Genomic DNA, 131,637 nt, shown 5'->3' with positions numbered 1-131,637 from the left:
CAGTGGGTATGACAAACAGGTATATCACTCAAAGACTGCATTCAACCTGCTCTCAATAAGTCTCCCTTAGTTAGCTATAGGAATCTACTGTACTCTGTTTATAAACAAGTGCACGTTTCACTCAGAAAGCCAAAGAAAAAAGCATAAAAGGACAATTTTATTCTGCATTACCTGCAGTATTACACTTCCCAGGAAAGTACAGGGAATTTGGAAGATGCCTTAGTGTTTGTGGAGGAGGAACTCATGTGGTTAGTAAGAGTTAGACTTTGTAAGGGCATGTCCTTAGTTTCCCTGAATTAAAGGTAATTGATGTAATTTCAGCAGGCAGGGCAAGAATTTGGCCAGAGTTGCGCAGTTCAAAAGCAAAGTTTCAGGTGAAGGCAGACAACTGTCTGCCACAATCTGTCAGACCTGCATGGTCAACCAAAGTAGTCATTAATGCATTAGCACTCATTTTGAAAGCTTAACAGGTAAAAAAGGAGTTTTGTCCTGGAGAGTGCAGTGTTTGAAGATTCACGTACACTCACTCAAAAAAACACGGGAGACTTTTACAATAGACGCTCAACCGCCTTTTTGTTTTTTTGGGGAGTTACAGGCCGTGTGAAGCCAAACACAAGCCAAATCAGCTGTTAAAAAGAAACCCGACTGTTTTCAAACCGAGCTGCCCCGCTCTCCATCTTCTCCCTGTTGGCCGGCCAGTAATCCGCAGACCCCCGAAGAGCAGGGGGTCCCTGTCTGCTCAGGCTGCTCTCCGCCAGCCTCACAGGGGGTTAATTCTGCAGGGCCCCATGCTGGGCTCCCCAGCGCTGCACTTTCTGCAGGAGAGAGAAGCAATTCCGTTCACACTCCTCCTTCCCTGTTAAGTTTGCAAAGTCCAATTTTCAGCTAATATTAAGGTCGTGACAGAAGGTGCAGAGGGCCTGGTAGGACATAATGGCTAAGGAATTGTAAATATTGGTTTTAGAGAGTACCCAATGAAGGGCAGGGTGTGGGAAATTTCCATTGAGCACACAGTGGCACGATTGGAGGCACTGAGCGGCGGAATAGATTTTCCATTCTAGTGTGTCACATTAGATTTTCGGAGGTGCTCGGTGGCAGGTACATGTCATTAGTAACACTTTACGTGGTAATGAACCTTTTTATTTATCTGCGGTGCAGCTCATGAATGCATAAGAAGCTGCTCTCCAGCTGTGCTCAGCAGCAAGGAGGGCAGAGCTACACTGGGCCGGGGGAGACCAGAGAGAAAGAGAGAGAGAGGGAGCAGGGGCAAGCAGGGAGAGATCCCTGCGCTGCCCCCGGGATGGGGAGGGGGGGCGCACAGTGCTGAAATAATGGGGTGACGGGGGTACCAGTCTCCAGCGTGGATACCCCTCACTCCTGCCGCATAAAAGTGAAGACCATCAGTTGTCTGCGCTCTGATGCTCTGTTAACAGCTGGTTCGATAAAAAACATAAGTGAAAAAAAAAACAACTGGTTCAATTCTTCCTTCAGAAGGGGTTCACCCGGGAAAGCAGAATTGGAGCACTGCAAAAAACTCAGAAAGCTGTGCCTTCACAATTTCAACTCTTTTCATTATTAGCGCAATGAAGACCTGAGCAGCAGCCTTGTGTAGCATGGGCCAGCTCTTGTAAGACCCACATTAAAATCGTTTTTTGTGTGCTTGTTTGCAAACCGAGTCCTGTTAATATTAACATTGTTTTTTTTATGTTTTAAGTGTGATTTAGAACTTTCCCCTAGAAGAATAAGTTTCTTCTGTTTGTGGTTTCACTGATCAGCCTGTTGGTTTTATTTGTATACATACATAACATTGGTGCTGATGAGAAAAAAACATGTTTTTTGATTAAGTTAAACACAAAGAAAAGATTTCAAATGGGGGGGTCCATCGATCCTGCCCGGCAGTTAGTAGCTAATTGCCTAATTGATCCATACTCCCGCAACCCTTTACATAAATAAGAGCCTCCTGTTCACTTTGTTAAACGTACATGCACATAATTTCCATTTGTGTCCTCTGGTTCGATTTAATACTGAATGAAAGGACAAGAAGACAATTAACTGTTAGTTTCCAGCTCATCAAAATGAGAATTATTAAAAGAGGTTCTTTTATAAGATGTCACATTTTTTCCAAAATACAAAATCCGAAATACAATCTTATCTAATGCACTAGAAATAGATAAGGACAAATACAAACATTTAGGATTCTCAGATTATCACCGACTTTGTTTTTGGTATCTTGAACACACTTGAATGTCATATATATGTGTGTTATTATTAAAAGAAAATGAATAAAATTCTATATCTGTTGCAAAATGTTCCATCACCATTGTAGATAGTGCTGTGGCAATGCAAAATGCTTGACCATTGTTGTACAGATTGACAATTTATTTACATTGTACATTCTGGCCTAAAAAACACAGGTAAATGTATCAGTCCTGATTTCTAGAGAATCTGGGGCACCCCAAGCAGAAATTGTGGAAGCCAGACTTATGAAATGTCAATGAAACTCGAACTTGAAAGAGAAACAAGGTCTTTTAAACAGACCTTTTCCCAGACGTTTTGATTCCAGAGGGCTGGGTCACTCCTTGTGTTTTCCTCTCCCAAGTGAAAAACGTGCAGCTTTCCCTACTTGTGAGGAGGCGAAGCTGAGATTCCTCCCGTTGGCCGTGCTGGGCGCCTTCCCTCTGTGCTGCTCCTGTCAGGAGGGGAAAAGCAGAGGAAGGGAATGAGCGAGTCCACACCCCAGCTGGCGCGACAAGTCGCAGCGAAGGCCTCAGTGTTAATTTCCCTTTCATCTTGTGTGTGAAATTGATGGCGGGGCAGCACTGACCCTCAGCATTAAGAGGTCAAGTGTTCAAATCTGATGTGTGACTGTCAGGCCGGGGCATCAGAGAGTGTGTGTGTGGAGGGGGCAGTTTTAAGACCCTCTAAATGCATCTTGTTTGCTCCAATAAACATGTGAGAAGCCTCCCAAAGGAAAGTATATTTTTTCTGGGCAACAGGTAGACCTCTTTCCTGTTCCTCAGCAGACCTAGTATTCTACAGTACATGTTTTATATGCTGTGGGGCTGGATAGGAGTGATTAGCATACACCGGTAGATGACAAACACTTTGAAATATTGTGTTAATGATTGGTAATCAGTTAGGGGTAATTCTGCCATATAGCTTGGGAGCTTAAGCACCCTTCTTCATTTTCATAAGCTTGAACTTTTTACAGAACACAGCTATGTACCTCCCACATCCTTTTCCCAGGAATCCTACATTGGCTTTACGTCCGTCCATCAGTACGAGTCTGGAGCCTCCTCTGGTTGGCACTGGGGATGCACATAAGACGCAGAGTTCTCCGTGCTTAATGATGAATGTTTCTGGAGATCTGCACATCCTTGGCAGAGCTGCACAGACTCTAGATACAATTACAGTATGCAGTTCATCTGGATGTATTCCATTACCATTACATAACATGTTAATGAGAATTAATCATGATTAACAGTCTTTCACCAAAACCTCAGCTGTATAAATTAAATTCACTCGGAGTTACAAAGTGGGTAATGGCTGGAAAAGAATCAGGACTTAAAAACAAGCCCCTTCAACATGCTGACATGCCAGGACCATCCATCTTAAGACATGCTGGTTTCAAACATTCAGAGTGTTTTACAGGAGGGTTAATGCTGTTCAGAGCACCCTTGCAAGTCACAGGAGGTGCTATTTCTCCAAGGCTTGGAGAACTCTGGCACCCATTATTCATTGCCTCTGGCTGGGGAGATAACCTGAGCGCAAATTAATGACCACTGGACCTTTGGGAACATCGTACTAGCTAAGCGAGTTCCACTGGTGGTTGGATACCCTGGTCGTGCCAGCTTTGTAGAGAGAAGACTTACATTTTCATTTTGTTTTGCTACACAGCATAGCATGGAATCCAGAAAAGTGGGCTATCACTTTCTGCTGTCAGTCCCGAGTCTTTTGAGTGTTGGCTCTTCAAAACCAAAAAGGGATAAAGGTTCCCCTTTAGAAAATAAAAAAATATACAAACACTATTGAATGGAGACTTAGGATATTTATACTGTAACATTGATGTGTTTTTCAGATTTATGTATCACGAGCATATTCCTAAGATTTATGTCTACATAAAACTTTACTTTGCCACTGATAGCTGGAAGGATCCAAAGATAGCAGGTGATATAAAGTTGTGTCACTGACTCAGATGGTCTTTTCAGCTGTTGCTCCCAGACTGAGCTACACTGAAGCAAGGTCTGTCTGGCTGTACAGACTTCGCTTTAGTATCACTTTAGATGACTAATATCACTATTAACGCTTTAGGCCTGATGTAGACCATGGTCCTGAATTGCTACAGTCAAGATGTATTTACAGTGATCTTTAAATATTAATTCAGGTGGGTAGCTGCGTCAGCATGCATAGGCTGCAAAGGAACAAACCTATTACTTGTTCCTTTAAATATTGATGTCTGAAGATATGGAAATGGAGATAGCTTGGCTAGTTTTGCAAATTACTGATTCAAAAAAGTCACTAAAAGCTTAGATGATGAGGAACATTGTGGGTGGGTACCCCTATTTTAAGCCTGTGTTTACTCAGACCCCCAGATGCCCCATGAGCTAGGCAAAAGATAAAATAATAGCACACAGAGTATTTAACTAGACTGACGCTGTAACATGCATTACCCCCAAGTTCTTCAAATCAGAAGTTGCAGAAGTTTCAGTGTTGTGTGCTGCCCTCAAAACTGTTTCAACCTGAGCCCCCCATTAGTAAAACACAAACACCCCCCCCACCCCCCATTTTAATCTTCAGAAGGATTAGTTCAGACCTGAAGCTCTCACATACGTGTTACCTCCAAGGTGCCTTCAGCTCATCTGCCTACACCGAAATAAAACATCTTGATTGATTTTTTTTTCCTGCTATGTGGTAAAGTTTAGAATTTGCCAGAAACTTCTGATCTGAAATGCAAAAGTTACCCATCTTTTCTTCAAAGGGTATCCGTAATCATAAATAAATAGCATTTCTGGCAATGAGAGACGAGAGAGGGGGAGGAGGAGAGAGAAAAGAGAATAACATATGAGCAGATAACTATTAGATATGATTCCCCGATAAGGAGCCATAATTTGGCTTTTAGAGATAACTCCAGGGGCCGCGGAGCTGAACAGCGGCAATTTACTGTTTGTGTTTTTTCTTTTTTTAAAAAAAAAAATTTTATCTCGCCTGTTGAAGGGTTTTTCATCTCTGATGATTTTCTCTCCTTTTTTATGTATTTTCCCCAGAAGGTGAGATCACATACCCACAGAAGGCAGAGTTGCATGTTTTAAAGCAATGGACAAAATACAAATATTTGAAAATGTATTTCATGGTAATTATGTCAAGTTTCATGGCCCGAGCATAGTACTGAGGCACTGCCTGGATGCCTTAATTTGTATAGAAATTGTAATCATTTGTTCATTTCAAGGTGAAAATTGCATTTTTTAATTTAAATTGTATCCTGCGTGATAGGCTATTATCTAGAAAAATTGTCTCTGTGTATGAGAGTCTATGCCCAGGCGTCACGCTTGTTAGAAGCCCACTTATATTCAAAAAGGGTTTATGTACATCTCCTGACAAAAAGCACTGGGGTCTGTTCTTTATTTAGGTTTTCCTCTGTCTGTGCTCATTTCCATTTTTGTTATTAATATTAATTAGTCTGGAAGCTGAGCTTAGATTTTTTTCATGTAAATCAAAAAGGCTTCATAGTGATTTTTATCTTCACCCTGATGTCTTGGATTTACAACTTAAGTTCTCCTTGCTTTTTTTCCCTTTCGCTGCTTTTTTTCCCTCCTCTGGGTAGTTTAAGGTGGGGGCGGTAGAGGAGAGAACAGGAGGAAGGTGGGGTGGAGGGGGGGGGTAGACAAAACGGATACATTATAAAAAAAGGAGAAAAAAGTAGTGAAAGTTTTTTTGAGTGGGTGATTTTTCCCAGGCTAAGCAAACATTTTCCTCTGCCAGGCCAGCTGTGGGGTGGTATTGAGCAGAGGCAGCGTGGCCCGAGGTTTGTCAGAAACAACAAATGTTGAAGTACCCAAATCAAGAGCTGAGGGACACCAAAACAGTAGAGGATATTCTGAGGCAATGTGGCTCATTTGTAGAAGTTGAGAGACACGGTTTAGCAGGGCTTAGAGGTACGAGGAGACAGAGTGCAGAAATTGTAGAGCGAATAAAGAAATAAGAGAGGATTTGTTTTAAGACGACCTCTAGGAAATACTGAGAAAGTGGAAATAAAAAAGAGGAATCAAGGAACAAGTGAATTGGTTAAACAAGGCAACATTCTTTTCTTTCGCAATCTCTTAAAGCTCAGCGCGCTCCTTTACCATTCAAAGTTATTAGACAATCATGCAATCTGTCTGTGTAAGCTGATTGTGAGAATCTGAAATCCCTTCAGTGGAGATCAGACAGCCAGGGCTCAGGTACATTCTGTATCCTGGAATAATTATGGGATTTAAAAAGATGTTAGGCTTTGTAAGAGCTTTCATTGTGACATCCTCCAGTGTCTGACACAGCAGACTCCTGAAAGTCACAATAGCTCAGAGGGCTGGAGAAAACACTAACTTCTCAAGTACATTTTAATACCCACAGCCTTCGTGGCTACTAACCCCCCACCACCACCACCTTTTATTTAAATAATTGTATTAAACAGCGGCAGTCTGATTGGTGTTTCTGGATCTTCCTGAACTGCTACTAGTGATTGTTGACATCTTTTCTCTTATTGCTCATGTTTTTCTTACCTGTGATCTCATCCTGTCTTTTGACTTTTAAAGATGGGGGGAAACTGAAAAACAAAATCATATGAACCTGAAGAGAGCATGCAATCTCCACACAGACAGACACAACCCCACAAACCTCCACAAACTCAGATGGAGCTGTGAGTCATATGCAGCTCTCACAACTTCATCACTGTGCCGCACCTAAGAGCGATCTTATTAAATTCAAATATTTATGTCTTAGTTACTGTATTTGTTCAATAATCCCAGGACATTTTTGCTCCATTTTGACTTCAGGAGTACAATAGTTAAAAGAGTTAAAAGCTCCCCCTGAGAAACACGGGCTGCCTCCAATCTATCTCTGAGAATTCCTGCCAGTGTTTAATCTATAGTGTAAGTACAGGATCACTTGTATTTACACACTGAAAAGACATTGGAAATGGGTCACCAAAACACAGTTTCAGAAAGGCAGCTGGGGATGTAAAAAGTGCAAGAGAAACCAAGTTTTGAGAGATGATCTTTAACAGTTTGTGTTTTCTGTTAAAGGGAAGCGCTGAGCTGGCCTGTAGTGCGACTGTGTAGTGTATCACTCTATTCACAGGCAAGCAATTAGGAAGGAGCCCAGTCCCACAGGTCATCAGAATACACCAGATGGGGGCAATTTAATGCACCAGTCAGGCATAACCTGTACATCATTTAGAGAACGCAGGGGAGCATGCAAACTCCACACAGTCAGGTTCCAAAGGCCAGGATCACACACACCCCCCTGGTGCTATGAAGATCAGAGCTAGCCACCACTCCACCGTTCTGCTCAGGCCTGGCACTCGTTTTCCATTAACAAAAAATCCCACAGAAACCCATTACCGCTCTGGACCTGATCAGGATACAGACCCAGGCTTGCAGAGGTACAAGGTTATCAAAGCCAGTGGATTAAGCCACCATCACTGAGCTGCAGTCAATGGCCCTATATTTCTATACGGGCTGTGAATGTATTGGAATATTTTATCTAAAGTCTTCCAGAGAGGTGTATGGAATCGGCTGTGTTGGGTTTGTTTACTCTGGCTCCTCTGACGAATTGTCCGTCTATTCCTGTAGTTAATCAATTAGGAGATCAAAGCAAGAGAGGGTCTTTTTTCCACTTGCTCCCTCACACTGCAGCAGGAATGGCTGCCTGTATCAGACAAGCAGCAGACCGAAATAGAGAAGAAGAATGGAGAGAAGAGAGTGAAGCCGACAGCAAGAAAAAGAGGAAAATAAAGAGGCTGAGAATCCTGAATGAAACCAACATATCTGTAGGAAATTGCTTCTGCACACACCCCAGACACTGCCATATACTTATTTTTCTGTTCATTACCCCCGGAGAAAACTACATGTTAATGTAATGTATGCCTGCAATGTATTTTATAAGTTTGTGGAAAAGTTTTCACAGTTTAGGTGAACCTTCCTCCTTTTCCTGTATGAAAATAGTACAAAGTGAACATTTTTAATCAGATTGTTTTTTGCAGTTATTGTTATTTTCATGTTTAAAAGAGGGATGTTTATAAACAGCATTGAACACCACATTCTGAAAATGAGGTATTACTAGTAAAGGGACCAATTCATCGCATGGCCTAATTTCTACACTTTTAACTACATTACCCCATATTCTGTCTTTTTTACTTTCCCACATTGCATAGAAAATGAAGATGATGTGTCAACATAAACGCCTACATCTTTTTGATAAGTAGTGCTATTTTACATTTGTAAAATGGGAAACTCAGACTTTATAGATGCAGACTTTATTTTAAAGCAGCAGCTGAAACTGTATTTGTGTTTACTTAGGATATGTTGCTGCGGTAAAGTACCTATAAGTGGTAAATCAGAAAAAAAGCAGGTAAAAGCAAGGAGTCACCTTTTGGCTGTTAGTGGAAAAGAACTATCCGTAGAGATAAATCACTCAGCAAGACATGAACTCAGGTACAATTATATCATTTTAGTGGCGAAGCTCTGGTTAGTGTCTCCACTAACAATCTATGAATGCAGTAACAACAAAAGCCCTAGGTATCTGCCTGCCCCTCATCAGCTCGGCCATCAAGATACCATCACACATACTGAGGTTGCTCTTAGCTACCTTTTGTGAGAGAGCTGAGAGAGTGGAGGTGCTCACAGACTGGTCTTTCATAACCACTGCCTGAGTCCAGGAGCTCCTCTGCAAATGCTGTCCACATTACATTCCAGGACAACACACTAGATGATATAAGAAATTTCAGAAAACATCATAATCACTTTTACAGCTGAAAACAAGGCAAAGAACTAGCTGGTGGAATTATCTGTATGCTTGATATTTAAAGTGTATTAATCCATCAGAAATCTGCCTATACCATCTCTCTTAGAAGAGCAGTGTTTTACACCATTTGTTTGTTTTTTTCTTTTGGATACCAATGTTACAGCCCAGCTTTACTTGATTGTAAAGTACACCTATGTCATCCAATAAGAAAAAACAAGCCAGAGAAACGGGATTTAATTGAGTGTTTAAAAATGATGTGTAGCTGTTTCCAACATCAACCTTAGCATCAACGAACCAAATGGTATAGATTCAACATGTTGGATTGCAAAACTAAAGCACTCTGTTGTGTCGGGGTTTAAAATGTTATATTGTAAAGGTCATTAATATCCTTCTATGGAAAATGCAGTTCTAACTAGAATCCAACAGCACCGGTTACTTATAGGACAGATCTTGTGTGACAGCGAGGGATTTGCAATAGATAGAATTCCAGAGCTCATGGCTTGGAGCCAGACCAGATAGAATTTGTTTGTTTAGTCTTTAAGTTATGTTGTAGACAGCAGACAAGGAAACAGACTTTTAACAGACTATGAGTTCAGATTTGTTTTAGTTCTTGGTAATGAATCTGCCCTGACTTTGCAGAAATGAAAAACGAAAATGTGGCTTTCAATGGATATGGGCCTTCAGAACCCAGCAAGGACAGCCCTTCCTCTCACCTTCAGGAATGCAGTTCTTATGCTCGATCATTTGTATTTAAAAGTTGAATTTCCTTTGAAAGAAAAGTGCTGTCCATTTCCTCTTTAAACCCTAAAGCGACAGACGGACAGCAATGAATCAGCTGTCATAAAATCAGTAAACCCCAGCGGCCACAAGCAGGGCTCGAATGTCCCTTTGTGAAGCCCAGAATGTCTTCAAGAGACCCTGCTTTGTTGCAGGGGGAGAGTTGACTTGCGTATTGGACAGAATTTATGTTGGGTCGTTAAGCAGTCGCTGTCACAGTCACAGGAAGTGCTGATATTTTTAGGTTTTTGATTTGACTGCTGTTGTCACGATGATATGAATACAGGACTATAAATCCTTTGATGATATATTTTCAGATTGAAAGGGGCATTCACTTCCGAATAGGACTTACAGTGATGCCAAAAGCAAAAGGAGACAAAAAAAATGTTTTTGATGTGGAGTTTCTGCTGACTGAAGACTGATTTTTAAATGCAAGCATTCAGTACAGTGCAGCACTAGTATGTGATGAATAAAATGATAGAATTGGTCACAAACAAAATGCAGAGTTTATTATGTTTAATATTGTAAGACATTAAGTAGGAATAATTGATTTTTTTGACCGATGTCAAAACGGGCTAAAGACTAGAGTTTAGTGTTCGGGCTTCCCTCTGTTGCCCAGTACAACAGGCCTAACCTCTGCCACTGCCATGGAGACATCATGAAAAAGACCTCAAGGAGAGTCAGCAGCCAGAGCGAAGCAGTGTGTGCATCTGTGAACACTCTCTTCCACATGAGCCAAGAGAGGAGTGAATTTGAAGAAGGAAGCAAAAAACAAAGAAGGAAAGAAGAAAGAGGAAGGTGTGTGATCATTTTAGAGCTTTAATTGATAACATTACGCCAGTGTTACAGGAAAGACATCAACAGGCTGAAGGTAGTAAATGCCAATACAAGTTCCCACTACTCTACTACTTCATACAGCAGAATAAATTATGCCATGATAATATACACACATGCTGAACAGAAATGTAATAAAGCAAAACACAGATGCAACAAAAACAGCAAGTAAACAGGTTAGGAATCAAGGACTGGAGTCAGATGAGGAGGTTGGGTGGGGAGCAGAGGGCAGGAAAGGGGTGTTGAGGTGAAGGGGTACAGAGGGCAGGAAAGGGGTGTTGAGGTGAAGGGGTACAGAGGGCAGGAAAGGGTTGTTGAGGTGAAGGGGTACAGAAGGCTGGAAGGGGGTGTTGGGGTGAAGGGGTACAGAAAGCTGGAAGGGGGTGTTGGGGTGAAGGGGTACAGAGGGCAGGGGCAGGGGCTGTTGGGGTGAAGGGAAAAAGGGGTTGGGGTATATTTGGGCAGGTCACATAGTGCTTTAAATATCCCAACGTTGATAAATGCAAGTGTTAGAAATGAGTGTTATATACTAGAAGCGTTTTTTTTATTTCTCCATTTTTTTCTTTTTTTTTTCCATTTTTGTTGATTTTTTTTAAAAAATACACAAAGTCTCAGCATTTAAAATGAAGGTTTGGATCCGCCTCGAGAGCCGAAGAAGGAGAAGAAAATCAAGAATTTTTTTTGTTGTTGTCGTTGTTTCTGTTTTATTGAGGTCAAGTGTCTGGCAGTATATGTACAGCCCTGCTCACGCATCCTGATTCATCCAGGAGGAGATGTCCATGTCTCCAATGGCAGCAGAGGTCCGCGGTTTGCCACTTGCAGTGCTTTGGCAGGGAAGGAGCAGAAAAAGCACCTTTTTGTGGAAACCATGAGTCCATGCACACGCTACAGTTTTATTTTGTTTTTTGCTGTTGTTCCTCAAAACACTGCTTTCGGAATCAAGTTCGGAATGTCAGACCAAACCAAAGAAGAATACGCTTCCAGTAGTAACAGCTTGTGTAAACGTAGAACACGTTCCTATTGTCCAGTGATCTGTCCAGATGGAATATTCCCCGTCATTCTCTGATACTGGCCCTTGCTCTGGCCATCCAGATGACATGTTCTCAGTCTTTCTGGTAGAATATTCTACATTTATTTAAATATTTGATTAATACTTGAGGTGGGTGAGTTGATCTACTTTATGTCCTTTTTCATCAAGAGTCTGTTGCTTCCCGTAAGCAAAAGCGATACAATCTGTCCGTTTTTTTTTCCCAAAAACATCAATACGACAAATTAAAAACAAAAAAAGAGGCAAATAAAAATATAAAAACAATATTAAGGAATGTAAATCAAAGATGCATTATAAAAGACTTCCACAGGTCTCTCGTTCAATCTACCACTGCACGTTTTTTTGTTTTAGTATAAAACATACTCTTTATAAACATACAATACACAATCTGCTTATGTCTACTGTACAATGAACTTTATATGTGACTAAATAGATTGTGCCCAAGATAAACTATAAGCGCTACACAAATGTTTGATATTCACTATTAACTTTTTCCGTTGTTTTTTTTTCTATAGGTCTATGAATGCATATTAACTGGAGTTCAAGATACAAGAGCTTTCTGTCAACCTGATACTAAAATGCTGGAAAACCCTACAGCAATGTACTTGCACAGAGTAGGTGAGACAGTGTACTTCAGATCAGATTGTTTCTGAGTCCCAATAGTATTCTTGGAGTTGGTTTACTGATTTAAAAAAAAAAACTTCTGAATATCAGAGCAAAATTACTTTTTAATGGAACTGTTATGATCAGAAAAGGGATCTAAAAAGGATTTAAATTACTTATGTAATGTCCACAATACAAAGGCCATTTTAGGAATAAAACAGAATTTGAAAGCACAATTGCTTCGGCACTTGTGTAGATGTTACCTTTTCTCTGTCTACTTTTAAACACCAGGTGAGGTTCAAAGGAAAAGATTCCTAATCAGCTTGTTGTTCAGCACTTTAGAACTAACATACTGCAATGCAGCCTTATCTTTGGAGAAATCCTAGCCAATGAAAATATGATCATAACACACAGAGTATTCTGAGGATTTTAGTTGGCTAGGACCCCTCTCTCTGGACAGTGTCATTAAATTGGTCAAAACTTGAATCGGTTATGCTAGCAGTGTCATGGAATGTTTACTTTACAGAAAGGTCTTTCAGTTGGTAAAGGTTAATATCACATGAAGTATCATATTCTGGAATGTAAGACATGTTAGGAAGGAACTGGATGCAAACCCGTTTTAGGAACTATCTGATGAAAACCTTTGGTGGGTTTGTCATGATCCTGATGTCCCACTGAGTGCATACAGATGTGCATACACAGGGGAACAAGCAGTGAGGGGTACACCATAACACCCCAGCAGCAGGCTAAAGGACTTTCACTTTGTCCTTCTTGAATTCAAATTTCTTCTGTTTTATAACTTCCGTTTCCTCCAACAGCCTTTTCTTGAAAAATGCCCTTGTCCCAGTTCCCCATGCCTAAGGGAGAGAGTTATTTTTCTGCGGAGGGCAACCAGCCACCACACTGTTTTAAAATTCCCCAATGAGCTGGAGAGCTAGACATCCCACAGAGTGGCCAAGCCCTTTCGGAATGTCAAATTACAGATTACGATGGGAAGGTCAGATCATTGCTTTGTATCAAAGAGCTCAGAGAGCAGGCAGAGAGACACCATCCTAAAATGTCCTCGGCTTCTGCTATTAGCCACACACGTCTTCTCTCCCTCAGTCATCTGTTAGCATTTACAACAAGGTCGTATAAAGAAAAAAAAAATCTACAAATTAAAAAAAACATAATTACAATAATTATAATAATAACAACAATAATAATAACAATAATAATAACAATTAGAATTATAATGGCAATTACTAACAAACTACTATAAACAGCAAGGTCAAAATCTGGGGTGAGAAACAGCTTCAGACGTTGTCTTGTGTGCTAACTTTCCCCGCCAATGGGCAGTGCTTTTGATTTTTTCCGAGACAACAGACGGTCCTTTTCCTTGGATCGTCTGAAGTCGTGAATGGGTCTCTTTGTTGGTGATTAGAAGGGGTTAGGGGGTGTGAGGGGAGGGGGCGGGGTGGTGGGTGTGGGGGTGTTTGATTTTGGAACTGCTGTTTTTTTAAGAATCTTCTCACCCTAACCAGCTACAGAATAGCTTCAGTTCTGTCCCACAAGTGACTTCAAGCGCGTTTACTCGCGCGTGGAAAACACCCCGAGCACACGCGCAGGCCGGACTCCACCGGCCGCCGCCGGACTGGAGCGCAGACATCGGGGGATGAGGAAGTGAGGGTGGAGGTGGAAAGGGTGAGGGGGTGGGGGGGAGGAGGGGGGAGTGAGAGTGGAAGGGAGAAAGGGGACCGGGGGAGACCGGGTTCAGTAGGCCTGTCCCGTCTCCACCTGAAGAAGTCCCAGGACCGCCGAATGCTCCCCCAGCTTCATCCTCCTCTGCGTGGACAAGCTCACGTTCTTGGCCAGGTAGTCGACTGCAGCTGCGGGTCAAAACACATGCGGGACATGTCAGCAACTCGGGCCCTGAGCCGGGTTCGTGCGGATCAGTACAATGAGTCCGCGGGAGGACGAGGTGCTGAGACACATGGACACAACCCAGTACTGCGTGGAGGAGTCAGGTCAATAGGCTGTAAAGCACCTCTAGGCGTTGCTGGTAAAACGACAAGGTTTATTTTTTTTATGGGCCACTTTATTTTATGGCCAATAAAAAGGATTCAGGTGACTGGATCTTCAATTCATGGGCATAAACGTGCTTATTGCTACGTCACGTCTGCAGTCAATCTCGGTCTCCTGCAGGCTGCTGCCGCTGCGGCTAACAGTGACCCCAACGGTGACCACAGCAGTGGAAAAAAAATAATATTGTTCAAGCAGAGACGCGCGCTGAATCTTGTGAATGAACGTGCTACTCCTCCGAACAGGCTCTTCCTGTCTGCGGGTCTCCCTGAGGGACTGTGCTGTGCCACGGGCCCCAGCTCCAGCCCCACTCTTCCTGTCAATGCGGTGTCACTCCACCGGTTCCCCCCGGGCCTTCCTTCTCCTCAGTGCTGCTCATTAGACTTGTCAGTTCTATTTGCATTGCTTTTCACGCTTCCTTTCTGCTATCATCTCCATCATTAGGCGGCAGGGAGCTCTGAGAGTTGCAGGGCCTCCTCGTTTAGCCTCCGCGGTTTCGGAGGGCCCTCGCGGAGCGGGGACTCGCTTTCACAGGTGCACACAGACACCTGTACCCAGGCGTGTGCGCCCGGACAGATGGTCCAAACACGGGTGCACGCGTGCATGCATAGACACAGGAAGTGGTGCATGCAAGGGAAACAACAATAGCAATTACACAACTGTCATAAGTGCTTTCATTTATGCAAACCTCATCTGTATATATGACTGATAATGTGTGTTTCAGTGTTACTTGTGTGGCTGGGGCTCTAGTACAGTATCTACATTGTGCTGGTTACTGCATACCCAATGTGTTCAAGATGTTACATTTTTTGGTAAAAAATCAGAACATCTTTGTTTGATGTACTGTATGTGAACTAACGACCATTCCCCATTGAACAAATGTACTTTTTATTTTGCTTAACGGCCAACGGCCGAGATGCTGATTTTGTTTTTCTTGGGAATTTATAGTATACATTTTTTATTTAAAAATTCATCTTAAAACAAAATTTCAAGTGGGTTGAAATTAACACCATTAACACTTGTACCATCATTTGAACAGACAAACAGTTTTTATTGTGAGAATAAACAGTCAAAAACTATACTTAAAAGCTTTTTCCCTGACCAAACCCATAAAACTGTAGAATTACTCAACTCTCCACACAGCGTGCAGGACTCTCCTTGGTGGACACTGCCCAGCAGTCAGATATACAGTACACCCTGCTCTTTACAGCATGGCCGGGCTCTGCTCTTGCTGGACCAGGGACCTGGCAGCCACGGAGCCTTGAGGCTGGCCCTGAGCAGAGGCAGGGGCTGGGAGAGGGTGGCTGGCTGGCCTTTGAAGCCCCTGCTCCACACACCGCAGTGTGACTAACTCAGCACCTGAGGGCTGCGCCCGTGATTGGAAATATCTGGTATCGGCATGCTGCAGGAGATCTTTATCAAGAGCACGTGTCCGCTCCCAGCCCCCCCCCCCCCCACCCCGGGCAAGGGCAGGGGTCAGGGGGCGCCCAGTCTTTCCCTGGGAGCTGAGGAGGCAGGTATCGATCAGCCAGGCGCCTCACAAGGTTTCAATTTAATGGCGCAAGTTAAAGACATTAGAGGGGCTGACTGTGGAAGAGCCGCAGCGAATGGGTTAGGGGGTCATGGGGACAAACCAAGGGCAAGCTGGAATGGGAAAGGTATTGGGAAACACCCTATAACCCCCTGTGCCCCTGCCCTCTCCCCTCCTGGCCTATACTGTATAGCTCTCTGACTCATAGCCATAACGTTATTCGATATTATTAAGATAGGATTTGACTTCACTTGGCTTTTAACCTTCCAGTATAATTCCGAGCACAAATAAAACGATCTTGGAAAGCTGCGTTGGAGACGAGGAGCTGGAACAGAATGGAATGGCTAATCCTCAGGCTCCTGGAGCAGTCTCACTGCGTAACGCTATCCCTTTTCAACCACAAGCAGGCAGCGGGGAACCAAACAGTGAGGAGGAGGAGGAGGAGGAGTGGCGGGAGAAACCGTACTGTACGTATAGCCCAGCCCTGAGTGACAAGAGGTGCGCTGAAGTCGGAGAACGGGAGTCTGAACTGATTAGGGAGGAACTAACTCTGCAGGAGGACATAAATCATAACTTAAAAAAGAAAAAGAAAAACTATTGTACTGCATGTATAGGACTGCCGTGCTGCGGTTCTCAGCATAAGCTTGTTAAACTATAACCTTTGTCAATGTGTTCAGTCTTTCCACCTTTAATATCCCTCCCTGGGGACAGTTATTCGAACCGCTGATGATTCTCTCTTCCTTTGTTGGAAATGGAGACAGTTGTGTTTCAGCAGCTGGGATCCCTTCAGAAGAATTACCTGAAGACCCTGCCAACGCGCTGTCAAGATGACATTAAATAGCAGCGTGTCAAAGCTGGGCTGGGCTCTTGTAAAGAAAAGAGACTTGTCAGGAGGCTCACAGAACGGTAGGAGCTGCATACCTGTGGGTGGGTGGGCAAGCTTTCTGCAGAGAAGCCCTTGAAAGTGACAGCTGGCGCGGTGTTATAATCGCAGTTTTAGCATGATCACAAGCCAGCGCTCTGAGAGACGATTTGCTTTTCACAGACGTTTACAGCTTAAATCCCAGGCAAGCCCAGTTCCATCACGAGACACTTTTAAAGAGTCTCCTACATTGTTTCACGGCAGAAGAATATCTGATCGCTCTGTTGTAAAATACTTGTTTTTCGTCTAATGATGTATTGCTATTATTAATAAGTGTATTATTATTGCTAGTAATTCTCTTGCTAATAAAACTCATTTTTTGAAAATCCTGTATTTAATTAATCACATTAAAGTACAGTATCATATAACACCATGAAGAAGCATTCATTCTGCAGCCATGTGCAGAGCTGTGAGTTTGTCCTCTCTTTGCACACTGTCTGCCTGTTACATTGAGCGGCAGTGTGTAAGTGCAGTGTGGGCGTCAGGCTTTATATAACAGCATGTCCACTCCTCCTGTTAAATGTATATGGTTTGAAGCAGAGGAGGCAATCGTGTCTATGTTTAAGAAATGGGGCAAGAGGCAGGTTGCCTGGGACTCACTCTGGCCATACTGGCTATACTGGTAGCCAGCAGTAACGGGGTCCACGCTGTAGCTGGTGGTGCTGTACGTCGGTGGGCAGTAGGACTGAGAGGAGGGCAGGCTGTCCACACTCTTAATGGGGTCAGAGCGCTGGCTGCAGCTGGCTGAGATGGGGTTCGAGGACTCCAGGCTGCTGTGCAGGGGGGAGATGGAGAAGTCGTGCTGGGGCTGGGGTGGAACTGCGCTGGGATTACTCAGAATGCTCATCACCTGGGAGAGAGAAAGAGGGAGAAGCACAGAGAGTCAAGAGTGCAGCTAACACAAAAATGTGTAATACAGAGTATTCTGTGCTTGCTGTGTAACACTCCTTCTTGGCACATGAAAATAATAGGAGATGCAGTGGAGCTCTTTCCCAAACCTAAAGAGACATACTGCATTAAACACTGCAGGCCACCTCGTGAAAGATCCAGGAGACAACACTCCCCAAAAGTTATAAAGGGGTCGCATTTCATCTCCTGGGCACAAACTTTGAGAAAGAGCTTTCTTTCTCTCTGCGTTCACACACCTGAGTGCTCAGGACTGGCAGGGCAGGTGTAAACAGGCCTGGCTCCATGCAGCAGGGTGGAGCTGGAGCTCAGAGCATGATAATTAGGCAAGGGTGAGTGAGACAGGCCTGCTCCAGTTACAAATCAGCCAGCAGTGCCTGACAGCTCGTGTCCTGAGGCCTACATGAGAACACGCGCTCGGGGAATACATAATCTACTGCTCTCAGCCCTCAGAGCAGCTTGACAGTCATGAATAGTAATAATGTTTAAGATAATAAATGCTCACATCAGATCCCCTCTGAGATTAGGCCGCACACGTGTCATGTCTTCTTCAAAATGGGGTTTCACATTCATACAGAGTGTTCCGACAGAACTATTCTTTTTTCCCATATTATCATTACTCCAATTTACAGCAGCTCTAAACAGCCCTGGGTAAACTGCAAACAGCATTTCTTATTCCTTACGTTTTCTACAAAATTCAGTCCAAGATCAAAATTAAAGACCTCGTCATAGATCTAATCATCGATAGCGGATCTGTATGTGATGTGTGGCCAGGCCCGTGCCACAGACATGAAGAATTAATGGAAAACATGGGACCGGGTCTTTCCCATAACTACCAGAGACAGTGAATTATTCTTTAGATCTCCAGAAATCACAAAAAAACTCCAGGGTCTTTGTAGTCTCAGGCATCTGTTTATGAGGAGTTTGGATGTTGGCTAAGTGTGGTTGGCTATTCCAAGTTGTGCTTTCCACATGGCACTGTGAAGGACTAGTGTTCAGGTGGAGAGCGTGTGCCCTCAGTCCTGAATTAAACCCAATGTTTCCAGAATAGGCTCCTTTGTGCTCTTACCTTCACCAAAATCACTTTTATACTTCTGGTGGATGGTTAAGTAATTGAAAACACTAGATGCACTGAAGAGCACTAATACACACTCTTAGGGAAAATACCAAACAAAATCAAGAAATCTACCTTTACAGACAACATTAATGATTAAAATCTCTTTTTGCATAGCACATGGCTGCAATTTTTCAACAAAGAGCCAGTATATATTAATGACTAGTGTCTAATTTGCTTTGCTTGAGTAAAGAGTGGGGTACATGCCTTCTTGCAGCAGAAACCATGGGGTTATACCATAGAGTGAACTGCGAGACAATGCCCAATCTTTTAAGGCAAGGTTAAGCCATAGAAACCTTAGAGACATGTTTGTCCTTGCAGTCATTGTTAAACACCACACACACACACAGGGACTGCTTGATAACACAGTTCTTTGTCCTGCTTTGCTGTGGCAGGAGCAGGGAAGCCGGGGTGGAGGCAGGTCTGAGGCTTGCTGTGGAGAGCCGCGTGCAGGCTTCATGGGGCAGCGTGCCGAGGGAGAGCTGGCCCACACATGCTCCTCATTGACGGTCAACACAAAAGCATCCTCCCCAACATCAGGTTCACGTTCTGACTCGCCACGCTCAACCGACCTTTGGCCTTCTTCATACTCAGCCTGCTAAACCAATTAGCCCATCATGGCGCTGGTCAAAGAGTCAGGGTCCCATACAGACGGACCATTTTCCATGAAGATGGTGCCTTACTATGAGACTTCCTGCAGGAGAGATCACTGTGGAGGCAATGCCACAAACACAGCAAGAGCCGAGTCCTGATTCTTGTGTTCTGATGTTCTGCACATTTCATAATGTGCAGACATAATCAAACAAAAACCTTCTCGTTTGTTTCGGAATATGACCCAGAACATATGCAGTACTTGGAATAGGACAAGTGCTTTGCTGTGTTTGATCTAGGTATATACCATGGTCATAAATCATCTGGAATTATCATATAATTTCACATATGAACTCAGATCCTCACCTCCTCTCACTGATACATACAAGTATTAATGGAGCACATAACAGGATCCATGATTTCTCTGTTTGAAAGTTGGCTCAACTATGAAATGAGGTTAATGCTTTGGATGTTTGGTACAAGCAAAACCACAAAGACGAAACCAGCACACAGGAGCAGGTTCTACAGGAGATAAAGCTCTACTTCATCTTGCAGACAAAGTCATGAGACTGTAGGCCACACACTGGCTTATTTCACAGGGTGGACAGGGGTTCTTGAGGGCAAACAGATCTGGATTCCATTTAACTGTGGCTTTTTTTAATTAAACACCCATTGCAGGCACTCTTCTCAGACTGAGACTTCTTAATGCAATTTTAATTGCAAGCCTGCGCACTCCTTCACAGACTGGGACGAGCCAGTGTCCGGTCAGCACTGTTCATCAGCCCCCTGTCTTCCAGGCCCGTGCTAAACCAACACTAAAAACCCTCTGATTCTGCGACACAAGGCAGCACAGCGGTTTATTTTCTGGAGCATCACGGCCTGCTGTGTCCAGAAACGCATCCTAAGTTTGAAAGTTTTTGCGGTGAGCAGGCTTCAAGATTCTTTACATTCTTTGCAGCCATGCAGCTTGAAAAATGAAAAGAAAAATGCTTCCCCGCCTCAAGCACATTTCTATATGTATTTGATTTAATTGTATTGATTTAATAACCATATCGGTAATAAAACAGCTGTATGCAGTACACAGCCCACACTTAAAGGGAACTGCGGCTCCACAGGGGTTTCGTTTTTAATCAGATGAGCGCAGGGCGAGCACACGGAAATGTCAAAGTGGAATATTGGGAGAGAGAGAGGAGGGGCAGGAGATCTATTCAGGCGGGTGGTTACCCGGCCCCTCGCCCCAGCGACCCATTATTGCTCTGAAAGTGGAATTATTCAAATCTCCAAATTTAGCATAACCTTATTGACATCAATTAAAGTGGCGAATTGAAAGTATTCCGGTGCGGCAAGAGGTAAATACGGCCTTTCGAGCAGCGTGTTGGGCCACTGGCCGCCCCCTTCTTCGCCACACGTGGGGGGGGGACGCCACAGCCCGCAGCTCCTCTGCCCCGCCATCCCAAGTTCAGTTTCCAACACACAACAATCAGGAAACTCAACGGCCCACAGCAGGGGAAAAAAGGAGGAAAAAAAACCCCAGCTTCTCTCTGCGTTTTTCTCAGCCCCCTGTTAGCTAGGCAAACACACACACATAAAAAAAAAAATGGAACAAAAGACCAATGAGCAATTGTTAGAGAGCGGCGAGGCATGATTCAGAGTCAATGCTGTCATTTCTGGCTTGACAAGAACCATTTTTGACAAAAAAAAAGTCAAGTGATGTCGCTGCATGGGGTGGGGTGGTGGTAGCTATGACATGGGACTTTGATGAAAAAGTCTTACGAGTAATGCAGCACCAAGACTGGATATGAATGTGAATATGGTAAAATTAGTCAAATGTAGCGGGACATTATATACTGGAGGGACAGTATGCATTTCTACTCCAATAGGATAAAAGTAAAACTACAAAAAATAAGAAGCATATCATGTGTGTATTGAACCAAAACCTCTCTCAAAATCCACTGTGGACATTTTTGGTTATTCATTAAGATTCAAATCTTTGGTACTTGTTGTATAGGTCAACTTTAAAACAATATCATACAAACTTTTTGAAACGCGTTGCGGTTTGTCTTACCTCACATGCTCAGGGAATGACTGAATTTACAAAGCTGTAAAACTGAGAATATATATATATAACATATCATAACACTGTGCTGTAACGTGTATATTTTAAAAAGCCTTTCAAATTGACTGTGAGAGGGTCTCCTATTTCAGGTCACTCGCCCCCTTTCCAAGAAGGACAGCCCGTGTGTTTTCTCTAGCTGTCCTTAAAGTTACTTTTAACTAGTCATTTAACCTTCAGACGCCCTGCTTTGAACCACAAGAGACGGGGCAGAACTAGTGCAGAAGACTTAAAGAGAAATAGGCAGTTGGAATTTGAAGCCGGGCTCGGCTAGTATTTGTAATCTATTATTTCCTGCCGTATTACCATCACTAAATAAAAATCAATATTCCTTCCACATCTGTAACCTTTTTATCCGATACGGGTGGCGAGAGGAAGCGCCGAAGTCTGCCAATCACCCAGACTGACAAACAACATCCCCGGGCTGTCTGATATCACATCCGAGTGACACAGAAAAGGCAGTTTCTGCAGCGTAACGCTTTAGAGCCGCGGCCAGTCGATAGCACACACTTAACTTTTTTTTTCTGTCTTTTTAAACACACTGTGCCACCTCCCCCTCTCTCTCCCCAACATGCGCACAGTAGCTCAATTTTCGTTTGTTGCGGGTTTGAGTGCGCGCTGGCAGTGTAGATAATGCAAGCCAGGACCGAGTTTAAAGGACATTGCTCGGGGCACTCTCCGCTTCTCTCTCTACAGATAGATTACTTTATAAATAATAATAAAAAAAGTAATTAATTCTCTCAACTTCTGAGCAGTCCGGCCCCGGGCAGCGTAAATGTAAAACTGTAAATTGATACAATGTGCATCCTTTCAGATAAATAAATAGCGCGTTCGAGACACAAAAAGAGCGGCTTTCATGCGATCCTAATTTCCTTAACTGTCAAATTATATTTTTTTGTCTGCTTAAATGTTTGACGTGACTCCCTTCTTTGTTGAGTTTCTTTGCCGAAAAACAACTCGACTCCCTCTCAGCTGGAACGAAGTTAAAATGTTAAACTGGCTCAGATGACAATGATTTAATAGTCTCTTTCTTTTCAAAAAAAGGACAAATGAAGAGCTAATTTAACAGAGCTGGAACTAAAGACCCTTCACAAGAGGGGATTTAATGATGCGATGCAGTTTTTTTTTCTCCAAATCTAATTTTTTTTATTCTTTGCTTTTACTCCGGATTAATAGTTAAAATTCTAGGTGTAATAATAGTAATAATAACATCAGTCTTAATACAGGACACTTATTCACAACACATAAATAGCTGAAAAATAACTTGTGTTTTTCATACAAAAGATTTCTTTAGGGACAGAAGGCTGAGGGTTCAAGTCCTGGGTGAAGTAGTGTTTTTGAACCACTGAGCACAGCACTTTACTCGAACTGTCCCAGTAGATGCCCTGCTGTCTAAATGAGCACTCTGCAGGCTGTCACTGTAATTCAGAACTTGTTTGCAATTGGTATATTAGGTTAAGTAAAGGATTGAATTAAAGATTTGGACATTTTCACTTTTAATACATTATTACCTGTAACCTCAATATATAACAAACGATAAATGTACAGCGCCTCCTTTTACCAATGAACTACCTGTTGTGAATCCCTATTTTAAAAATCATCAATTAGAAACACTAGTACAGGTCTAAAAGATATTGAATTACGTACTGTCCTTCATTCCAGACTTGTCCATTTCCCAGACAAGACTGCCCTGTTAATGACTCCGCAAGGTGTGAAAATGCAGTGCAATAAATAGAGTGCCTCTGTGTGTAGAACTATGTAATGTAACACTTCATCGCCTCATTAAAAGTGGTTTATTAACACAAAAACAATGATTAAGCCCAGCCTGATATAGGTTTCCCCCCTCCACGCTAGAAGATAGAAGCTGGAAAGCACGTCCACAGACAGGCACACTAATGCACCAGTCGCAGTCCAGCCTGCTGCACTGACCCCACACCTCGTTAACAACACCCCACTAACAACAGCCTGAACGGGTCACTCCAGTGCTCACGGTACAGAGCAGCTACAATCTGCCTCCTCCACTTGCTCACTCGTCCTCATCCATTTCCCTGGCTTTAGTAAAGGCTAAGCACAGGCTGGAGCGTGCGGGCGACCGAGGGGAAGAGAGAGACTTAGAGAGAGAGGCTTTGAGAAGTACAAAGGCTCATATAGGAGTGTTGAGGCCTGAGGGCCAGTCTGCCAGTGGTGCAGATAGGAGTCCTGTCTGTTTGCTTCCCAGCTCCAACACTTCACAGAACTGTTGTGCACACAGTCTCCTCCTAATCTGGTAAAGACTGGATTAGCTCCTGTGTCTCAGATAGCCCTTTATTTCACCCAAATTAAATGCCCTTAAGAGGTACCTTTAAGTTTGACAAAAGGTCATGCGGGCAAAAAGAAATATATCTGGAAGCTATCTGTGAAGCGCAGAAAAATAAATATCTCACACCAACCAGATCTGGAAAGGAGATATTGCTCTATAAGTACTAATTGTTCGATTTTTTCCTCAGTAAAAAAAAAATGAGCATGTGTGCTGGTTTCTCCCCCCAAGAAGGGTGGTTTTTCTTTTGGATTTTTAAAAATAGGATAACAAAAAATAAATGACTAATCTGAATGAATACAGATAGTACAAAATGAAATATTAATAAAAGTGTTTTTACCCATTGAGTCAGTATAGACAAAGAGTGTCACAAATCTCTTATATTGGCAAGTGGGAAAATAGAAACAAAGAAAGTTTCTATAAGAAATGTCCATTTCAGTACAGAGATGATGCTATAAAAACCTGTATGTTGTCATACTGTCATATAAGTGTATCTTTTAAAAAAAAATACATTTTATTTAATAGATTTTGTCTCTGTCTTTTTCAAAATCAATAAAAACTGCATTCTAGCATAAATTTAAAAACTATCTGCCGGTCATCAGTGAAGATGGTATAGATCTTATTTTCCTGACGTCACAACGAAATGAGAAATAACGCCGAAATAATATTCATATCACGACCAGTTGTGACAAAATAAAAACAAACAAACAGGAAAAGTGATGCTTTGCTCCCAGCGCACTTCCGAAAGCCCGAGTTAACTTTCTGCTACTGCCTTCGGACCCGCGGTAATGTACGCTAGCTTGAGCCCTCAGCTCCGGCCTTGTGCGGGGAGTGCAGCTGAGACGTCCTAGCACCGTGCCCTCCACCCTCCCCCAGCCAACAAAGTGGAAAGCCTGACAGACAAACCGGCCACTCATCTGAAGAAAATAAAAAAAAAAAACCAAAATGACTATTTAAAAATAACGATCATTGCATAAATTTAATTAGCGCATTCTGTCACGGCGGAGGCAGCAACTTGTAATTAAGGGATCCATCCAGCAGGCAGTGTGTTTCTCCCTGCAGTTATTGCCCGGAATGGCAGGGAGCAGATGACAGAAATGATTTCCTATCCTGGCCGCATGTCACACCGCTAATTGGCCGCGACACGTTAATCGAAAGTGAAAAGTGGCATCCGCCAACGGAATGGGATAAGGAGACTAAGGAGGGGGGAGGGCGGAGAATTGGGGGAAGGAGAGAACAGTTTGGGAGAGGAGGAGGAAGAGGGGGGGGGGGGGTAGTTAATTGTTTCCAATTAGGTGTCTGATTGGCACTGACAGAAACTGGGCATTGACAAGCTGGGTACAGATGAGAGCGATTAGCCGGCAAAAAAACAAGCTGTCACTTCTCAGAGCATGTTAGCTATGTGAAATATTTTGCATATGGCTCTTTTAACCCTCGGCAGCTTGGTACACAACCCCCTCCCAGGACTCCCTCTGACTCTGGTGCGACACGAGTGTTAGTTTCCCTCTTCACACAGAACTGTGCTGCAGGAGAGGCAGATCGCTGACATGCGTCCACTGGGCCTGCTCTTGATGGCATGCCTGACGAGTCCTTCCGCACACATTTGGTCAAAAAAGACCAAACTGACACTTTCGCAGGACTTTTTAAGTGGAGTCAGCGGTGCTACGTCAAGCAGAGCCAGAACACGCGATTACTGCTCCCTCATGGCAGAGGCTGAGAATCTAGAAACCGGACTGGAAATCTAGAAACCGGACTCCATTCTTAGTCGCAGTTGTAGAAGGAGAGAAGATGGACAATAATGGCAAACTGGCCAGAGCAGGACACGAAGAAAGACAATTAGTAAACTTGAATGAGATTGATCTTTGCATAGGCATAAGCCAACAGTCTGACTGCTACTCAGGTCAGAGACAAGAACTAATGTATTGTTTGAAGGCTAATAACATGTACACGAAGGCTAGGTTACCATGACACTATTGGTCAGATCAGAGGATTTTTAAGATGGATTTAATTTGTCTTTATGAGACAAATAAACTCTGCACAATTAGTGAGGTAGCATCGACTCAAAATATGCTTTATAAAGGGGAATTAAATCAATTAAAATATCTTCAAAAAGCACAATTAAATGCTCTCAAAGATGCCCCTGTTATCAAGCAATTCTGCAGGTCTTTAAGCAGCTGCACCCGCACTTGACCAAAGCAAGAGGAAGAAAGTCCAACAACAAGGGGACTACACGGGCGCTACAGCACCACACACCGATTCAGCGCAAGGTTTACAGATGTTATTTTAAAGAGCTAGTATTTATATCGCTCCCTTGCCACGCTGTCATTAATCACTTTTTTTTTAACTGCCGCATAACCCTGCGATGCCCTCCAGCCACCCATCCGACTCCGTGCTCCGGCTGCACAGCACACGCCGTGAAAACCAGTGCGCTCGGTCTTAAACGTCCCAGGCTGTTTGCCGGGGTCCTCTCGCTAACCAAAGGTTAATGCTCTCTATTGGGCTGCAATTGAAGAAAGTGCGCGGTGCAATCCGTTTATTTCGCACGGGTAATGTGCCTGAGTTAACCGCGGGATGAATTCCGCCAGCAGAAACAAGCCCCCCCCCCCTCCTGCAAGCCGTCCTAGTCTCTCCCCTTTCCCTCACTTCGTCCTGCTGCCGCCTCCAAATGAAAGGCCAGGTTTTTAATGATTTCAGAAGAGCGGTTTGTGTGCGGTAAGGCCCGCAGTTTTGGAGGCTAGCACCGAAAGTAATGCAAGGTGGATCACGGCATACGCAAAAGGAGGAGGGGGGTTGAGTGTTGTTTGCTAAAAACAGCAGGGAACAGGCCGAGTGAAAAATGTCAGGTCAAATTGTTCTTGACAGTGTTAATATCTGCACCTCATAGCGATAATTACATGTAAATAAATAGTGAAATAGCTCTCAGCTGGAGTCTGAGAGAGGAGAAGGCTGCTGTTTGTGCCAGCCAGCTGGGGACTCAAGCAGATTTTTTATCATTATTTTATTGGCCGAGAGGGAGGGGGGAGCCAGGGAGTGTGAGAAAGAGAGGGAGAGAGAGATCCGTATTTGTAGCATGTAGATAGATAAAATTGACAACACTTTTGACTTGGCTCACTGACGGTTCTGTCAAGGGCAAGGTGTTAGAAGTTATTTCACAGACAAACCCCAGATCAGTATTTCATAGTCGGCCTTCTCTGTCAACCTAAAAGAGCGAATATCTAATTGTGGCCAAGCTACATGAGTTCAATTTTTGTAAGCGATTTTAAAAACATACAGTATGCAGTGTCAGTCTAGCATTCTCTTATTGTTTTCTTAAGGTCACAGAAGCTACCGCAGAGCTAAAGGGATAGGAGAAACAGTTAGCCCTAACAGGACTTCACCGATCAGTTCTCTTCAAACAGGATTTGAAGAAAATTTATGAGTGATCAAAAACCTTTCAACATATCTCATCATCTAAGATAGGGACTGAAAGATGCAGGACACACGGTTTTCACTTGTCAGATACTGGTCAGCCCTGGCTGCTGGTGGCTGTGTATTGTTATTGTTAGGGTACAGGTGGGTGATAGAGAAGTTCAGGGTGTTCGTTTCTGAAAGGGGTTCTGTGTTTCAGCTTTACAAGAGGATGTCCCATCCAGGGGTGGCAGTAATGCTCTCTGCTTTCTGACCGGGTTGTGTGTGTGTGTGGGTGTGTGGGTGGGTGAATTGGATGTTGGGAGGCCTTCTGCACTTTCGCAGGGCCAAAGAATTAATCACCGCCTTGCACCTGTCAGAGTGGTATCTGGAACTAACAGGAAACACATGCAAACGGGCGACCTCCCAGCCCCAGCTACCAGGGAGGGTTCACAACATTACACATCCCCCCCACTACCACCACCACCATCGCCACCCAGGATCTCCCCGTGTGGACACAGGCCTGCCCACTGTGGACTGTGCAGCTGGGCTGGCTCACAAGGCGTCTAAAATCGTTTCACAGCAGGGAGCAACAGGTTGTCTCAAGGTCACTTCAAGCACCCTGAGGTTTCAATAATAGTAATAAAGAAAAGCAAGGCTTCAGTGTATTCTGAATGGTCAGACACTGTGTTTAAAGCTTGTGGGAATCACACTCGAGCTCTGTCTGCCTGCTGTGTCTTTTCATGTGATGCCTTTCTGAGACATACTGTACAGCGCCTGGCCCAGACCCTGTGGCTGTGGCTGTGCTGGTATCCAGCTTCATCTACACACCATCTTCTCTGGACTGAGGGCAGCGATGCAGATACAGCCTGGATATACAGGACTGTGCTGCCAAAGATACCCTGCAAACTCTTTTTGTTAAAAAAAGGACTGTTGTGAAATTTATTGTTCTAACAAGCTTTTGCTGTTACTGTATCTTTACTATTTTTGGACAGCAACAGTGGTTGCGACTTGTGCTTTGGTCAAGTGTCACTCCACTTGAGCTAAGAGTGACCCGTTACTCAGTAAGTGACAGGTGGGCAACCTGAAGGCAGGGAAAGAAATATTAAGTTGACCACTAAACAAATCTGTGCTTGATGTCCATATAGGCCAAAAAGCTTCAGTCAAAACTAGAGTGGCTTTATTCTTCCCACATTACTCCTGCGCTACCACTGAGAGAGAGAGGCTCTTGTTGTGGCCCAATAAACAACCTGAAAACAACACAAACCAGAAGCAAGTTGGGAGAGAGAAGAGGTAATTGCAGAAGCCTGTGTTATAATCTAAGGTAATTCGATTTTGCTGCCATTTAATGGATTGAGTAACAGCTATTTGTCGGGTTCAATAATGTTAAACAATACTGAGTCAAATGATGCTGAACAAATACGTAAATGGTAAGAGCAAGGTTTTCTGTGCTTCCAAATGAAATTTGTAACACTTTGCTGCAAAAGGAAAGGATGACATAAGCATTGTGTTGAAGCACATAACAAATAATGATTTACGGCAGCAACCTCTTCAGCATTTAATTATTGCAAACAATCACTTCTCAGTTTTTCTTCTATCACTTTAAGAAAAAAGACTTGAGATGTCTTGGGCACAACATTTCTACCAATAACAGACCAAAGAGTTTCATTCCCACAACACAATTGTTTGAGTATTTCACCTGCTGGAAGTATCTATTAAATCCACTGTAATGCTTTGCAAGGCATTAGGTCAGTGTGTCACAATGTTACAATGTAAAACCAGTGGAAAATGACATCACTTGCACTTTACAGAAACAGGTTTTAATTGATCACCCTGCTCTTCATGGTAATGTCCCCTTTCCTAGTCTACCAACGCTGATGACTGGATGTCTGTGCATGGATTCTTTAAAGCTGAGCATTGTTTTTTGCAGAGATCTAGAGGTGGAACCTGCTAACACTGTAGAAATTATAGAAAAGACCAGGACAGGTTGACAGAAGTAGTTGAGGGCTACATCATATCACATCAGAAAAAAAACTAAATTTGACTTATTTTATATTTTAAAGAAAAGTTTCGCATGGATGTGTATGTATGTACGTACAGTACATTTATATACATATGAGTTTATAAAAGTGATAGCAATCGAGATGCTGTCAATGCTAGTGCCTATACTCTTTAATAAGGAAATACAATTCTCAATCTAATAGGCATTTCTATTGCGTGGGACCCACAGTGTAAGAATTGGTCTCAGCCAGTCCCTACTTAAATCCTCATCTTCTAGGATTTACTGAAATTTATATTGGCTGCCTCTGCAAGATAAATGTAAATCGCATTCCCTTATATTTACTATTTATCAGGATGCAACAGCTCACTTTCTGCAGGAAATATCTCTCACCCGCACACAAACACCCTTGCATTTAAATAGCATTTTTATTGTCCGCTGTAGCCTTTCATCTGTGCGAAGGGGAATAATGTTTCCTCTCTCTGGGGAGAGAGAGAGAAAGAAAGAGAGAGCGAGAGACATACACTATAGGCCAAAGCTGCGAAAAGAAAAAAAAAGTTGGTAGAAAAAAAGAAAGAATAAAATAATAAAAACACCAACTCAAACTTATTTCTTTGAGAAATGGAGGTAAGTCCGTATTTCATCTTACTTTGCTGCGCTAGGGTGCTAGAGATTGAGGTTAAAGAAAAGAGGCAAGCAAGGATCCACCCCAAGTCCAATTGGCTGGCCTGGTTTGTTAAGCTCTTGTGCAGGAAAGGGTCTGTGTGACTATCAGTGGATTGCTGTCTGGCAAAAATATACATTTTTTTCTACTGTACCAGCTGATCTCATTCTTAAAAGGATCAATTTATTTAGCTACGACATGTACAGATCTATCACTTATTTTAGATAATCTCTATATTTTATGAGTCCTAATTTTCTGCTTTGCCCCCACGTCCCTGACCTGCCAGTGAGAGAGAGAGAGCTTTTAAAAGTGTGTTTGACAGCACAGTAATTACAGAGAAGGAAATAAGCAAAACTTCTGAATTCGCTAAAGATATGATTCCACAGGAATGCCTCTTGAAACCCAACAGCTACTTCTGAACCTAATGAAATAAACCAGGATGTAGAGATTCAGTAGCACTAGGCAATAAAGGGCTCTCTTCTAGATAACAAGAAGGAATAATACTACTCAATGCAACAAGCAATAAACACTTCTGTCTCCCAGTCATCAGACACCTGGCAGAGATATGCAGTGGAGTGAGTAGGAGTGAAAAATAATTTTCAAATACTTAATCTAATGGGATTATTTTGATGGTTTATCAGTGAGCGGTATTTGTAGGTTCCATAACTGCCCACCAGGTGGTGCAACACTTCATGTCAAGTAATGGGCTTTTTAGATTGAAGCCACAATAGGACTTGCTTTGAAACGTTGCAAAAAGAACAAAGGTTTCAATCTGTGAGCTCTACATACTGTACTCATTTTGTCATTATGTTTTATTTTTGTAAATCATCAGAAATTAGACGATAGGCAGGCTTGGAGCCTCTCTCCACTCTGGAGACACCCAGATCACAGCACCCATCCCTGCTGTCAATACTGGAGTCAGAGTAGGCTGCAAAAGAGAGCAGGACATTAGCTGAGCCTATGGTTTGCGTCATTCTTCATCTGACACATGTAGAAACAGCCAGTCTAGCCTGAAGCCATACAAGCTGTCACTACTAAACATGATCCCGATCACTTAACCTGAGTCAAACAGCATTCCCACTGTGGCGGCATGGAGGAACGCCGCTCCCACACAATATTCCATTCCCGCTGTGTCCCAGTAGGGCACCAGGCTTCCCTCTGGAGCCACCCAATCCTTACACTACGGCATAGGTTAGGATTTTACACACAATGTCGGTCTGAGGTATACTCGCGGTAAGGGGGGAATCCGCTGGAATGGAAATAAAACCCCATGAGCAAAACCTTCACCCCAGTGTTGTCAAAGCATAGCACAGGTCCAGCAAGGTCACAGGGCACTAGATAGAGGATTCATCTTAAAGATGGCAACCCCTACCGGTGACTGGCTCGGGGTTCTCACTGTGCAGTTCCTTGAGTTTAAACAGTATCTGTGTCCAAGCCCAGGGGTCATAACTGGGACACTGACCCAGCCCATGTTAGCTCAGCCTGGCCCAAGTCCCCAACCACCACCTGCCTTTTATATGGAAGCAATCAAATGAAACATTCTTCAGTGAGACTCTCCTGTTTCCGCACAGTAGGCAAAGAACAAACCTCCAGAAATTTATGCTAAAAACATTCTGCCAGTGGATATGATTTAATTTCCCTGATTTTTTTGGCAGCTTCCAAGCAGGTTTCTTTCCCTTTTTTCTTGCTAAAGCCTCTTACTTATTTCTTTAATTCTTGCCAAATTGAAACAGTATCTGTGTTTAAGATGACTTCTAATTAACAAGTATCTTTTTTTTACCGCTTACACTGCGCGTATTGATGTGATGTAAATATATGCGTTGGTTCTTTTGATTTGATGGCGGTAGAGCTTGCCAGCTGATACAGTGCCCAGCGAAGGGCTTAATACACAAGTTTTAATAACATGTGAGACTATATTCGACTGGCGCTCATTGATATTCAGGTGCACAATGTCTTGTCAAACGCAAGAAAAGGAGAAGGACTGAGCCAAAACTACAGTTTTTTTATATATTTTCTTTTTTGGCAACCCCTGTGTGGGCTTCTTAAATATAAATCATCCAGTTTAAAGTGGCTGCTGTGCTAATGGAACTCCAGAGTGCGGTTTGAGTCCCCCTCCCTTATCTCTGCCAGACAGTTGTCAGGAATCACTTCGGAGGACTCAGTCAGCGTGCGCTGCACAGTCAAGCAGGCCTGGGGATATGGATCAAAGCGAGTATTGGTGAGTGCTGCTCTGCCTCTGATCCCCCAGTGCTGAAACCCAGCCTATTCGCCGCTCCATCCCCAACATCAAATGCTAGCCAGAGTCCCTTCATTCCAAAACACAAATCTTCACCGCGGCAGCAAACGTACTTGCGCACATCTTCCTCGGCTGTGCCTGCTTCTTTTGTGAGCGACGGTCGGTCTTGTGTCTTAGAAACACAACAATGCACCTCTTCTGCATGTACGCCCACGGCGTGTACACGTTCGCTAGGTGCAGCTCTTCCACCTTCTCTCTCTCTCTCTCGGTTATTCTCTAGATATCTGCGTGTACGCAGAGAGAGAGAGGCGCTGTGGAGACGCAGACATGGGAGCTGTGCGGCAATGTGCATTGTTAGTTTAATTCAATCAGAATGAAATCATGCTTGCAATGACATTTCGATCTGGTCATTGCACGATCTCATTAAGTTTCCAAGATGAAAGTTAGTGTAGGTCCAATATTGTCGAACCTGGTTTATATATATATACACACAGACTGCCAAAGAAATACAGAAATATGCTCTTCAACATGTAGTATCTGATTCGCAAGCATAACAAGATATCCAAGCTGTGAACTGACTTATTTGTCAAATACATTTTATGTATTTGACATGTTGTATTGAATTTCTGCCTTTGCATTTTAATTCAATCCCAATAAAATATGCAGCTACTGGGAGTGAGGTTCCAACAGCTAGTTTTGAAGCTAAGTGAGCAATTTTGGGAGGATACATTGCATTTGGACTGATGAAAAAGAAAATAAATACTTTTTTGTTAATGAAATGCCAGGGCTGAATCAATGCTTGCCACACAATTTAGAGCACAGGTTTATTCCACAGATGTAAATGAAGGAAATGCTCTGTCCTTTTTTCAACATCTGTGTCTATTAAACTTGTTAAAGATATCAAATATGGCATACATTTTTACAGATGGACCACTATGGTATCTGTCATAAAGAGTCATTTTTCTTTAGCAATTGATAAACAGAGCATCTCTAAAGTTGTTCAGCTTAAAAAAGAAATACACTAGCTTCAGGATGAATAAAGACTAGATTTTTTTTGGTTTATAAGCTGCTATTTTCTCAGGCCTCCCAGTAGGGGTCCCCATCTTGCAATAAAGGACTTGTGATAAAAGTGAGCCACTGAGCATGATTCAAGATGAAAAAGGTTGCTTTTATTCATTGCACTAAGCAAAGAATTACTGATGAGAAGACTTTTGTATTCCCTGGCTGTGTATTAACTTGGTACCTGCATCCTGAAATTCTGTCCTTCACCATCACACTTTTTTCTGCAATAACATATTTTTAAATCTGAAACATCAATAGCTGATAGACACGAAGTGACCCTCATCTAAGTCCCTCAATGGTACAGAAATGTATTGCATTGCCTGTGAATTAGTTTCACTTATGAGCCTGAGTTCATTCATTTTACATGGGGATGTCTGGAGAGCTTTCAGTTCGGCTCAGATTCCACATGAGCTGCAGAAAAGAAAAAAAAAGCCAAGAGCATAAGACAGCTCTCGGACACTGGCCAAGCAGGGATAATGACACATACCCCCTACATAGCATCATCTTCAGGGGCTGCTCACCAAGACACAACAATAACAATAATAATAATTAAAAAAACACAAAGAAAAAACTAAAAACCCACATGCACCAGAGGGGATATGGAGTGAGGGAGAAACTATGAGCACCTGTTGTAGGAATAAACACAGTGAGAACCTATTACACCCTGGCAGGCAGCCACTGAACCTTATTTACAGAAAATTGCACGTTTTTTCCAATCTTAACAAGTAACAAGAAGCCTATCAAAACTAGAAGTGGAAGGAATAATGTACTCTCTCTCTCACACACACACACATGCACACACACACAAATATATATATATTTCTTCGAACAGATGTTGCTTAAATCCCCAACAATATTGGATACTCATTCCCATGGTCAAAGGGACAAAGAAGGGCTTGAGTGGAACTGCAGTTTGGACGCGTTTTTCTGCTGCACAGAGTGTGAGAGAGGGAGAATAAGCGCTCGAGTCCTGACTTCTTTGACCCGAATGCTGGCTTTCTTACCAGGTTCAACATCCGAGTCAAAATTCAGATTTTGTGAAGCCCAGAATAAACGCCCGCTCTGCACACTTGGCAAGCCTGGTGCCTGGTGATTACAGGCAGGCAGGGTGAAGAGCGTTGTGTGGTCAGGCAGCCATGCCATCATGCAGCTGGTTGCTGGTGTGGAGGAGTGTATCCATGCGCTTGGAGATGCAATTCTACCTCTGAAGCGCCGAGTACCAACAGCACAATGACCACGCGGGACATCACTTTACATTATAGATCAAGAAGGAATCTTGCAAACTGCCCATGGAGATCAAGCATTTACAGCAAGTGACTCCATAAATAATCATCCATAAAAATGGTCATTCACTGATGTAGAAATAAGATGTAAATGTAAAAATACTGTGTACAACACTGGCATGTGCGATCTTAATGGATAGTTTACACCCTGAACCTGACACAGGACTAAAGAGATGTTAAGAGACGTTGAAGTGAGAACCCACAGATACAGGGACATTTCTAATCCAGAAACCAGCCCTTTTGGGTGGTCACATTATTGGAAGCTGTGTATGTACCCAGGTTAACTGAAATCCCCACTGGTAGGACTCCTGCGTCACCACCAAAGGCTAGAAGTTGTCTGTTCTGTGTTCATCCTGCTTTTTCAGCTTGCTCCATTACCATCTTCAGAAATCAATCCTTAATATCGCTGATTTTAACTATAGCTGCATATTTTGTCACACAAGCTACACTGAAGAAGAAACAAATACCAGCAGCTTAAAACATCTAAGTCTACCTCAAAGTTATTCCATTTTTTTTCAAGCAAAAGAGACCCGTACAACTGATAGACACATGAGATATGACCATCCCTTTAGTATTAACCACAGACAGTGAAAGAAATATACAGTAACTTACTACAATAGTGTGAGGCATCCTTTCATGGATTGTACTGCTAAACCAATTAAAGTCAATCAAGCACAAAGGCACTAAACAGCTTGTCCTTGTAAAGAGGAAAGGAAAACAAAACTATTTTAGAGAAAAACATACTCCTTTGGGGTATGAAGTTGTTGAAAGACTGATTTGTAAGAGAGAAAGAAATATTTTCTGGCAAATTGAAATCCTTCCATTCATTCCCTCAGTCCACACTCATTCATCAAAAAAAAAACTGGGACTTATATTAAAGTGTGACAGATTAGTGTTCCCCAGTACATTGGTAAAACACATAAATACATACACACACATAGAAAAAAAGTTATTTGAGTGTCTTGTAAGGAATGATTACAGTGCTTTCAAAGAGTTTTGATTTGCACGTCTCTGGAGAATAATTGTCCTGGCTTTGCACTGAGCACAGTGATATGGAATCCCTGTCTGTTCGCTGTGGATGTTTTTAAAGAAGACGGAAAATCCCAGCTGCACTTGGTGCAAGCAAATCAACAGAGAACAAGAAGAAAAACTCCCGAAGGATAATTGACTGGAGCAGATGCCCTGTGTTTTCCCTGAAATGCCAGGGAATGTGGACTTTTTTCAGGGCCGGAGAGGGAATGTCGTGCGCAGCCATAGGCTCTGGGAGCGGTCTGTGAAAGCAGTGCCGAGTTGTGAGAGCCTGGGAAGAAGGGCGCTCGTGTCCCCACAGTAAGGCCCTGACAGTGGCGGATGTGTTTGCCATCAGAATATGGAATGGGCCCTTATCAGTGTGAGCCTGTGCGATTGGACTGGGCCGGGTGGTACCTGCTGGGCCTCCCATGCTACTGAATGGCTCAGCAGGAGCGGTGGCACTGTGGCTCAAGATCTGCGCCTGTGGCTGCAAGGTTGCCGGTTCAAATCCCGCAGCCGGCAGAGGAATCCTACTCTGTTGGGCCCCTGAGCAAGGCCCTTAACCCCAACTGCTCCAGGGGCGCTGTATAAATGGCTGGTGTAGGGTGGTACCTGCTGGATAAGATAAGATCACTTTATTAGCCATATACAATTTCTTGTATTTGGTATTCGTCTTTTCGCATACCCCAAGCTTCTCTCCCTGTCTGTGTGTCCCATGGAGAGCAAGTTGGGGTATGCGAAAAGACGAATACCAAATACAAGAAATTGTATATGGCTAATAAAGTGATCTTATCTTATCCAGCAGGTACCACCCTACACCCATTCCACAGTCTGATCACTGGGTGATCGGGCGCAGATGGGACTGGCACATGCTGGGGTTGAGCCATGAGCTGCCAGAGCCTTTGCTGCTCTGTTCTTCTACCCCACTGCCGATGACTGCCACTGCCAGTCTGGGGAAAGTGTACCTCCGGCACTGCATCTCTACCTTAACACATCACTCTCAAGTAAAGTAAGGGAATTGCTTTCACTTCTCTCCAATTACTATTGAATCCACACCTCTTCCTAATGTGTGTAATGGTGATGCAGGAGGCCGATATATCATTGTGTACTATTTGTATTCTATATTAAGGAAGGCAGTCCTTCATAAATTCATACAAGAAATATTTCTTTAAAAGCCGTGTTTTTTCCCCTTACGTGATTTTCCTCCATTGCAAACTGCAGCATTGTTGCTTTTAAAAATTTGAATTTAATTTACATTTTGCCACATGTCCATTTATATTGGTTTGTTAAATTGCAGAAATAAACCACTTATTTCGATCAGACTTTTTACTTCTGACACACAAATACGACAATTCACCAACAACAGAAATGAGGCATTCATCTAAGAATCTATGAGGTCTCTTTAAAAAAATTATCCTTTTGTTGTCTACATGGTGGCCTGATAAACCATCATATAAAACCGGAAAGGTTTTTTTTAGCACGCATAGGATGTACAGAGAGAGCTATTTTTACAGCAGGCATTAAATACTCACATTAATAAAAAAAGCCATCCATGTTCCTGATATTTATGCAGGTTTGCACGGAGAGCATTAGTACTTAAAGCCCTTCCACTATGATTAACAATCAAACATGCTGTGAAATGCCTGTGTTATCCCCCCAACTCTCAAGTACAAGAGAAAATCTCTTTTTTGTAATCAAATCCTTAATTCTTTCTTCTCTCGAGAAAAAGAGAGAGTAATACCAGAATGTTTCCAATCTGCTTTGAGAAATATTTGGAAAAAAAAGGCTCCCAATAAAATACGTGTGAACGAGGGGGTAATTGCGGACAAATGCAGCATTGAAATTCATTTTCAACTCTTTACACACCATTTCAATCTTATTTTCTGCTTGTTAGCTAGATCTTGTTGCTTAGGGTGGGCAGGACTGCCCAGTATCGGTGGGTAATTGCATATAATTTACTCTTCACCAGTGATTTGCATCAATACCAGTCATTTTTTATTCAGTGGTATTTAAGAATCAACCCCTACCAGAAAGTCTAATTTTGAATGCTTATTATTCAAGGTGCCCAGAAAGCATAACATGTGGAATCCCCTCTTTGCTCAAACACACAGACACGAAGACACAGACTCAGCAATTGCATTTTTTTACAACAGAAAAGAACTGCTCGGCGATATACGAATCTAATGCCTCCCGTTGATTTATACTCCAAATAGGACACCAAGACATCAAATTATATTCATTTTTCTCTGCTATTTCTTTTCAGGAAAGAGGGACAGGGAGCTCGGAGGGATGCACTTCATGTCTAAATCGGCTGTACCTGCACTGGAAAGTCACCTTGCTGAAGGTGGCCATGAAGTTATAGGATTTAGAGCCCTCAGTTATTGTACTGAAAATTCATCAGGGTCCAGAATCCAACTTCATTACAGTCTCTGTGGACAGAACAGTTGTGAAGACTGATGTTTAATGGTGCTGAACGGCTACCTTCAGTAACTAAAACATTACCAGAAAGAAGTGCTTGTTTGCTGCCTATGTTATTTTAGAAGACATATAGTAGTTGACACTGTACAGCAGGGTTTGCACACTGACTCTGGAATTCTCCTCTATTTAACAGAAGGATCTAACCATAATCTGAGGGAATTTAGATCTACAGGTTTTTCAAAAGCCTCCAATGCAACACAATGACTCCCAGACACCCAATGTCAAGTGGAACTGTATCTACAGACATTTTTGCAATATTGCTCATGACAAAATATTGTATCCTGCTTCGGTTTCCTACAGGGTTTTTACATGCCTTATTTAGCATTTTGACATTCAAATATTTACATTTTTGTCTTAGTTTGACCCATTTTACGTTTAGCATTGGCAAGAACTATGTATGATTTTGTAAAAGTAACATAAGGATTCCTTTTCGTTTGCTTCATCCTACTTCTGATAGTTAAGGTTGATTTGTGCAAAATCAAATTATTTTATCAGCCATCCAATGAAACAAGAAATGTAGAAATATATACAATGAAGGCTGAAGTGCCTTCTTCGTAATAGTTTTAATGGAACAGATTCTAAAGGGAGACTTCAGTTACAGAACTTGGTCACTGAGTGTCACTGTGCCACAAGAATCCTTAGGACTAAGGACTGGGGCCACCAGGAGCCTGTCTTCAAAGTGTAGGGCTCACTCTGGACCAGATGCTAGCTCATTGCAGGGTACACACAGAGGCAATGGAAAGACACACATTAACCTCGCCAGTATGTCATCGGAAGAAGGGTTCTAACTGGAGCACACGACAAAAACCCCTGCAGAACCCTACACAGAAGGCATCAAAAGATCATCCTAGGACACTCAAGTGGTGTTGAAAACACAGATTTAGCAGGGGAGAAGAAGGGCATTCAGCCACCCAGCTCTTTTTGCGCCCATACCGGCCACCCCTCACTGACCTGTGGAGAAAGCCCGTTGCTGACCGGGTTCATGTGGTTACTGGACGCTGACGGGCTCATGAAGGTGTCCGAGTAGCTGGAGAAGCTGTGGCGGTTGGACGAGAGGCCGTAGGCGGAGCTGCTGTCGGCCGTGAGCCCGCCCTGGTGCATGGTGGAGGGGGGGAGCGGCTGGGGCCGGTGAACTGTGCTGCTGCCATCTGTAGGAACACGCCGGGCGTTAGTGTGACTACGAGCACGGCAGACAGCGCTGAGAGCCCTGAGCTCCCGCACACTTCTCACAGGCCCTAGGAACCTCTGGGGATTTAGATTGAAAAAGATTTTATTCATGGAAAGTTGACCAGAACGAGAAACAAGGACGTCCCCCACCATCGCCACGAGCTTGAGTGGCACCTCCTACCACGTTTTCAACAGAAGTCCTGAAAATAATCCGCTATGATAGAAACACCCTCCAATCAGGATTTGGCTGTGTAGGCAGCAGAACTCCAATTACAATTAAAATGAAAGAACAAGAAGAGCAGAGATGTAATCAACAATGAGTGAAGGGAAAGGCCACATTCAGGCCTCACTGGTCCTAAACACATGGGAAACCATTAGTTCTTTAAGGACTATTGACACATGCTATTTCATTGATATACATTAAATTCACTCTTTAGATAGACACAAAATTCAATGTCCATTCAATTTCTTTGTTAAATAACATAGTGAATAGATGGCAGTTGCCATCTTTCTTCATGAAACACAAAATTGTGCAGCGCTACTACTGCATACAATTCACACTCGTTAACCGGATGTAAACCACTGTGAAAATATCTCTACATTTCAATTAGTCACTCAGTTATAGGAGTGTCCTGAGGGAATGTGTGAAATATTCTCAAACAAAAGGGCTTTTTGTATTATATCAGAATTCTATTTGCAGACCGGACGTAGCTTTTCATACGGGACGAGGGAAGATACCATTCCCTTTTAGTGTGCATAGAAGTAGACGTTGTCACTCAATGATCTGTTTACTTCATTGCCAGACACAAGCACAAGAAGAATCCAGGAACATTCCTGATATTGGTTCTTTACTTACAGGAAGACACTAGACACACGTGATAGCGACAGAAGATGGCCTACCCTGTGATATTGTGGTGGTGGGATAGGTAGACTCAGGAAGTTGATACGTTGGCAGAGTGGGCATTCCAGTGGGCGGGAACCCGCCAGGTAACAGGTGATTGAACGCAGCCAGCTGATTGGCTCCTGCTTGCTTGCGCCACCTGGCTCGTCGGTTGCTGAACCACACCTGGAGACAGAAAACAAACATGACCCTCAGCTATACTGTCCACCCCCAAGAAAACCAAACAGACATGAAAAATAATGAGTCGTCTTGAGCCGTTAAACCCTAAACGTGAGTTTCTAAAAATTCTAAAAGCATAATGAACAGGACAACAATGATCAAGATGTGTTTTTAGTTTTCTTCTAGCCTTAAAACAGTTTTTTTTTCTTCTTCTCTATTATCCATGCAGCCATCTGCAATCAATCTCTCTCTCACTTTGAGTGGGCTGTTAAAATGCCTAATCCCTCCTGAAAACTGCAAGTTAACACAGTGGCCAAAGATGGTTGTTCTTCTTAAGAGGCTGCAGCTCTGTGATCTGTGTAAACAGTGTCCCTTAATCCTCAGTCAGAAAGGAAAAGTAATTAAAAGGTCAGAGATAGACAAGACCTCTTGGTCCAGACATCTCAAGTATGTTTGTGAACCTGTTGTACACTTTGTAAGAAGGGATGTAACCGGGGCAGGGGCTGAGGGATGGGTGCTGTGGTGTTTGTACCCTCTGTTTCCACTGCATCAGAGATCTTCATATATTTCACTGGTTATCTGAATTCAATTGGGGAATAACCTACTGCTGGTCACAGAGCAAACCTCTTCCAAAGCCGTGTGCTTTGAACACTCTTCATTGTAGGCCTACAAGTGGAGCAGTCAATGCTCAAAGGACTAATTAAGAAACTGCATATATCGTCAAACTGAAACTGCACTGGAAGCATGGCATTCAGCTGTGACCACAGCTCGGGTTTCACACCCAAAGAAGGCTCCACAGCTGAAACGTTGTGTTTCTTTTCTTCTCTTTTCAGCATGGAATAAACCTTCACTTGTTCCTTTGCAGCCTACACATGCTGACGCAGCCACCTACTTGAGCTACTTATATCTATTGAAGTCTTTTCTTATTCAATACATTTTAAAACACATGACAGTGACTTTAATAAGACAGTATAGGCACCAGAAATGAACAGTGTGTTTGGTTTATACTTTACTTCAGTTGATGAAAAATGAGCAACCAAGGTGCCTAAAATAGATTTTGTGTGCCTTACAGTAATAATTACTTTCTAAAATTTAGAAATCTGAAATCTAACCAAACGTTCTTTGACAGAAAAGTACAAAATAAAACTGTCACTTTTACAGTTGACCCAAACCTTTTTAATTTTAAAAAATAAAATTGGCAATATAATTATTCTGTTTTTTATATAATTAATGTATTTTTCTGCTTAGCATGAACATAATCTGTATTCACAACCTGCTTTATTTCACCAAAACCTGGCTGTGGCCTTCAGCTTGCAAAAGGTTGAGAGACATTGATCTGTGCCTCGGAGTGGCGCTTAGTCAGAGTTTAATACACTGTTACTGCAGTTAATCTACAGTTGTTTTTCAAATGGGCCGGCCATTGTGTGGGGGTATGATAAAGAGCAACAATAGCCCTTCAATGGGCTGGGGTAAACAGTGAGCACAAAGGGTGGGCGTCCTTTTTAAACAGCTCTTCAAGAGCCATGCTTTCAGAGAGAGAACTGATCAAGAGTTAGCGCAGGCACTCGGGCCCACGCATACACACACACACAAGTGCGTGCACACACACACACATACAATACATAAATATTCGAGAGATTCTGATCGAGATGTTCTGCACAAAATTCAAAGAAGTGCAATCCTGGTTATTAATATCCTCTCATTTGAAGCTCCTGATCATCTGAAATTTCCCAAGGCAGTGCATTCAGAGAACATGAAAAAAAAAAATTCTGTGAAGTGCATTCTGTTCTAACTCTTTAAATAAACTTTCTCAAATAAATTGTGCACTGACCACAATTATATATATATATTGCAATCAGTCAAGATAATTGATATGAATTTACACCACTCTCTTTTATGTATTTGTGTATGATATTTAAGAAACCATCTCAATGTCTGTATAATAACACAGAAGACAGGAGTCTTACCCACGATCAAATCCCAACAGGTCTACAATTTGCTCTGTTTGTTTCCCAAAAAGATTTGGTGCCTTTCTGATTTGTCGTGTGTCTCTTCCCCCACCACTCCTGCTCCCTCTCCCCAGGAGGAAGTGTCTGTTATTGGGATGTCTGGGAGAATGATGGCAGGTTTGTGTGAGAGGAGGACTTCGTCGAAGTGTGGAGATCTCCAGCTGGGCACAGACAAACAGCAGCCCAGCCCAGAGGCATTTTTCTGCTGCTGCATCAGAGTAAACTGCTCTTCCTTCCACTCCACACAGACAGAGAGCTTTCCTTGGCCAGCCCAGTGGGACCCCTCACCTCTGAACTCTGAACCCCACCCCCAGCCCCACCCCTCCTTTATTGTCAGACCCATTTCCTTCCCTTCCTCAGCGCAGAAAGAAAGAAAAGGCAGAAAGAAAATGAAAAAAAACAGAAACAAAATGCTGCAGGCACAAGTTGCCCTCTTCAACTCCACGGGAAACTAATTGTTTGGATTGCTGGTGTTCCACTGCAGCAAAAGAGCACAAAACACAAAAAAACAAACCTACACACACTGAGAACTGCTTTGCTGAAACTAAACTATGCTCCACATTTACACGAGGAACTCATAATCTTTTTGTGGAGTTTTAAGCCTCCTACAGTAACATAAACTTTACTCCAGTTTTCCAGTGCTGCACTAACAAAAAATCATCAGTATTTCCCTCCAGCTGTTAGGACAACTGAGAAAGGTTTTACTTCTGTAATGCCACCTTGCTTCAACAGTGACGTTTAGCATTCAACCTTTTACAAGAGCATATCAGTGACAGTTTTTTATTGCACAGAACTGACAGAGGCTTTTAAACAATGTGGTAATGTCTGAACAGACAGGCTTATAAAATACCCAAGGGCACTATGCAATCACAATTAAAAGTAGCCAGTTTGGGGCATAATGTTTATATATCCACACAGAATTGTTAACACTGTAGTCTTCAGAGACTAAAGGATAGAAACAGTTTGGTCCTGCCAAGTGTATGATGCACACTGGTCTATGTGTACAATATAACAAGCTTTCTGCTTTCTACACTGGAATATGTGATCCAAGTCTGGTTTGATGACACTGTCTCCATTGAGCACACATGTAATTTCCACAGCCTAGTTTAGTTCTCTCTCACAGGTTACTGCTCACTTCATCTTACAGTGCCTAGTACAGTTTATGCAAATCAAGTGAACAAAAACTAATTGATAAAAAAATAATTTTCCATCTATAAAGCGCCTGCTTTAGGAAGAGATGTTTTATTATTGTGGAGGTTAAATCACAGACAGACATTCTAGAAACCAAAGCTCTGCTTTGAGAACGCAGTTCCAGGCTCTAGTAAGTGAAGTTTGACACCTGACACCAAAACCAAAACCCCCCAAAAAAAGTTTACCACCTTTCAAAGATACAGGACATTGTAACAGGAATGGAACAAGAAACGGTACTTTGGAGAGATGGAGGGTGTTACAAATAAATAAAAGAATCACACAAAATAAGAGCTGGTGGTGCGTGTTCAATATTTCCGTGGAGCGGAGCGTACGAAATCAGAAAAGCTCAGGCAGCTGAGAGGAGATCCTAGGACAGTAACCTCCCTGAGCCTTCTTCTCTCATTTGTTATCAATCACACAGGCCTATCATTTTTTCTCTTTCTTTCCAGTTGGAAGACACCGGCTATATGTCTTCCTAGGATTACTGCTACAGCGCGGAGGGGGGAATGGCTGGGAGACAGACGATGAGGAGTAAAACCTGGATAACGTGATTGAATTTCACAGCAAAAAAGTAGAACATAACAGAGCCTGAGAGGCGTAAAAGAGACCGACATCAATCTCTCAGCTTCTTCATGGCCGGGCTCTGGGCTGGGGCTGCTGGGGGGGGGTCTTGACCATCCTGACTGGGGAAGTCAGAGAGGGGCTCTGGACCCAGATGGTCCCTTCAGAGACATTGGAGATCTCTGAAACTGGATAATATAAGTAAGCGCTTTGAGTGGATTGTCCAGAAAAGCGCTATAAAGGTGTAAGGAATAATAAAAAAATAATAATTATTATTAACAATAATTCTTTACCTTAAATCAGTTTCAGAATTTGCATGTTTTGTTGGGAAAAGAGAAAAACGGAGCTTCCAGAATGAGACTTGAAGTTTTTAGGGAAAATTAAAATTACTCAAATAAACTGACACCCAGATATTTCACAGAAAGGGGAGTGAAACTATTTTCAGAGCATACAGTCATGCCTCCTTTACATGAGCTAGATGCTCTCCAGTGACAGAAAACATCTCTTGTTTTGAATAAGTCCTACAAAGACTGAAAGATTTACTTTATTACGGAATGATTTTACAGTGTGCCCCACCGAATGAAATATTTTGTTAAAAAAGGTATACAAATTGCTCATTACAACAATTATTCTAAGAAACGGTGTCAGGGTTTGGATTCTCTCCTACAAAGGACTTCTTTCTTACATGATTGCACTCAATCTACTGCTGTCGGTTGAGACTGTAGGTTGCTGAGTTACAAGAATGGTATGTCTAACAGCAAATCTTATTTTAAAACCGTCAGAGTTTTGAAAAGTTTAAAACTAGTACTAGCAGCAGTTTTAAAGCTGTAAAATCCGACTGTTTTACAGGCTAGAAGAGACCACACTCTCTAGACTATGGTAGGGCATTAAGCTGGCTTTCATTGAAGGTTCCTGCACACAAAGATAGTGGCCACAAGTCGCCACAACTCAGCCCAGCTGGTGTGAGAACGATCCTCACTCATCATAACCAGGCAGCCAGCAAGCCAGTCTCTGTGTCGTCTGCCTGGCACTATGCTAATTAAAGTTGCTGGAAGTAAGAGTATTGGGTAGGATTAGCTAGATAAGCATCGGGAATAAAGAGAGACTAAAAGAAATTCATTTAAATTCTAATAATAAGACTCTCTGTAGGAACACTTGCACAAATGCATTGCAACTATTTCTTGTCTGCAATCTACATAAAATCCCATTTGTTCCATTATGGCCCTCAAAACACATGACTCCCAGGAGCAGCACAGCAAGGAAGGTTAGATGAGCTTTTGCACAGCATTTTTTTCTTTCCTTACAAAAGAGGTGCAGTGAGTTTCAAGCCTTTCCTCTGCGGTAAGATCACTAGTCACCAGCCTCATATTGCCACAGTCATTCTCCTCTGACCACAGAAACTACAGCTCTTGCCTGTATAAAGTTGCTGTTCATCCCAACACAGAATTGTTCCTCTCACAATTCAATTGACTGAACAGTTTTCTACAGTAACATGTAAAACCGCAACCAAATCAAAGCCACGCAATTCACGATCCAAAATTTTATATAACACTGGACAAATCCACTATCTCAGAGGCTTAGTTTGTGGAAAGGAAGCTTTTGTCATTTACACTGAGATGTTAAGATCACTGGATTTCAAGTGCAGCTAGATAAAGGTGAGCCAGCATCATCTACCTATGAGGCAAATCTGCCCTTTATAAAGTCCTCTGGCATGCTCAGGAATTATCTTCTTTCTGTTTGCACCTAAAACTAGCATTCACTGCCATATACTGTACAACGTGCAGATTGGTGTTTGATTCCAAGTAAGAATCCAAAAACACTTCTTCACGGTCTAAAGGAAATCAAACAACTCCTTAAAACACACAAAAATAAAAGTTGTAACCTTTTAGCTTTTTTTACTGCATGTAGGGTATTTTTTTCTATAAGAGATAAACCAATTTCGTTCAGCTAAGGATCGTCTCAAGTCTAAGTCAGTTTTGAAGCTCCCACAGTGAAATCAGATTGTTTCAAGATTAAGAAACCTGTCTCTAATATCCGACGAAAACTGACATTTTTAAGCATCTGATAAAAGCAGACATTTAGGTTCTGAACAAAAATGGATTCAGTGCAGCTTCACTTAGGTCACTGCCCGAATGCAGCCATCATTTCTTATTGACAGCACAGCATGCAAAATTGACTCTGAAGTAGCATTTGTTTTTGTTCATGAAAAAAAAAACATCAAATGAGCAAATTAAAAGCCTTTGTCTCAGACATTGTGCTTTTCCACATTTCACATTCAATAATTCCATTTGTGAATCATTTCAGGAATACGAGATGGAGGCTGGCACTTTAGAGGAGAGAGCTTTGTGAAACTGCCTTGATCCTTGTGGACAAAACATTTATGGTTTCCCTACGCATGCACGGATTTTATTCAAAAAGTGTTAAGAAATCAGTTGAGGATCAAACTCTGATCTTGGCCAGTGGTTATCCTACAAGGGCTATTGGAATGCATCTATAATTAGGAAGCTGATGCATACCTGGTGCCCAGGTATGTGCTTTAGCAGATACATGCTACTGTTCATTCAGGCAGTTTATACAGTGGACGAGCCGAGATTAAATTGAAATTCAAGTTCTCATACCGATATCCCATACAAGCATTCATCGCATTGGCCATCACTGAGTTTCAAGAAAGCATTTCAAAGGAACGTGGAGCTCACCATGTCTGTGTAAGATATGTTTCATTATCCACAGGGAGGTATTAAGGGCAAGCACAAAGCTTCTGTTTTAAACATCTCAAATTTTTACAAATGTCTGAAAGCAAACTACAAGAATGACTCAGGAAATCCCATTCCCATTGTGCCACTCGCACTAGGAAGCTAGTGCAAGCCATTGATACTCAAATAGCTGAAAGCCCAACAGAAAAAACTTCTTGCCAAATTGATTTTTACGCTTCATAAAAGGCAATGCTTATAAGTTATTAGATTCGGCTAAATATAATAGTTACACGCAAAATGTTTATTGGTAATGAAACATAATCTATGTGACAGGCTCCGTAACTCAGCCCTCACTTCTGTGAAGATAGAGTTTCTCAAGAGGTGGAAACAACAGACGCCTCTTAAAACTTCCACCAGGAATGAAAATCTAATTCACTTCAGCTGCAGCACTGATTTATTGCGTCGTTTTTTACATTCATTTAATATTACATTGCAACAGCCCTCTGCTTTCTCGTCCTACCTGAGTAACCTGTCAGGAAATATTAGGCAGATGACATAAAAGGAGCTTCAGAAAGGTCTATTGTCTTTTAAATCTGAGTGGATTATGCAATTGCTCTTCCCCTTTTCTGGCAGTGGCGACAGAGCTACCATCTGGCGCTGGAGCAGAGCAGTGTGGGGTGGGGGGAGTGGAGTGGGGAAGACAGGTAGCCACAGACACTCTTACCCCCTGTCAAGGGGTCTGGAACTAATCATCTCAGCAGTTAGAAAGATATGGATCAGCTCCCACAATTTGTCAGACAGGGCAGTGAAACAGTGGCTTGGCAAGAAGTGGGGTGCGTTTATTTGGGTAATTAGAGGGTACTGATGGCTGATGAAGACGGATTGGATGTTTGCCTTTACTTTTTTTTTTTACTTTGACAAAAATAAAACTCAGCGCACGCCCGCGGAGGAGAGTAAGGGGAGTTGAAAAAGTCCGCTCGAGGAGCTCGGAGCAGTGCGAGCCGGCTCTAGAGCTGATGAGCTGTACCCACGTTAGCCTGACGAGCTGTTCATCAGCATCGCAGACAAGCAGACAAGCCAGTGCAGTTCCACCACTCCAGAGCTTGGGCACTGAAATGACTGCACCATCATGAGGAAATCCTGAAGAATTGGGTTCAACTGATTTGCCATTTTCGAACTGGAGTCTCATGTTTCAACAAATCTAGTTGCATTACCTTAGGAAACTACTAGAAAACTAGAAATGGGAAAAAAAGAACCGAGTCAAGGTGAAAAAAAAACTCTTATCTTTCAGAATTATGAAAACCCATAGTACTGTTTAATATAAATGCCTTAAAGATAAGCTGATTTTTCACAGATACTTAGATAAATTAAGTTATTCCAAATGAATCTGAGATCCTTCTGTAAATCCTTTGTGAATTTTGTTTTATTAACTATACAATTGTTTTTCCATTTATTTTGTCCATTGGTAAGCATTTTACGCCTCTTTCTTAAATCTAAACTTGGCTCGCGATACTCTGACAGGCTGCAGTGTAAAAGCAAGACTGCAGGGCTGACTGGTCTGGGCCTCCTCAGGCCTGCATCACAGTGTACAGAGTCACCTGACGCTCCAGATGACTCTCCGCTGCCTCCATCCGCTCCATGGTGCAGAGACACCAGCCATTCCCAAACCTCCCCACTTTTTGTTGTATTGTTCTCTGTTCTTTTGCCCTTTCGCCTTTACAACTCCTTATAATCTGTGTTATTAACAAGCAGGGCCTGCGTGAGACCACTCTGAAAGAAACACCACACTCTGTGCACTAGGCACAGCAGAGCTGGCAGTGGGGAACAAAGAGGCATCAGTACAGCACTACAGTTCCTCTGGAAGCACAGGGAGAGTGCTCTGGACTGGACTGGAAGACTTTTAACATAGCCGGCAAGATACACACACTTGCGCAAACCACTTGGTTTCTGTGGGGCAGGCTGCTAGTCTCCCTCTATCCTTTCCTTAACCCTGAAGCCTGCTCCGACAGCCCCTCTGCTGACATCTGGATGTTATGCCCATGCAGCTGCACAGGACAGAGTCAGGGCTCAGGCCAAAGGGTCTTTCAAATGTCAAGGAGGTCATGAGCTCTTCCTTTCACAAACGCATACTTCAGCCTCCTGATGTCTGCCTCCGAAGGCACTCAAACCAGCAAAAGCACACAAAAAAATCTAATCAATCTCCAAGCATTTAAACATATGTCTTTGATGTCCCTCTTTGTGAGGTGTCATGAAAATGTACTGGGGCTGCCATTGGGAATAAACACAGCACGACTTTTCTGTTAGATTACTCTTACACAATCCCCTCTGCAATACTAATGCTAAAATTTGATTTTAAGTGAAACTCCAGACTGCAATGTCCTTAAACCAGTTAACCAGATTTTATTAACACTAAAAGTAAATGGACCAGGGTCCAGGTGATGGATTAAATACGCAAGAGCAATAAATTAGGCTGCTGGTTCTTTCTGTCATCCTGGTCCATTTTCCACACGTTGCCCTAAAGACGTTTCCTGATAGCAGGGGCTCAAAGCGACCACTCTGCCAGTGGAAAGGATGCCAGTCCCTGTGGATTAACACCACGTGGGACAAGTGGCAGAAGCACACATGACTCTTGGAAAAAGAAACGATTCTTCAATGGACTTTAAACTCCAATGCCCACCCCTCCCTTTAATGTCCTTCTCCCCCCCTGCAAGCAACATTGGAGACCGATGGCCACTATTTACTTTGTTTAACTGGAGTCATTTTCCTAGAGTGACCTTTTCAGAAAATTAAGTTTGAGATGACCTTTTGGGATTTTCAAAGCATTTCAGAATTAGATTATAAGGAAAATTGCATTAACAAATTATATCCATGACTCAAATACCTCAGGTTTTCACATGACATAATTTAGCTCTATTATTTAAAAAGAAGTGTCCCTTTTGCTTTGAGCCTTGTTTTTTTTAATGTTTGCACTTTTCTAATTTACATCAGTTGCCATAAATACACAAAAGAGTCAAATGCCCCAAGGGTTTCTTTCAAAGACTGAGGCTTTCATTGACCTACAAACATGGCAGATAGCTTGACAGGGCCTGCAATCTTGCCAAGAACAGTAGATTTTTCTCCCAGACAGGCGCATAGATTCATCTTGACCAATTGCTTTGGGTATTGCTGTTTTTTTTTCTCCTGCTGACTGACTGGCATTCAAGAGCCATGTCATGCGCCAGTAAGAGTCTCAAGGGAATTCATTCCCAGTTATGCAGTTCTGAAGGTCTCGTGGGCTTCTAGTTACACAGGTGTACATCTTTTCATATAAAACCTCCACTACTCCTTTTAAAACACAGTCTCAAATTGGTCTAGCTGCTACCATTACACTTTCTCAATACGAAACAATAGTACTCAGCAATAGTACCCGAATTACATTCTGCAAGCCTTACTAAACTGTTCAGTTCTCATGTTTGATATGTTGTGTCAAACAAATGACAGCAATCTGGGTGTCCTTGTAGCAGAAGTCTTCTTTATTACATATGCATATGGGAGCCTAGCTCTTGCAGACCAGACTCAAAGAACTATTACAAAGAGTGGTCTTTTTATACAGTAAGGTCTGTAAAACTTGTCCATAAAAGGGATTTGACATTGGCTGTGCATGTGCAGAGCAATCAAGCAAGTTCCCCATTGTTTTTGTAACCCTGCCAGGAACATATGGCAGTCATGCCTTGCAACATAACATAAGTTGACAATACAGCATAAATAGACAAGAGCAGAACTACATACTTTCACAACCGTTAGAGTGGAAAGTTACAAGTGGTTAAAATATAAAAGACTTAAACCTGAATTAAGAATAATTCCCTCAGATAGATGATGATGTTTCGGTGCTGAATCGACAAACAGGACCACATCTAAGACAATTCATTTTTCTAAAGCGAACTCATGTCCAGTTTTTGATACGGGATAATGAAATAGATCTTTACAGCATATATAAAGCTTTTAATATCAGCCATTCGGTATGAGGGAAAAAAACATTTAGATATCTGTCTCCTTCAGCTCTATAAGATACACAGGCATATGTGGAAGCCATTATTCCAATGCAACCGTTCTTCGAGTATTCTGGAGTCACCAGAACGCACAGATTGAGTGGGAGGAAGGGCAAGAGGGAAAGAGCACTGCTCAGGCCTTTTTATGAGCTCTTGATTGATTAATGTTGGTGCTGGAGCAGGGGGTCCCAGGGGAGGGTGAGAGATACTCTCTGATATGCAGAAAATTTTACAAGGAGCGGCAGGCTTGAAAGTTGTGGGAAGAAGAGATCCCAGCCAAGAGTTTAAATGAGAAATCCATCAGGAATGCACTTCTTCTTCTTTTTTTTTCTTCCCGAGAACAGCTGTTGCTATAACTCTACTGTATTTTCCTTCAGTGTTACATAAAACTCCATGGCAGAGGAGCTGTCAAAACTGTCTTGGAGAGACTTAGGTGTGAAAAAAAAGATTCAGGGATTACTTAGAACAGCTGAGGTCTTACAAGAGCCCTACACTCCCTGCAGTGTGAATAAAAGTGTTAAATAAATCTGGAACAAGAGGAATTAAAAAAGCAGATCTTCTGTAGTTTCTGTTGTGGAAGGGGCTGGTTACCTCAACTTTACAGCAAGTGTCATTCAGAAACAAATCTTGCACGTGTTATGTGATCTTTGCAGATCGACACCCCAGTGTGAGAGACAAGACATGTCAAAGCTGATCCCTTTAAAACTCAAGGTCTTACAAGCACAGATGGACAAGGCAAGTATGATAACTATTCCATGATATAAAAGATGTGAATGATTTTGACCTTCAGAGAGTCTTTTACAATGTGTGCACATGGATTTTGAAAGGCAAAACAGAAAAGTCTACATTCCATAACTGGATTAACAAAGACATGGAGATACAGGTCTTCTCATTACAGGTCTATCTCTTGAAGAAACATCCACAGTAACAGCTCTCACAAGGACCTTTCAATTCCAGGGAAGTTAAGCCCTGGAACTGACAGAAAGTCAGCCAATATGGTGACAAGTATTTCTCTCCATGTTAACAATAAAGAAAGCTAAAGCCTGAGCCTTTTATCCCAATAGGTAGCCTGCGTTTTCCTACATTTATGGGAGTTTGGAGTGCTACAAACTGATCAGTGTTTTGAGCCTAGAGGGGAGATGTGCCAAAGTAAGATGGACAGGGAAAATGCAAAGAACATATGGCTGTACGCGTCTTGGAAGATTCCCAGAACTTCATCATACCCTGGATTTGACAGGCAATTCGAGGGAACCCCTTCGTATGGCCTCGTCATTTCAAACTCAGGAGCGGATGTTCTCAAGCAGGAGGAAGTGGTTTTACTCTGAACACGGCCTGTGCCTTGGGATGGGAAGTGGTACCCTGTCTGGACATGTTGATTTAGTCCTGTGTGGTTTCCCCGTTGAGGAGGCAGGATAAGCGGGGAAGCTGGGGAGATACCTGACCATGTGTGAGTCTTCCCATCGAGGAGGAAAGATGAAAGGGTGGCTGGGAAGGGGCCTGACTGAGTGAAGTTTCCTGAATGAGGCGGCTAGAGCAATGCCTGACCGAAGAGAAGATGTCAAAACTGTCCATCATGCTCCACAAACACAGAGGCAGGAGAGTGTCTGTCATCTTTCATGACAGCAGCCCTTCCATTCCCTACAAGCATGAGGGAGAGAATGACTATGCCTGGGAGGTTATGGGAGCTTGTGCCTGTGTTTGTATGTCTGTGGATATGAGGTACAGGTTCGAACAGAATTAAGGTCTTTTGTGACCTCAGCTGCCATCTCTACTAGTCAGGCTTTGTGGCTTCCAAAGCAAGCTGTCATTTATCATGCAACAATTCAACTTTCAGTGCATCTAGAGGTAAGCAGCATCACACTGACTCACCTATAGTTCAAGGTTTTCTGAAAATTGCACATACATCCTAACGCTTGGAAAGCACTGCAGCCCTTCATGGAGAAAACCAGTTTCCCACATGAAGGAGACTCCTCCTATACTTGGCTCCGCGCAGGAGAGAGCAGGCTGAGAGCTCAGAGGAAGGCTGTGGAGGGGAATGTTATTCCTGAGAGCGGGCAGAGACGGGATAGCTCAGTTACACGACGCGGCCAGCAGACCCCTCCTGGGGATTGGTCCGCACCAGCAGCTCTGTTAACACGCTTGATCCCCCTTGAACACCAGCACACTGCTGACCTCTGATTCTGCACTCACATTCACGACCACATACATTTTCCCACAGCGAGTATTAATCCTATAAATTATTAGCCCTTTGTCTCTCATCTCATCTGTGCACAGGCTCTGGGTTAGAGTGTGTTTGTGTCTATTCTGTAAGTTTGTCTGTGTGTGTCCCAAGAAACTAATATTTTTTTAAGATGAGGGATGAGAGATGTTGGTACAAATCAATAATTTTCTAGGATGTTTAGCCCTTGAGACCTGACTCTGAAACGTTAATCAATCTAATTAATAATCATTATTAATGAATTGTTTTTATACAGCAGTTCCTCATTCTTAAGTGCTTACAAGTAGGGGGGTGGCCCCTGCATATACCACTGCACTGCAGTCCACCAGGGTGAGGAGAAGCATCCTTTTTGTGCCAGTAGACCCACTACACAGTGGACCAGGCGGAGAAGCAAGAAACTGCTTCACCAATAAAATGAAGGGAGAACTGTAGGGAAGCCTAGATTGTGTAAACCTGGATAAACAAAGAGTCCCCTGGGATATGTCAAGACCAAGTAGTCAGGCCTTTGGATTAATGTTTCATTGAAACGCAACAAAGGTTTCCCAGTCTCCTTACTGGAGAATTGGTTTGGAAATACTACTTACAGCCACCACCTGCTTCTCCTTGAGGTCTCCCATTCAAGTCCTGACCAGGTTTAGCTTTGCTTAACTTCCGAGGTCTGCCAAGATCAGGCTAGGAGGTGGTAACAGCTAAGAAACACTCCTTAACCCTCTGCGCATTCCAGCCAGCAGTGCAAACATATTGATTTCTCTATGCCTAATGTGAGCCTTTCATTGTAGCTTCTTTCTTTTCTTTCTCAGTCAAAATAAATGTGCACAGCCACTCATTACCAAGTACCTCACACCACTGGAAAGAAAAGCATTCCTGAAATGTAATACTGAGTTTTCATACTGCTGAACAAACAGTATGTATTCTATACTAAATATATTTCATACTGCTGAACAAACAAACAAATAAGCTGGTTGTCTACTGCACAGTTGTCCACTGTGCTTAAATCAACTCACTATGACAGGAGGAGGTGGACCTATATGCAATGAAACTGTTGATTTAGGGGGTGTGTGGGACACAATCATCTTATTAGCTTGATTGTGGTGAATAATTCTGAACTCACTGAAGTGCCGAGAAAAAATCTAACTGTGAGCCACACATGCAAAGCTAGACCTATAGGTTGTCAGTAGGTGTTGTCAATTTCTTGCAATTCTAATTCTCATCTATTTTTGTGACTGGAAAGAATAGTCTTATATGTTACTCAAATTTGATACTACATACTTTCAACTGCACAATATTCCACTATGTACTGTACTTTCCTATAATTCTTTTCATGTTGGCTTTTGCTTTTACATTTGACATTCATTTCAAACAGAACCCTAGAACGAAGTGTAATTATTCTCTTCTGCAGCACCCCAAGATGCTCAAAGAGTGATTTCTAACATTGTTCTTCCATGTAGTTTCCACTTGTGGAACATGGTTCATGTTTCACTGTTCATTCTCAAGATATCAGCTGGGTTGACTTTGTCTCAGCCTTTAAAGACCTTGAACACGTGTATCAAGCCCCCACGTCATTTTCTGCATTAGCAGTTTGCCAGTCCATGGGTAGTACTACCTTTGTCCTGAGCGACTGTTGGAAGTGTTGTGTCAATAGCTTATGAATAATATCTTGTTTCACTGAGTACAATTGGAAAGATACCATCAGGCCCTGGGGAGTTAATAATCTTGAGTGCTTCCAGTATCCAAACCCCTGCTGACTCTTCTGTGCTAGTACTATTTTATAAAGAACTTTCTGCTGAGGCATGTTGTTGACTTCTTCCTTAGTGACCTCTTGAGTGAGATACTCATTTAGTAATCAGCCTTTTCCCTTTCATTTTCTAGAAATTCCCCATTATTATCCCCAAAACATCTTTTGTTGTTCTTTTACTGTTGTAGTACTGGAAGAATGTTTTATTATTTATTTTAGCCTCCACTAGTGTTTTCTACAAATATTACTAGACTGTTAAAAGCCGTGACGTCACTTCTGTAGCTGGCTCAGTGCATGAGCCCTGTTGCACTGGAAATTTAGAAAGCCCTATAAAATAGTCTGGACTGTGGCCCTCCTCATCTAGTCTATTAATACTCACAAACCTTCAGGAAAGGAAGTCAGATTAGCGTAGATGAAGGAAATCAAATGAAAGATAAAACCATAAAGCTTCCCAGCCCCCGTGCCCGCAGTGTGAAGCCTCTGACCTGCACGCGGGCCTCTGTCAGCTTGGTCCTCTGGGCCAGCTCCTCGCGGGTGTAGATGTCTGGGTAGTGCGTCCTCTCGAAGGCCTTCTCCAGCTCCTCCAGCTGCTCCGCCGTGAAGGTGGTCCGACTGCGCCTCTGCTTGCGCTTCAGGGGCAGATCCGGCTCCGACTCCACGTCTGAGCTCTCGTCCATGCGGTTGCCTGACGGAACAGGGATGAGAAGGCACCTCAGCACAAGGAGTCCTCCACTGCCTGACCGACAGCTTTGGAAGCTCCTTAGACTGTTCCCTATTGCCTGAAAACCAGTAGGCCTCAAGACAAACCACGCAGCTTTTGTCCTCTTCTGGGTTTCAGGTAAACTGAAAAATAAAAACAGCCTTCTGTTTTAAAAGTCTGCCAAGCACCTTGACACCATTTTTAATATGTCATCAGATGAAAAGCGACAAACAGACAGAGGGGGAACGTTTTTGTTTTTATTTGGGAATATTTCCTTTGACGTGACCTGTGAAGTCTTGCTACACAAATCACATCTCTGGTGTTCGGGCTTACTTGCCCCCAATGAAAACTGTGTATTAATGGGAGAAAAGAAGGGAAAAAGACGTCAAAAGTAACCATCAGGACATCTGTGGGCCACAAGAACAGATATGGCTGTTTCCATAGTGATTGGGTGTGTGTGGGGGGGATTAGAATGATACAGTTTCCTATGACTTTCACTATTGGCAAGCTGGAGACAGCAAATATTATTTTAATCTATAGTTATTTATACATGAGAGGCCTTTGTGAACACAATCCTGCATCAGAATACATCCGAACAGGCCCTGCAGCCACAGTGGAGTGGTGGGGGGTGTTAATCTGCCCAGACCACCTTGGCGATCCATGTAGCACTATTCTTTTACAAGCGCCTGGGGGCTCGCAGAGGAAAACAGCAATGTGTAAATATTTGCAATATAATATTGCGCTGGTTTTGTCACATCTCACAATTAACATGCACTTGCACATTGAGCTGAAAAATAACTGAAGCACACTTTCTTTTAATTTTTTAGTCAGTCTACCACTTCAGGTATAGTACTGCATTATGTTTTGCATGTTAGGATAATATTTGAGTGGTTTGGACACTTCTCAGTCCAGAGATAAGGGGTCTGGACATAAAGATATATATGAATTAATTTCTTGTTCTTCACAGTACAGTATATATTTAGTCAAAGTAAGTAACCACAGACATCTATTTCACTATTATCATGGGTCACCAGAGTGGTACAGTATATCTGTACTTTGATCAGTGAAAGCTGCTATGAATCATGGGAAATATGCACATTAATTAGATCTGAACATCTTGTTAGACAGTTCTGTTTTCTAATGTTATTACATGGAAAGAGCTAATTAGCAATCATATGTCCTACAATTCATATTCTCTCAAAATTCATTCTAATCTCAAAAACACTACAAACCTGAGGAGAATATACAAATACAATTAATTAGCCACCTTCATACTAAATACAAATGAATAATACTGTAACTGTTGTCAAACTTCCTCACTTAATTGTAAGGGTAATACATGAATATAAAAATAAATCAACATAATGAATTACATGATTATTTAAAATGTGCACTGCAAATACTGGTATCAGGAGGCATGTAATTATACATATTTTTAATTTGTCCTGCAATTTTGAAGTCTCATTTCTGAAGAAAATTAATTTTAAGTAGGGGAGTCATATTCATGATATTTTTATGGCTGTGCCTTTCTTGACCAGTATGTCCCATAGGTGAAATCGTATTTTATCCATTTCTTATTGGGCAATCGTGTCATGGTCTAAAATGAGCAACACTCAAGGAAGCACTTTCCAGAAGGGGTGTAGGTGGCATCTGTTCCTCAGCCCTACAACCAGGGAACAGACACCCTGAGAAACAAAGGAAAAAAAGACTGACAAATGACATATTTCTTCCTTTCTTTTCACCCCATAACCGCTTTCCGCCCGTCGTATTGATCCCCAGCAGAACTCGTCTTTTTTTGCCCCTTGATTTTGTTTTATTTTATTTCTTATTTTGAGTTTCAGGAGTTGAACGGCTGATCCCTACAAATCCTCCTGCCAGCACTGGAGGTCCTCTCCTCCAGACACAGTGCTTAATCAGGGCCATGACTTCTGTTGAAATTTAAGCGATTCCAAATTAGGGATGGCTGAACTCTTATTTCTTATTCAAAGGTATTTATACAGGCTTGCCAGTTCGCTTGGAGTACAGCCGATTGCTTCCAGCAGAGGCGGCAGATCCTTCACTAGCCAGTGTGGAGAAAGGGTGGCGATGGGAGCTCGGGTAATCAGGGAAGACTCTTCACCGACTGTTAAACTCTCATCGAACCCTGCCATTGGAAGACTGGCCACTTTACACAGCACATTTACTTTCTCGGCACTGCACAAAACCAACAATCCTGCAGTATGCTCACATTAGAAACACAAGGCTGATGTCTCTTTTGTTTGCACTGTCATACAAGCTATCATCACTACAGAGATGCTTAGTTGGAAAAAGTTCTGATGTAGCCTACATGAGCAGTTAAAGTTGTCATCTACCTACCACAGGTTGAATGGGTGGAATCATATTCTTGAAAGTGACCTGAAACTCCGGTACTAGCATGGCTCTGTTCAATATAGGTAAAGTACTACTTTAACGTACCAACTCTGCTTAGCTATCTATAACTGACTTGTGAGTTACAGCTTCCAGGTACACACTGTTGCACTTAAAGAATGACCCAAAATAACCAGCTCTGATCTGTCAAGTGGCATATACTCTCTTTCATTGTTTTAGGAAACAAAATCATGAAGGCAGTTTGGGGGAAAAAAAAGTATTATTTATTTTTTCCACGATTGGTGCTTCAATTTACATGATTCCTTTACTTTCATGGTAGGGTTCAAAACGAACATGATCAGCCTTGCTTTAATCTTCCCTGTGATTCCAGCTGTCACACTGCTAGTAACAAAAAAAACAAACATTAACAAATACTGTACTGCATCCAAAGCACAGCTATCACTTGAATCCAGTGCTGCCAGCCATCAGGGATTTTACACAATGGATTTACACAATTGCTGTACGTGTCTGTGAAGAGGTCTGCGGTAGCTGTTAGATGTCTCCAGTGTCTGCTCCCCTGCTAATGTGAAGAGTGCCTAGGGGGACAGGTGTGGGGCACGCAGAGAAGCTGGAAGTTTTACACAGTCTAGGTCTTTAACAGCTTAGCCTTAACACCTCCCTAAACAAACACACACACATACACACTTGTCAAATGAAGGAAGACAGTATCTTTCTTTCTCCCAGGTGGAATGTAGGCACAATGAAGAATGCACAGTGGGAAATGGCAGGTGTGTGCTGGAAGAGGGAGGCTTCTTTGGGTGGGGAGAATCAGTCTACTGTCAAACCCTTCTAACACTTGTAGAGGAAAATAATACAGGCGAAGTGCATCTGCCACATTTCCCACTAATGATATGGACAGAAAGGGAAAGGGAGTGGAAGACAGAGTGTGACTGGTGGATTGTTGGCCAGTGTGGACTATTGTAATTGCTCACTGAGATCTAAACACAATTCACTGGGCTGAGTTAGAAGCACTGGCTCACAGCCTTGTCCCATGCAGAAACCCCCACAAAGCATGACGTGCGTCGTGAGATTCGGAATTCGGATCGGTGCTGCGCGAGCTACTACCGAAAACTGTTAAGCTGGTAGCGTGTTTGTTTACCCCAAAACAGGTGGGGGCTGTCAGGATCCAAGGGTCACGGGACGCCTTCTTGTGCCTGTGGGTGTGAGCCCGCACGTCCCTGTAATTCAAGTGGATGTGTGTGTGTCTCTGTAGGCGAGGGTGTGCCGAAAAATAAAGGAAAAGAAGAAGAACAAGGGAAAAAAATCCCCCCGCCCCCCCTCCTGTGCCGCTAAATAATGAAAAAAGAACCAGCAAAATGTCTGGCACTCCTGGTCAGCTTTGGAGTTTAATTAAACAAGGAATTATAGGATTAGGTAGAGACTATCATTACAGGCCACTCGAGGAGTCTTCTCACTGACTTCTTTTTGTCTCCTGGAGCTCAGGCTCAAGAATTCTCAACGGATTACATGTGGCCACAGGACATGAGGGCGCATTAATGAAATCAATTTTTTTTTTATAAAGTAAAGATTGGTTCTTCAGCCCTACTCCGCAGTGCTGCAAACATGTGGATGTATATATAGAGGCGAATATGTACATGTACAGTGAAGCCCTTTGTTGGTTTTTATGAGGATGCAGCAAAACGCTTTGCTACTAACTTGCCATGACAACACTTGAGACCAGCACAGTGGTCTATATATCACTTTCCAAAGGCACCCGGGAGTCCTGGGGCTGGCTGTAGCTTTCATTTCAGAGACAGCATGGAATTTATTTGTTCTCTTCTACATGCTGCTGGATTTAGAAAAAAAAATCCCACAATAGCCAACCTTACTTTGCATCTCTTATTTGTGTCCACTAGCATGGGCTTAGAGGAAGATTTAGATTACTCCTTTTTTAAACAGTCCCCCATCTCCCCGCTCAAGGCGTCAGAAGTTGCTCTTTTCGAATTCAGTTTTTAAAAAAAGAATGCAGCCACTCGTTTCTAATTGAGTCACAGAATGCAGCTGTCTTAATGTAAGTTTTGGCTGAAATTCCATGCATGGCTGATGAGGATCTCTTTAGTGCCGTTTCATTCTGCTCCACTCCTCAGTCTTACAGTCATTTATCCTCCATGTGACAACACATACCAAGTGCTTCAGTCAGTCTGTATAGTAAAATGAACCAGGCAGACAGAAACCTCGCACAGAAGTCAACACCTTGGAGCAGAGCAACGAGGGATTATGGTAATTGAGTACCGAGTGATGCATCTTGCCCTCTTCTTGTCTACAGTGCTTGTGGTGCCCAGAGATTGGCATGCTGTGCTTTATCAGGTGAATGTTAACATGGCACAGGATATAACGAAGGCAGGATGGCACAAAGGTGGTGGAAAGTCAACTGCACCATTCTTTGCAAGCTGGATTTGTAAAAGCAGTGACAGGTGTTAGACTGCCTTGTGACTGGCTCATTTTCTAACAGAAAGATACAGCCCATGGTTCCAAATTCAGTATCTATGAGGCACGGCAGAGCTTTCCATTTCATCTGCAGTCACCAAGGCTAGGATTTAACAACAAAAGCTGTCTGATGATAATATAATACCGTGCATGGTTAAATTTAATTTTCCTATAAACTTGAAGCTGTAATACTGGTAAGAGATGAAGGAATGAATACTCACAAGGTTTTCACATTAGTTTATGAGAATGTTCTTTGACATCAGATCTTTTTTTAAAAAAAAACAACAAATCCCATTACACAGCAAGGTCATTTTTTAATCATTTACCCTGTATTGTAACAAATAAAGAACATCCTGATTACACCCTATATAATAATAAGGCTGTAATTCCATTTTAAGGTTCTGGGGAGATTGATAAACTACTCAAGCTTTGCTCTCATGATTTATCATAAAATTAAAGCCTAATTATGTACTATCGGGTGTGTATTATTCCTTTTAAAGTATATTCCTCTAGGGTACATAGTAATTTATAGATATATATTGTGTTTAAATACCATGTATTCAGGGCTAAATGAATCAAATATAATCAAATAGAAACTCTCACTCATATCTTTTGAAATTGAACTTCACCACTAACAAATGCCCACTGCCCCTAAGTCAACTCTGTGTTACAAAATAAGAGAGATGCTACTTTCTGACCAAAGCTGATTAAGAATGCAGTAAAATGCATGGTTTATGTGCCAGACACTCTGTATCTTCTCCTTGTTTTAAAATTTTAATTAAATGATCTCATTAATTAGAACCTGGTCTTATAGTTCCCAATGGGATCAGTGCAACTTGTTGTGATAACAGCAATCAGCGATAGATAGGGGCCATTATTGTTAGCTAAGAATGTAATATTTTCCAGCATACATCTGTCAGAGCACCACACTTTCTCCACAGGGAATTCATGTGACAGATTAGTATGTTGGTGGCATGGTGGTGGGGTTTGTGTAGTGTGGGGCAGTGATACTATGATTTCAAGGTACACCTTAATTTTTACAACTGTTTCAAAATTTTATTAGCTGAGTTAAAAACAAATCTAAAAAGCAACGATTCACAGATAGACAAAGCCTGCCTGTTTTTTCTCCTACTATTTACCAGGTCTTCCTTTCTAACGTGGATATTTCCAAAGTTTGACACCCAGTGCATTCCCAACAAGTACTCCATTATAACTTCATAGTGTTCATTCTTTCCAGAAATATATTTTTTTTAAATATGAAGTGCTACTGCTCTGATTCTGACTGAAGGACAAGAAATGATGCTACTAGGAGTTTAGAGTCGACGCCATGGTTAATTTGAGCTCTAAGATGATGTTTATTTCTGTTCCTTGGGAGGGTGGCAGAGATCTCTTTGTAGTTATGACTACCCCATAAAAACAGTCCATCCCTGCTGCAGCTCATTGTTAATTCCAGTGCCTGTTTTGAGTACAAGCAGATGGAATATCCATCATGAGTGCTATGCCTGGGCCCCCTCCCCACGCCTCTCTCCCCCCCTCTATTTTCTTTTAACCTTTTTTTTCAGCGTAGTCCTCCCACCCTCTCCGAGCTGGCCCTTTTGTTTGGCCTTCTAAAGCGCCTGAGGTAACGTGGCCTTGATCAACTCCCGGCTGCAGCTGTGCAGTCCATAAAGAACGCCGGGCTCAGTGCTCAATCACTCCGCAGTGGCAGGGAGACAAACGTTTCGACATCTGTCTTCATCAGTGTTACTAGAGGTACCACTGTGCCCTTTGCAAAGGGGTTTGTATGCATGTGTGTGTATGTGGGGGGTGCGATTTGTAAGAACCCACTGCGTTTTTATTTAAAAGAGAAGTACATCACCGCATCTCGCAGATTTGACGCCATCATCCCATGTACTGGTAGGAATACAACACTGATAAAAATTTCCCAAAAAGCAGAACGAGTTCTTCTGCTGTGAGATGGGCATAGGCTTCTTTCGGAGATGTGACCTATCAGAAATGACTATCTAATTAATTAATATACTGTGCAAATTAGTGACCCAAATCTGTTAATAGGTTCCATCCCATAAACTGGTGCACTCAAATCTATTCGTGCCAGAAAATAAAACATTTTGCCGACTCAGTAATATAATAAGCTTCCTCCAGAAAACTGAAGCACACCAGGTTGTTCCCTTTTCCTTTTCAGACCAGGGCTCTTACCAAAACCCTTCATAGCATTAGGCAGCAGAATTATAAATGGATCGCTTATATACACCTGCGATCTATATCAGCTTGTGCAACAGTCAGTTAAGGACAGAGAAACACAAGTTGGTCATCACCATCCTGCATCCTTTCTCCTCCATGCCCCTGTGACTCAAGTACCCCCTAGCCTTCTGCTCAGCAGCAGTGTCCAGTGTTCTCAGAGATCACTGAAATACCACGTTTGTGCAACCGAGCGGCTTCACCCATCATGACTTGAAATCAAGCCTAGCTCCAATCAGAAGGCAAGCCATATGCCTTTCTTCTTGCTTCACTAAACCTCAGCCAATGAAATCCTCTTGCACACAGGGACCAGAATCTGCAAGCGCAACAGGGTGCAGTATCGATTTCTAATGCCTCTTTCCTGAAACCCAATTAGTTCCAGCCAAATTATCATCCCACTCTGCTTACAATATTTTACAGGCGTCTGGAAGCCTACCCTTGGCAAAGTGAATGACACCAGTTGAAACAGACTGATCTACAAACATGATATTTTATTTTGTTTCCCAGAGGAAAAACAACCTAACAAACAAACAAAGCATATCTCTCCTGTTATTTTATTTATGTGTTTATTTTGTGTATGCCTTTTGTTGTTGTTGTTGTAATTATTCTTTTTGTCAGTTAACTGAGATGGGGGGGGTGGGGACTCATTATACAAGCACACTATAATGAGCTCAGCGAGCCCGAGATCTGATTTGCTATCTTTGACATCCATCTGCCTCGCTGCAATCTCTGTGGCTTCAGGCTTGGATATAAAAACCGTTTCCTTTCCTAAGGTCTGTTTGGGATCTGAACTTCAGATACTGGTATGCAGAACACATGAGGGAGGGTGGGTGGATGGGGAAACTGCATATAAAACTGAAAATGAATGACAGGAGAGCTTGCCTACTTTTGTTGTACTGCGCTGGTGGGTGCTTTCAACTTCTAAAGTATGGTTTCTCAAGTCTTTCGGAGAGTGTTTCTTATGGGCCACATGCAAAACTGTCTTTGATGATGGTGTTCCTGATCCTCAGACAGTGTATGTAAATAGTGCAATAGTGAGCACTAACAAAATGAGCACTGCCTCTTGCATCTGTCCCGTCTGTTTGCGTAGCAAGGACCACAAGCTGTACCAATACAACGTAAATCCTAAGAGCCAAGAATACATCAATCTTGAAGTGTATGTTTTGCAAAGAAGGGTCAGCCACAATTTCTTTTTATTTGCCTTCATTGCATTTATACATACAGTATTGTCCATCAGGATCCTTTTCCTGCATGAAATGCATCAATGATCATGATCAGAATCAATGACAGCACCCACCTAGCTGACGCAGAGCAGCAGCCCCAGGTACACAGCAGAGCAGGTGGAGAAGAGAGCAACTGCTTCACCAGTCGAATTAAAGGGGGAACTTTATGCCAGAATGCCAAATCACACAAGCCCAGTGTGGAATTCAGCATTATGACTCTTGCTAAATTGCAACGTACTGCCGTCTCAACTAGTGATACTAACCAAATAGCCTTTTTTATTTTAATCATTAGCAAAGCAGCAAGGATTGTCTAGCACTGATACAGTAGGTACTCCAGATACTCCGCCATCCTTTCCAGTTGCACATTTTCAGACATACTTTTCACACTGCAGAAGAAACAACACATCTGATTATATTTAACAGGCGTTTTACAGCAAAGTTCAATTCAGAGTTCACTTTTTACAAGCAACTCCTGCAGCGTAGTTAATTTAAAGACTCGGCCGAATGAGTGACTTGATAGATTATAACAAGAACAATGGCAAAAGTTTTCCCAAGTTCTTTACTCACCTAACCCCTTGAGTTTTCTGCAGGCAATGCTTAATGGAAGGTTATTTACTTTGACTGGTACAGTGATTCTTTGTGAATAGCATCTTCTGTTAGGGATATTTTTGTCAGGCTGCAATAATGTACACACCAGTGGGAAAGCTCACACGGTTAAGAACAGTCAAGCCAGTAAGAAACAATTAAGCAAGTGGATGTCTCAGCACGTGTTCATTTAGTTTAAGAGAAATACCGCTTTGTTAGACTGACGCTAATTAGAAGTGCCCTTTACTATTCTGATTTTGAATGGTGTTCACTTTTGCCTACTTAAATGTGATAAACAGCTTATAATGCTGGTCTCTGAGAGTGCCCTCTGTTCTAAAAAGACTCAGTGTTAAATCCACAGATGAATATACACTTACCAACAACATCAATGCAGAACAAGCATTATGCACAAGAAGACCAGAAATATTTGTGGTTTGTAGTTCTCGAGTAATTTCCTTTTTCTTGTACAGAAAAAGTTGTTACGTGTTTTAAGGATCGTTGTGGAAAAAAACAATGTACTGTTAATCTGAGCTCTACCTGGCATGTTTCTTCATTTCTTTTCACAAACCTTGGGATCCACATTAAGAAGTCTTGACTGATAAGCGTTAGTAAATGCGACATACTGGTGAAGATCTAAAAACCTATCTTCCACCGCGGCTGTGAACTGGTGGAAGGACCCCTCACTCCCAGGGAGAAAACCCCATTTTTTTTTTACTAACTGTCATCCTTGTCTCTCGCCGCCACTTTTTAAAATGTGGGCTTACTCCCTCCCCCCCCCCTTTCAACTTTGCACATGAAAATTCCTCTGCCTTTCTCTCCTTTTGTTCCGAATGAAAGCAGAACCTTAAGGAGACGATGAAGAGGACGACAACGACAACGAAGAAGAAGCAGCAGAAGAGGAGGAGGAGAAAGAGAATCCAAAGGGGAAGAAAAGAAAAAAAGGAGGTTCTATAATCTTTGGCTCCCACAACAAACAATTAGCCCCCTTTTTTTTTTTCTTTCTTCAGAGTAAAAAAAAAAGTTTGAGTGGGGGGGTGGAGGGAGACAAAAATGAGCAGTGGAGGCGATAGGCTTTTATGGGCCTTGTCATGTGTGTGAAGGAGCAGTAGCTTTTTGTCTGTGCGTCTGTGTGAGTGTGCGCTCACCTTAAACAACAGAGCAGTTCTAGGGCCTCTCAGCTCTTTCAGCCCGATAGAAGGCGCACCTTAGGGGGCCATTAAGGCTTGAAAAGAGGACTGACAACCCCGTGCAGCTTTGTGGGGCATCAATAAACGCTGACATATTGACTCTCTGTGCCCAAGCTCAACTGGAAGGTGCTGCCTGAATATTAAACCATTAAGGGTTGAGGGGGGGGGTGGGGGTGGCAGCAGGATCTTTAATCTCTGGGGTCTCAGATCCAAACCCTGCAAAACTAGAAGGGCTACCTGTTTCCCAAAGAGAAATAGACCGTTCTCCACTTTTCTCTCTTCACTTTAAAATGTCGAGATTGTTTTAGCTAGTATATTTTTCTACAGCTATAAACAATATCAGATGTCAAGCAGCTGCCTCAAATATCCTGTACGGTCTTGAATCCCTGAAGTAACACAAATGTCATTACAAATTAGAAACTGAGAATAAAAAAAAGTCCAAGAGAGCTAGTCCAAAAGTACTAAGAGTTAAGAAAAAAAAAACATACTGGATGGTTTGTAATTGATATAGCTTTGAAATCTTAAAATGACCATTATCTCTCAGACCCCCACATGTGTTGTGATTTAGACACGGAATAATCTAAAATAAAATCCTAAATGGAGAAGGCCTGCTTTGCACATTTCCATCAGTGTTTAATACATTAGATATTCAAGAAACCTAAGAGTTATTTGAAAAAAGAGCATTCTAGCAAAATATGAATTTGCTTGTAATTCATGTATTTATTTAATTTTAAAATTTTTCCCTCCAATCACCTGTAAATATCCACAGAACCATGTGGAATCTATTAATACGCTTAAATATAATTTACTTAGACATAAAACTTCAATGCTATACCACACACGTCACAATAAAAACAGATTTAAAAACAGCATAACTCTGTTAACACTAAATGAAGAAAGAAAAATGAACAATGTCTCACGAAGTATTAGAAGAATTTCATGTTTGCAATTTCCTGGCACAGGCACACTGCTTAGATTAAAAGATTTGGCTTTAAAAAATCACTGATTGAAAACTGGAGAAGTACTTGATTCCATCTCAACCTGTCAGCTTCTGGAAACAGGTATTGAAAAGAGGCAGGTTTAGTTTTACAGCCAAGTCTCTGTTACTCTTCTTTGACAATGGTCTTTCATTTCCTGGGATTAAGAACACACTAATTTGGGTCTCAGAAAACACAAGTTAAAAAATTAGAAATATAAGCAGCAAAAGGACCAGATGAACAGAAGAGTAAACAAGGAGAAGCAGTCTGATAGCTGCTTAAGCAATCAAACCTTGCTTGATTATAAATCCTGCCAGTGACTATTATTAAGTGTTTTGCATATTGTTCAGCATTATTGACACCAAAAAGTGAACCACTGGGGTCTGCTGCCCACGCTGCAGAATTCAATGCTCAGAATCCCTCAGTGAACCTGGCTGACTGTACAGTTTTCTAAAAAAAGGAGAGTAATTGCAACCATTAACTCAATATATTTGGCAGTTCTCCTGTAGACCTTGAATTTAATGGATCTGGTGCCTTTTAGAATAAAACATATTTCTGCCTTAGCAAGGCATTGGAGACCAGACCTTAGGCAGGAAAGAGCAAAGTCTCAGAGCCATTGATGCTAAACTGACACCCATCCTGCAGCGCGACCAAAGAGGCAAGACAGACAAGCAGAATTTAAAAAGAAAATAAGATGAACAACAAACCTTCAAATTTCATCAAAAACCAACACACACACACACACAACCTTACAGCAGATAAATGCTACACACTGATATGCCATCTCAAGGTGTAACGTGTTGCACCCTGTCCATTTTGTTTTTCACGTTCTCGCTTCTACAGTGCTGTGCTTTCCTTAATGCAGTTTGAATCCGTCGTGTAAAATCGATAAATATTAAAAGGTGGTTCTGAGTCAAGCCAGGGGGAGCTGGGAGAGCTCGGCGCTGATGTGGGCAGATGGGGGCAAGGACAGGGATGTGATGAGATGAGCTCACACAATGGTGTGAGAGGGAGAGGCTGGAGGTGGACAGCTGCAGGGGAAGGAAGAGCAGATTGCCTGGGGCAGGACCGAAGTCCCAGCACCCAACTGCTCCCTGCAGGCCACTGCAAGCTCATGTGCACAAGGGAACACTCACGCATGCAGAGGTACGACAACGAGCCTGTGTGACTCGTTCGCCCAACGCGCTTCTCCAGAAGCTCAAGACTTATTTTTCAGCATATCCACAAACGTACGAATGCCTTGTAATAAAAAAAAACATGAAAGTGCTTTTCCACTAAAACCATCAGAATAAGTCATTTCACCTTGTTATTATATTAAATGATAGCCTCACTACATATCTGAACAGAACCTTGTCAACAGCTCAATGTCAGTGAAAAATGTTACATTACTTCAGAGATGTGCCGGGGCTCATTAATGTACCTGGCCCAACCAGTGAATGAATGCTCTCATCATTTTCATGGTGACCGAAAAGGATCAAAGAGCCGGCACTGACTCGTAATATTTGTTAATCAGATTTAGACGTGCTGTAACAATAAATTGGTGTTGTAGTTTATAGAGCACAATGATATTGTGAATAATATAAGACAAGATTACCTCCAAGGTCCATCACAAAACAATCAATCTTTTTTCCCTGTCGTAAACAAAATGATTACACAACATGCACGCAGGGAATCAACACTATCCCTAAACAACAACAAAACACACAGGCAAACGTCACACTCACAGTGAGGACCAACACAGCCTGAGGGCTTCTCAGAGTTTCACTTTCTATTAGTGGACAGAACTAATGTAGTCAGTAAAATCAGTCCCACTGGCTTTGATTTAAACTACCCCAAACAGTCACCTTCTAAGTGCTTCCAGAAAACCCTTTCCAGATTATGGCACTTTTATCCATCCAACACTACAAAATATATTCCTCAAAGACACACATACTGTAGCTAATACAGTACATGCTTAGGACTTTAACATAATCAAAGATGAAGAGACTCCAAAGAACTTCAGACACAAGGCTGTTCCAGAAATCTGCTGAGTGTCCATTATTGTGGCAATATGCTTTAGCAAACTAGCACATATTAAGTGCAAAGTCTTTATCAGTTCTTTCTTCCTTCCTGACATGTGGTTTTGTTTGTGATAAAAAAAACAACAGCATACGGAAACAAATGGCTGAGCATCTTTTTGAACAAACTCTGATTTAGATTACAGGGGCAAAGAAATAGCAGACATACCGCCTGAATGAAAGCAAGCTCTCACTGGACAGCTCTGAGCTTAGACAAAAAAAGTATTATATAGAAAAGTATAATCTTATTTTGAAAAAGGCCGATTCATATAATATAGGCTTTTCTGCGTCAAATAAATAACTGATTTGAGCTACTTGACTCTTCTTTAAAGATTATGCCTAATGGGCTCTTTAAAAAGGCAACAAGACGTGTTTTTTGAAGTCAGATTGTTTGGCATATGATCTGACATGCACTCCCACTTTTCTTCAATGTGACATCTAATAATAAAAATGTTTAATCAGCTGTCAAAGATTTTAATTACATTTTGACTTCCAATGTAAAAGGAAAGTGTGACAATTACAGAGAACATAAGTTATGGAATGGATATACAGTATAATGGTTGAAAAACAACGTTTTCCACTTTTAAAAAAAAAAAGCCCCCCCACAGTTCCCCACCCCCAATGCCTTTTCAGCTTACAGCAATTCATGACAAGGTTTGACCTGTTTTCTGCTTAAACGTGCAAATCCAGCAAGATACAGAAACACTGGCACATCTTCTCTGAGCTGTAGTTTTAGAAAGGAAGATGGAGCTGCCATGGAGATAACTTAGTTTAATCATTGCTGTGAAACTGGACAAATAGCTTCTTCCCTAATAAAATTAGCACGGAATTCCTGTTGTCCTTTCTCATGAGCTTTTGTGCTAAGAACAGACTTTACCATGGAGAAGGAACCTTTGAAAGTCTTCCCATAGATGCGCTCTATGAAAAATAGATCCAGATTATTTTTTAATTTCGTTTTCTCTTGACACGTTGAGGTCTGTCAGGGACAGAACCAAACAGAAGCTCTGTTGCCCATGTGATCACTGTGGGCAAACAGAAGACTATTTAATATTTCCCATCTGAGAAAATGCTGTTGCTTTACTGAAGTTGCGGTTATTCATGCCGGAAATCTGTCCTGGTTTGCAGTCTCTATTTTCTCCACTGGAAAAAGAAAAGCTTTTTTAAAATCAGTGCAAGCGTAGCCTGAGGAGAGAGTGACAGTGGATGCATAAATAAGCCCATTAGTTAAAAATGTAAGACAAGCTCCCTGTTTGAAGTTAGGGAGGCCGAGCTCCCTCTCACAGCTGGCTGGCCCTACTGCTGTTCACACACTGGCCAATGCATTCACATTTTAAGTTGGTGGAAAAAATCTGAACAAATTTCTGATTTGTAACACTCTAGGAACATGTTTATTGTCTTTGTGCGAGTGAAAAACACACGTATAAATAAAGCAAATGAAGATTCCAGGGTGAAGCCGTTAAAAAGCATAAAATAAGAAATTTTATGGCCGTAAGTGGCGTGGGCGTGATGGTGATTTTTAAACTAGCAGACCATGGTGGTAACTTAGCTTAATCATCGCTGTGAAACTGGGCAAATAGCTCCTTCCCTAATTACTGTTGCGTATTATGTGAGCCATGCCTCTATTGTAATAAAATTAGCCAGAAATTCTTGTTGTGTGTTTCTAATGCGCTTCTGTGGTTACCAGAGAATTGGAATAATCCACTGCGCTATCCACAACTACATGGGCTGTCAGAGCTTGACAACTGTGGCAGGCACAGAGAAGCAGGGAAAACAAAGTTTGAAACAATTTAAGAACATTGAAGTACACTTTTTTTCTTCTTGTATTCACATTCTGTCCTTCCTTTTTTTAACGAGAAGAGATCAACTTTGCTGCAGAGCCTGCATGTTATGAAAGCCAAGCTATCTTTTTTTTCTTCCACAATTCTTTAAAGAGAAATTAGTAAGTGTATTATTTTACGAGGCCTGAGAATCTACAGCTTGGTAGCTATATTCATTGATTTCATATTCCCCTAATCTATTTATACGTGTCACGGAAAGCCACGATAATATGTTAGTTATTATTTTTTTACACCTGCCTTTAAACCACTCTTACTCTATTTTATGCCTCCGGTATAACCTGGGGTTTTCTTCAATGTACATGTTTTTTCATTAATTTAATAATTGGCAATACTACCTACAGGTATTTGGATAAGCTCTTCTGCAGTCATCGGTGTAACTGTTATGCACAGGAACATTTCTAAAGGGGATAAGTTGTGGGGTTTATATTTCTTTAAATGAGCAGCAAAAGAAATATATACTGTAAATACCAAGATACAATAAAACCCACAGATAAAACTTTTAACGAATCAGTTCCTTAGTGACAAAGGTTTTGCATACATTCAACTACAAAAAATAAAAGCCTTATTAATTTAATGTGTTACATTTTTAGCAAGGAATATCATGATGACAAAGGCAAATCATCTCAAAGCAGGTTTTGTGATACAGAAAAGTACAAATCCAAAGGAATGTATTTAATGAAATATCATTTTCAAAATCAATGCCTAAACTATTATTGTTTCTCAGGTGAGTGGTATTTTGGGACACTTGTTTATGAAACATATATATGTACAATATACAATGTACAATATATTTGCTAAATACCTATGTATGAATAGCTATACATACAGCATGTAACCCAGTCCTAAGCCAAACATTTAAGGTGTCTAGTTACACTCCACATTAAATGTGGTCTTCTCTCTCCCTGCCCCCCCCCCCAAAAAAAATAGGATAAACATTTTTACTGAGTAGCAGGCCAGTAAAGAGTGTCAATATTATCGCTCTCCTACTGTTTTGCTAAGGAATGTCAGCATGTTGCTCCTAAAAGCAGAATAGAGGAATCTGGTAAGCAAGGATATGGTACACAGCTTAAAACAGCTGACAAAACATGCCGGAAAGACAGGGATACTGTGTGGCCTACAGCTTGTACAGCCTGCCATGGAGAGTCCAGATGCATACAGCAGCTTGACAAGGAATGGACCAGTCAGTTCACATCTACAGAGCCAAAGCAGCAACAAGCATTCTTTTCCAAAATTGTTCAGAATGAAGAAAGAGCATTTTAACAGATTTTTCTTTTAATAATAATTTAATACCACTTTTAGAGGAAAACAATATTTCTAGTTGTTCAAATGATGCAAGTGCTCTCTTTCTGTTGTTCATAATTTTATACTATGAAATGAATGTGAAATAAGTGATCTACAAACATTACTTTAATGAGGTGCTGTAAATGCTCATAATTGATAGGTTTGTACATGTGCACTGACAAGTTCTATAGCTGCTAGAATCCTGCACCCTGTTAAAAAGCTCTTCAGGGTGAATGTGTGTGCTTCTGTGTCCGACCTAATGGAATGGGACTGATTGATCAGCTATAGGTGAGAGGAGTACTCTCAGTTATGACCTTTCCTATTGACTGGCTGAAGTCTAGGAGTCAGAAGGAATGAATGAATTAAAATGTTTGTAAAATAATAAATAAACACCCGAGCAAGCTCTCCTTCTGAGATCAACATCAACAGTTTTATTAAGCTTGGAAGCTGTGTGTTCTGACCTTATCTTAGTGGTGGTGTTTGAGATGTTTAGTAACTAGCACCCAGTTCACGCAAGCTGTGATGGTCTGAATTTATACCTGCTCATATCTGATCCACATCATCTCCTTAACTGATTGATTTGTGTTTGCTAGTTTCATTACTTTGATTTATTTTTTCCCATGAGGCTAATTTTCACTAACTTATGGAACGGTGTATACTTGTTTTCAGGGAAAACTGTTCTGGGAGAGGATAGGAATATGATGAGGAATAAGTGTCTCGGAGGGCTTTTCCTACCCAAGTTTATTAAGAGAACAAAAATAATTGAATAGTTTCTGGAAAACAATGGGAGTGAAATTCTCTTACACACAAACATAGATACGCAATGATGACTACTAAGATTCAATTCCACACTAAGCTTTTACTCATAGGTGTTTTATGAGTAATATAATACTAGATAACAAATGTTTGTATATGTTTTAATTTCTTTATGCTAAAAAACAAGTATATGGCAATCTTTCTGAATGTTCAGCCATTTTGGTATAAGATACAAATATATCCTAATAGATCTGTACTGTATGTTGTAGTTCAAAATGTAACCTTTTTGCTTTAGGGATCTGTAGGAAGGAACAAATAATGTTAATGACAAGAAACATCTGATCGGGTAGATTTGATTGGAAAATGTGATGGATTAACTACTGCGACCCTGTACAGTGCTTGCTGCTCAGATCTAGTTTATCTTCTGGTGTTGTGATCAAGTTTTTGAAGCTTCTGATCAATGTGATAAATCACTCCATGTCAAGTTTAGGTTCTGCTCACCCACATTAAACTATATTAATCGAACCTGCTCTAGTAGTGGAAACCACCACTGGAGGCTTTTGAGTAAACTGTTGATGCCTCTAACATTCCCGCATTGTAAATCCTGATTGGGTCTAAGCATCGGCTACGTCTCTGCGGTGTACACTACAACACAAAAGACACAAGTAGGACTGTTCTTTAGTCTGCTTTTTGAAAGGATTGTAGAAAGATATTGACGCTACTGGCTGGGGCCCTTTATGACTGTGCTGTTATATAAAACACAGTTGAATGCTCTATAAATGATAAAAAAAAACTGAAAAGCACTTTAAGGAGACAGGTGTTAAGTAGGATTATTTCCCAAAAATCACTACATCTTTTATCTTGGGCAAAACTTTTCTATGGCAGTACTTAAAGAAAAAGGTTTACAAGCTTCAGCCTTTCAGTGTTTAGTTCGCTATCAGTGAACTCAATACTAACATATAAAAAGCAGACACCGACACACCAATTACAATATATGTTTATAGATTCAGGAGCCGATTGATCCCCCAGACTTACAAGCAATATCTTTCATTATTGGCAGGCTCAAAAAACAGGGAGAGCTGCTATGGGGATAAAAACATAAATGCAAGGCATCCATATTTAACGTTCCCATTGATGGAACTTCCACTGCTGTACTGTTTCTAAGCCAATTTAATAAGACTATGCTGACTGCCTACACCCCTGGAGTTCAAGTAAATGATGAGAAAAAAACACAGATTTAAATTAGATGTGACATTTACACCTTCCAATACCTTGTCCAGGTAAAACAATGACATATATACACATTCACAGGCATGCACACACGAGCAATTGACATTAAATATGACTCCTAAAAAGTGTCAGCAGATGTTTAAGACAGCAAACTCCCGTTTCTATTTGATTTATCAGCTTCCAAATAAAAGCGTGATGACCACCCATAGCAAGTCTCAATGATGCTGGTTAGCCTCAATCATACAACACAAGATCCCACTGTTTATAAAAAAATAACATTCTATAGTAGTCATTATATCCAGAGAACCACAATTTTGAAGGGTGGTTTCCAATTTCCTACGGGTGCAAATTACTACAGTGCTTGGATTTTTTTATGCTTTTCTGAGTTCCAGAATGTTTGCAAGCTGAACAAATTATACAGTATACAGTATCTCTCTGGGTCTGGAGGTGCCTAACTTCTATAAATAGTGAGAATATGAAAGCCACTTTGGTTTAATTAAACCTGATTGTAAATCACCTTGCAGAGATCTGGTCATCCCAATAACATTGTGCAAAGCAACACCTACATTTTCTCAATCGCCCACAAACCACTGGGATACAGTAAGAACACTTGTTGTGAATGCGCTGTGGCTTTAACAGTTTAATTGGCCAGACTACATGACTGGAGCACAAACTCCAACATGGCAGCATGAGAATAGACTAAAGTACTGAACCCCACTGCCCTTCTCTTTGGCTTATATTTAACCATTTTTATGATCCCTGACTGCCCAGGGTAGCTAGGGATCATTTTATTGCAGGCTGTCTTTTTAATGGGCTCTTCTTAGCAGGGTACCCAGAGCAGAAAGTGCCATTGTCTCTCAGAGTTCATTAATTGAGTTAATATGTACTTGTTCTTTGTTGGAATTCAGGAGGACTCAGCTGGTGGGGGGGCAGAGGTGGGCAAGGGATGGTCAGGGGTTTCTGTTTGAAGTCGCATTACAAGGGCATTTCCTTCAGGGGCTGTAGGCACTGTTTACTACACCCACAGAATGTTGGAACCCCTGTGGGATGATTACCAGGGTAGTCATGGTAAACAACAATGAAAAGACACCATATCACATATCAGAGTAAAAGAATTCTCTGGACCTCGGGAAAATACAGAAACAGTACTATATTCAAAAGAAGGCTCACATTGTCTCTCAAGCTCCCTTTACTTGCAAAGGCATAAAACAAATTAGATCAACAAAAATTGAATACTGTCAAAAACAATGTGCTTCTTGTAATTTTACTTAAAACAGATTTATAACGAACCATGCACCTACATCAATGTTCAACAAATTATTTTAATCCTCGAAACAACTGTTTGATTCTTACTTTGGATGATTTTGTGTAAATCTGAATAGCTTCTTTATTAGGCAGGATTCACTGTTTCTGAACGTTGGCCATAAAACTTCCCTTTAACATATTCTAGAAACACAGCGAAGCCATTTTTGTTTTGACTTGGTTCAGTTAGAAGTGAGCAAATCCCTGCCGATGTAACAGGCCAACTGTTCTGCCATTAAATAAGACTTTTTTTTATATAATAGCAAATATATTGTTGGTTCCACAGTAAGGGTTTAGGAACTAATCTACAGTACTGAGAGCCCTTGTGTTTTCCTGTGGTGAGGTTCAGAATTACTGGTAAGAGTAAAATAAATGCCTCTTCAAAATAAATTGTTTTTCTTGTCTAGACAAATACCTACTCAAGACTGCCAACAAACTGGAATGTCATTTCAGTGCTTTCCCATTTCTCTCTGATCATCTTGTAACTGTATTTCTTCTTCTAATGAAAGAAAAAGATTGTCATTCAAAGGCTGTGCAGATCCTTACCGAGTTGTCACACTGGTCAGAGACTTTGATGAATTTCTTCAATGCCAAGACACTGATAAACACTCCACTTCTGATTCTCTACAGCACAACGTGTTGTATATATCTGCTATTAAGAGAACAGGACTCAAATAATAAGCACTAAAGTCATTATTTGATTGACACAAAAAAAAAACAAATTCCATTACTAAACGTACTAACAAGTGCAGGGATGGCCATCTGACCTCTGATACAATCCCAAGTGTCTAGGAAAAAGAAAGCAGGGAAATAAGACTGATTCAGAAAGGATGCTCGGGGAAACTAACAAAGTAATGATCTTTTCTCACTGTTTTGTTTAAAAAAGCCTCATCCCTTCTAATAGCTGTCCCAGAGTGTAATCTCCCTCTAATCTGCCTCTCTCTCCCCCAGCCCCCTTTTTTCTTCTTTCTTCAGTTTGCTTCAGATTGCTTTAGTTAACTACCCTGCTGGAATATCATTCCCAGGAGAGGCGATTGTGTTGCTAATGTTGACACCTGCCAGATTGGGCTGTGGTGCTTTCACAGCACTGCGGCTGGACTGTGGCCTGTGATCCCTGCCTGTCCGGGGTCACCCCTCCTGGGAGCCCCCCTCTTTAGGAAGACTAAATGTTGGGTTAGTGGGGGTCACAAATCACACCCCTCTCTGTGCCGTCCCTGAGCAGGAAACCTGAAGGAGCCACAGCTCTTACCATCACGGGCAAGGGAAGAAGAGGAATCTTTACTGCTTCTGAATGTCTGCTCCATGCTGTACTCACAGAAACATTAGCAAGCAAGACATATTTTATAACCACCTCATGTCAGGTGCTTTGCAACTCAAAAAGCCTGTCAATAGTAGTGTTTTCCCATTGCAAACAGTTCTGGAAGAGGACTGCTAAATCATACTTTTCTTTTTTTTTATTTTAAACCCAATAATTAACTTAATGCACAGATCCAGACATTTGGAATTCTCTACTTAAATACTAATTGTGGAAGCTTAAAACACAAAACCATAAGTCACATCCTTCAGGTGCACAAACTACATTTTAACTCCTAGATGCACGAGACAGCAGCAACTGTTGTTGCTCCAAGCTTGAACTTTCACACCAGAGCTCTCAGAAGGGCGACATGGTACTAACCAGGAGGGTGTTATAGCAAAGGACACCTCAGCAATTAACTTGAAGGTGCTTCCTTCTTCATTTTCTAATGAAACAACTAGAATTGAAACAAGTGGATCTTTTTTTTTCTTCTTCTACCGTTTTATTGACCTGAGATTCAGCGAGTTAAAGCTGAGAGCATCACAATTTCCTGTTGGATGCACAGAGGCAAGACAGTCAAAACGATCAAATGCCAGAGCAGGGCAACGCAGAGCGCATATGGCAGCGCTACAGAGGGAATGAGACCCTGTGCACACGCTGGTACCCCTCCCACTGCAGATGTACATTAATGCAAAAAAATACAGATCTGCGGTGCCCAAGAAACACCCATTCCTTTTAACGCGCTGTTGTCTAGTTTGATCGTGTCAGTTTGAAGGAACCCATTCAAAGGTATTCATGCATCTGCCTTTAAGGCACAATGACTGCTACTTTATAAACTGTCTGCCCGGTTGCCTGAAGGCTTTAGTTCTTATTGTTTTCATCCTCTTAATAAACTTTTTGGAGGAGTTCATCAACTCGCCTGAATAGCTGATGCAGTGAGTCTCAAGACGTAAAATAACAGAAGGCTCTTTTTTTTCCCCCTTTTGCTTTCTTTTTTTAAGTGGGCATTTGTCTGTCAATGGAGAGAGTAGGCTGTCAGACATCAGAAGGGTCTTAGAACCAACACAAGGAAAAAAAAGGGCATTCCATTAAAAGAACAAAAAGGCTTTTAACAGAAGAAGAAGAACAATTGCATTTTCCCTCATTCTTGGAAAAAAAAAGAAGACGATACAAGCGCTCTGATATCTTACTTGTTAAAAAAAAAGGGAAAAAACTTCACTATGTAGGCAAATTTCGGCAGGGATGTTTAAAGACGCTTTAATGTAACGTTTTGCATGGTTTGATACAAAATATGGAAGGTGAGAGCAGTCTTGCCTCTTGTAAACCCCGCACTACAGTGCAGACAGCATGATTAGACTGCATACGTGGTTTGGAGTTGCATAAAAAAAAGATATAGGATGCATCAGTGAAGTAAATAATTAGAGCAGTATATTTTTCTCCCTTTTTCGGGATTTTAAGATTCGCTGACACCCGTTAGACAGGCAGCACAAATTTTATAAATGCAATAAATTTTAATATTGGCAGTAAGCCATTAATCCACTGTTATACCTTTAAACACTGTGAAAATGTTAGCAAAACTTTAAAGCCCTTAATAGATGTCTATTTTAATTAATTTCATACCTAATTAGGACGGACTGCGCATTTCAGGCTCGAGCTGCTGTTTTCCCCATAGGGGTGGGAAGGCGCGAGCCCCGCCGCAGCGACGCGCGCGGAGTGGCCTCTCGCCTTGCCAGCGCGTTTTCTCCTCCAGCCCCCTCGCTTCGCACGTCAAAAAAAAAAGAACTAGAAAGCTGCACTTGCAGCCACTAGCATACCACCTACTGTTTCTCAGCAAGCGAGATCGGTGTTTAAAAGCCCTAATTAGACCTGACAAGTTCAGCGAGTTTGTTTTAGAAAAGGGAAAGGCTGGTCAAGTTATGATTTCCGAGTCAGATTCATCTGCGGATCCCTGGATGGCTTCCCTCCTGTCAGCTACTGTTTTCGACTTAATTGAGCGTTCAGCTCGCGGTCAGGGACTCAGACTTTTCACGTGGTTTAGCAAACATGGGGGCAGCAATTTATCCGAAAGCGACGCGATACTTGTTTCAGTCTGTTTCTCAAAGCGTCAAGGACGGGAGACATTGTTAGCTGTGTCCTGTATTATTATTATTATTATTATTATTATTATTATCATTTGAACGCATCTTGTGTTTTATTTTCTATATAGTACGCTAGAAATGTTAGATTAGGCAATACCCAAATAGTTTGTTTCAATTGACTTTTATTCCCTAACGCTCTCTATTTTTAACCACCTCGAGATCACTGAAATTCAACACTTCTTTCTAATTGGTGTGCAATCTAACACTCACAAAACACATCAGTGCTTTCCTTCTGACACCTCTTTACTTCAGAACTTGAACAACAGTGAGGGGATATACTTTCCAAGTGTGGGTTTGCAAAGCCGGAAACTCGATAGTGCTTACAGGCAAAGTGAGACTCTCGATTTTTTTTTTCTAAACAGCGCGCAATCAAACGAACTGTATTGTTTGCATACTCACACAAGTTCTTACAACCATCAAATGCCCAACTTTTCCCCCAAAATGATACCTGGCTACATCATCAACGAAATACCGATTTAGAACCAAACTAAAGTCTAATAAAGTGATTTCACTTTTCTGTCATATGTATTCATTTTACTCTAGTACTCTAATCAACTAGTCACCACGCTTTCACTGCAATACCAAAATCAGCTATAACTGACCACTTGAATTCCCCCCATGCTGTTAAAGGTCTGTGCATTCTGTAACTACGATGCTTTCCCAAATGGACCTTGACATTTACTCAGGGCTGCCGAATTCTTCTGGAATGCAGCCTCGGCGCAAGGTGCCTTCTGAAGATGGTTTTAGAAGCGGTGTTAAGTCATGCAAGCTGACTTGTTGAACTTTGTACAAAGGTGATTAGGGGCTCTCCTTCTTCCAATTTTACTGCATCCCAGGTTCCTGTATTGTTCCGCTTCCAGCGAGCTGCTGGTGCTAATCTTTCGGTTATTTGCAGTCAGAACTGAAAAATATCCAGACCCCAGAGGTCGCGATATTAACCTAGCCAGTGGGGTAAAAGGCCACTGAGACGAGGGTTATAAAATACCAAAAAAAAAGTTATTGAACACAGTTTGACTCAAGCTTAGGCGTAACTCGTCGATCCAAATCCTCACAACCGAAAAAATGTGGATGAAAATTACAGGTACAATCGATTTAACCGCAAGACTCATGCTATGTGTATGTATAGAATGCCTACAACTACCTTTTAATTTATAAGGCACTCCACACACCTATTTTCTAGTAACAATTAATATGCTTTTATAGAACCAACAGTTTTTTTGCATAAGAGGAATGCCGGTAATGGAAGTATATTTCTTATTGTTGGACAACAGAGATCCTGTCTGCACGCACACTGTTATCAACAATGTTCAGAGCTCATTCTTTCGGTCTGGGTGCTAATCCTTTAACTACACTGGCTGTCTGCGAATTCTGCCTTTGCTGTATTCTTGTTTGCACCTAATTATGACTTCGTAATGCAAGCTTCCTTTTCTTTAAACTTCAGCAACCTGCTTGTCCAAAACATAACAGGTATCATGTGACCTCAAGAAAAAAAATCAATAAAACAAGTCGCTCTTTAATTTACCTGAGTCATTTAAAGCAATCAAGTCATCAAGCTGAAAAGCTTTCTCTGTCTCGCGTCTCCTTCCGGAACAACATTCTAATGGATGGACTGTATTGTAGTGTTAAGCTTTTAAAAACATTAAACAACTTTTGTTAACGCACGTTATTATTATTTCTGCTGCAACTACGATTTTTTTTTTCAATTTGAGTTTGAAATTTAACGAAACTTTTTAAGAATATGTGAACTAACGGTTTAAAACTGTACCGGTTCTTTATTTGTTGTTCATTAAAATGTCCGCCTTACATCCCACCTAACATCAAAACTGCTATTATTTAACCCCTAAGAAGAATCCTCACAAGCGCAACGTTAAAAACAACCAGAGGAAAAGAACACAGCGAAAATATTCTGCCCACTGAACATTACGGAAAGAATACGAAATCTATTCCCTTTCACACAGTGTCTGGGACAAATATTTGCTAGCGTTTTATAAATGTACAATAATTTGAACTTTTAGTGTGTGTTAGATTATTACAAAAACGGAAAGAAGACAAAATCGTTAAATACAAGATAATTGTAATCACATGACATCTTCTTTCCGAAATACAGGATTGTCGATTCGCATGTTAATATCGTTAAACAGAAAATTGTATGACTTATAATCGAATATTCGTTTTCTCAAACTGTTAACAAATCACCTTTCAAAGCCTTTGGTTGTCTTGCATACAATTGTCTCGATAAGGGAAGTACAGTGTGATCAATACTCGACTATGGCCAGGAATGAAGTGATCTGCTTTCCCAGGAAGGTCCGCGCTGTGCTTTTTAAGGGTTCGATTATTGCAATGCGGGATGAAAGGGTTTAAGATACTTTCTGTACCTGGGGCCGTCTCCCCGGGTTCCCCGGATGAATTACAGAGGAAACCAACAGACCTGGATTTACAGAAGACCCGCAGACCCCGGGAGCCCCCGTCCAATCCCCGCGCAGCGGTGTCTAATGAACCAGTCATGCACAAAACAGCAAGTTAACCGAAAAAAAAAGTGAAAAGGGCGAAAAAAAAATTGAAAAGGGAAATGCTACACTTGCAAGGCCCGACTTTCGCAGTGTCAACATTCCTCTAAAATTTGACAGTATCCCCGTTTCCTGCTGCTCATCTTTCAGTCCTGCCGATGACTCTGGCCTCAGGAGATGAGAAAACCCGGATACAACAAATACAAGTTGGACACAACTCACCCATACTCACTTCATCTGTTGCCTATTTACTTATTTCTTTCAGTGTTTTTTCATGGGGGGGGGGGGGGGGGGTCGTTTTTCACAATCCCTCCTTTCCACAGTAAAGGCTATACAGACCTCAGCAGCCCCTACTCTCATAGCCCGGACCGAAGAGAGACAGTTAACAAATTAATTTGCCTTTAACTGTAAGACCAATGCACACTTTTACTCCTGAATAGCCCCGATGTTCCCTGCTTCTGCAAAGCTAAGGCATTAACGTCTTGTCTATGCCTGACTTTATGGTAGTTTAATATTTTCTTTATGACCTAGCCGGGCTGGAAGGCGCGCGTTCTCATGTCCGGAGCCTTTACCCTGCTCTGAGCAGCGAATTGCCCGTTCCTGCATTGTGTAAATGATTCTCTTTTCTTGGCTAATCAGTCCCCCATTGGGCCGCCAGACAGATAGAGATTCTTGGCATTTGTCGGTAAAAATGAAAGCGGGATTAGGGAAAGGCTACTGAACACTCCATGGCAAACGACCACGGAACTATTCTCCCATTCAGGCTCTCCCCTTTTAGTTTAGTTACTTTCCTCTTTAAATATGTTTGTATTTCTAAAGTGGCCATTGATGCAGTAAGAAAGCGAATCTGGCAACAAGGCCAAACAAATAAGTAGGCTTGCTCGCTTCGAGTAAAAGAGTAAAAACGAAAGGAGAATACAAAATGAGGAAATTATTTTCCACTTCTGATTTTCATAGATCCTGAAATTAATTCTTAATTCCAGCAGGCCTGTTAGAAGATTAATAGAAACACGTTTGTCCTTCGGTGTACGTTACGGATCTTTTTAATGAATCCTTTAAACTTATAAAACGGAAGCAAATGTGCTGTCTGCTCGAGCACAGAGGCGAGTTTTGTCACTGATCTTATTTGTGACTGCCAAACCATTCCTTCACAAGGAATAACCTAAAAGGGTAGTTAACGTTATTTAACTGTCGGTTTACATTTATGTTTATTGTTTATTAACTTAATGCTAACGACGCACTTAGAAAACGAGCGTCGCCTAAAATGTATTTTTAAAGCTTTGGGTCTCCCTTTCAAGTTGCGGAGTCTAAAAACATCCTCAACTTCGGATCTGCTTTGGGACCGCTTTATGATATTGTCAATGATTTCAAGAAAAGTGTTCAAAATCTTGGGGGGAATGGAAGCTCATTAATATGACTGTGTAACACTGCTGAGCGGACGTCGAATGCAGGTTGCAACTGGTTTGTTTTAAGCACAGATGAAGTACAAAAAGGAAAAAAGGTGCTTTAAAATCATGAAAAACGTGCAACAAAATCGTTTCAAAATGAAAACACTGGCGAGCTGATTGCCACAAACTACACGTAGACACAAGTACAATTTTTTGCTTTCTTTGGTTCTGTATACGTGCGAGTGTCGTTGAGATGTATTTCTTTAGAAGATGGTGGCATTGGGCTGGCTGTACTGTAACGACACCCTAATAGCGAGCTGTTAGTGGGCAGCGTCGCATTCTGCTTTAGTTCACAATAACAATGCAACCATAACCACAACACAAACCTAACCCAATATGAGATCTTGGGGACATTCCTCCAGCCGAAAAAAAAACTCCATTCGCAGTTCTCACCGGCTCCTCCGCTGAGTTTGACCTAACTTCAGTTCCTGCTGCAGTACGACTTTTTTTGTTTGTTTTTTTCTGTGATTTTCACTCTTGGCAGCTCGGCAGAAAACATTCGAAATAAGGTGCCTGAAGTAATATTACAAGTGTCTTCGGTGCTTCTGCTGTCCCACAATTAATGCTGCTATGGCAAAGTTTTGGGGTGGATGGTTTAGCGGCCTGTTAAAAGGGAAGACGTGACGTCAGGCGGGGTTAGAAGAAGATGCTTAAGCGAGACGGGTTCGCGAAAGAAAAACGGGACTGGTCGGTTTATCCTTTCCGGAGACGGAGAAAAACAGCACATGTCCGAATTCTGTTTACAGTCGCAAAGACCACGTGTTTTCACAAGGGCCACGGTGGAAATCTGAAAGGATGTTCAAAACACAGGCTAAATCATCCTAAACGTTGCTTGGATAGTATTAACTGTGAAACGGTGATGATGGGACTATTTTATAAATGAATTCCCACGAGAATGATATTATTTATTCTGCATAGGAAATCTGTATATGTAGGCTCTTTCAAATGACATCTGATTTCCCTCAAAGTGCACGATATGCACACTTCTTCAGAAACATTTCCTGAGGGGGCTACCGCCCTGAGACCTCGTATGACACTGCACGGCACAGGCAGGACCAGTCGAGATGAAAGACAGTTCCTCGGCCGGCGGTGGTTCTGTCAGACACTCTGTTGGTCAATATCTAGTCAGGGTCACCCAGAGTTCTCCCAGTATTCCGGTTTCAGGCGCAGCAAATAAAACACAGAAGTGATAGCGAATTTGGGGCATCAAAAAAAACAAACTTCTGTAGCGCTATTAGGAAGCCTGGGGGCCAGTGACTCCTCCTTTAATTTGTGTCAGCAGGAGTTTTCCCATGTCGTTTGTTCGTTTTGTTCCGAAATTGTAGCCGGGCGACCCCCCTCTCCCCCTCTCGCCGCAAAGAGTTTAAGTCAGATCGCACGCCACCAATCTCAATCACTTTGGTGTGAAACACTTCACTACAAAATCTGCGAAAGTCTTGGAACACCGCGGCTTGCAATATAAGTACCTATATAAATATATTTGTTCAAACGAAAAAAAAAATCCCGTTGTTGATTTATAATTCCGTTATTTAATCTACGTAGCGTTTCCACGAATTGCTTGCAAACACACCTCGGACTATCAGAAACAAGATATTCCGAACAATATCGTTTAATAATTACGACAGTTGTAAAATAACTTGGGAATATTCACACGCACTCGCCTTTCAGCGCTTTGAAAGAGGCAAACAATATAATTAGCATTTCGTGTTCTGCGTTTCCGTACGCAACCGCACTTTCTAGGAGTGAGACGATGCCTCTCCTACTCGGACCCCCCGCTCCCGTCAAATTGCAAGACCCTGCACCTTTAAATGATGGGCGCAAAGAAATCCTTTAAAGTTATTGAGCAAAAAGGGATTATGAAATCGCCTTTATATATGAAGAAAAAATCCCCATGTCTTCCACTGTAGACTTCTGAATTTTCCCTAAGTAGCCCAAAAAGGGAGATTGTCCCTTTTTAGAAAAAAAACCCCACTAGAGATCCGAAAACCATTCTGCTAAGTAATATGTGTGCGCAGATAGAGCCTGTCCCACATGGTAAGAGCTGCTTTAATTAATAGACAGGCAGGCTTGAAAGCAGCACTGGCAGTCTGTAATATGATGAACTCCCATTGTGGTGGTGTCACCACAAATGTTTCTGATAAGCAAAAGCACCCAAGGATCAAAGAGTATAAGCCTCTCAATTTCCTCTAGCCGCCTCTACTTTTCCTCACCTAGTTTTTCTCTCTTTTTTCCTCCCCCCCTTTTAAAAAAAAAACTCCGAAACATTCACCAAAATCCCCTTTATGACAACTGCGGGGTCCGCCTCAAGTTCACAGGTCACCCGAGCCTCTGGATATAATTGCGTATTAATATTCCCTCCCGAAGTAGAGGCTCACTCCCGACTTCTGCTCTCTCATGATGACTAATGTCTTTATAAATTGGCATTAGTTGACATATCATTATTTGTCCTGCAAGTCTAGTTGGAAATTCAATCTTTCACCTATACAGCCTTCCCCGTTCCTATATTCCCCTCTACGCCTCCGCAAACGGGTTTTGAACATTCAACAGAAAAATATATATATATAATTTAAAGATGTCAGCAAAACATCAATCATCTCTAAATTGCCTATTACTTAATCAAAAGGCGTAATTGCTATCGAATGCATGTTATTTGGATAGTGGTGTCTTTTTTAAAGATAACATATTAAGATGTGTGCCAAGTAAGGACAGGGATATATAAACTGGAAAATGGGAAGACTATATTGCACGTCTGCGATTGAACACCTATAAACACATGTAAAACCTCAGTTAAAGCGAATATATAGTTGATGGATGTGAGGGAGTCACACTTCATCACAGGTCGTTTAGCACAAATTAGAAATGTATTACAGTATTTCAAATCTTTAATCTATAAAGAGAACACGGATTTGAAAACCTCCTATGTCTAATTTCAACATTGAGGACCTATAAAGTATTTAATGGTTTATAGGACAAATGATTATTTTTTTTATTATTCATTCCTTCAAAAAACTGGAACTTGTTTAACGAAGTCTTTTAAATTCTAAATGACGGTCATTTGTTGCTGGTTTGGTTAATTTGATTTGTTCCACGAATTACGTCACTGGGTTTATCAGGATTGTGCGTAATGGAGTTTGTCGTATAAACGGACTTATTTTAACTGCCCATTTTCGAAACCAACAGTGTTCATTTTACACCCGGCAATGATAGTATTCAATTACACTTAATTCAGTTAAACTGGAAAATGTTTTACACAGCAGTGTTCAAGGCATAATTTGACGCAGCAGTCTCCCTGACCTCCCATTTTTGTGTGTTCCTCTTAAAGCGCCCTTATACAAGCTAAACTGCTTACTAACGACGTGTTTGTCAAATTAAGAACGAGGTGTTTAAATTAAAGTGCAATACATAAGAATAACAACATATGTTAATCTAATATTGGCTATCACGCATTTGGAATATTTTTTTTTGCTGGAGAATTCTATTAAAACTCTTAACGTTTTATTATACGGGAAAACGGAGAATGAAGACAATCTTAAGAAGAAAATTTTCAGATCCGGTTTTTTTTTCTTTCCAATAAGGGCCAGGTCATTTTGTCATTTATTATTTTTATTATTATTTTTTTTTATCGCCGATGTAATTTTCTGAAAGGATTTCATTCTATTCGTAAGTGCCTTAAAGCTTCGAGTCTTGGTTCTCTATATGTTCTTTAAAAAAATCCTCCCATGTAAATTCCAATGAAATTTGGAGAGAGGCGGCGAGGGGGAAAGGGGAGGTTAATCCGAGTTTAATGCAGTGATGCTCAGCCCAGGACCGAGGCTGTGATGATTGTGTTATCTCTCCCCAACATTTGGGTCTTCCTCAATTTCAACCCAGCCAAATAGCTGCGAGAAAGTGCAGATGGAGAGACTCTCGATGCCTAAGGAAAAAATGTTATTAATAGCTAAATAACTTCCCCATACTTTCACTAAATCTCTCTCTCACCATTCCAGATGGATTTGTTTGAAGTGGTCTCTCGCCTCATCCCCTGTCTTTTTCTTTCAACGAGGCTTATTTTAGACTCCTAAATATAAAATTCATTTCACTACAAAAAATTATACATGTGCACTTTTTTATTTGAAATCACATTTCACAATATTTTTGCCATCCGTATTTTTTTTTAAATATATTTGTTTTGGTCCAACAGCACATCCCACCCTCCACACCCCCCACACACAGGCCCCCCTCAGTTTCCATCTATCTCTTTAAAACACCTTTTCAGCGATTTGTAGAGCTTTCTATAACCTGATGTACGGTCAAAAGGTTTTTTATACAAGCAGGGATTTAACTTACATCAATTTCATTTCATTTTTTTTTTACCCGTGAACCCAGTGTTTGTTTAGTGGTGCTTTTCTCTCTAGTCTTTTTTTTTTTAAATTATTTTCTTTTCTATACGAAACTCATAAAATCCTAAAATGATATATATTTTTTTTCCAAGCTCGTTTGTTTGAGTACGTCACTGCTGTTTCACCAGTGCGCCAGAGCTCCTGTTTCCTGCGGTAATTGTAATCTCACTATATTGGTGCGATTCATTTGCCCCTACCTCGTCTCTCTGTGACAAGTATCTCTCTGTGTTCTGAAACAGCACCTTCGTTTTTAATTGAATATGCACAGTGAAACCAAGCCTCGAGCCCCGGATTGCCTGACACCCCACTATCTTTCTACTGGCCCCTATTATTTCCTCTGATCCTACTCACAACACTCGCAAATCCTGCCTGGCCTCTGTTTGATTAGACTCAGAACCTTAGGTAATCCGCCGATTTGCTGAAGTGTCCATCGCCTCCCTCTCTTCTCTACAGAAGGCAGCTTGTTGGTTTAATCAATGCAGATTGCTCCCGATAAATTGACTGATACCCCCTCTTTTTTTTCGTCTCCCCCTCTCTTCACAAACAATACCACCTCCAGGTGTGAAGCCAAAAGTGTTTTTTTTTCCCTGTAATTGCAAGCTTTTCTTCTCACCTCATTCAATCGAAGATACTAATTAGATTTGGCAAGTTTCAACACACAATACCACCAATTTATCCCATTTCGATTGCTGCAGTGAAAATATATAGCTGGTGCAATTTCGGCCAACATCATTGCTTGTTTATACTCAGGATGCCACAAGATTAGCGTTTTGTCTCCATTTAGTTTGCAGTCATCATTTATAGATCTGCCGCTTTCCATCTAATTAATTTGTTAATCAATATTCCACCCATATCAACTATTTGTGACTTTTAACAAAATTGACCATCGTGTAACCCCAGACCGGAAAGAAGATATTTACTATATAACATATTTATCCTGGAAAAATCAAATCACTCAAGTTATATTGAATATCAATATTGAAACTATATTACTGCCCCTTCCCCTCCAAAACCCAAGTACTTAATCTCATTTTCAAACACAAGAATTCTTTTAAACAATCGCCATTTCTCACCGCGCAACATACTCATAAAGAACACGTTTATTACGAAACACGGCAGGTACACATCGTTTTTACCGACGCCCATAAACCAGGACATGGAAAACTTGAAAATGTTGTTTACTAATGTATTTATTTACGAGTCTTTTTTCAATCATTAAACCCAATAGGACATTAAAAGCCATTCTAACCGGACGAAAAAAAACAGTTCCGGTTTCTATTTTTGGTTTATACAAAGCTTTTCATATTTGGTCATTTATTTAAAGACGGGCTTCCTAAATAAAGTCTCAATGGAAAGCTTCGATTATTCCTGGCGAGTTCAAATTTAACTCCCCCTGGAATTCTGCATCCTTTACATACAAGTTCTGGTATTCTGTGAATTATATTTTAACCTTAAAGTGATTGCTGTTTTTTTTTTTCCATCAGTGCAGATTCTAGTTAGCATGTCAGAGTTTCTAATGCAACCCAAAAATAAAAAAAAATCTTAACAACTATAAAAGAAACCTAAAATCTCATGAATTTGTGCCCAGGGCTAGCCAGAGTGAGCCGTTTAGAGATGAAAGTGAAAAGAAATAAAAGGCTCAATTTAATCTGCCTTAAAACCCTTCAACATAACGTTTGTGCTTGAAACTCAGAGAGTGAGGGCTGATTGGGGATAAATACATTTCTTACCATGCCTGCGAGCTATTACACCCCTCTCCAACACAACCGCCCATTCAACAGACACCGTTTTCATTACTAACTCTAATAAGTCTTAACATTATTAAATGCCAGCCGGATGATAGAATGAAACAGGCGCAAAGACGAATCTTTTTAAGAATTAAGAAAGAGTGAATTTAGTATCCAGGTTTTAACATACCGCCATAAAATGCCAAATATGTAGGCAGAAATTAGTCCGGAAGTTTGTCTGACGGTTATGCAGCAAAGTACGGCCCAATTAAATAAATAAGTTAACACGTGTACACAAAAGCAAAGACTAATTCACGTTTTGTCTAACGAGCATCGCGAAAAGAGCATCAATATGTGATTGCAAGGTAAAAAATGCGCTTTCTGTCTGAATCCGCTGGTGAGGGACGACGCATAAATGTTAACGAGATACTTCACGATTTAAATTTGAATAAATACAACCTATATGTATATAAAATACACATCCTTTGTTTAGAGTTTAGAGATAATGACTCCAAAAAGTGTCAGGTGACTGAACGCTCAGCCGCCAGTCCAGTCTATGTAGATCGCATTACTGGAGAGTGAGTGACGCGGGAGTGCTTTAAAAAGCATAAACGTCGGAATTCGCTGCAATGTCAAATCAAACTAAAACATCCAGAAAAATAAATACCTTCACGATAAAATGGTAAATAACGTGGCTGAAATGGTCAGTTCTGTTCGTGGCAAAACAAAACGATACTGGTCATGTGCGCCAGAACAAAACTGCGCAGAAAAACGTAATTGAGGATCCCTGAGTCAAACGAGGCAATAGTTAACCGAAACTCTTCTGTTCAAGTGCTGCAAATACACCTCGAGTATTCAGAAATGTATTTTTATTTTCAGCATGTTTTTTTTTTCCAAGCACTACCTTAATCGTAAAGCGTGTTTTAAAATTGATTGCACACATACACACAAAAGTGCACAGTTCGTGCACACAATAGCGCCGATTTCAAAATGAGCAACTGGCCATTTCCAAACAAGAATGAAACATTTTGCACTCTCCATTACTTATTCTTTTCCAACAGACGATTCTATAATATTACAAAACTATCTAACAGCGGGGTGTATTGAATAATTCATCTCCTTTTATTTCGCTCCTTGGCCTTTTGTCCCGAGTTTTTTCTTCTCTTTGCGGGTTTTTGAATGAGAATGGATGGACCCATGCCTCTTTTCGCTGCTCTGCTTTTTTAGGTTTTGCCTTTGTACCTCGGAATCTTTGCTTTAAAAAGATTCAATAGACTAGAAGCTTTACTGCGACTGAAGTTCATCTTCAAGTTTGGAGAAAGGCTGGTTCTTTAAAGAGGAAGAAAAAAAAGCTTTTTGTGTACTTTTATTTAAAACCCTATACACAACTGTTTGATCATCTTATTTGGTAACTTTTGTCTCTTTTAGAAAATAGGGTCTATTTGAATAAAGGCTGGATACCGAGGTCTTTCCTATAAACAAGTCACCAATGAAATGAAACAAAACCAAACAGCACAACCGTTTAGTGCCAAATGTTAAGCACTCAGAGCTGAAGACAATGATAATTACGACAAGGCATATGAAGGTGTATAAGATATAAAATCAGATGATTACTTCGCTTAAAACAGTCACATTGAAACAATATGCACAACGATAGCGCTACATCACTATTAATAAAATAAGGAGACACGGGCCTATATAAAATTAAAAAAAAAAGAATTCAGACAAAAGTTGTCGTATAGGCAAAACGCAATGTTGGAATTTTATAATTTATTCAAGTCGTGTAGGTACAGAAGCCATAGAAGCGAAATAAAAATAATGTCTACACATTTACTGAGATTGGGAATTAAAGACCTCCGTTTCTACACATTATTACTACACTAAATGTATAGAACTTCTTGGCGATGACTCCCCAAATACAGAGCGTTTATTAGTAAAAAAAAAATACCGTTTGCAATGCTATCAATGCAACAATGTCCATTCTCTTTTTAAATCCTCGTGCTTATTTAGGCGCATAATCCAAAACATTTTTAAAAATCGTCCCCGAGAGGAAAGACGGCCTGTGAGATAGTATGCGCCTCTATTTAAGACATCATTTCTGATGTTCGACTCGATTCTTCTAACAGGTCACATTCAATTCGTTCTAATTGATATTGATTGTCGAATCGGTCAACTGTCATCCACTGTTTCAAGGGATCGTTTAAAGAGCGAGAGGCGTCGGTTGTACAAATTAATCTACTAGTCCCGAATACTTTCCGTCTGGGCTCATATAAATAATTGAGCAAGTAGCGCCTAGATGGAAAAACAGCACGAAATAATCACTCACATTTTTAAGGAGACACTTGACATACAAGGCCAAGTTAAAGCGGCCTGCCCGCTTCCAAGCCTACTGCACGGTTAACAAACAGCATGATGTTCGCCCTCGAACTAAAGAATGTGAAATTCACCGCTGTTCCGTCGGTTAAAAAAAAAAAGTTGGAGTAACAGGTTTCAGCGTACCTACAACACTGCAATCAAAACCACGCAAATGCCGACCAGCCTCGCCTCGGATTAAACGAACCGGCCTCTGTCAAACCCAAACTCCATAAACGGCAGTCTGAATGTTTCAGCCACTTGCAAAACCCAGATGTTGGGAGAGCAGCCCGGGAAGCAGGAAGTGCCCATCGCTTTACCTTTGTCGCCCAGTATCCCGTCGATGCTGTGCTTCGTCTTTTTTTCCCCATCATCATCCTTTTTATCACAATCGTCTTCATCATCTTTCTTCCCGAATCTTGCTCTCAGAACCCGGCTAATGGAGCTGACTGATCGACACAAGGAGACAATCGAATCGTTACGTTTAATCCACGATTAGCAAAGCAAATAACTAGACACATTATTATTATTATTATTATTATTATTATTATTATTATTATGATTACTTGGATTGTGAAAGGCATTAAAAAGTAGAGACAAACTTCGGTGTGTGTGTGTATGAGCTGTGGGGGAGGGGTCAAGTAGACTTCTCAGCACAAGTATTAGGAAATCTGAAACTAAAGAAACCCAGAACTGTACTAAACATTTAACTTCTTGCAGCTGCGTGTTTTTTTTTCCCCCTCCTCCAGAAACACAGAGACACGCCGGGATGTCGATTGGAAGCTTCTTCCGCCGCTACAAGCCCGGGCGTTCGCATGAAAACCCGCGGCCTCTCAAACGGACGTGGTAGAAAAGGAAAGGTTGCTTACCAGATGGGGCCTCACCTGAAGGAACTGTGCTTCTGTCACACACCCCGTCCTTCAGCAGCTTGTCCCGGATCTCCCAGCTGAACATGCCCGGGTTCTCCCGCTTGTATTCTTCTATCCTTTTCTCCACGTCAGGCGTTGCTACCTGCTTTTGGGATGAATGTCCGCAGAACAAAAAAAGGGGGAAAGACAGAAGGGCGAAAACTACTTTTAACTTAAATTGAGTGAATGCTGGATTGCCCTCCCTCCTTGAAAACAAAACGCTGAAGGATTAAATGGAGAATGTAGGCTATGCATACTGTATATGCAAGTATAGAATATCACCAGGCAAAAAGCGCACGGGGGGTTAAAAATCGTGAACACATTAGTCTCTGTGGCTTTTTTTTTCTTTGCACCCAGGTGATGTACATGTCTCAGAGTCTCAAAATATGTGTTTACGACACACGTGCTTCTTTTACGTGGGGAGTTCTTCTCTGATTCAAAGATTTCATTGGAATCATAATTCGAGATCTGCACTTTTCCTACTCTTGACTTCGGGTTTCTATACGTTGTGGCGATGACTGTAAACTTCCAACATAAGGGACATTTGCCCGTGCAAAGATAAAACGCTTGCTGCCCTGCGAACATATTCACTAGTTCAGTTCTGTGTAAATACATGTATTTCAGAGGCCAAAGCAACACCGTCGTCAAACTTTCGAAGGGGTTATTCTCATTAAACTTCACCTGGTAACTGAACAAAATAAGCGCAATAACAAGTCCGTTCCGAAGGATCCTCATGTTTCCTTGCTTTAATGTATTGCCGAAAACAACAGGTTTACCAGGCCTAAATTCACAGTAGCACAGTGGAACATTTATTCCTGTGGTTTCCTCATTCAGATTCCACCCAGTCCAAACTTTTCTTGCACTCACCCTGGGTTTGCTTCCTCCGATAGCCCCGGGGCGAATAGAACCCGTCTCCTGGTACCGGCAAAGGATTTTGGATACACAGCCGTGGGAAACTCGGAGCTGCCGTGAGATCACGCAGGGTCTTATACCGTGATGTGCCATCTCGACTATCTTGTGTCGGATGTGATTCGGCAGCGGCCTGCCGTTAATGAACACACCGCCGAGCTGGTTCACCCGGCCCTGACCCAGAGGTGTTGACACTGTGCCGTGAGAAAAACAAGAGACAGGGTCGCTCATGACGACACGTTCGATCGCCTACATTCAACGCGGGACTCGAAAGCTGTATGATACATTGTCATGCATTTCCCCTTGTCTTTAAAACAAGATAAAAAACAACAACAACACGACAATCTATAACTGTGAAGGCGCCCACGTCTCTTACAAGTACAAGTACAAAACACCCTCTTCACTAGTTCACACCTGTTTAAAAACATTTGTATCTGTCACATCAACAATGATCAATCAGTATACATGCTTGGAACTGGTAATAAAATGTATATTTCCATTTCAATACGCAAAATCACAAAAAAGGGAGCCTTAGTTTTACACCTAAGGTAAGGTCCTGTTTTTGTACCTTGAAAACTTTATGTCGGGCCCTTATTATTATTATTATGGGTATGATTCATGCGGTCTTGTGTTTTATGTACTATGAGATTACATCTATGCATCCATGTTTTTTTTAATTAAATATTTAGTTGCACACCATTTTTTTTTCAGACGTAAACTGTACGGGAGTACAATTTTAATTTCGCATTCACGTAAAAGTGAATGTCATTTCCAAATGCAATCTGCCCGAATCCATCGAGATGACCACAGAATAACAGCCGTATTTTTAAATAAGAATCATGCAGCACTAATTCACAGTCAACTTGGCGAGCTCTTTGCAGGATGTATCATTAGCGAGAGATAGTACTTAAGTGGCCAATTTTGCATTCAAGAGGTACTGAAGATTGTAGCACTTTCCGCCTTCATTATTCCTAGTCATGTTGTACAAATATTGATGTAATCCTTTGAGCCATCGCTTTGCTATGTATTTTACTTTCATTTGCTACACTAGGACACTCCAATAAATCCTCCAAGCTTGTGTAACTTGCAAGCTTCGTGTTTTTTGCTGTTTTGGCTGAACCACTTGAGCACGAAGCGTCTCTGCCTGGGACTGACTCCCATAGAATAAGCGAATAATAAATGCAAATAAAAGACTCGGGTTTTTTTTGCAGGTGTATGTGCTTGGAAATTTTATACCGCGTTTTTTCATCCTCCACAAAAGTATAGGAAAAGCAAAAATTCTAATAGAAGCGTCGATTAATGGTTGAACTCCAAAGGACTCATTTTCTATTCAAAACGTGTGCCTTGGAAGCAAAAAGTAAAATGCATGTTTCCTCGGTTTGCATGTTACGAAAGATGCTTGTAATAATCGATGCGTTTTACGTTTACAATATTTTTAATCAAATTCATGTGCAATTTAATTTTACGTTACCATTAAAGCCTAACACAATGTCATTTCAGTTTGAAGAAAATAAATTACTTAAATATACAGAAGTATGTTTGCAATGCCATTTATAAACATCTAATTGCTAGAATTATTTTTTTTTGCTCCTGCTCGACTCTTTGAACTCATGCCTCCATCACGCACTCATACAAAAAACACGTTCATCTGGTTTAACATTTCACCAAAAATCATCTGAAACATATGAAAAATAAACGACGTTATCTGCAGTATAAAAATCTGCTTGTTATTTAACAGCAACCAACAGCAGATAACTATTTTGCAGATCTGCAGACTAACTGCAACCAAGAAATCACGCACGGCGAACAGCGGTTTTCTTTGCGTTTTACTTTTACCGCACTAGGATGTCTTGACATGTTTAAAGAGAACAGTTAACACGTACCTTCTAAGGGAAATCCAGTGCGAGGATAGTTCTGGCCTGGCGCTGGTCTCATCATTCGAGGTACTGTTCCTGGTAATGTAGCCATTCTCTACTGTCAACAGAAGAGCAGTCACAGATCAAGCCAAGTTCTTAATGGCGCAAACAAGTCCAGACAGGATGACTATTTGCTTTGCCGCGAACAAAAATAACGTGAAAATTACTTAGCGCCGTCTTCTGTTTTTTTTTTTTAAAAAAAACAAAAAAAGAAAAAAAGGGAATAAAAAAATAGGTCCAGCCAGACGACTTGGGACGCTAAACCCCCCAAAAGAGAAAAAAAATGTCGTTCTGAAGTTGAATGACAAGAATCATGGATAGATAACAACAACACTGATCGCAAGGTGGAGTAAATGTGAGTTTGTGTGGGGGCAATGGATCTTACACTCACAAGTGGGCAAAGGTTATTGAATTCTGTGCTGTGTTTTACTAAAAGGTCTGGTAGTTTTTGACGGAAAAGTCTGCTTAGAGGTTGGGAGTAGTTGAAGTGGCCAACTTTGGCGCACGGTTTAGGAGGAGAGAGCCGCGCACGCCGATAGGCTCGGAGGTCTTTCTTTTATTCATGAGGAAGAGAAGGGGTTACGCTCTGAGCCTGCTGACCAATCAGAGGGAACGGTGCGCGGCGCAAACACACTCTTAGCTCATTTTAATTCATTGCATCGCTGCCTCGTTCTGAACAGAAAACTCACAAGGAAAAAAAAAAAGAACTTTTTTATAACCCACCACTGTCTCTTCGGGTTCATCCATGAATACCAGTTAGTTTTAAAATTCACCCCCTCAACGCATATCTCATGATTGTATACTAGAAATATATTCATGCGAAACATTTACGATAAATAACTATATATTCCGAATCATTTCTTGATTTTTGGTGGAGTTACCTGGACCGACAGGAAATTGGTTTCACTTAAATTAAAACGGTATCTAAGACAAGTTTAGACACGTACCTAAAATTTATTTGGCAGGTATTCCTCCAAACCTTTCTAAGCACTCAATCCCACACATTTTTAAAAACATTCTATTAAAAGTTTTTTTATCAGTCGTTTCAGGCACCCTACAATTAGGTAATGATGGACTTCCTAGTGTTAAGGTAGGTCAGCAAGAATAGGATTTGAGGCCAATTTGCGCAAATACCTTTTTATTTTCAAGTAACTAATATTACTGCACTATACGTTATTACAATGTGTACATTATTATGACAATATTAGTAGTGTATCATTACTATAACTGTTGTAATTATAACTGTAATGAAAATGTCATTAACATGTCTGCTAACTTAAATATATTTTTCCAATATCTCCAGAAATATGTTTGCTGCTTTCAAACCAGCTGTAATCTAAAAAAAAAAGATTCCAAGTGTGCAGTTCATTTGACAAAACTAAGTAACAAAGGTTTTATCTTGTTATCACTTGACTGTCTTGAGGGTCTTGAGCAATGCTGTTACAACATACAGAAACAAAAGTTTAGGTTGATTATCAAAAAGTCTCTAAAACAGTCCACAAGATAATTGGGGCGGACAAGGTAGGCTTAAATTATACCTGGTTGAAAATCTAAAAATCAAACTTTTTTATATCATCAAAGATATTAGATATCCAGGGACTTAGTGTTATACAGAAGTGTGCACGTGTTTTGAAAGATATTGGTTTCCGATATTAAAAACAAAAAACTGAATCACTAAAGCTACCGAAAATCTATGGTCAATCTCTCATACGAATTAATTTGCAGAGTACAGAAAATCAAAAATACTTAAGGTTTGGGTGCGATTTTATTAACCGGCGAAATTATCAGTAAATGTTCTGGTGACAATGGGGAAAATATCTAAAAAGCTTGAACGACAATCGAGTACACAAGCCCAAGAAATGTTTAGTTATGTATCTCATATGTAGGTGTACGATAAACACTTTAGATGTCAAAGTAAATGTGTATAGCTGATGCTTAGTCCTATTGCTTCGCTTTTGAAGGCTTAAAATCTCAATAATCCTTTTATTGATATCAAACTTTTATAGACGATAACCTAATGCAGTAGCTTGCTACATAGCAATAACAGCAATTAGAATAACTGACTTTTTTAAATACATAAATTCAGTATCTATGACAGGCAATTTGCCTGTATCTTTCACAGACACAGAATGTGCTTGGCATGTTTTCAGGAGTTGAAAGACAGGTGATGTTTTGGGCAAACTGACTATGTAGTGTAGTATCCCTTAAGCGAAAGTAAATACAAAGAAATGGGTATTTATTCGGGTTTGATCGCTGTTCATAACTGATCTATCATTTCAATGTATTAAAAACTGGTACTTTTTTACAGGGCAGGCTATAAGAACTATCCATGTTGTAGTCTTGACGGATAGTGCTCCGGACGTCTGCAAACGAGTTGAAGAAGTCATTTACGTGTTCAAGCAAAAAGCATTATTATTAGTTTCTCTCTTCCAATCCTTTTAGTGACTCAGTCACCCCGGGTCTTCTCCGAGTTCTGCTCCGGGAGAAATTCTATCACTGAAGGTGCCTTATTCCAGGCTAGGAGAGCCCTTGCACAGCAGGCTATGACGCCTATCCACACTAAACCTTTGTCTTCGTATGTTAAAAGACTTTTTTTCCCTCCAGGATCACTGGGAATCTCATAAGAAGCGAAGCACACCCAACTGGAGACGCACACATTAGTTATTTCCTAATCCTATAAACCTAATAGAACTGTACTCGTCTCTTAATCAAAAACGAATTCTTGCAAAACAGCCCCCTTACACAATCAATACTTTGTTTTTTTGCATTAGAAATCATTCTGTGCATGGAATTACGTCCCTGAAATAGATGCTTTCTTTTCGTTTGGTGATGATATTTTGTTTTTTAACAGCACTTTATAGGTAACAAAAACTTTGCTCAAGTGAAAACCATTTCTTAACGCAGACGAACAGGTGTTAAGGAAAGTCTGAAGGCTGTCGTCCACCTCAAGGAGAACAGCAAAGCATCCGTGCTGTAATCAATGAAACCTGGCGTTTAGTCAACTTAAGATGCGGTCAGGCAGTAAATCATGACTCGGAAATGAAAGATTTTACCCTGACTTTCCTACAATCCCAGGTGTTGATCGACTCCATAACCTCCACGTCTCAAAATCTAACCCACTTCTACACAGCACAAGCGTGTCGTGTTTTATCCGTGACATCATTAACTCCCTCCCTCTCTCAATCACCAGCTCAGACGTTCTTACTAGGCTTCGTTTCTAACTCCGTGCTCTCCGTCCAACACACATCTTCCACATACGCACAGAGACACGCAGAGAAAAAAAAAACAACAACGAATACTGCTTTGGTGAATACTGTATAACCATACCCAGCAGAAAATGTAACCGTGAAGCAATTGTTCCAGAGCCTAGTAAAACACCTCAACGGAATGTGAGAGATTTCTCTGCGCGAACGCGTAAACTGAACAGACAGGCCTGTCTGAACTAACTGCAAACCGGCAGTTCCTTCTCGCTGGCAGCGGTTAATGGCTCGAACTCGCGATGCCACCGCCTGCTCTGCACTTTGAGAGAGGGAGGAAAAGAGCGCTGGCATGTGATTCTAAAATCCCTTAACCCACTTAGAAAGAACTAGAAAGCGTGTCACATTTAACACAAAGGCGTGTTATTGAGGTTCGGCAATAAGGTTTTATTTATTATTATTTTGTTGTTGAAATTTCCCGAAATTGGGGGTAGGCCTGAATACAGCGCGAAACAGAATTTTAAAACCAGCAAGAAAGACACACAAAACGCAGGACTGGATTAAAGGATGGCGCTTTCTCCTGCTGTTGAGCAGGAAAGTGGAGCGGTATTTCTGGTTGGTTTTTTTTTTGTACATTAGCCCTGAGTTTTTAGCCATTTTGAATTGCAGGATTACCATAACAAGTATCCAATAACTGTTCATCTGTAATGATTTTTAGAAAATGTCTTAATCTCTTTATCCATAATCATTGTGAGTCAATTAAACGGACAGTTGAGATATTTTGTTTTTTAAAGACGATTGACTACTGCCTTAAAGCAAGTCCTTTTAGGGATTCAACTGAAAATTGAACTCATCCATAAACTGAACAGTAAATAATTGCTGAATAGTAAATATGGATATTTCTCCATATAATAAAAATTACATTAATATATTGAATAACGGTGGTGAGGCCGGTTAATAGCCACATGTTCATCGATGAGTTAAGGGATATTATGAATTGAAAATACAAATAGGGAAAAAAACCCACAAAACTGACATTTAAAAACCCTAGTGTCATTTATCCTATTCAAATGCGTTAATATGCTGCCGTGCATGTCATCCGACGGCATGTAATCTCATTTCATTATCCAATAACATAAATAAACTTTACGGTACGTTATAATAAACACTTGATTTGAAACGTGCCCGGGAACAGGCCGGCGTTTGCACAGAAGAGAGGCGCTGAAGAGGTTTACTCACAACAGGTAAAAGCTAGCAGACAGACTCCAGAGGCTGCAATTTAAAAAGAGCCCTCATCATTTCAAATAAATGTGTTTTACAATCAGTTTTTCACAAGCCTCTAAACCGGGATTGAGATTCCTCTTGGTTGCGGAGCTAAGATCAAACACTTGAGTTTGTCACCGTGACCAAAGGAAAATGGAAGTATTTAAAAAGCCCAAACCCTTATTTAAATGGTCTATATTTCCGTATGCTTGCAACAAAGGCACCGTTTACCTTCTTTTTTCAACTTGGCGTGGAAAGGATTGTTAAAAATATGTGTGGAAGATACTTAATACGAACAAATATTACTAGAAAAAAAAATTGTTCCATAAATCTTATCAAAGGGTGGCAGGTGTAAAGACGAAAAATGACAATCTCTGTGTCAATGTTTCAGGAATCTATTTAAGATTAGCCACTGTTTACTTTTTAAGGTAGCTTGTTTAGGCTAATAACTGACAATAACCAGGTTTAAATTGTTAAAAAATCACAGCATCCTCGTGTTGCTAAAATCTCATGTACCACCCTTGAGAAGTGAAATATGAAGTCGAGGCAAATGTCACAATTTTAGCTGAAATGTGTAAAATTGCATATGCCGAAAGCAAAAGAGAAATACCATCACTTTTAACTATGAATTACAGCTTAATGTTTTAAATGGAGGGTGACATAATCATAACTGATGGTCGACATTAATATGAATTGTGCAGAATTAAATCAAGAATATTGCAAGACAGACCTTCTTGGTTATAGTAATCGCTTAAGGCTAATCGTAATTTATTTACTTTTATTGTTCACATATATACTGCATACGTGTAATTTAAAATGAGGTAAGTGTGTCAGCTCTGTGGGACCTCCATGCATAGAAAATGGTGTGAAAATTGCCGTGGAAAACACTCCTGGTGGAAGGCAATTTCACAAATAATTTTTCCAACAATTAGGGAGTGTGGAGGGGTGAAATGGCGATTTCACATGCAGATGCGCCGGTGGGGAGGACCTGGTACTCAAGTCGCGGAGCTGGGATCCGCTCTCCGGCTTTGGTTCGCTTCACATGGGCTAGGCAGGCACAAAGGCCCGCTTCTCCCTCCTGGGAAGACTTACCAAGCCTCGGATTAAGTCAAGCATCAATCAAAAGAACCCCGAGCAAAGCGTTTCCAGAGACCGGCGTCTTTAAGGGAATGTTCTGTGGCTCTGCAGCTCTGCCGAGGCCATCGCGAGGTACTGTACGTGTTGTGCTCGGTTTGAACGCTGCCCATCTCCGTGTCGGATGGGCATGTCTGTGACCCAGCTCTCAGAGCGAGGCGTGTTTTTGGAGGTAAGGCACAAACCCGGTTGGGATTTCTACAGCGAGCTTGGCAATGTCCGTCACTGCGGCTGCTCCAAGCTGCATTCCTCAAGAATAAACCATCGTATCGTGTCATAAGACACATCGTGTCAAAAAAAAAAAGCGAGCTATTTGGACTGTGCTGTTGTTCTTCGTGCAATCGGTTTGCACTATTTTGAATCTGCATTTAAACCTGCTTAAAGGTACAACAATGGGACAAATATATTTATTTGAAGATTGCAACAGATACCTTAGACGTTTACGGCAGAAATAAATCCCTCCTTGATGCGACACATATTTCAACTGTCTCCTGTCGTGCTTACAAAAACTCAGCGGACTCCTGAAATGTGTCTGCTTTACAAGACATAATCTGAGTGATTACAGAATGCATTCCACGAAAGGAGAATGAGATCTGTTTAAGGAGAAACAATGTCCAATAAATTTATCAGATGACTATTGTTGTAACTGTTTTGCAATAATATTTCAAATCGATATTATTCCCAAACGTGATTGGCATTGGCGTCCGTTAATTTTAGGATCCCCTTTAATCGGTTGTTCAGCGACTTCATCCCTTCATCCGTTTTATCTAAATGTAGAGATGGGCAAAAAAACTTTTTTTTTGCCATTTCTGTGAATGAACGTGCTTTTATCCTCATACGATATTAAGGAAAAGAAATCGATTAACTGATGCACTAAGCTGTAACAATTATGGGCGCCTAACCTGATCTGTGTGTTATTGTACTGAGTTACGTCTCGTGTGAGGGACAAAAACGTCGTTTAAACGCGCATTCCAAGAAGTGAAATATTCAGACTTAATTATTAAAACCCCGCTGATGCAGAAGGTATTGAAACAGCTATTATTCTCCATTTTCGAGCATTAGTTATACTATTAATGCCACACCAGTTATGACTAAGTTCAACCTTTTAGTCTCTCTCACTCTCCTTTTTTTAGCACAGTTGGAAGCCAAAGAAAATCTCTTAGTCACGGTTCTGAGTGCCGCATGGTTTTGCTTTATAACACTTTTTTTATTGAACATTCCTTGTTTACCTGCGAATCCGAGAGCGGTTTATAACAGTCTGTACAGTACCGGGGGCCAGTGCGTGTACATTAGGTGACGCGAAGACAAAGTTTTGCCAATAATCATGTAAGTGACATTGTTAATTTGTGTGTAATGGGAGTTAATTTATTTTCACAGGACTCGGCGTGGCTCGGTCTCAAGGGACCAGCCGCATGAACCGTAAAACAGGCCTCTGCAACCTGCTAAATAGGAGACGTTCGGAACAAAAGACAAAGTGTCACAACACACTGAACGAATCCTCCCACAGCCTTAAAATCTGTTTTTACATAGGATCAGTTTTAATTACCACCTACAGCAGACGTGTAACCTACACCAAATCCAAAGCCCAGCTATGATGGCATGAAAGATGGGAAAAACAGAAGCAGAGAAATCCCTAAACAAACAAACTTTGAACCCCACGCTCGTAGATAACACTCATAACAGCCCCAATCGCGTTCACTCTCTCTGACCTCTCTGGAGCAGACCTTCGAGATCAAATAAACAGCCTTAAGGACGTTAAGATATGTTGGAGCTATGACACTGTTACCTTGTTTGCGTTATAGGATATATACTGTATAGATACAATTTTTGTTTTATTGATTTTGGATACAGCTTTCTGTAGGTTTTCTATTTGTAAGAGCTTTCAAATGAACGCAAAGGATAAATAATGTACAGATGTAAAGTTCATGTCTTATTTACAAAAGAGTTCGACATGATGTATCAGATGTATCTAAATAACCCACAAAGGTAAGAATGTGCAATTTAAAAAAAAATCCTGACAAAACGCTAGCGAAAAGTACAGTAATTGTTCCAGCAGTCGTAACTATTAACGCAATAACGAGAAGATTGTTTTTATTAAAAAATAATGCAGGGAAGCGAGAACGCCAACAGAAGTCGACTAAAAATGGGACGTTGGATGGACGAACGTAGGAAATAGTAGTAAGTAGTAAGTAAGGAAATTAACCTCTTACTGTGGCGCAAGCAAACGTCTTGTTAGAACAGGCCGTAACCGTTCCTGGACCGTTTCAATGATTGGTCTTCTGATCGCACTTATCGTGCCAAAACCAACGGCTAGCTATTCCTGTGGAAAAGTTCGATTTAACGGAGACAAACAGCTGAAGGGTTTAATTGGCGACTGTTTCCTTTCATTTGTTGCATAAGCATCCAGTCCACTTTCCATTTTTCAGTAAAAAGACGGCTTTTTTTTTCCACGCAGGGGAAAAGGGATCAGTGCGGGCCAGACGACTTCACCTACATGTGTGACGGAGAACGTGAAGTGTGGTTTCCATTGCAGGGAGACAGTTTGGCTGGCTAGCCCGGGAGAAACTGGGCTTGTTTCAGCGTGGAAATAGTGGGAGTGAAAGAAATGTTGGGAGAAGTTTCACATGTGGATATATACTGTATATATAACCTGATTAACAACTGAAAAAATATCTTTGAAAATCTATTTATAAGGAAAAGTAGAGTATAGTGATGATGATCCTTTTCAAGATCTAGTCTCCTGTTATACTGGGTATCAAGAACCCTATGTGAAGGGTTCAGAGTCGAGTTATGTTTAATGACAAAAATATTCAAACATGAAACCTACAGAACTGTAGGCGACCTTCGCTTCTTGTCTACCTAATTAGGTGAAAATCTTTAAAAATAGATATACAGTCACTCATTTCATAGGTTAGTCTAATTGTTTATTGTGTGTTAACTGGATAATATTTCTGGAGAGAATGGGTGTGAATTTAACCGGAGATCAGTCCCGAGGAAAACTCTGATTGGGTGCTACATGAATACATCTGTCTTTGAATTCCAGTCTGACGAGATCTTTTTTTCGTCGAAAGACAAATAACTAAACAAGTATAAAAGGACATATTATTTGCACATATAAATACAGTTGAAAATTCGCAAAAATAAACTACAGTGCTTAAAAGGCCATTCTTGACACAGTAAGGGCATCTCTAGTGCCTGGGACACCAAGAACATCACCTGGCATCATTAGCGAATAGAGTGGAAGCTGATGGTATTGGAGATAACAAACGGGGCAAATTCAAAAATGCCCCGAACACCACACTGAACACAATGTTACATAGCACACCTACTGCATGTACAAAGTATTTCACGTATTGCTGATACGAAAATGCACATTCAAACCGTTTTCTTGAATTAATGAGTTCAACATATCCAGATCATCAAAACGATAGAATTCGGGAAACGCTGTAATGTCGAGGAAGCCCACATTCTGCTACTTGACTTAAGGGCTACTGAACATTTTAATTGAATTACCTAACTTTGTTAACCCACTTTCTGTTTCTGTTCAAGGGAGAACTGGTATGGTTTAAATGTAACGGGAACAGTGCCTTCAGCGTGGGTTATAACACTGCCTTTTCAAATGCATTGTAGTATGCGATACTCTGATCGAATTGTTTGCAGTCAGTTCGCTGTAAGGTCGCAACACAGAAAAGGAAACGGGCTGCCCTGGGGTTCAAGAAAGACTATACCACTTGTACAGGGGTTATGTCAAGCAGCAGTGCACCCTATAGCTAAAATACAAACACATTGAAGAAAAAGTCACGGAACTGAAATAATAAGTACGTAATCGCCGCCTTCCTGCGAATAAAAGTAAGAAAATGATCTTAATGCGGACGCAAGGCTTAAGCAGAAGTAATATACACCAGAAATGATCTGAGCATAGTCGAGACGGAAACTGCAAAGGCCACTTTGCAGCGACGTACAGTCGACACCGACTTAAGTCTCCGTAAATAGCTGGCTCACAGGGTTACAGATTGCGGGGTCTCCACAAATCGTTACCTTTCGCTGACAGTTCGTTGGAATGAAAGAACAAAAATGTGTTAGGGATTTTTTTTTTCGACGCCCTAGATTGCCTTCAGCAGCTGTTGGTTTTATTCGACAGACTGCCGGTTTCCCTTTTAGATGGTAAAAGTGAACATAATGAAGAAAGCAAGCAATCTAAAACATACGAACTTGGCCCCTGGGAGCACTCCGTATGAGGCAGGGCCGATGGTGTCTCTGGAGTTCTCATACCAGTGTAGGCTGCGGGGAACAACCGAGTGCAGCAGGCATCACACCAGAAAACAGAAATCGAAAAAGACACAACAAGACCCCCCCACACACACACACTTGATGCGAGACCATCATCTACATCCAAGGCAATAAAATAATGATTACAAGTTTAAAGGTTAAGTTCTTATTCGGCAGATACTAATCAAACGAAGGAAAGTCCTTTGCAGTAACTGTTATTGAAAGCAATGTGAAACTGTCACCCGTCTCGTGACAGGCGCGCGTCTGCAGCATCTGCACCCCTTTAGAAATAATTAAAACGAGACGCTTCGCCTGTTAGCCCAATAAGTACTCGATACAGTTACACATTTCAAACACCTGGTTCCGCTTAGCAACAAACATCGGTGCGTGTTCTTTCTATTGCTTTTGAAGAACAGTTGTAATCGGTGTTTGTCCTTATTAACCGTAGTCATAACACCCCACACACCTCATGTTTGGTCAACATAAAAGGATTTGAAAATAAAACAGTTCGACACACCCAACTCGTAATTATAATAAAACAAAGCAAAAAAATAATAATAATGAGCATGCATGAGACGAATTCGTTCAGGGCATTTAACCTCGGAGCAATTAATTATTTAATATAGCGAACCAACGTCTAGAGAAAGACAATACACAGTTATTACGGTCATAGGCAAACCTACATATAAAAGGAAGGAATGTTTCTAAAAGAAAACCACGATTTTTCTGCACTTTACTCAGAAAATGCAATGTCTCTCACTACAAGTACTGTACAAATCGACGAGGATATCAGTTAAATTATGCATGTGAGTAGTTCGATAAGGAACAAGACAAAGAGTAGCTTAAACTTTTCTAAAGACCCTTTGGCGATTGTAGTCTGCATATTGTTATTTGGTAAACGTAATTAACGAAATATAGATTGAAATGTGTGCTGGGTCCATAAATACCGATTAAATCCTCGATAAAGCTGGTTAACCTTTTACATGTAGAATCGACATTTGTTAAACTCAATCCCTTTGCTCAAATGTAGTACATCGAGATCTTCATTTCACTGCGAAGACCACGGTTGATAATAATCGTAATAAAATGACAAGACTGGCGTGGGGTTTGTACAGCTGGTTGTAACGCTGTCCTCCTTCTACCTGTTGGCTACCTTTCAATGAGATACTCCAGATTCACTTGTCAGGAAGGAAAATGTCAAATCTACTAGTATGTATTCTGTTGCGTTTAAAAATGTACATTTTTTAAAAACTAAAATGGTTTCCCCCACCCTCAACGTGTAAAGTCGCCCATGAGCCGCCTGGTTAAACAGCCAGTTAAAAATAATACATTCTGCTAAAGTAGATCTCCGGGTGTTTCCCCTAACACTAAGAGAGATGGCGGAGAAACTCCCGGACACTTGGATGAATCACCTTTCACTCGACTTTTTTCGAAGAACGAATTTAACAAATTAGTTGGAGGCGATTGTTCCTCGCTCCTGCTTCCAAAACTTAATTAACCTGAAAGAAACGTCAGTTGTGTAGCCTGAGAGAAAACACCTCCCTCCCGTGCACTTTCTCTTGGGCAAGACCTCTGTTGTCACGTAGAGTTTGGAAATACCCTTTAATTAACAAGACTGTAAATTATAGAATTACGCTTGAAATAAGGGTTTATTGTGGTAATCGATAAACTCTAATCGCTTTTATTAATTCCCCAAACGAGGACTGCCGACCTGCGGTAGAATCACGCAGTTCTGTTGTCAAAAGGCTTTTCACCAGGTGCACGTAGGCTTTAAGATTTCATACGATAATTTTTAGTATAAAATAAACGATTTGAACAAAAATAATAACTATGAAGAAATAGAATTAAAATGCATCTTCTTCTAGACGACTGCTCAGCTTTCTTGGGCTGTGATTTTATGCTGCTGGCTGATTGATTCGCTTTCTGTCCGATTTAATTCTTAGGAAACCATACATTTCCCTTCTGTTGCAAATTGCACCAAAAAAAAAAAAGAAACGCAGTCCGAGGACTCTACTCCACACGTACGGTTCGCGAAGAAGAGAGCTCGAATTCAAACCCTTCACCTGTCAGGAGAAGAGGTGCTACAGTCACACCGAGCGAGAGAAACGGCCATTAAAACAGTATCCACTGATCCGATTCTTCTCGTTCCATTTCTTACGCTCGCTTCTTATTCGTTCTTACTTGTATGTTAGACCACACGAAAACCCCCGTAGAGATTCCGGTATATTTAATAACAACAGAGTGGAGACGTACTCAAGGTAGGATATGAAGATATGAGTCTTTTCATATTGCAAGCGGTTAATAGGTGAACACCGTCTCCCTACTACACAACAAAAATCATTTCTATATTGCTGAAAAACGAGACTACAGTTTCTAAGTAGTTGAATTATATTTTTTTCTGATGTTTGCATTTAAATATTAGCTTTAGCTGCAGTAGTTGTCAACTTACACTTAAAGTAAATCTTTCCAAACACAGTTTGCTACCCTGTTAAGGACGCCTGTTAATAACAACAACAGCAATACTACTACTACTAACTACATCATAACAACAACAACAACAACAATAATAATAATAATAATAATAATAATAATAATAATAATAATAATAATTTCCACAGTGGTGGATAATAAAATATATCTCAAAATAAAAATAGAATAAACAAAACTTTATCGATATTTTCAGCTTTGGGTAGAATTCCTGTGTTATCAGGCCAAAATTCAAGCCCATAGTTTTTTTTTTGCTCCTCAAAATATTGCATACATTGTTCAATTATTCTGGGCTTCAGTACCCAAAAAACAGGCACGAAAAGCAGGAGCACTGCACGCCGGTGCATCTTGCAGTTTCTGCAATTGCATACATGCCCGCTAGAGGGCAGCCTAGCGTTCAGAATAAAAACGGCACAGAACATATTTGGATTTAGATAAAACGATTAAAGACTAATACGGGATAAGAAGGCTTTGACACCTGATCAGTGTTTTTTTTATTATTTCTCTGTATTATTAAAATCTATTGTCCTTCTTTTAAACCAAAATTCGACATTATATGAGGTAATGATTTATTTTAATCTAGTTTTTGAAGAAATCAGCCACAGTAAACCCTCTGCACAACATTTAAATCACCTTTAATGCCACACAATATATGCATTTGTTTTTCAAAACAGCGGATCTTAATTCGGCAAAGGTTCATGAACAGCGTTGTCCTGAAAATTAAACAGACTGAACTGAACTAGAATTTCGTCTTGAGTCTTCATGATGTGGTCGATTTTCAAATGTGATTGAGGCTACCAGTGTGTGTAATGGGCTCCACTGACACGAGAATTAATTTGTTTCCGTCGTACTTATTTCTGACAATTAAGACTTGAATCTGTATTTGAGGGATTAGGGATCTCCAAATAGAGTCAATACACGATTTTGCTTCAGATACATGTGTTTCTGCTACTTCTACTGTAGCAATAATTCATTTACATTCATTTCATGGTTTGAAGAGGAATCAGATAAGATGAAAGAGGACTGAAACGCTCCAAACACACAACACCCACAACAGAAATAATGTGAGAGCTTTTGTGACATTTATTTCCCTTGCTGTAGACTGGACTGACAGGGTGAGAGTGCTGGGGAAAGGCAGTGACTCAGGGGAGTGTTACCCATGCAGAGACTTAGGCGGGGGGCTGCCCGTCACCAAGGAGCTGGGGCCACAGCACGTGCCAGTGGACCCCAGTGACAGGGGGAATCTGGGGCTCTGGAGGGAACTGAATGTGACTTTTGTCTCCCCTCTCAGGGGTCTCTAGCCCCTCTAACAATGGAGCCTATTAGAGAAGCTGGCACCAGCGCCGATCCACTCGCCATGCCTGCCTGTGGCTCAATGCACAGCACACCCCTGCCTCCCTCTGAGCTCGCTTCCACGTTTCTCTTTCAACTTCTGAAGGCAGCGACAGAAAACACTTTCCCTTCTCCCCTCATCTCCAATCTTATCTCAATCTCAGAGGCATTCTTCAAATGCCTTTCTAAATAGCCTCTCATTATTTGCAGCATGGTAATTAACCAGTTTTTTCACTGCTCCTGGGTGAATCCCGATTGTTATTAAAAAAAGCTGTCCTACACCACACCATATCTTCTTTCACATCGTGACAATGCCTTTTGGATATTTAGCTGTCACCATATATTAAAGTCTACAAAGACAGTGCAGTGCTGGTAAGGAGCATTTTAGGTTCAGATGTTGCTAACGTTGCTGTGAAAATTGGCATAAACACATGGAACAATACATGCATTATAAATATACGCTGCTGTCCAAAAGCTGTAGACATTGTAGGCACAAAAGAGTTACAATACTATGGTACCAGCTTTGACTCTAAGTAATGCATCTTAATTTGGATGAGAATAATTTAAGATTGTTATTTAGCAAACTTTAATCCACATTTATCAGTCTTCAAAAACACGACCACAAGCGTTAGAACAGCTAATCTGTCAAATCTACCAATCAGAAGTAATAGACAAATTCCTCATCATTATCGTTGTTCATCTCTACACATCCATTAAGGTAAAATGGCACCTATTGTACTACAGTCTGGATTAACTATTATCTTAAAACAAAATGGCAACATGTACACTGGCGTGTTGCAATTTTTGCCCGTTCCTCCTGCCAGATTTGCTGGAATAGGTTGTGTATAATACAAATATGAATTTGTACTTCAAAGTGTCATGACTGTTCCTATTAAAGTATCAGAATGTGAAAAGGTTCTGTATGCTAGGCACTGAATATCCAGCCATAAATAATTGAAATCCATCTTTCCCTGGTAAGGGCTGAGGCACCCCAGACCTCACAGTGCAGGTGAGAGTTTGGATGAGACACCAGCTGATCACAGAGTGCACAAGCACACAAACGCACATAAATACTGTAACTTATGGCATCTTGTGCAGGTGATTAATATGCACTTCAGACTATCACTTCAGTAAACTGGTGGTAGGAATTATTCTCTGTAATACATCAATTTAGGTAAATAAATATAAAAAACATGGACAAATGCTTTAGAAACTATTTTGTATTATGGTCAATTTGGATAATCAAACTTTAATGAATTGTCTCTTTCTATGGAGAAAAGCACCTGACACAAAAACACAAATTTTCTTAAGGGATTACAGCAGATACTGCTTCAGTCTATATCTTTTCACCAGGTATTCAACTATTTAAAGGAGCACAAAGATGCAATTAGTTATAAAGTGTATAAGGTGTAAAGGAGAAATTGACTTTTTTATCTTTCAGTCTTAGAAAGAATCACTAAGTTTGTAGCTGGCATTTTACAACTTTGCAATGTTTTCAATTAAAAATGGTAATAATAATTGAATTACTTTGAAATATTTACTTAATTTTTTGCTGCATCAATAAGACGGTGTGATAAGGTAGCCACACCCATAAAATTGTCAAAACAAATCCAAAATATTTGTAATGTGTTTGTACCTTAGGTAATTGCAATCTCCATTAACACAGTGTGTGTTCAGCTGAACTCACGATTAGGAAGATATGTACATGGATAAACAGCTTGCTGTCAACTATAGTAGCAGAACAAAATGAGATGGCTTCTCTTAATGGATCACTGGATCACTTTCATGCCTATCTCTAACATACAGCATATAGAGAAAGTCATGTCTTTCTGCTGACCAGGAGGCATAGGGGATGTTTTCCCTTAATCTTAGTGATAGATACTCTGCCCATCTCTGCACAGTTAAACAGAAATATGAACGGGGCTGCTTGTTCAGAAAGGTGAGGTTGTCTGTCTGTTTCAAAGATGCTGACACAGAGAGTTCAGTGAAGGATGCACCTTTTAATGTGAAAAGAAGATAAAGCATGGTTAAGAGGAATTGTTCCCATCTATATCTTTATAAATCTCTTAAACGACCAGTACAGTATTTGGGGTTTACCAATCTATTCATCATAAACAGTATCAAAGTATGTTCTGAAGGTAAAAGCAACTGTTTCCAAAGAGCACAGGTATTAAGCACAGTTTCTTTTAATACAAGCATTAGTATCCACACTAATCAAATAAAATGATCTTCCATTTAAAAAAAGGTCTTCTGTAGGCCTCTGTGGAGACAAACTGAGACAAATCAATATTAACAGTGTTAAACAGCTAAAGGCAACACTACAGGGTTCAACAATGGTTGAACAACACAATCTGGATTGAAAAAGTACAGAAGAAAGTAGCATTTATGGCACAATTGGGGCAACAGCATGGAAATCAAAACACTTTTGTCTTCAAGTTTTTTTTTTAAAAAGCTCTTCATTGAAGTTTCCATAACATACCCTCTAGATCCTTTTAATGAAGACATGAATGACAGCGTAGAGTTAAATTCTGCTGGGCAAAATGACAGGAAGCCCAAAACAGTATAAATCAGCCTCTTTTAGCAAATACAATTTTCCATGGACAGTTTATTAAGAAGAGCTTTTTGGAAACTTGTTGCCCCAGGTGATGTTACTTGTCCAACAAGCAAGACTGCTGGCCATACTTCCTATTTGGAAACAAAAAGGCAGCGCTACAAGCCATTACTGAGGAAGTGTGACCTCTGCCATTGTCTCGGTCTTGTGATTTCCTTTCAACAGCTTTTTGAAAATAAATCTGAGAAAAAACACGGCTTCAGTCAAGGACCCTTTTCTCTGAAACTGGAAAACCACCCCTCCATCTCCTCTCCTCTATCTTTGAAGCTCAATAGATTGATCACTTTAAGATGTTTTTCAGACGTACACATAATTCAAAGAACAAAGCTATGCATGCAGTGTGCCACGATATTACCCCCTGTGGTTTGGCAAAATCATCATACGTAATGGTGCAGACATCATTATGAAAAAGATTACCTTTCACAGTGTAAGGATACTGCTTAATTCATTAGTAGGGAAGTTCTCTTTTGAATATCTTTGCTTAAGCTTTAGGTTTCTGGACTGATTCAATTTTTCTTGATTTAATTTTCAGTTTTAAGGTGACTTGTGTCTTACCTGATTAAAGGAGCGCAGTGCAGGCTGATGTTGAGGCAAGGTGCAGAACATCTGAGGTCTGTCTGCCTCCACTGGATTTTCTGATCCCGCAGGCTGGAGATGGTACAGCCAGCAGATAGAGCTGGTCACGGACAGAGAGAGGAGGCCTGCTGAGGCCAGCGGAGTCGAGCTCCAGCTTGTTGCGCCTAGTAGCTTGGCAACTGCCATGATTCTGCAGGAGAAAGCAAGATTGAGATCATGAAGATGCATTCCAATTATAAGAAAAAAGAAAAGCACACTGTCACAGAAATAAGCTTTGGGTACAGAATTATGGTCAAAGGTGCTTTTATAAGGAAGAGAGAATTCTGAGTGCTGTGTTTCACTGAAATGTTCTGCCTTGTACTAAAATCTTTTAGGAAAGAGTTAAATTGTGAGTCACCTTTAAATCTTGAATCCTCCACACTACCACCTTATAATCTGATCTCCTTAGATCTCAGAAGCCAAGCAAAGTTAGGCTTGCTCAGAACTGGGATGGACAACCTCTTTAACAGTAGTTCCCAAACCAGGTCCTGGAGGAACCTTGTGTCTGCTGGTTTTCTTTCTAACTTAGCGCTAACTCTCCAGTGCTAATTCATGACTTATTTGATCCATTTGCTTGTGTGGACATTTATTTGTTTCTTCAGTCATTACTGAGTGTCAAAAACACCCTGTTTCAAGGGCACCATTTCATAGAACTTTACACATCCTAGCCTCAAGTTGCTGGCTCAGTTTCTCTCTAAACAGCTCTTGTAACCCCATGATCAGTCGATGACGGACAAACACAAGTGGGAATGACTCTGTACCAGGCACACCCATTTTTACCTTCTGCAGAGGTCCATTTGGTTACATTTCGGTCACATCTGAAACTGGTAAAGGGCTGACAGTGATTAAAACTCCAGTTTGACTGTATACTGTACATAAGGTCAGATCATAGAAAGGCAGAAAACAGAAAGTGAAACCAATATTATAGAAATGAAATACAAATATATAAATAGAAAATGAAATTAATATTAAGAATTTTACTGTAGGAAAAAAACAGTGAGAAGGGTTGGGAATCACTGCTCTAAGGAAAAACACGTGTTGCTGTTGTAGGAGGTGCAGTCCTTCAGATGATGTCCTGATGACTTAACTTGGCTGTTAAAGATCAGGGCATTTTTTGTACATGTAAGACTGTTAACCCTGTTGTCCTAGCTAAATTTATTTCTGGGAAGTTTCAATAACCAGTCTGTCCTTCCTGAGGTCCCCCATAATTCAGTTGGCAAAATAATGTCTTCTCCTGCTCTGTTGTGGAGTGGGGCTGCTGGTGCATAAAGGATACAACATCACTTACATCCTGAGCCCACACAATTTTTTTTTGCTGTAGGATTTACCATCTTATTGCCTAGTTATTGTGTACTGTCAAACTCGTAAACATTAAAGCACACGGGGTCAACTTTGAATGATTCTTGCCTCGGTGAAAAAAATCTGTTAGGACAATTAACTAGACATGTGTGTTCAATAAGTGACAACCTTCAGGCTAAGGCATTTTAGAATAGGAGTACCCGCTTTCTAAACTATGGCAGTTAAACATATTGGTCTTACTTACTGATTGTTTTGTGTCAGCTGAAAGAAATATTGTATTTCTCTCGATAAAATAAAGAAAATACATAAGTCAGTGACATCATAGTGACAGCATCATTATTTTTACACTGTGAGCCCTGATACATATGCAGCGATATTTACAATTAAAACCATTCATTGAATCTCACTGACATATGGAAGCAAGATGTACTATTGTTTTTTTTTTTTTGGACACTTGTGCCAAAACTACTTTTAAATAATAATATGGGCTGAAAAACAGAAGACCGGGTCACCCTGGCAGAATTTAGACTGCAGAGCTAACCTTGATAGTTTGGTGTCATCTGTACTGAATGTGAGAAAACTCAGACTTTTTTTGCTAGCTAGGCAGTCTTTGTGTGACAGACAGCACATCAAGTGGAATCTTGTTAACTTGCTAAAGCATGTTCACATCTGCTTGGGATTATCCAAATATGTTATTGCTTCCTTATGGGAATTATTTTATCAGGATTCTGAAATTACCTGAATAAAATATCTTGAAAGAGGAAAGTATTTCAGCTTGTTTTACTTTATGAATTATGTCAACAAGAGGAGATCTGAGATAAAATAACGGAGCCATTACTAACGGAAAACTCAGTACAAGTTGCTGAAACTCTTGTTGATTAAATTAAGTTGATTAAATTCAGTTAAATGACAAAGAAAAAATACAAATGATCATTTCATGACAAAATTCTCTTCTTAAATTTTGTATTAAGCTTTATTAGGGTCGTTGATCACAAAGCAACAGGTTAGACAGCGGTCAGACAGCCCTCTCATTCAGTTAGTGGGCACAGAGCTGCTCTTCTTCCGCCTGTGTGTTATAAATGTTATAAGGCACAAACGCCTCTCTGTTATGTATGAAAGAGCCTGCTGACCAGACAGACAGGAGCAAGAAGTGAACTGGCCATGCTCCGGACAGAAAGGCGAGGGGCCTCACAGAGAGGCATAGGCAGAAAGGGGCAAACAGGTGCACCACTCACACATGCTCAAGACAGGAACCAGGCGCCCTCTTTAGCATCAAGCAGAAGCCTCCAGCTGGAAGTGGTTAGGTGTGTGGAATCACAGCACTGGTAATGACATCCTGTCACCATTTATCACGATGAGGAGGGGAAGGAATGTTAGTGATGTGAAAGCATCCTCCCGATGCAGTGTGAGCTGTAGATCTCGGTCTTGCACCAAAGGCTTGTGCACATATTTCACTCCTACAGCCCTAGACATGACTAGACATACTGTTGCTCAGCTTTTCAGGTTGTGCTGTTACTGGCTTCTTTGTTTCTGAAGCAGAAGCTAAAATCTGCCAATATCTTCTTCGCAATGATATCTTAATCTTTCCGCAGAACACTTAATGTACATCATGGCATTGCATGATGTAATACAGCTCAACTCTCAAGTTTCAATGCCAGAAAAACTGTAAAAAGGAAAGTGGGCAAGTACAGCAAACAGCACCATTTTGATTCAACTAGTTTGCAGACAAGTGTGGATAAAAATCGAAATCCTCTCTTATTAGCAGGCAGGTGCACTGTGGGATGTGCTGAGGAAGATTTGGAGGGGGATGAACTTTTCTTTAGATGGTCGTTTTTGTTCAAAATGGGTATTAGTGGTGGGAGCTTTAAAAATTACGGCATGTCATAGAGACTGTCTCAAATCATCCGCAGGTCACATTCCTGAGTCCGTCTCCGAGAAGTTAGAGGGAGGAGCAGTGCAGACAGATGGGGTGGCTGAGGTTCCTCCAGAGCAAACAGCAGACACTGTCAGACCCTCACACTGCCAAAACCATTATTACATGACTGTAGGCTTCACCTGTCCCCTTCAATTAAGCATTAAGAAGCAGAAAACATGGGATTTTTCTTTTATACTGGGAAAATATTTGAATTCCAGTTTTTAACTCTTTCCCCCAGACTTGAAAATGGATGTGGGTACTAGTAACACAGAGAAGTCACAATCAAAGACCTGTTTTGCTGTTGATTGTGTGATTTATTTTTCAGCCAATCAGTGTTAACACATTAAACATGATGTTTGTTATTCAAAGCTGTGAAGTCTTCAACTTGTTGATCAGACAATGCAGGGGTAATGGCAAAAAAATAAAAATATATATCTTAACCAATACCAAATCTTTCAGTAACTGGGTAAAAATGTCCTTAAGGCTAATAATTATACAATTTACATCTGTACATGAAGTATAATGATGCAGCCTGTGAAAATTACCTTGTACCATTATACAAGTTGTATTATCTGAAGTTACAGCTGATTAATTTACATTTTTTTTTCTATTGATGTTATGTTATGTGATTGTCATGATATTTCATTTGTCAGAATGGAAAACTTTACAGGACAGTAAAGTACTCTGAGCTATTTCACAAACTATATGCAGTTTACCTTCAAGTATACATTCTGTGCAGCATCTATCAAAGAGATCAGTACAAGCTGCTTACCTTCTCTACTCCAGAACTCTTAACACCAGAACTGAAGGTGCCTTCTTATTCTAACACTTAATACACGGGCGTGTGGTACATACCCCAGAGGTTGTTTTAAAGAATACTCATTTCAGTTACTTAATGGAACCTATTTAGCCATGTCTTTTGCCCTAATGAACCAAATGACCAACACCTGTGAAAGACAAGATCTCTGGACCCTGAAAGAACAATTACTCCAGCAGTGACCACAAACAGGGACTGGGGCTGTGTGTCCAGTGGGCCACCACTGTGACGTTCACAGACAGATGAAAAAGGGTAGATGGCTCTAGTCCAAGCAGGTCAGCAGTGCAATGGACAGAAAGCACATTTTGCTTTCTCATTTTCCATTCACAGACCCTCTTGTTTTGGTTAAACGTTTCCCTAACCCTCTCCATAAAACACACTGCCGAAGACAAAACAGCATTTGTGCTAGTGCCAAAGGCTGCTCTTCTACTGCTGATGTATTAATTACAGATTTTCTTATGGGACTGGAGGAGTGCATCCTTAGGGCACTGAATAATTCCTCTGTCTGCCACTTCCTAACATTTTATTTCATGCCATTTACATCAGATCATGCTGAGAGTCTGCAAAACACAATATTAGGTCCATCCCAAAACATACACTACATATCAATTAACCATCTCTTCCCTTCAGCTGGCACCATGTATTATAACCAGGACAACAGTGGTGGTTCCAAGTGATCTGCAACTTGACTATTCAGGTGCAGCAGTGAAAATATCCCTCTTCAGGATGTATGAGTCGGAAGGGAATCACTGACGTCATCCTGGGTGCTTGACTTGTGTGACAAAGATGTCTGAGCTTCTCTATCATATTCATAGGAATGCACAGTAGTAGTAGCACACAGTCATGATCTTTCATCCCCTTCGGTAAGCTACTAAAATCAAAGAATGAAATGCACATTAAACGAATTAATCCCAAGGCCTTATGATTACTCAACATGTATTGAAATATAAAATATACATAATGCTGCACAGGGTTTAACCCACTGTGAGGCTTTTTTTCTTTTATAGTAAAACTTAAACCAACCTTCTCTAAGGCCACTAATGGAGAATGTTAGGTTCTGTTTTCATTGATTCTGGTTATTCTTAGATAATTACATTAGTAAACTTGTTACTGAATACTATCCATGGGTATAATATTGGTTGTAAGAGTACACAGTCCTACAGTTTCATTCGAGAACAGTTACACTTCAGATTACAGTACTGTTAGAAACAAGCCAGAATTAAAGTGGTTTGATAAGCAGAATAATTTCATTTCAACCCACTGAGCATTAAATAAATGCCCCCTACTGAAAAAAGAAAAAGAACAGAAAGCTCTGTATCAATATGTAATGTTCTTGCAAGGCTTTTTAACGGCTTTGAGACAAAAGGCCGACTTAAACAAATACAATTTACTGGTTTCTGTGTGGGCGCTAGGGAGAGATTCTCATGTTTGTGAATATCTGTGCTTCTCTGAACTGTTTCCTTCTGAGTGGTTTCTATTTGTATTGCTATATGCATTTTTACCAAAGCCTGAGTGCTTTAGAATTTCTTAATTAGAATTGAGTGCTTTCTTGGAACTAGGTGCTCACTTATGATGTAGAAAGTCTTTTCAAAATGGCAATTTATTTTTTTTACTGATTTTCTGCCTTTTTATTCAGCTCTGATGGTTTCACGCCATCCAGGAAATTAGAGAGCACTGCACAGTACATCCAAAGATGTAGCTCACTCACTACAGCACTAGTGTCTTCTAAATCTGATTTCTGAACACATCTATCAGCAATTTCTGAAGAATATTATATAAACAGTACTCAAATTGTCCCAGTAATCTTAGGAAAACATTTTGAATCTTCATTATTACATTTATGCTACTGCGTCTGCTGGAGCATTCTGGGTATCTTGCTCAAGGACAAAACACTTTGTTGTTTGTGATTGTGGGATTTGAACCCACAATCTCGTGGTCAGGCGCCCAGACTCCTAAACTATATTCCACACTACACAGCATTAGCTATACTCAAACTGTTCTAGTAAATGGAAATTCAGCTTACAACCTCTGCAGAGAAAACAACACAAAAACAACAAATATAGGAATAAGATGTTGAATTAAACATACAAGATGTTTATGAAAAGGGCCATAATAAAAAAAAATCAACCCTTTTTTACCAAACAATATGAATGATTTGTAAATGTCTTGTACAGGTAGCTCCCTGTCACACTGGGCATAATCAATCAAGGGAGATCAGGCTCTATGAGGAATGCTGTGCTACAGAGACAGTGCCCCTTGAAGTCCATGGCTAACAGGCTGTGATAGTTTTCACACAGCCCCTGCACAGCTCAGCTCCGTGCAGCTGCTTACCCCTGGCCTGGGCTGGCTCTTAGCCAGGTCTGGCGTATGACTGGAGCTACGGTCTATCAGAAACCCTCTTGGTGACGGCCCCAGTCATGTTGCAGGTCTTGCGGTTATGCTTCGACACAGACACGTGACTGAAAGGTGCCCTAACAGATCACATGGGAAAAACTCCAGACTTTTGTAACATTTAATTGAGGTTTTAGGGGTAACAAAAAAGTTTTCAAAATCCATTTGTTCTTTAAATCCTCCTAGCAAAACATACAGCGTTTTAAGATTTTGTCGATCTGCATTACCACAGTATGCATGCTGATCTTTTGTCTTAAATGTGAGTTGAAATTTAATTCTTATTCTGTTTTTTGAGTCAAACAAAAATTTGATGTTACTGGATTATTAATCCAGTCTTTCATTCCACAATGTGATCAGCAGAGTGATTGTATTCTAGGAACGGTGCTATCGCAACCACTAGAACTTCCTGTAGCAACTGCTGCTGAATCAAAAAGTTTAGAAACACCTCACTATTCCTGGCAGCTCAATATTAAAACACTAGGTAAGACAGTTACAAAACGTGGTACAATGTCTATAACTGTTCAACTTACTCTTCATCTTCAGGCTTTGAATTAAAAGAAAGAGATTTGTGCCTAATTTCATTTTATAAATATTCAGTTTAGCTTTGACCAAAACATTAATCCATGATGTTTTGTGAAACAACAAAGCTTCTGAGATTATTTTTTGGAAAGAGTTGCTCAGTACTGCCACACTAACCACCACTTTGAATTTGGTAAAGGTGAAGCAGTCTCTAACGTTCCATTTTATTACTGGTTTTTACATCTTGCCAGGAAAAAGTGAAAGATTCACAAATTATCGATGAAGTCTCTTTTAAATGAGAAGCAGGCTGGATAAAGAAGGCCTTGTGATTGACAGTGAGACAAGCCATGATTGCTGATGAGGGGCACCTCTGATCAAAGGGCAAGTTTATTAACCAGCCTAGACTACCTTTAGGGCATTTGCTTTAGAATTTAAACACAGAAAGTCTCCTAGACAGATCAGTGTTATCCTCTTGTTCTAGTTAACAGAGCCCTCCATACATCCAAACAAAGAACAAGATAGGACACTGGATGACTACAGTATGTCACCTTCAGCAGTGTATACACGCCTAAGCTTCCATTCAGAATTCATTTGAAAAAAAAAAGTCACATTAATAATACCTATAGTAGTCAACAGTAGCGTGCAAACCTATAAGGGCACCAAAAAGCTGGCAATTTCTGGGTTATTGTACAGAAAAAGGTTACACTGTAAGATGTGTGAAATTTTTATTTTTGTAAATGTCACTTATGAAACTAATTTAAAATCACAGGTTTGTTTGTTGCGGCTTGTATCCTGTAAATGTGTTTGAAGTTAATATCAGCCTGGAATATGAATTTAAAATCTGTAAAATCAGTTTCTTAATAGGTGAAAGACTACAACGGAGTAAAATATATCATATCACTATTTATTTTTCTTTTAATACTCTGATCATTGCAATTTATCATTACTTTTTTTTCAGAAAGTACAGAAGTGTTTTAGACATGTTGGTAATATTGTAATTAAATATTTTGATTTCAAGAAATCAAAATTATAGAGTCATGGGAGTTTTGTAACACATTGGCACAATAAAGTTATAACACAGAACACATGTTCCAAATAGTGTGAAAATTTACTTATTGTATTACTCAGAAAACAAACATAGAAAACACATACACATACACAGAAAACAGCCTAAAAAGTCTATCTTTTGTGCTACAGGCATAAATCGTGTAAGAAAATATCTCCCATGTAATTAATTAATGGTGAGATAAATCTCTTCAAATTCATTTTCATGGGACCTTTCTACTCTGAATCACATTAATATGATACAAGAGGGCATCAGAAATAAATCAAACTAAATAATTCCTTAACCAAGTTACACATCATGGATCAGATCAGAATTACTATCAGTTAAAAGGAAGACAAAGGAACTTTGCAAGGAATATTGTTAAAAACAACAATCTTCTTCCTTTTTTACCTGTGTCCTGCAATGTCTCTTAGCAAATACAGGTGACAAAAATTACAAAACCTAAGAAAAAGCTTGAATTGATAACATTTACTGTTCATCTCCATGGTTAAATACATTTTACTTAGATTTTCCAAGGTTAATATTAGATCACCAGAAATGAATTTAAGGAAATTTTACTTTCCTTAAAATATGAGGAAGAAAACATTTTTCAAGTGAAAAACTCTCTGTGAGTTCTATAAACATAAATATGTATACAGTATACATATTAAGGAGAGAAGAGACTGGAAAATGCCTACACTTCATAATATTTAAATATTTACTAAAAAAATATTTACTATCAGCATGTGGTCAGAATTTCTGTTATTTGCTATTACCTTATATTTAAAATCCTAGTGTGTGTTTTTTTTAAATTTAAATCACGAAAATGGACTACATTTGGAGAATAATCTGTTTAAAATATTTGTGAATATTTTAAACCACTAGCATTGAAGTGGTCCATATTATTTTTTTAATGCTGTGAATTTTTGTACACATATTTTTATTATAGAGTAATAAAATATGATAAACAGATAATTGAAGGTGCTACAGCTAACAGCAAGACATTATAGCAATGTGAAAATAGTCATTATTTTAACACATGCTAAAACACATTTACAATATTAATTATTTACAAACTGTTCCAAGGTAATGAAATCATGTTCATTTTGTCGCTTTTTAATTAACTAGGTATAAAATAAAACGGTATAATTTGCATATTTATAATCATTAACTTTTAATACTAAAGCGTCTGATTCAATTCAATGTTTTCAATGTCCCAAAGGCAACTTACTTTAATACGATTAGCAATATCATGCAAAATATAGTTAAGTCCAATTGCTGATTACCACAGGTGGTTGCACATGTATTGAATAGAATTTTATAACTATTTAAAATGTGAAAAACAAGATGATCTTATTCTTAATAATAATTAACTCAGCAACCCACATTTATAATTTAAATTGGAAGCACATTAATTCAATGTAGTAGAAAATTAACAAAACAACAAAACCTCATCTGATATATGAGGAAACCCCAGGAAAACTGTCATATTTGCACAGTGTTCTGTGTAAGAAACAGATGCCAGGTTAAACAACTAAGAAGAAACAAAATACTGGAATTAAGGGACTCGAAAATCTTGAATTCACACAGTTCCAAGAAACATTTGGAAAACAAAACTATTATTCACTTTCAGGGGAAAAAAAAACAAAAACCTTGATTGGTTTTAAATGTTCAGTGAAAATAGGGAAGCCGCAAATATTAGAGCAATTTTTCACTTTTATGTGAAATCCTTGTTTGCTTTGTATTGCAGGACCCGGACTAAGTTATCTGCATGTTTTGTACATTTGCTAAAGTCACTGGTTGGCTCCAGGAGCTTCTGTGTGTTTGAAAGGTGGTTAATGGGAGCTGAAGGTTGCTGTTTGGTGCCAGTGGGGTTAACACATCTGCATTTCCCATCCTGCACACAATGTGTCCCAGAACCCTCATAACAAGGCACTCTTCAGACCCTGGTAGCATGTGATAGACTGGCTGTCATTTGCTTTTAATCAGTTAGAACAGCTTCTCTTTAAACATTCTATAAAGAAAGAACTCTGTTAAACGAAGAAGAAAGTAACTGCCCCCATTTTATATGCTGCCTGATTTGTTTCACTAAATCGATCTGCGAGATCAGTCCATGAAAAGCTAATCATTTGAGCCCCCATATGTTGCTCACAAAACCCTTTCACTACTGCATCTCCGTGTTTTCATTTTCTAACCTTATGGATAGCTCAGATATAATTTCACACAGTTGTTAAAGAGTTGTGCGTTCACATTGCGATCATCACTTGTTCATACATTTCCAAACTGAAGTGCATAAGGTAACACAGAGCACGTTTTCTTGACTGTTCATGTAAAATGTTAAGACATAACTGTGCTAACGTGTTGGAAAACTGTTGGTGCCACTCATAGGATGGCTTACAATGATAACAATGAGACTATCAGACAATTTGAACAGAATATTAATGAAAAATAATACAAGTTCAAGTACAACCAAGAAGCATATCTACTACAGAAAGGCATCTGCATCTGTTGGGGTACAACCTTTTAAGAGATGATTAATCGTTGCTGCATAACCATTTACAATTGAACAGATTTACTGTGTTACATCTATATTACATCAGATGATGACGTGGAAGATTGTGGGAGTGTAGAGACATCTTTCTGATGCCATGCATGTGCCTGACTCGCATGGAATTCACTGAGAAACCTGTTGGAATTCTTGGGCCACTGAGCAACTAGAGGCAAAACAAGCAAGATGGGCAGGATAACCTCCTATTGTTTGTAAATCTTCCTTTTTCTAATACCGGATGACTTAGCATAACCTATAGGACACGACAGCCTAATTCATTGAACTTGCCTGGCTACAGCTCTGGGACATGTAGACCCTAAAGCAAATGTGTCACTCAATGCATTCGTACATTATGGAAAATAAAAGCAGTAATTCACTGAAGGAATAATCACTAAGCTTTGTGGATATCCAACCACCATTTTTCTTACTCCCTATCCAATACAGGATTGTGGGGGAAACTGAACCTATCCAGGCAAGCAATGGGCACAAGACAGGATACATCCTGGATGGGACACCAGTTCATCGCAGACACAAACAGAGACACGCACACACTCACAGCTGGTCCAATTTTCCCAGATGAAAAATGAACCTACCAGCATGTCTTTGGACTGTGGAGGAAACCCACATGAACATGGGGAAAACATACAAACCCTATGCAGATAGCGCCGCAGGTCTGGAATCGAACCCAACCCCCAGCACCCAACAATGCTGACATTTGTTTTACATTGGTTTTATAAGAATTGTGTTGCCTACCACGGTACAGTATTTAACAGTATAATAATATCTGTGAAGAGACATCATTCAGACATGATTCAAATTGTAATCTAGAGCATTAAAAACTCTGAATTTATTAACACTCAGTCCTGGTCCTGGTAATCGTTGTGTCCACTGGCTTTTGCTCCAGCCAAGTTCACAATAACTGAATTTCACTAGGAATGACAATACCCAAGATTAAAGCGTCATGAAAGGATTATGGAGAGGAATTGTGGGACGACAAGAAGGACAAGACCTGGACCCCCATGCAGGTTGACCAAGGGGCAGCTGCAGTGGTGGAGATGGGGTGGAGGTGGGATGCAAGAGACATGCAAGAGAAAGAGATGGGGATCTCATAGGTATTTACAGCGTTTGGGAGAGGAATGGATGTCAGGGGTGATTGCCAATTACTGACAGCTGAGCTTGGTTGTTGTCATCCCTCCCGAACTTTCATTATAAACTCCATTACTTGGTCAATTCAATAATGTAACTAATAGTTTTCTGAATTAATGATTGCCATTATATTCAGGTGTTGCAGATTTTGAGCTGGTTGATTTTAAGATACTTAAAACTACTGAATGAGTGCTTTACAGATTCAATGGCATAAAACGACAAAAAGGTTGCAATCAAGCAAATGACTAATTTAATAAAGGAACCTGTTAATAATAAAAATCGCATCTGGATCAATACCAAGCAGACACTGGAATCACCAAGACCGTGATTGGGAAACATTTCAAAGCTCACTTTGGCAATAATGAAATGTGAAAACCAATCAGTTTGAGACAGAAACATAATTACAACAGATAAATTCCCAAAAATACTATTTTTAGAAAAGCAGTTTAAGCACCCAAATTCAATAACATTGAGACACTGCAGCTTTGAGAACTCCAAACCTCACCTGACTTAGATGAGCTACTTATCAAACCCAGGAAAGAGACCCAGTTTTTGGAACTGGTTGAGCTCTATGGTTTTGGTCTTCATTTTGCAGACTACAAATCATGTACTTCAGATTTTATTTATAATTTGTCCAACCTCTACCAACGAGTCTGCCAAACATTTTTTTTTTACCTACTTTGCGCTGTTAAAATGGTGTGGAGGTTTCGGTAAAAGTGAAACGCAAATGTTAGCAGAACAGATAATCAAATTGAAAAGGAAAAGAGACATTCCCATAGCATTTTGAGGAGGCTTTGTTCATCATACTAGGGCTGGAGTCATGGGAGAGACTTTATATGGCTGAAACCACTCCATATCAGCATGTTCGCTTTCAATAATCTGCATTATTAAATGCGTATTTGATACAGAAATGGTGAATAAAACGTACAAGTCGCCAACAACGTGTGAAATTCCTCCTCTTCATAATTTTACCCCCGTGCCACCAATACCATGTCCTTTAACTTGCAGCTCATTTGGATTTTCCAGTATCTCTCTCCCACTGTTCCGTCCAATTAACTTCAACAAGTTGTCCAGACTGCCAGCTGATTCTCCTCTCGGCGACACACTGGTCCCTGCACACAAGCTACCCAGAAAGGTGAACTGTGATGTCACTGCTGTCTTTAACAACAGACAGCAAAGTGAAAAATCCGTTAATACTTGGAGAGGCTCAAGAGGGGAGCTGCTTAAGCATGTGGGCTGCAGAATTATAGGAGAGGTCGATTCCATGCTGAAAAGCAGAAAGATGAAACATAGTCTTCTGGCTGTTAAGCTTCTTTGGGTACTACTTCATGATTGATATTTGTAGTGCTTTTTTCCTTCTTCCTACTCTTCAGAGTGGAATTAACCTCTACATTTCATTGTAATATTTATCAGTAGCTGTATTGCTGGCATTAATAAGCGAGGTTATATCCCAGGAGTCAGATTTATTTATTTTGTCAAGACATTTTTAAGTGTTGTAACTGCACTTTTACCTATCCAGCCGAAAAACACCTTTGATTGTAAATGTGGTACAAGACACCGATTCTTCACTGGAAGTGTTTTCTATAGCCTCTTTGGAGCTACAGCCAAGATGTAAAAAGATGGAAAAATATGCACACTTCTTTGATTCATTACGAGTCCAAAACTACTGCCTTTAAAACTGTAGAATATGATGTCCAATGCAAATATTATCATTCACATAAAAACCTAGAAAGCCTTTAGACTGTAGGCTAGACAATCCTGAAGAAAAATCATGTAACAGTGTCTTTTCCTCTTAGTCCCAAGGGATCCTGTGCCCTGCTGGTTCTCACTCCAAACAGACCCTTAATGACCATTTCTAACAGGTGCCTGTAACTGATCAGCTTGCTTGTTTACATTTTTTACTGCACTCAGCTCTTGGTTTCAAAACTACTCTTAGTAGGTTTCATAAATACTCTTCTTAAAGTGCATTATTTTCTACAACTTCAGCGGATAGAATTCTACACAGTCTCTTCCCAACTGGCTAAATAAGTATTTGCTACATTATATCCGACTAAAAAGCTCTTAATAGGTGAAATGTTGATGATTAACATGCATGTTTTTCCTTCAGTGTACCTCAGGACTATCAACCTCAATTCCTGGGGGTCTAGTGTCTTCTGGGTTGGTCCAAACTGAGTAGTCAATTAAACAATTAAGTTAATTATTTTCTTAGATATGTATAGAACTTTTATTAATGCATTGTACCGTTGTTTACTCAATATTTACCTATGAATCACGTTGGAGTCTGGTTAGAAGTACTATACTTATGCAGTAATTTAAATGTTTAAAACAACTATATAACTGAGTGCTTGAGTGGAGTAAAAAGTAGAAGATCTAAGTTTTACACCCCTGGCTGTAGTGGAATCAGTCACATTTCAGTTCACACAACTTAATGAAGGCAGTTCTGAAACTCTGAAACTGATTTGTACAGTTGCGATACCACTTAAAAAAAAAACATTAAGCAAATCTGAAAATAGGCCTCAAATAAAGAGGTAGCCTGTGATTAATAACTTGGCTGGAGTCTACCAGGACCAGGATAAAGATCTCACGTATTAGTACTTGAAAAAACCAGGCTGGATTTCAGTAGCCTTCCCATAACATGTTTGCCAAGCCAGTAAGTGATAATCCTCCAAAATTGCCACAAATCCCACAACGTTACCCTGAATACGTTTACTAATTCATAACCAAACATGTACTACTTGATACCTTGAGCCTAGAAAATACAAAATATTAATATATAAACTGAAATTACAGTAATTAGCAGACATAGCAGCTCCTAATTATTGCAAGAGTGTCTAGGGTAGTAACGTCACCACCAGAGAGTATCATGTGCACACTATAAGACATTTGAATACAAGTTAAAGTATACCAAGACATTTATTTAAAGTGCATTTCTAGAATCATCTGACAAAAATAACACTATGGATATTCAATTTTTTTACTTTTTTTTTTCAGAACAACACAGACTAACATACCCAATTACTTATGGTGGGATATTTTTTACTCTTTTCTGGCATTTTATCATGCCTTGCGAGCATTTCTAACTTGTTTTTCACACAGAATTATCACTAGAACAGTTTGTCTTGATAACCAAAAGAGCATGAGACCTCCATAAGGGGACGAGCCACCTCCCGAGCTCAATGTCGACATTTTGGTGATCACGCAACGCAGATTTGCCATGCAAGATTCATTTTTTGTGCTAAATAATTATCTTAAGCGTCTATTCATTTGGCTATTTTTTTAAGAACCACTGGTCAGTGTAATAATGACGTTGTTTCGTTGAATAACGTTCCCAGTCTTTACTGGGTACAATGTTTATATTGTAAAAAGAAATGAAGACAATCTTCGATGTATCATCTCCAAATACAAGACTACTGAAAGACTACCCAACAATTGGCTACATGTCTTCCAAGGCCATTGAATTTAGTAAGCAAATAAGCACTTTTGAAACTTTGAATTATATTCATTATTCCTTTCATTGTTTTTGTTTATTTGTGAAGAATGAAATGTGGTTTCACCAAATACTTCTAAGTCATAAGGTCTAAGCCATGGATAATCATCAATTACATCAAATGAGTATGAGAGTTTTTACTGATTTTCTGCCCAAATCAGGTCAACGCCCCCAAAAAAATCAGTTCAATTGCAACGAAAATGTTTTACTAAATACATTTAATACTAGAATAATATAATTCTTTCATCAGTTTCCGCATATTTGCAAAGTTGTTGAAACATATTTCATGTAATTCTTAACAAGAATATAGAGAAAGAAATTGAATTTTGTCTATCTGGATTCTTAATATACAGATTATTTATTTTACGAAAGAATTTTAATTTGACCAACAAAGATAGATATACCCATTTGAGCCAAAAAACAAGAACTGAAAGAACCCAAAGTATTAAACAAATACAAAAACACTCACAGACCACATACCCATTCCTCCATCCTGGTTGTGGAAGAGTGTACCACATACTCATTAAGTGGTTTATTTGATTAATGTTAACACTTAGTCTATTTTTCTGCAGAATATCTTTGCAGTAATTAAGTTTTGTTCTTTGCAGTTATATTATCAGACATAATTGTCTACTGTACTTTTAAAGTTTAACTATTTTTGTTCAGTCTTGCTTTTTTCAGTCACTACTGATGACCAGGGCTTTCAGAACTCTATACAAGGGCACACACTCATTAGTGTGTCATTAGTGCAACAGAAAGTTTACAAGTAACATACAGTATAGGCACTAAATTGCATGCATTGTTTCATTCATAATTCCTCTTTGATCAGTACATTTAATTAATTTAATTTCAAGCATCATTTTGAATATACATAAATATATAGCATTATAATATTTCATTATCATAGGGACTTTGAAGAAACTTTATAGCAAAGCCCTGCTCACATGGAGTGGAAGTTTCTACATTTGATTCCAGCCTGATCCATACAATACAGCCTGAAGTGCATTTGAATACCAATTGAAATTTCTTTTGCTGTACAGAGTCGCCTAGATAATGTTCACTTCAGCACTACTGTGAAAACCAGGTAGGAGATGCTCATCGGGGGTAAAAATTAGGAGAAATATCTCCTTTCTACTGTATGTACAACAGCATACAAAACTCCTGACCTTACGAGAAAACTAATTTCAATTAATTGTAAAATTATATAGTTGTGGCCATAGTAGTTGATAACTGTGGAACACAATGCAAGCAATGTACTTTTTATCAAATAATCTTAAATTGACCACTGAAATAACTATTATTTATTATTTCTTCACACCTGAAGAAGGCTCCACGGCCGAAACGTTGTGTTCACTTTCTTCTTTTTTTCAGCATGGAATAAACCTATTACTTGTTCCTTTGCAGGCTACGCATGCTGACCCAGCTACCCACCTTAACTATTATTATAGTACTAGTAACAACATCTTTAAAAAAAAGACTTAACCCAAGACACCTCATAAGACTTAAGAATCAGAACACTGTATTTGTTATTTGTATGGCATGTTGCTTGAAAGTGCTATTAAATTTAAGGTTCTTGTATCTGAAAAAATAATACTATTTATTGAAAAAAATACAAAATCCCAAACAAAAGACCTATTCTGGGGATGAAAACACAAAGATATACAAAAATGTGAAGCTGTAATTAGATCATTATACTAACTGAAAAATACTTACTAATTGCATTACATTATCACACCCAATTGAAAACAATATTCCTTCCAAAGCACCCACAGATAGCTTAAATCATAATTACAAAAACAATCAGCAAATCAGTTGCCATGTTGTAATTCACTTTTATCATGTTAATTAAGCTAATGCTTAAAAGGCATGGCATTAAACTGGAAACGTCTAAATTGAGCCTGAAATGTGTTTTTCCCCCTGATCAGCCTATGAAAGAAATCTCTCTTTTCTTAAAATACAATATCATGTTCATGTACAGTATGTATATGCTTAAGTATAAAGCACAGGGCTGTGTTAACGCTCTGATTTTAATTTATGTGGGAATTGTGCATATGGATTACCCAAATACGGTAATAACAAATGTGAGAAGTTAGAGTAAATGTGTCAAGATTGGATGACATTGCTGAATCTTTAAAAAGCATTGCACTTATAGTCCCCTGAAAATGTTAACCTGCTAACACCAAAGTGATCTGAAGCCCAGCTTAAGTATTGTACAGAGAGGTGAAACACTGTACAGAGTCGTAAGGTAACTGGTTGTATGACATAACCCTACAGTATACAGCCTTGAAATCTCTATAGCACACCACTGAGCCAGTGTAGTTCTTGAATGCTTTTGTATATTATAATATAATCTTAACCTTAAAGATAAAGTAAAGGACATCTATCAAAGCCAGGCTTTGGAATTATGTAGCTAATCCTCTTATTTTTCCTCGCAGAATACAATGCAAAACAGATTCCAATTCTTATTCAGCGGGGACAGTAAAATGACACAATAAAACGTCAAAAATGAGAGGCAACCCACTAACAAATAAAACCTTTACAAAGCAGATTTAAAAATCATCTGCGATCCAGCATCTTACTGTGCAGCCATTTTTTTTGTGCAAAATCAGGTATTTGTTTTCTTTGATCTACTGATTGTCAAGCTAAGAAACATAAAGGAATGGTATTTTTATTCTCGTGATCTTTTTTATACAAAGGTCCGACCGCTTCCAATATTTAATTTGTCACAGCATTCAAATATTATAGGTGTCAATTCAGGACATCTGAATTTATAATGATAGATGACAAAATTAGCAGGCTGCGCCTTTCCTCATCATGAGGCGCCTACCATCTAAATCATCACCGTCTGTGCCCGCTCACACAGTCCCTGACGAAAACACTGGACAATGATATTCAATAAGGCCAAGCTTGTGTACGATGTTAATCGATTACGATGTTACATTTGTTTGCCCAGACCTCAAACAAAAAGATCATTTATCCCCACTGCTAGGTGTTAAGTGGATCTCCCTTCACAGTCATTCACATGTCTGTCATACAAAAAGATGCCAGTCCTATTTAAAGCAAGTGTGAAATCATAATGTTCCTTCACAGAAAGCCTGGTCTGTAATCGAGGGAAATATTAGTGTGATGTGTTCGTCTCCTGCAACACGCAAACACTGTGACCTTTGATTCACGGTTCACTTGCGAAAATCAATCTTTCCCCCCTATCATTTACAAAGGTTTGCCTGGTTTTTACAGGTTTATATAATCTTTTTTCCTACATCCATGAGTTTATCTATTATTTTCTATTACTTTTTGTTATTCCGTTGGAGGACAGAAGTCCAGGAGTACTGATTCTAGCTGGAGTTTCTTCTTCCAACTTCTTCCGAGTCCCTAACATTAATGAAATTGACTTCATCAGGAATACCAGCTCTGTTTAGTGTACAATAACATCAACAGTTTTGCATTTGTTAAAAAATATCATGAGCTGATGTATTAGTCACTTTTGAAAGGAAACTAAATGTTTAGTTCTCTATTTTCAAGGTAGCAGAAAAAACACATTCGATGACTGTGAAACACAAATGCACAATATTCTTTATTATACTGTCCATGAAAAATAATTCACATGTTTATTACTACACCAATGCCTCATAGATGCAGAATTTAATAAAAAGTTGTTACCAGCTGTTCCCTAGAAAACACTACAATTGATATTGCACCACTTAAGTACCAGAATTACAGCTTTTTTCAATCAAAGTACTGAAGCAATAAATGCTCAAAATCACTGTACAAATCCTGATCACAGTAGACCGTGAATTATGAAGGACTGTGCAAATAGTGTCATTTACTTAACAAGCATCTTGCATGGGCATCTATAGTCTTTCACATAGCTTATGATAAAAGAACACTTTTGCTAATAAGGTAAGAAACACTGATTTTTGGTGTATTACTGTATGAATTTAGATTTGAGGAGAAATTATTTAGATGTGAAAATGCAAAGAAAAGTTTATATCTTTGCAAATATCTTCTGAAATATAACAAATGTTCACTTTTAAGACAATTAAATCTCTTCTTCTTTATATTTTTGCAATTTTTTTTAGAAATTAATTTAATTGGAAATGACTGATAAGGAACTAGTAAAGGTTTATTCCATGCTGAAAAGAGAAGAAAAGACGTATATTTCGGCTGTGGAGCCTTCTTCGGGTGTGTACTTAATATTTTATATCACTGCAAGGTCACTTGTATGTGTAGTAATAGTGTGGTTTCTAGCTTAAACAAATGTATTATTATACAGGTTATTTATTATAATTCAAAGGCTATTTAAACTATCATTAAAATCCAAGGTTTCTAATATATGCTGTTGTCATGGGGTCATGCTTTTTAGTAAGAAAATTCCCGAAACATTAGCACAATCTGAAAACCATCTAAACACCGCATTTCCACCTAATATTACTGCAACCATAAATCCCATCAAAATAAAGCAAAACATTTTGACTCATATACAGTGAATGTGTGCCTTTATTACTTTATTACTCTGTGCCTTTCCAGTTTTGGTAATTATGAAACGTTGAATTTACTGAGGTAGTTAAGATACTGGTGGTTGGTATACAGCTTTGGGGTTTCGTTGAGGGCTAATGGGAAATATGGGTATTTCATGCCTACATGTGACTTTGCACAATGTGTCTCAGTACGGAGAATTATTCACTCTCTGTCCATCACGTTATTGTCTCAGGAGAGGGCACAGGACAGAAGACAAACCACACTGTTAGGCCACAGTACCCTCATATTTACTGGTGAAAATGGAGAAGCCAAGAAAAAGTTTAAGAAGTAGATCTTATATAAATATTATTTTAAAATATTTACATTATCGCAGATGAAATGGAATCCAGAATTTGAGCATTTTTTTCAACTCAGAGGATACACAACAATCAATCATCTGGGACTTTATTTTAAGTGATGTCATACAAGCCTGATGTTTTTTTAAAAATCACACGAGAATATTTTGATTCATTTTCCACTTCCTTCGGAGGGATTACTGTAGTGGGAAGAAAAGTTTTCACTGGATTTCTGGACAACTTCCCTACAGATTAGACAATATCACAAAAACAAACCAGAACAACTTAAAATAAGAAGTGTTGCCTTATTTTCCCTTTTTAAATATAAAACCTGAAGGACTTGATGCATTTGACATAATTAATGCACTGTTGCCATCTTCAGGACATT

At 40.4% G+C, this 131,637-nt stretch overlaps 1 protein-coding gene across 4 annotated transcripts; it reads right to left on the bottom strand.

The window, feature by feature from the left end:
* Positions 1–10,577: 10,577 nt before the first annotated feature.
* pax7a (paired box 7a) lies at positions 10,578–94,878 on the bottom strand. Of its 4 annotated transcripts, none has more exons than XM_006641941.3 (9): positions 94,328–94,878; positions 92,403–92,638; positions 91,497–91,641; positions 90,948–91,076; positions 55,061–55,260; positions 39,981–40,146; positions 38,865–39,061; positions 17,374–17,623; positions 10,578–14,127 (listed from the first exon to the last, which is right to left on the bottom strand). In XM_006641941.3, exons 1-9 carry the CDS (start codon positions 94,410–94,412, stop codon positions 14,012–14,014), a joined length of 1,524 nt encoding a protein of 507 aa, XP_006642004.1. In that variant the 5' UTR covers positions 94,413–94,878; the 3' UTR covers positions 10,578–14,011. The 4 variants fall into 4 exon arrangements, with proteins under 4 accessions (XP_006642004.1, XP_006642005.1, XP_069040105.1 ...); XM_006641942.3 differs by having other exon boundaries at positions 91,512–91,641; XM_069184004.1 differs by having other exon boundaries at positions 91,497–91,638.
* Between the last annotated feature and the right edge of the window lie 36,759 nt (positions 94,879–131,637).

This window comes from Lepisosteus oculatus, chromosome 25 (assembly GCF_040954835.1).
Source record: "Lepisosteus oculatus isolate fLepOcu1 chromosome 25, fLepOcu1.hap2, whole genome shotgun sequence".
In the NCBI taxonomy this organism is placed as follows: Eukaryota; Metazoa; Chordata; class Actinopteri; order Semionotiformes; family Lepisosteidae; genus Lepisosteus; species Lepisosteus oculatus.
This window is presented reverse-complemented; position numbering and strand designations above follow the sequence as displayed.

Excerpts from the sequence above, each read along its gene's own strand:
- pax7a (XM_006641941.3), bottom strand. The coding sequence starts at position 94,412 with ATGGCTACATTACCAGGAACAGTACCTCGAATGATGAGACCAGCGCCA. Across the intron at positions 92,639-94,327 it reads CACTGGATTTCCCTTAGAAG|TGTCAACACCTCTGGGTCAG; the intron begins GTACGTGTTAAC and ends CTCACGGCACAG. Across the intron at positions 91,077-91,496 it reads TTCAGGTGAGGCCCCATCTG|TCAGCTCCATTAGCCGGGTT; the intron begins GTAAGCAACCTT and ends TGTGTCGATCAG.